Source organism: Microtus oregoni, unplaced genomic scaffold (genome assembly GCF_018167655.1).
Source record: "Microtus oregoni isolate MIOR12 unplaced genomic scaffold, Mior012 000000F_ref0000247, whole genome shotgun sequence".
NCBI classification, from domain to species: Eukaryota; Metazoa; Chordata; class Mammalia; order Rodentia; family Cricetidae; genus Microtus; species Microtus oregoni.
In genome coordinates, this window is record NW_024543059.1 from 9,121,463 (window position 1) to 9,243,358 (window position 121,896).

At 37.5% G+C, this 121,896-nt stretch overlaps 5 protein-coding genes across 10 annotated transcripts; 1 reads left to right on the forward strand and 4 right to left on the reverse strand.

Moving 5' to 3' along the window:
- Nucleotides 1-13,876: 13,876 nt before the first annotated feature.
- LOC121453569 (olfactory receptor 14A2-like) lies at nt 13,877-14,878 on the reverse strand. Its single transcript, XM_041660437.1, has one exon. It carries the CDS (start codon nt 14,876-14,878, stop codon nt 13,877-13,879), a length of 1,002 nt encoding a protein of 333 aa, XP_041516371.1.
- A 26,492-nt stretch (nt 14,879-41,370) lies between these two features.
- LOC121452478 (olfactory receptor 14A2-like) lies at nt 41,371-42,321 on the reverse strand. The gene has a single exon (XM_041658655.1). The coding sequence runs from the start codon at nt 42,319-42,321 to the stop codon at nt 41,371-41,373; it is 951 nt and encodes a 316-aa protein (XP_041514589.1).
- A 1,545-nt stretch (nt 42,322-43,866) lies between these two features.
- Folh1b (folate hydrolase 1B) lies at nt 43,867-121,580 on the reverse strand. Of its 6 annotated transcripts, none has more exons than XM_041646101.1 (20): nt 121,460-121,580; nt 118,983-119,091; nt 117,246-117,432; nt 115,131-115,232; nt 102,948-103,073; nt 101,717-101,903; nt 98,980-99,073; nt 97,226-97,324; nt 96,205-96,290; nt 94,398-94,520; nt 92,812-92,894; nt 90,840-90,903; nt 88,014-88,081; nt 87,626-87,717; nt 86,623-86,713; nt 84,343-84,607; nt 83,888-83,969; nt 82,033-82,125; nt 78,492-78,706; nt 43,867-43,965 (listed from the first exon to the last, which is right to left on the reverse strand). In XM_041646101.1, exons 1-19 carry the CDS (start codon nt 121,578-121,580, stop codon nt 78,517-78,519), a joined length of 2,262 nt encoding a protein of 753 aa, XP_041502035.1. In that variant the 3' UTR covers nt 43,867-43,965; nt 78,492-78,516. The 6 variants fall into 6 exon arrangements, with proteins under 6 accessions (XP_041502035.1, XP_041502152.1, XP_041502089.1 ...); XM_041646218.1 differs by lacking the exon at nt 43,867-43,965 and adding an exon at nt 55,104-55,219; XM_041646155.1 differs by lacking the exon at nt 43,867-43,965 and adding an exon at nt 56,672-56,786.
- Nucleotides 55,195-56,767, reverse strand: LOC121444576 (olfactory receptor 14A2-like). The gene has a single exon (XM_041646454.1). The coding sequence runs from the start codon at nt 56,765-56,767 to the stop codon at nt 55,766-55,768; it is 1,002 nt and encodes a 333-aa protein (XP_041502388.1). The 3' UTR covers nt 55,195-55,765.
- Nucleotides 73,178-74,107, forward strand: LOC121444644 (olfactory receptor 14C36-like; the record flags this gene model as incomplete). The annotated part of the gene is made up of 1 exon (XM_041646575.1): nt 73,178-74,107. A coding segment is annotated over exon 1 (930 nt), but the record flags the coding sequence as incomplete, so codon positions are not given.
- Nucleotides 121,581-121,896: the final 316 nt, after the last annotated feature.

Genomic DNA, 121,896 nt, shown 5'->3' on the forward strand with positions numbered 1-121,896 from the left:
TTTTATCATGTCATAGTGTTTATAATTTGCTTTTAAATATTATCTGATATGTTCTGATGGAAATCAAATGCCTTATGTTAAAACTATATTATTTACAGGGTCAAAATTAACTACAGAACTCTGTGGGAGGGAGGTTTGTGTGTGTGTGTGTGTGTGTGTGTGTGTGTGTGTGTGTGTGTGAGAGAGAGAGAGAGAGAGAGAGAGAGAGAGAGAGAGAGAAGACTAAGTGATAGAGACTTATGTAGAGAGTACGGGGGCATCTTATTCTCCATTGGAGGAGGCAAAGATAAGAATATACAAGATATTCTGCTAAACAACAAAAATCTTAAGATGTCTTTTTTATGTCAATAAATGATTATAATGTACAGATTGCTCAGGTGGCTGCTTAAGCTGAAGGGAATTCCACGAAAGTTTCCAGGACAAGTACACATAAACAAGATCACTAGAGATGACATTTAGGAAAACACAGCTCTAGTGTAACATAAGGATAAATCCAATTGGACAATTTAAAGAGAAAAATCTCTGTGTGCTCAGAAAGGAGATGTGGTAGAGGGCTGAATTTCAGCAATACCAACCAAAATCCTGGAAAAATACTGAAAAATGGTAAATAGGAGAAATAAGGGTGCATAAATCTCTGCTAAGTTACATTGCTATCCATATATGTTCCAATTTCCTCAACACTATAATACATTAAAAATTGTTTTAGAGAGCATAGTTTTACATTTTATTTATACAACATTGAAATTTTTACCTTAAAACTATTCAGATTTTTTACATTACTTGAGAAGAGTTACTCTTTAGATACTGTAGGAAGATGTTCCAGTAACTTTAATTTGAAGAGGAAAATTTTTTCCATAAACCTTAGGGCTCCCTCTATCAGTGGATCACCTGAAGGGAAAATAGAAAATGTAAATCTCATTTGGAAAATCCAAAATCCTATAATATTTTGCATCTCTAATGTTGCAAGGAAACTCAAATAATAAACTGTGATCATTTTTCATAATAAGTATACAAATATAAGAAAAATATTTTACCATTTTGTAACCTTTGGTATGGATTCATTTAAAACCTTATATAGTCAAAATATTTATAACAGACCTTTGAATGTCACTTGGCTACTGCTTGAGAGTCCCCAAAGGAAAATCTTGGACAACCTTATTAAGAATCTATGTCTTAAGACAATTAGTGTTGTAATAATTGGTACTTCTTACAGAACACATCACCAATTCACAAGAAAATACACTGTGTTAGATCATGAAGAACATGCTCATATATTCCCCACAATTAATTATGTATCTCTTCAGTTAAACAGTGCATGATGTTGGAGACAACATTATATCTTTAAAAATGTTACAAAACACAAAAAGTATGAACTGTGTTTAAAAACTCCTGTCATACCGTAACCTATGTAAGTTACTTTTCTCAAAGATGTGGCAAAATATATGAGGATAAAAGTCGACATGAGGAAGGAAGGACTAACTTTAGTTCATGGCTTGCAGGTGTAATACTTCATGGTAGAGAAATCATAGTTGTGGGATCATGAATTATCTGGTCACCATGGACATACAATGAGAAGGAACAAAATTACAGAGTATATCTTCAAATTATATTCTACACAGTTTTATTTTATGCCCAAGAATTAAACATAGAGAATAGAGCTACCCACACCCAGAACATCCTCTCACCAAGCTTAAACCTCACTGGCTATCTCTGCACTTACAGACTGTTGGTCTCTAAAACTTAATCTCATCAAATTGACAATCAATACTAGCCATCTCTACACTATCTCCTGTCAACTTGATACTCAACGGCATAACTTTAAAGCATAACACTACCCAGTAGTTCTTGAAGTTATGTATACATATTTGAAGTACAGAATGTTTTTAAGCCCAGATATACTATGACTTTGAGTTTCAGGGGAAAATTGGATCATATACTTAAAAATAGTTATTTAATTTCAAGTTATGTCATATATTTTTGACTTAATACATGTGAAAAAAAGAAGATATCAAATGCCAGAACAGATCATGGAGTAGAGTTTTGTGCAGTTCTGCAGAGCCTAATGTAAACACTGGAAACAAAACCTAACCCCTCAGCAGGATGAATATCCACTCTTAACAGGTGCGTCATCACTCTAAGATTCTGGACCAGAGACATTTGTGCAATGTTGTAAGTGTTAAGGCTATAGGAATTTTAGAGGTTTATTAAATTAATTTGACTTCATGAAGTGGATATACATACTTAAGAAGTTTGGTCTAATGTTAAAAGTGATGCTTTCAGGCAGCAAGTAGTCAAGACATAAGTTTGAGGGGGCTAATGTTTCTTATAAATTTGATGAGATTTATTATAAACTAAGAAGAATAATTTGTGTATTTTTCTAAAGGCATTTTCAGAGAGGACTGACCTTAGTAGGAAGATGGGTGGGTGACTTTATTTTCTGGATGTGCATCCTTGGGAGAAAGGATTATTTGCAGATGATGTGATAGTATATATAAGTGAAACCAAAAACTCTACCAGAGAACTTTTACAGCTGATAAATGCCTTCAGTGATGTGGCAGGATACAAGATCAACTCAAAAAAAAAGTCAGTAGCCCTCCTATACATAAATGATTCAGAAGCTGAGAAAAAAAATCAGAGAAATATCACCTTTCACAATAGCCTCAAATAACATAAAGTATCTTGGAGTAGCACTAACCAATGAAGTGAAAGACCTATTTGACAAGAACTTTAAGTCTTTAAAGAAAGAAATTGAAGAAGATACCAGAAAATGGAAAGATCTCCCATGTTCTTGGAGAGGGAGGATCAACATAGTAAAAATGGCAATCCTACTAAAAGCAATCTATAGATTCCATGCAATCCCCATCAAAATCCCAACACAGACCTTGAAAGAACAATGATCAACTTCATATGAAAAAACAAAAACCCATTTTATGAGTTCACATAGATTTTGTAAAGGAACCAAACTGAGTGTCTTCCTCTCCCGCCGTATGACCTTGCTGTCAGCTATTCTGCCACAGCAATGAGAAGAGTACTAATATGGATTCCCACTGGCTTGTTGGTGGCTTTTCTTTTTTTTCTTAATCATCCTTCTTTCCTGAAATTCTGAGACCTCAGAAATATTAGGCATTTATTTCCTCTAGCAAATTCTAAAGTATGCATAACAAAGTTTACAAACTTATGTGATCATACTATCCCTTTAAGAATCCTTCATATACTTGCTGAAGATTTCTTTATATTCCCGCCCTTATTTTAGACATGTAGGCTAAAGTATCTTGCTTAATTCTCATCTATGTTTCATTTTTCTCTTTCACACGGTTATGTGTTGAACTAGAGCCAGTTATTTCATTTATCCTAATTTGTATCAATTTAAAAGTACTCTCTTTGGATTCACCTTATTTAGCTTCTCTAGGAACATGAATTATAAGCTCAATGTCCTTTATTTATGGCTAGAAACCAAATATGAGTGAGTACATCCCATGTTCCTCTTTTTGGGTCTGGCTTACCTCACTCAGGATAGTGTTTTCTATTTCCATCCATTTGTATGCAAAATTCAAGAAGTCCTTGTTTTTTACTGCTGAGTAATACTCTAATATGTATATATTCCATACTTTCTTCATCCATTCTTCTGTTGAAGGGCATCTAGGTTGTTTCCAGGTTCTGGCTATTACAAACAATGCTGCCATGAACATAGTTGAGCATATACTTTTGTTGTATGATAGGGCCTCTCTTGGGTATATTCCCAAGAGTGGTATTGCTGGATCCAGGGGTAGGTTGATCCCGAATTTCCTGAGAAACCGAAACACTGCTTTCCAGAGTGGTTGCACAAGTTTGCATTCCCACCAGCAATGGGTGAGTGTACCCCTTTCTCCACAACCTCTCCAGCAAAGGCTATCATTGGTGTTTTTTATTTTAGCCATTCTGACAGGTGTAAGGTGGTATCTTAAAGTTGTCTTGATTTGCATTTCCCTGATCGCTAAGGAAGTTGAGCATGACCTTTTGGCCATTTGAACTTCTTCTGTTGAGAATTCTCTGTTCAGCTCAGTGCCCCATTTTATAATTGGGTTGATTAGCCTTTTACGGTCTAGTTTCTTGAGTTCTTTATATATTTTGGAGATCAAATCTTTGTCAGTTGCAGGGTTGGTGAAGATCTTCTCCCAGGCAGTGGGTTGTCTTTTTGTCTTAGTGACAGTGTCCTTTTCTTTACAGAAACTTCAGAATCCAAAGACAAACACATAGGCATCCTCAGGAATATTAACCTTCATCAGGCGATGAAAGGAGACAGAGACAGAGACCCACACGGGAGCACCGGACAGAAATCTCAAGGTCCAAATCAGGAGCAGAAGGAGACGGAGCACGAGCAAGGAACTCAGGACCACAAGGGGTGCACCCACACACTAAGGCAATGGGGATGTTCTATTGGGATCTCACCAAGGCCAGCTGGCCTAGGTCTGAAAAAGCATGGGATAAATCCGGACTAGCTGAACATAGCGGACAATGAGGAATACTGAGAATTCAAGAACAATTGCAGTGGGTTTTTGATCCTACTGCACGTACTGGCTTTGTGGGAGCCTAGGCAGTTTGAATGCTCACCCTACGAGACCGGGATAGAGGTGGGCAGTCCTTGGGCTTCCCACAGGTCAGGGAACCCTGATTGCTCTTCGAGCAGATGAGGGAGGGGGACTTGATCGGGGGAGGGGGAGGGAAATGGGAAGCGGTTGTGGGGACGAGGCAGAAATCCTTAATAAATAAATAAATTTAAAAAGGAAAAAAAAAACAAAGTTATTTAATTTCATAATAAATGGAGATCTATCCAGTCACAAAAAAAAATAAAAAAAAATAAAAGTACTCTCTGTGTAATATCTTTTTTGACACATTTTTGATAATTACCAAAACAATGTGTCTTCAAAGTAAAAATTAAATGAAAATATTGTGTTCAATGAAATGGTTATATTGCAGCAGCAATTTTACAGTTTTGCTTACGTTACGCAGCAACAATTTTACAGTTTTGCTGCCTTATTTCCAAATAGAAAATTAATAAATGATTTCTTATTATATAACACGCTATTATGTCGTATGTTTAACTCTTTAGTTCTTTACTAATAGTATGATGTGTGCAGGAAACAGAACATTCAGAAGATAGTTCCTTTTAATTTTCCTTTATTCTACAACAGTAGAATATTCCAGAGTGATTTAGGTGGTGGTCTCTCTCTCTGTAGCAATAGTAATAACTAAAAATAGGCCATAAAGTTGAGAGAAAGTGAAGAGATGATATTGATGGAATTGAAAAGCAGAGACGATGTAGTGGATATGATACAAATGTAGGACCCATGTATAAACTTCTAGAAAATTAAAAAATAAGTGTGAAAAATTAGTCTGAAAAAATATATATATTTGCCTCTGCCTTTATCTTGAAGTGTTTTTTTGTAGCAGGTTCAAAGTTTTGGATCTTTTTTTTTTTTTTTTTTGCTTTAGGAAATAAAATATTTTATTTTATTTTATTTTTTTTAGTTGTTGCAAAAAAAATTCCCATTTCCCTCCCCCTCCTCGCACATATCGTCCCCTCCCCCACACCCCTCCCCCTCCCCCCCACTCCATTCCCCCTCCTTCTCAAGAATGAAGAACAGTCCAGATTCCCTGCCCTGTGGGAAGTTCACAGTCCTCCCACTTCTATCCAGGACCAGGAAGGTGAGCAACCAAACAGGCTAGGCTCCCACAAAGCCAGTTCATGTATTAGGATCAAAACCTAGAGACATTGTCCTTGGCTTCTCATCAGCCTTCATTGTCTGCCACGTTCAGAAAATCTGGTTTCATTCCATGCTATACCCGAATTCTTTTTCTTTCTTTCTTTCTTTCTTTCTTTCTTTCTTTCTTTCTTTTTTTTATTGAGAAAAGGAAAAAAAAGTATCCGCCTCCTCCCAGCCTCCCATTTCCCTCCCCCTCCTCCCACCTTTCCCCTCCCCCAAACTCCTCTCCCCCTCCCTCTCCAGTCCAAAGAGCAGTCAGGGTTCCCTGCCCTTTGGAAAGTCCAAGGTCCGCCCCCCTCCATCCAGGTCTAGGAAGGTGAACATCCAAACTGGCTAGGCTCCCACAAAGCCAGAACATGAAGTAGGGTCAAAACCCCGTGCCATTGTCCTTGGCTTCTCATCAGCCCTCATTGTTCGCCATGTTCAGAGAGTCCGGTTTTATCCCATGCTTTTTCAGTCACAGTCCAGCTGGCCTTGGTGAGCTCCCAATAGATGAGCCCCATTGTCTCAGTGGGTGGGTGCGCCCCTCGTGGTCCCGACTTCCTTGCTCATCTTCTCCCTCCTTCTGCTCCTCATTGGGAACTTGGGAGCTCGGTCCAGTGCTCCAGTGTGGGTCTCTGCCTCTATCTCCATCCATCACCAGATGAAGGTTCATAGCCAAGAGGATAACTATATGTTTTTCCTTGGGATCACCTTCTTATTTAGCTTCTTTAGGTTCACCAAATGTAGTCTCTGTGACCCTTATTTATGGCTAGAAACCAATTATGAGTGAGTACATCCCATGTTCATCTTTTTGGGTCTGAGATACCTCACTCAGGATAGTGTTTTCTATTTCCATCCATTTGCAAGCAAAATTAGAGAAGTCATTGTTTTTTACCGCAGCGTAGTACTCTAATGTGTATATATTCCATACTTTCTTCATCCATTCTTCCATTGAAGGGCATCTAGGTTGTTTCCAGGTTCTGGCTATTACAAATAATACTGCTATGAACATAGTTGAACAAACGCTCTTGTCATATGATAGGGCATCTCTTGGGTATATTCCCAAGAGTGGTATTGCTGGGTCCAGGGGTAGGTTGATCCTGAATTTCCTGAGAAACTGAAACACTGATTTCCACAGAGGTTGCACAAGATTGCATTCCCACCAGCAATGGATGAGGGTACCCCTTCCTCCACAACCTCTCCAGCAAAGGCTATCATTGGTGTTTTTGACTTTAGCCATTCTGACAGGTGTAAGATGATATCTCAAAGTTGTTTTTATTTGCATTTCCCTGATTGCTAAGGAGGTTGAGCATGACCTTAAGTGTCTTTTGGCCATTTGCACTTCTTCTGATGAGAATTCTCTATTCAGTTCAGTGCCCCATTTTTTAATTGGGTTAATTAGCATTTTAAAGTCGAGTTTCTTGAGTTCTCTATATATTTTGGAGATCAGACCTTTGTCTGTTGCGGGTTTGATGAAGATCTTCTCCCAGTCTGTAGGTTGCCTTTTTGTCTTAGTGACAGTGTCCTTTGCTTTACAGAAGCTTCTCAGTTTTAGTAGGTCCCATTTATTCAATGTTGCCCTTAATGTCTGTGCTGTTGGGGTTACACATACGGAGCGATCTCCTGTGCCCATCTCCTGTAGGGTACTTCCCACTTTCTCTTCTATCAGGTTCATTGTGTTCAGAATGATATTGAGGTCTTTAATCCATTTGGACTTGAGTTTTGTGCCTGGTGATAGATATGGGTCTATTTTCATTCTTCTACAGGTTGACATCCAGTTGTGCCAGCACCATTTGTTGAAGATGCTTTCTTTCTTCCATTGTGTACTTTTGGCTCCTTTATCGAAAATGAGGTGTTCATAGGTTTGTGGGTTAAAATCCGGGTCTTCTATACTATATATACTTCTATATTCCATTGGTCGACTTCTGTGTTTTTATGCCAGTACCACACTGTTTTCATTACTGTAGCTCTGTAATAGAGTTTGAAGTCAGGGATGGTAATGCCTCCAGCAGATCCTTTATTGTATAGGATTGTTTTGGCTATCCTGGGTTTTTTGTTTTTCCATATAAAGTTGATTATTGTCCTCTCCAGATCTGTGAAAATTTTGATGGGATCTTGATGGGGATTGCATTGAATCTATAAATTGCCTTTGGTAGGATTGCCATTTTTACTATGTTGATTCTCCCAATCCAAGAGCAAGGGAGGTCCTTCCATTTTCTGGTATCCTCTTCAATTTCTTTCTTCAATGCCTTATATTTTTTTGTCAAATAGATCTTTCACTTCCTTGGTTAGATTTACCCCAATATATTTTATGCAGTTTGTGGCTATCTATCGTGAATGGTGAAGCTTCTCTGATTTCCCTCTCTGCTTCCATATCCTTTGTGTATAAGAGGGCGACTGATTTTTTGGAGTTGATCTTATATCCTGCCACATTACTAAAGGTGTTTATCAGCTGTAAAAGTTCTTTGGTGGAGTTTTTGGGGTCGCTTATGTACACTATCATATCATCTGCAAATAATGAAAGTTTAACTTCTTCCTTTCCAATTCGAATCCCCTTGATCCCATTATGTTGTCTTATTGCTATTGCTAGAACTTCAAGCACTATATTGAAGAGGTATGGCGAGAGTGGACGGCCTTGTCGTGTTCCTGAGTTTAGTGGGATGGCTTTGAGTTTCTCTCCGTTTAATTTGATGTTAGCTGTCGGCTTGCTGTATATAGCTTTTATTATATTTAGGTATGACCCTTCTATCCTTAATAGCTCCAATACTTTTATCATAAATGGATGTTGAATTTTGTCAAATGCTTTTTCAACATCTAATGAAATGATCGTATGTTTTTTTCTTTCAGTATATTTATATGATGTATTACATTGATAGATTTTCGTATGTTGAACCAGCCCTGCATCTCTGGGATGAAGCCTACTTGATCATAATGGATAATTTTTTTTATTGAGAAAAGGAGAAACAAAAAACAAGTTTCCACCTCCTCCCAGCCTCCCAGTTACTCTGGATAATTTTTTGATGTGTTCTTGGATTCGGTTTGCCAGTATTTTGTTGAGGATTTTTGCATTGATGTTCATGAGTGAGATTGGCCTGTAATTCTCTTTCCTGGTTGAGTCTTTGTGTGGTTTTGGTATCTGAGTAACTGTAGCTTCATAAAAGGAATTTGGTAATGATCCTTCTGTTTCTATATTGTGGAATACATTAAGGAGTATAGGTATTAGGTCTTCTTGGAAGTTCTGGAAGAATTCCACATTGAAACCATCTGGTCCTGGGCTTTTTTTGGTAGGGAGGTTTTTGATAACAGTTTCTACTTCTTCACGACTAACAGGTCTGTTTAGATTGTTCACCTGGTCCTGGTTTAAATTTGGTATATGGTATTTATCTAAAAAAAGTGTCCATTTCTTTTACATTTTCCAGTTTTGTGTTATACAGGCTTTTGTAGTAAGCTCTAATAATTCTCTGAATTTCCTCTGTGTCTGTAGTTATGTACCCCTTTTCATTTCTGATCTTATTAGTGTGTGTGGTTTGATGGCTGCCTTGAGTTTTAGTAATGTTTCTTTTACGTACATGGGTGCTTTTATATTAGGGGCATAGATATTCAGGATTGAGACTTCATCCTGATGAATTGTTCCTGTTATGAGTATAAAATGTCCCTCTCCATCTTTTCTGATTGATTTAAGTTTGAAGTCAACTTTGTTAGAAATTAGTATGGCCACACCTGCTTGTTTCTTAGGTCCATTTGCTTGATAAGCCTTTTCCCAGCCCTTTACTCTGAGTAGGTGCCTGTCTTTGTGGTTGAGGTGTGTTTCTTGTAAACATCAGAATGTTGGATCCTGTTTTCATATCCAATCTCCTAGCCTGTGCCTTTTTATAGGTGAGTTGAGCCCATTGAGATTAAGTGATATTAATGACCAGTGGTTGTTAACTCTGGTCACTTTTTTAGTAGTAGGGTTTGTGTATTTCCCTTCTTTGAGTTGTACTGGTGAAGGGTCTCTAGATGTCTGAGTTATTGTGGTCATTGTTGGACTCCTTGGTTAGTGATTTTCCTTCTATTATTTTCTGTAAGGCTGGATTTGTGGCTACGTATTGTTTAAATTTGTTTTTATCCTGGAAAATTTTGTTTTCTCCATTTATAGTGAATGAAAGCTTGGCTGGGTATAGTAGTCTGGGCCTGCATCCATGGTCTCTTAGTTTCTGCAGTACATCTTTCCAGGACCTTCTGGCTTTCATGGTTTCCATAGAGAAGTCAGTTGTAAGTCTGATAGATTTACCTTTATAAGTAACTTGGCCTTTTTCCTTTGCAGCTCTTAATATTCTTTCTTTATTCTGTATGCTTTGTGTTTTGATTATTATATGGCGAGGGGATTTTTTTTTGATCCAGCCTATTCAGTGTTTTATTCGCTTCTTGAACCTTCATAGGTACATCTTTCTTCAGGTTGGGAAAATTTTCTTCTATAATTTTATTAAGAATATTTTCTGGACCGTTGAGCTGTACTTCTCCTTCTTCTACTCCAATTATTCTTAGGTTTGTTCTTTTTATTGTGTCCCATATTTACTGAATGTTTTGTGATGAAATTTTGTTGGACTTGCTGTTTTCTTTGATCAGTGTGTTTATTTTCTCTATGGTATCTTCAGAATCTGAGATTCTTTCTTCTATCTCTTGTATTTTGCTGGTTATGCTTGTTTCTGTAGTCTCTATTCGTTTACCTAGATTTTCCATGTCCAGCCGGCCCTCTATTTGTGTTTTCTTCTTTGCCTCCATTTCAGTTTTCAAGTCTTGAACTATTTCCATTATCTGCTTGATTGTTTTTCCTTGGTTTCCTAGGGTATCATTCACTGATTTACTCAATTCCTCAAACTTTCTGTTATACTTCTCATCCATTTCTATAAGGGCGTTTTTATATGCTGTTTAAGGGCCTCCATCACTTTCATAAAGTCAGTTTTTTCTACTTCTTCTTGATTAAGGTGGTCATGTCCTCCTGTTGTGAGGTCGCTGGGTTCTGGTGGTTTCATGTTGTTTTTCAGATTGTTGGGTGAATTCTTGCATTGGCGCCTGCCCATCTCTTCCTCCGAATACTCCCCTATGGATCTTCTTTTACAGGATCAGGTCTTCTTGCCCACTGATGTACCTTCCCAGTGATGTCACTCCCCAGTGATGGCTCTCCTGGTGTCCAGATCAGATCTCCGTGCTGCTTTGGTCGCCTGCAAACCAAGGGCCCACCCTGCTTGCTGCAGGCAGGCTATGGAGAAAAAGGAACTACCGCCCTCCCTTTTGCCCTCCCGATTCGGATTCGGTCCCAGTGCCTGAGCAGTCTGAGCTGGGAGGTGCTATGTCGCCAAAGAGGGGAGGGAGGGAGGGAGACATGAGGTGGGGGGATCTGGATGTAAGCTGGGTGGGATAGGAAGAGAGAGGAGGTATCGGGCAGTATAGCCCCTGCAGGATGACCAGGAAGTGGAGGAGAGCAAAGTTTTGGATCTTATAGTGAAGTCTTTGAATGTTTAAAAAAGTAATCCTTGGGGCTGGAGAGATGGCTCAGAGGTTGAGAGCATTGCCTGCTCTTCCGGAGGTCCTGAGTTCAATTCCCAGCAACCACATGGTGGCTCACAGCCATCTGTAATGGGGTCTGGTGCCCTCTTCTGGCCTGAAGGCATACACACAGACAGAATATTGTATACATAATAAATAAATAAATGAATATTTTTTTTTTAAAAAAAGTAATCCTCTTCTCATCTTCAACATTTCTTTTTTGCTTCCTTGGATTTGGTGATCCTGCTGTTTATTGGATTTTTATTAGAAATAGTGACTTTTAAATTCTAGGATATTCATTGAATTTCTTTGTTTAAAAAAAAGTCATAATTTCTTTCTGAATTTTTATTGTTTCTGGAAAAAAGTGAAAGTCTAGATAGTCATGTGCCTAAAAATGTGTACCTCTTCATGAATTATCAATATAGTGAACATGTTTCTCCAAGTGTTCTCTTTTGTTACATGTCACCTATGGTTGAGAGGACTTTGTACCCTATTTTGATGTTTCCTGAACATCCTTTTCATCTTTTTCCCTTGCACCAGAAGTTTTATAAGGCAATGGGTTCTGGCACCATTGTGTATGCTTACAATTAATGTTATTTGAGCTTAAACCCAGAGAAAAGAGGCCATAATGTGTGACAAGAAAAGGCAGACAAGACAAAAGAAAAAAAACCAGAAACTAGAAAATTAAATTTGGGGCTGGAGAGATGGCTCAGAGGTTAAGAGCACTGACTGCTCTTTCAGAGGTTCTGAGTTCAATTCCCAGCAACCACATGGTGGCTCACAACCATCTGTAATGAGATCTGGTGCCCTCTTCTGGCCAGCAAGCATGCAGACAGACAGAACACTATACATAATAAATAAATAAACCTTTAAAAAAAAAAGAAAAGAAAATTAAATTTGGCTTACCAGGACATTTCATTTAGGACCAAAATTTCTCAAATGTGTGCTTAGGCTCTTCTCAGTCATGTAGAAATAGACAAGAGTGTTTTAATCAAGATCACAGATTTTGTGTGGAAGTTTGGCAAGGAAAGAGAGGACTTTCCACATTCTTGGCCTCATCAATTAACTAATCAATAACCAGAAACAAAATTTTAGCAAATAAAAATTTATCTGTATAATAAAAACATCTGAGGTCTGAACATAAAACCATGGAGAGAGTGATTTGTGGGGACCATGTTAGGGCAGGTAGAATTATTTTCTCTATATAAATTAGTTAATGTCAATGGGTGTATCTGTTGTGATGTGTCTTGTTTGTCTCCTTTTTTTGTTGTAAATTAGGTCTTCAAAATACATTGAGTTGCAATTAACCAAAATCATGTACAGTTTGAAGTGGAGTGAAACATATTAGGGTCACTTTCTTACAAACTGTATTTATTATCATTGTACTTTGTAGGCAGAGGCTGCTTGTTTGTTCCTAGCTTCCCAGACCCACAATAAGCACACAGAAACTGCATTAATTAAAACACTGCTTGGTTTATTAGGAAATTCATCTAGAGAAATTTTTCATAAACATGTGATTTCTATTATAATTTTATTTGGTTCCATATCTTCTTTGTAGCAGATGATAGAACAATGATATTCATGCAGTTACATGGAATGCTTTACTGGACTACAGGCAGGCTGACAAACACACCTTGCCCATTGCTATGCTAACATATCCTGTGGAGAAACAACACCTATGCATACCAGGCAGACAACCAAAGCAATTCTATGCAAATTCAACTTTTTGAGTTAATGTGCTTATTGGGATTACTTACTTACAGCAGCCTGGAGGACTCAAAAGCAGTTGCATCAACAAAATGTTTTCATATCCAGTTTTGGTGAAAACTCACAGAAACTGCAGTCCTGCTGCTGAATGCATGAAGTTCAAATAGATTTATAGATCACATCCAGGCTCTAAGGATTGTCAGAGAATCTTTCTCCCCAACCCTTGTTTAACACTTCTGTAATAACAGAAAGGGACTTGTGTTCTTTAGACTCTCGAGAACTTGTAAGGTTATTTAAGGAATATATTGTCTTCCTTAGACTCAAAAGCCAGCCTTCCGTCATCTATAAGGAGATCTGTCAGGAGAAACTGTAGAAAAATAGTCACACAAGTGTCTGTCTCTCCCGTGTCCCTCTGATAGCACTTTCAATCTGCTTGGCTACGATTTCTCTTTTAGAACTTGTCTTATATAATCATTCTCCAAGTTTGTCTTCGCATTAAAAATACTTTGAGGCTTGAGTTAAATCTCCAGAATGCGCTGGGCTTATGGCTTCGAATCCTGACTGTTTGTTTTTTTTCAAACAGAAGAAAGACTAACAGAGAAATCATGTGTTTACTGTGTGATTGATCATATACTTTCACCATCTAAATTTTTTGGTTGTGGTGGTTATTAATTTTGTTTCTAAATGAACCAGATAAGAAGTATCAATTGACAGATACTGAAAATTACTACAAAAAAAAGACTAAAACTTTTAGGAAGTTATATTCCCCAAATGATGACAGTTTTATCATAGAAGAGCAGAAGCAAGCCAGATATAACTTAATTTTCTGATCATAGGTAGTATTAGCCTTATTTTGAATGTGTATTTTTAAGGAAAAGCATGAGTATCCACACTTGTCTTTCTAAAGTCAAAAATTATAAAAACTTTCTTGTAACTTGTGAGGCACTATACCACTGACAGATAATTTGAAGTGTTAAATGAAGTGAACCCCTTGGGCAGAGATTTTGAAGTAACCTCCTCAGAGTACTCTTGATATCCCTGTTCCTCAGGCTGTAGATCAAAGGATTGAGAGCTGGAGGTAATACAGTGTAGAGAACGGAAAAAAGCTTGTCTGTGACTGACGGTACATCTGAGGGAGCCTTCAGATAGACAAAGCAAGCAGCAGCAATGAAAATAGTGAAAACAGTGAGGTGGGGAACACATGTGGCAAATGCTTTGGACTGACCCTTAGTAGTAGGAATCTTAAGCACAGTGGAGAAAATGTGAAAGTAAGAGATCACAACACAGATGAAACAAGACAAGCCTACACAAACTCCAATTCCAAGACTTGAATAAACGACCGCAAGTGTTTCAGAGCATGAAATCCTTAGCAATGAGGGGACATCACAGAAAAACTGTGGGATCACATTGGAGCCACAGAAAGGCATGGAAAATGTTCCAGCTGTATATATGGCTCCAAAGAGTGCTCCAGTAGCCCAGGAAATACCCACCATCAGCATACAGGTTCGACTACTCATAATGACCTCATAGTGAAGGGGACAGCAGATGGCAACATAGCGGTCATAGGACATGGCAGTCAGGACAATTGTCTCACTTGCTGAAAAAGAAGTCATAAAAAGTATCTGGAAGGCACAGCCAGGAATGGAAATAAAATTGTTGTGAGTTAGACTGTTGACAAAGAAACTTGGGATTGGGACAGACACAAAGAAGATGTCAAACAAGGACAAATTCTTCAGGAAGAAGTACATGGGTGTTTGGAGCTTCAGATCCAGGGTGATGAGAGTGACGATAAGGAAGTTACTCATCAGGATTGTTAGGTACACTACCAGGAAGAATACTCCACAGACAGTCTGTAGCTCCTGGGTGTCTGAAAGCCCCGTAAGGATGAATCCTGTTATTCTCGTGAGATTGGGCATAATATATTTTTCAAATGACCTGTCAAGTATGATAAATGAACAAAAATTGATACAGTCTCAAATATTTACACTGATGTACAAAAATGGATCCAGGACACTACATAGGTTGTTCCCTATTTTTAATAGTCCACATCTGATCTTTCCATAAAGTGATACTTTCCCTTATTACATAAATTTTATTGAGTTATCATTTATACCAATTTATTGTACCATGCTTTGTCACAAATTTGAGAAAAATCATAACAGAAATATATGGTGCTTTTCCTAATAGAAATGGCTCTTCACCTGAAACTGCAGTAATCTAGTGTGCAAGAAACAACAGGATAAAACCTTAGATTCTCTCCCTTCTGTATTTTGTTTCCTTCGTCTTAATCTTGGGTGAGATCTCTGCTCAACTTTTCATAGCCACATTTACCATTCAAAGTTGTTCAACAAAGTTAGTGTCTTTCTTGTACCTGTAATACTTTAAAGAGATTGCCAAATTCCACCATTGACAATGTGTTCGGGACCCTTTGAATAGCACATGGATGCTTACATTCGTTGGCTAAATCTTTATTGAAGAGAAGCTTTCTCCTCACAAATCCCTCAAAGGTGAGCCAGTGCCCCATAAGCAGAAACAGTCATCTCCTAGGGACCAATTTGTCTCCAGATTACTTGTCTAATACGTAAACTCCTTGTAATGCAAATGAGCTTAATCAAATAAGGATCATCCTCAATTCAGCCTCATCAAATTTCTGCTTACAGATAAAATTCTGTATGTTGATAAGAGAGATAACTAACAACCAGGCCACAATTTGAAAAAAAGTGCTTGAGAATCCATAGCTCTTATAATTCATTCCTGTAATCTTTGAGCTCTTCTTACTATTTTAAAATACTTGGTTACCTTATATGTTTATATTATCAGCCTCTTTCCCTAACTTTCACATTTGATTTTTGTTTATTTTCTGTGGTGATTAACCACACCTGATTTTCTAAAACTCTCTAAAGTGAGGCTTCATGTGGCCTAAGATTTCCAAAGCAAAGCAAAGCAAGTGCCCTTGCTTAAGAAAATAATATTATCTATCACATTGCATTTATGTGTAAAAGTAGCCAAGTGTTGTAGTTATAACTCTCAGTTATTGTTATATTAAATAGTCTAAAATACTATATACAAACATATATCCCTGTCTTCGTGAATGTAAACAAGGTCATATGAACATAGTTTTTGTTCAGTATTTATACCATCTTAAACTGATCCAATCCTAAAATACTGAATATATCACTGACTTTGTTAAGAGATGAAAGTTGGGGCCTCCTGGAAAATGGGAGAGGTTGCTTTCCTGGTGAAGAGCACACATTGCGAGATTATTCACTATTATTCACAAATACATTACAAAATCTCTTAGTAAAACAAAGCAACAACAACAAAAAAGAGGCTATGGATTTGACAGAAAGAGTAGAGTCATATGTGTGGCTTTGGAATAAGGTAAGATAAAAGAGAAATATTGTAATCGAATTATATTCTCAGAAATTAAAAACAAATGAGAAGAGAAAATTAAAGAAAAAAGTGAGAGGCAGGAAACTTGGCCCAGCCACTGAAAACTGTTATTTCAGCTTCCAAGACCTAGTTGATGGCGCAAAATTGACTGTAACTCCAGTTCCTAACACCTATTGAATTGTCTGTAGGCTCCAGACAGGCACAAATGAACACAAAAACAAATGCAAATAAATCCCATAAATACACAGGAAATAAAAATATTAGATATATCTTAAAGAAAGGATATAATTTAAAAATTTGAGTTGTTCAGCTACACACATTTGTAGTAGAGACATGTCAGGATGTCATGGTGTTTTGTTTATAAAGGAGTCTTGAAAAATGAATCCATCAAAATACTTCCTTCTTTAGTTCCCCCATATTTCTCTTATCACATCATATTTTCTGAAAATAGCTTTTAGTAAGATCCAGTATACTATGATATTTTATATAATTTATATTGGTATATTACTGGTTACTTAGGTTTAGGTATAGACTAGTATCATTGAAAAAAAAGATACAATGTTACATATATTACACATGGTACTAAATGGTAGTGACAAAAATAAAGAATTTTGTGGGGCAGTGGAAAGCTTATTTGCCGAAGGAGGAGGTCAAAATAGTACACAAAAACAAATCCTATGACAGTGACATACCAAAGTTTATAGATTAGCTATGTGGCTGCTAAATTTTCTTTAAAGGCTTTCAATTCATACCAAATGCAGAGGACAATTGAACAGGACAGATATTGCCACAGAAGATACTCTAAAAGAATAGTTCTACTATAAAATAAAGGTAAGTCTTGTTTAGATCATTTCAGAAAAAGCAGTGGTAAGCAGGAAGGAAGTGTGGCTGGGAACTAAGAATTGTGATGATGTTTGCCAGCTCATTGTAACCATCAGGAAGAAGAAAGATGGAAAAAATTAAAAAATAGTGAAGAAATCAGTTATAATTTGCATTGCTTTTTGATAACTATTCTAATTCTCATAATATCTTTTATATATTATATATTATATATAATATAATCGTTTATTCAGAGCAATGTATTTTAATATTTTATCACCAGAAATTTGCAATATGTACTTTAAAGCAATTCAGATGCCTCAGATTCCTGGCAAAGGGATTAGTCATTCAATTTCATAGGAAGATTTTCCAAGAGGTCCAAATGAGGAGTCAAAATTTCTTATAGACCTTAGCATCTGGATTATTGATGGATCAACTAAAGATTTGCAAACTCTGTAATCATAACATCTAGTTATGATTTAGGCACCTGAAAAGATTCAAAAGTCTATCCAAAGTTGTAATCATTTTCTAGTACAGAATAAAGCAAATAAGAAAATCATTTACCAGACGCACAGAGGCGGAGCGGCGGCGGCCAGACGCACAGAGGCGGAGCGGCGGCGGCCAGACGCGGCGGAGAGGCGGCGGCCAGACGCGGCGGAGCGGCGGCGGCGCAACACCGCATACAGGAAGAGGCTTTCGGGGACCGGCGCAGAGGCAGACCCAAGCGGCGGGAACAGGCGTGCAATAAGGAGAGCAGATCGCCCTACTACAATCGAATCAAAGAGGTAGGCCTTTGGTTGGCCAGGTCACTGGCACAAGGGGAGCCTGGTCCTGTCCTGAAGATCCTTCAGAGGGGTGAGAGGGTTCTTGGCCTGCAGCAGGAACCACGAAAGAGAGTGAGGGCATTTTGTAAGCGGAGCCCTTGGCCAGCAGGGAAACCTGATCCGGTTTTTAAAGGACCCATTGGATAGGATCAATAGGAGGAGATGGGCAGGCGCCAAGGCAAGAATTCTCCCAATAATCCGAAAAACAACATGAAAACATCAGAACCCAATGATCTTACAACAGAAGTATTTGAACAACCTAACACAGAAGAAATGGAAAAAATCGACTTTATGAAGATAATAGAGTCCCTTAAACAACATGTAAAAAATGCCCTTATAGAAATGGATGAGAAGTATAACAAAAAGTTTGAAGAAATGAGTAAATACGTACATGATACCCTGGGAAACCAAGAAAAAACCATCAAACAGGTAATGGAAACAGTTCAAGAATTGAAAACTGAAATGAAGGCAAAGAAGAAAATACAAACTGAGGACCAGCTGGATATGGAAAATCTAGGCCAACGAGCAGAGTCTACAGAAACAAGCATAATCAATAGAACACAAGAGCTAGAAGAAAGACTCTCAGATGCTGAGGACACCATAGAGAAAATAAACGAACAGATCAAAGAAAACAGCAAAGCCAACAAATTCTCAACACAAAACATTCAGGAACTATGGGACACAATAAAAAAACCAAACCTAAGAATAATAGGAATAGAAGAAGGAGAAGAGTCACAGCTCAAAGGCCCAGAAAATATTTTCAACAAAATTATGGAAGAAAACTTTCCCAACTTAAAGAAAGATATTCACTTAAATATTCAAGAAGCATACAGAACACCAAACAGACTGGATCAAAGAAAAACATCTCCTCGCCATATAATAATCAAAACACAAAATATACAGGTTAAAGAAAAAATATTAAGAGCTGCAAAAGAAAAAGGGCAAGTAACTTATAAAGGTAAACCGATCAGACTTACACCTGACTTCTCGATGGAAACTATGAAAGCCAGAAGGTCCTGGATAGAGGTTCTGCAGAAGCTAAGAGACCATGGATGCAAACCCAAACTACTATACCCAGCCAAGCTATCATTCATTATCAATGGAGAAAACAAAACATTCCAGGATAAGAACAAATTTAAACAATACGTAGCCACAAATCCAGCCCTACAGAAAGTAATAGAAGGAAAATCGCAACCCAAGGAATCCAACACTGCCAACACTGCCTACAATAACCCAGGCATCTAATGACCCTTCACGAGCACATCTCAAAAAAGGGAGACAATCTCTACTACCAAAAGCAATAAGAATAACCGGAGTAAACAACCACTGGTCATTAATATCACTTAATATTAATGGGCTCAATTCACCTATAAAAAAGCACAGGCTAAAAGATTGGATACGAAAACAGGATCCAACATTCTGCTGTTTGCAAGAAACACATCTCAACCACAAAGACAGGCACCTACTCAGAGTAAAGGGTTGGGAAAAGGTGTTTCAAGCAAATGGTCCTAAGAAAAAAGCAGGTGTGGCCATACTAATTTCTAACAAAACTGACTTCAAACTAAAATCAATCAGAAGAGACCGAGATGGTCACTTTATACTCATAACAGGAACAATTCATCAGGAGGAGGTCTCAATCCTGAATATATACGCCCCCAATATAAAAGCACCTACTTATGTAAAAGAAATATTACTAGAACTCAAGGCAGACATCAAACCACACACACTAGTAGTAGGAGACTTCAACACACCTCTCTCTCCAAGGGACAGGTCAATCAGACAGAAACCTAATAGAGAATTAAGAGAATTATTGGAGGTAATGAAGCAAATGGACTTAACAGACATCTATAGAACATTCCACCCAAATAGGAAAGAATATACCTTCTTCTCTGCAGCACATGGAACCTTCTCAAAAATTGACCACATACTCGGAAACAAAGGAAACCTCCACAGATACAAAAAAATATCAGTGTCCACCTGTGTCTTATCAGATCATCACGGATTAAAATTAGAAGGCAACAACCACGCTGCCCCCAAAAAACCGACAAACTCATGGAAACTGAACAGTCAACTACTGAACCACACCTGGGTCAAGGAAGAAATCAAGAAAGAAATTAAAGTCTTCCTTGAATTTAATGAAAATAAAGGGACAACATACTCAAACCTATGGGACACAATGAAAGCAGTGCTAAGAGGAAAGTTCATAGCACTAAGTGCCCACTTAAAGAAAACGGAGAATGCATACATTGGGGAATTAACAACACACCTGAAAGCTCTAGAAAAAAAAGAAGCAGACGCGCCCAGGAGAAGTAGAAGACTGGAAATAATAAAACTGAGGGCTGAAATCAACAAAATAGAAACACAGAAAACAGTCCAAAGAATCAATGAAACAAAAAGCTGGTTCTTGGAGAAAATCAACAAGATCGACAAACCCCTATCCAAACTAATTAAACGACAGAGAGAGAACACGCAAATAAATAAGATCAGAAATGAAAAGGGGGACATAACCACAGACACAGAGGAAATTCAGAGTATCATTAGATCTTACTACAAAAGCCTGTATGCCACAAAACTGGAAAATACAAAAGAAATGGACATTTTTTTAAATAAGTACCACATAGCAAAGCTAAACCAAGACCAGGTGAATGATCTAAATAGACCGGTTTCTCGCGAAGAATTAGAAATGGTTATCAAAAATCTCCCTTCGAAAAAAAGCCCAGGACCAGATGGTTTCAATGCAGAATTCTACCAGAACTTCCAAGAAGAACTAATACCTATACTCCTTAATGTATTTCACAATATAGAATCAGAAGAGTCATTGCCAAATTCCTTTTATGAAGCTACAGTTACCCTGATACCAAAACCACAAAAAGACCCAACCAAGAAAGAGAATTACAGACCGATCTCACTCATGAACATCGACGCAAAAATTTTCAATAAAATACTGGCAAACCGAATCCAAGAACACATAAGAAAAATTATCCATTATGATCAAGTAGGCTTCATCCCAGAGATGCAGGGCTGGTTCAACATACGCAAATCTATCAATGTAATCCACCATATAAATAAACTGAAAGAAAAAAACCATATGATCATTTCACTAGATGCTGAAAAAGCATTCGACAAAATTCAACACCCCTTTATGATAAAGGTCTTGGAGAGAATAGGGATACAAGGGTCCTACCTAAATATAATAAAAGCTATTTACAGCAAGCCAACAGCTAACATTAAATTAAACGGAGAAAAACTCAAAGCCATCCCACTTAAATCAGGAACACGACAAGGATGTCCACTCTCTCCATACCTCTTCAATATAGTGCTTGAAATTCTAGCAATAGCAATAAGACAACATAAGGAGATCAAGGGGATTCGTATTGGAAAGGAAGAAGTTAAGCTTTCGTTATTTGCAGATGATATGATAGTGTACATAAGCGACCCCAAAAATTCTACCAAAGAACTCCTACAGCTGATAAACAGCTTTAGTAATGTGGCAGGATACAAGATCAACTCCAAAAAATCAGTTGCCTTCCTATACACTAAGGATAAGGAAGCAGAGAGGGAAATCAGAGAAGCATCACCTTTCACGATAGCCACAAATAGCATAAAATACCTTGGGGTAACCCTGACCAAGGAAGTGAAAGATCTACTTGACAAGAACTATAAGTCTTTGAAGAAAGAAATTGAAGAAGACACCAGAAAATGGAAAGACCTCCCTTGCTCTTGGATTGGGAGGATCAACATAGTAAAAATGGCAATTCTACCAAAAGCAATCTATAGATTCAATGCAATCCCCATCAAAATCCCATCAAAATTCTTCACAGATCTGGAGAAGACAATAATCAACTTTATATGGAAAAACAAAAAACCCAGGATAGCCAAAACAATCTTATACAATAAAGGATTGTCTGGAGGCATTACCATCCCTGACTTCAAACTCTATTACAGAGCTACAGTATTGAAAACAGCTTGGTATTGGCATAAAAACAGAGAAGTTGACCAATGGAATCGAATAGAAGACCCTGACATTAACCCACAAACCTATGAACACCTGATCTTCGATAAAGGAGCTAAAAGTATACAATGGAAAAAAGAGAGCATCTTCAACAAATGGTGCTGGCAAAACTGGATGTCAATCTGTAGAAGAATGAAAATAGATCCATATCTATCACCATGCACAAAACTCAAATCCAAATGGATTAAAGACCTCAATATCAGTCCGAACACACTGAACCTGATAGAAGAGAAAGTGGGAAGTACTCTACAGCACATGGGCACAGGAGACCACTTCCTATGTATAACCCCAGCAGCACAGACACTAAGGGCATCATTGAATAAATGGGACTCCCTGAGGCTGAGAAGCTTCTGTAAAGCAAAGGACACTGTCACTAAGACAAAAAGACAACCCACTGACTGGGAGAAGATCTTCACCAACCCTGCTACTGACAAAGGTTTGATCTCCAAAATATATAAAGAACTCAAGAAACTAGACCGTAAAAGGCTAATCAACCCAATTATAAAGTGGGGCACTGATCTGAACAGAGAATTCTCAACAGAAGAACTCCAAATGGCCAAAAGACACTTAAGGTCATGCTCAACTTCCTTAGCGATCAGGGAAATGCAAATCAAGACAACTTTAAGATACCACCTTACACCTGTCAGAATGGCGAAAATAAAAAACACCAATGATAGCCTTTGCTGGAGAGGTTGTGGAGAAAGGGGTACACTCACCCATTGCTGGTGGGAATGCAAACTTGTGCAACCACTCTGGAAAGCAGTGTTTCGGTTTCTCAGGAAATTCGGGATCAACCTACCCCTGGATCCAGCAATACCACTCTTGGGAATATACCCAAGAGAGGCCCTATCATACAACAAAAGTATATGCTCAACTATGTTCATGGCAGCATTGTTTGTAATAGCCAGAACCTGGAAACAACCTAGATGCCCTTCAACGGAAGAATGGATGAAGAAAGTATGGAATATATACATATTAGAGTATTACTCAGCAGTAAAAAACAAGGACTTCTTGAATTTTGCATACAAATGGATGGAAATAGAAAACACTATCCTGAGTGAGGTAAGCCAGACCCAAAAAGAGGAACATGGGATGTACTCACTCATATTTGGTTTCTAGCCATAAATAAAGGACATTGAGCTTATAATTCATGTTCCTAGAGAAGCTAAATAAGAAGGTGAATCCAAAGACAAACACATAGGCATCCTCAGGAATATTAACCTTCATCAGGCGATGAAAGGAGACAGAGACAGAGACCCACACGGGAGCACCGGACAGAAATCTCAAGGTCCAAATCAGGAGCAGAAGGAGACGGAGCACGAGCAAGGAACTCAGGACCACGAGGGGTGCACCCACACACTAAGACAATGGGGATGTTCTATTGGGATCTCACCATGGCCAGCTGGCCTAGGTCTGAAAAAACATGGGATAAATCCGGACTAGCTGAACATAGCGGACAATGAGGAATACTGAGAATTCAAGAACAATTGCAGTGGGTTTTTGATCCTACTGCACGTACTGGCTTTGTGGGAGCCTAGGCAGTTTGGATGCTCACCTTACGAGACCTGGATAGAGGTGGGCAGTCCTTGGGCTTCCCACAGGTCAGGGAACCCTGATTGCTCTTCGAGCAGATGAGGGAGGGGGAATTGATCGGGGGAGGGGGAGGGAAATGGGAAGCGGTTGTGGGGACGAGGCAGAAATCCTTAATAAATAAATAAATTTAAAAAAATAAAAAAAAAAAAAAAAGAAAATCATTTACCGTCTTATAAATTTTGCTTAGATTTCCTTTGAAGCACTGTGTGATCCAAAGGGCTCTGATAGATCTTTAAGGCACTTGGCTACAACCTTAAGATTACCCAAGGGAAAACCTTTATGAATAGCCTTACTTATTATTTACTTTTCTCTTAATTAGTTATAAGAATTGGTGCTTTTTATAGGAAGAACTGATCAGTCCCCTGAAAATACACCAGAATAGATCATGTAAAACATGGCTCACACTTTTCCCAGGATTATATTAAACCAAACACATATACTCTAAATTATAATGAAAAAGGTTATTTTAGTTTTTAGTAAATATTAAATTATATGCAGAAAATTTCTCTAAGGACTCTTGCCACATATTCATGTTATTAGTTATTTTATCATCACTATAATAAAAACCTGAAAAACAAAACACAACTTAAGATAATCAAGGTTTACTTGTAAGGAAATAATCTTACCAATTGATTCATCTTTTCAGTCTATTTGAAATTCTAATGTATTTTCTCTTAGACAAATAATTGTACTTAAATAAATCATACTCTCTCTCTCTCTCTCTCTGTGTGTATCTGTATATGTCTAAAATTACAGATATAGGGCACTGGGTCCGATTCCTCGGGGCACCCAAGCAGGCAGGAGTCCCTTTGTTTCTATCGCCTGCCTGCACCAAGCAGGGTAGGCGCTTTGTTTGCGACCTGCCCACCAGAACGGAGGCCTGATCTCTTGGCGCCAGGAGAGACAGCATTGGGGTGAGTTTCTGGCCCCATGGCACCAGCCTGGGAAGGGGAGCTCAGAGGTTCCTTGGCCCCCTATCCTTCTTGGGCTCTCTGCAGGGCCTCCACTCCCTGCATACCGCCTCTTTCTTCCTAGCCCACCCAGCTCCCATCCAGAACCCTCCCCAATTCGGCCCCACTGTCCTCTTTCGGCACATAACATCACCCAGCCCAGACTGTCTGGGCACTGGGTCCGAATCCTCGGGGCACCCAAGCGGGCAGGAGTCCCTTTGTTTCTATTGCCTGCCTGCACCAAGCAGGGTAGGCGCTTTCTTTGCGACCTGCCCAACCAGCACAGAGACCTGATCTCTTGGCGCCAGGAAAGCCAATGTTGGGGAGAGCCAGCGTTGGGTAGGTAAGGAGACCTGATCCAGTAAAAGAAGATCCATAAGGGAGCATTTGGAAGAAGAGATGGGCAGACGCCAAGGCAAGAATTCGCCCAACAAGCTGAAAAGCAACATAAAACCACCAGAAACCAGCGAACTCACAACGGGAGGACATGAACACCTTAATCAAGAAGAAGTAGAAAAGATTGACTTCATGAAAGTGATCGATGCCCTTAAACAGCATGTAAAAAATGCCCTTATAGAAATGGATGAGAAATATAACAGAAAGTTGGAAGAATTGAATAAATCAGTGAATGATACCCTAGAAATAATCGACCACATAGTCGGTAACAAAGCAAACATCCACAGTTACAAAAAAATATTAGTAACCACCTTTGTCTTATCAGATCACCATGGATTAAAGTTAGAATTCAACAACAATCCTACCCCCAGAAAGCCTACAAACTCATGGAAACTGAACAGTCAACTACTGAACCATTCCTGGATTAAGGAAGAAATTAAGAAAGAAATTAAAGTCTTCCTTGAATTAAATGAAAATGAAGAAACAACATACTTAAACTTATGGGACACTATGAAAAGCAGTCCTAAGAGGAAAGCTCATAGCACTAAGTGCCCACTTAAAGAAAACAGAGAAAGCTCACATTGGAGACTTAACAGCCCACCTGAAAGATCTAGAAAAAAAAGAAGCAGACTCACCTAGGAGGAGTAGAAGACTGGAAATAATCAAACTGAGGGCTGAAATCAACAAAATAGAAACACAGAAAACAATCCAAAAAATCAATGAAACAAAAAGCTGGTCGTGGAGAAAATCAACAAGATTGATAAACCCCTATCCAAACTAATCAAACGGCAGAGAGAGAATTTGCAAATTAATAAGATCAGAAATGAAAAGGGGGACATAACCACAGACACAGAGGAAATTCAGAGAATCATTAGATCTTACTACAAAAGCCTATATGCCACAAAACTGGAAAATGTAAAGGAAATGGACACTTTTTTAGATAAATACCATATACCAAAGTTAAAGCAGGACCAGGTGAACAACCTAAATAGACCTGTTAGTTGCGAAGAATTAGAAGAGGTTATCAAAAACCTCCCTACCAAAAAAAGCCCAGTACCAGATGGCTTCAATGCGGAATTCTTACAGAACTTCCAAGAAGAACTAATACCTATACTCCCTAATGTATTTCACAATATAGAAACAGAAGAGGCATTGCCAAATTCCTTTTATGCAGCTACAGTTACCCTGATACCAAAACCGCACAAAGACTCAACCAAGAAAGAAAATTATAGGCCAATCTCACTCATGAACATCAATGCAAAAATCCGCAACAAAATACTGGCAAACCGTATCCAAGAACACATTAGAAAAATTATCCATTATGATCAAGTAGGCTTCATCCCAGGGATGCACGGCTGGTTCAACATATGAAAATCTATCAATGTAATCCAGCATATAAATAAACTGAAAGAAAGAAACCATATGATCATTTCATTAGATGCTGAAAAAGCATTTGACAAAATTCAACATCCCTTTATGATAAAAGTATTGGAGCGTTTAGGGATACAAGGGTCATGCCTAAATATAATAAAAGGTATATACAGCAAGCCGACAGCTAACATCAAATTAAATGGAGAGAAACTTAAAGCCATCCCACTAAACTCAGGAACACGACAAGGCTGTCCACTCTCGCCATACCTCTTCATTATAGTACTTGAAGTTCTAGCAATAGCAATAAGACAACATAAGGGGATCAAGGGGATTTGAATTAGAAAGGAAGAAGTGAAACTTTCGTTATTTGCAGATGATATGATAGTGTACATAAGCGACCCCCAAAAGTCCACCAAAGAACTTTTACAGCTGATAAACAGCTTTAGCAATGTGGTAGGATACAAGATCAACTCCAAAAAATCATTCGCCCTCTTATACACAAAGGATATGGAAGCAGAGAGGGAAATCAGAGAAGCTTCACCATTCACGATAGCCACAAACAGCATAAAATATCTTGGGGTAACTCTAACCAAGGAAATGAAAGATCTATTTGACAAGAACTTTAAGGCATTGAAGAAAGAAACTGAGGAGTATAACAGAAAATGGAAGGACCTCCCTTGCTCTTGGATTGGGAGAATCAACATAGTACAAATGGCAATCCTACCAAAGGCAATTTATAGATTCAATGCAATCCTCATCAAGGTCCCTTCAAAATTCTTCACAGATCTTGAGAGGACAATAATCAACTTTATATGGAAAAACAAAAAACCCAGGATAGCCAAAACAATCCTATACAATAAAGGATCTGCTGGAGCATTACCATCCCTGACTTCAAACTCTATTACAGAGCTACAGTAATGAAAACAGTGTGGTACTGGCATAAAAACAGAGAAGTCGACCAATGGAATTGTGTAGAAGACCCGAATTTTGACCCACAAACCTATGAACACCTCATTTTTGATAAAGGAGCCAAAAGTATACAATGGAAGAAAGAAAGCATCTTCAACAAATGGTGCTGGCATAACTGGATGTCAACCTGTAGAAGAATGAAAATAGACCCATATCTATCACCATGCAGAAAACTCAAGTCCAAATGGATTAAAGACCTCACTATCCGTCACAACACATTTAACCTGATAGAAGAGAAAGTGGGAAGTACCCTACAGGAGATGGGCACAGGAGATCACTTCCTATGTGTAACCCCAACAGCACAGACATTAAGGGCAACATTGAATAAATGGGACCTACTGAAACTGAGAAGCTTCTGTAAAGCAAAGGACACTGTCACCAAGACAAAAAGGCAACCTACTGACTGGGAGAAGATCCTCACCAACCCCACAACAGACAAAGGTCTGATCTCCAAAATATATAGAGAACTCAGGAAATTAGACTTTAAAATGCTAATTAACCCAATTAAAAAATGGGGCACTGAACTGAATAGAGAATTCTCAGCAGAGGAAGTTCAAATGGCCAAAAGACACTTAAGGTCATGCTCAACCTCCTTAGCGATCAGGGAAATGCAAATCAAAACAACTTTGAGATATCATCTTACACCTGTCAGAATGGCTAAAATAAAAAACTCCAATGATAGCCTTTGCTGGAGATGCTGTGGAGGAACGGGTACCCTCATCCATTGCTGGTGGGAATGCAATCTTGTGCAACCACTTTGGAAATCGGTGTTTCAGATTCTCAGGAAATTCGGGATCAACCTACCCCTGGACCCAGCAATACCACTCCTGGGAATATACCCAAGAGATGCTCTATCATATGACAAGAGCATTTGTTCAACTATGTTCATAGCAGTATTATTTGTAATAGCCAGAACTGGAAACAACCTAGATGCCCTTCAATGGAAGAATGGATGAAGAAATTGTGGAATATATACACATTAGAGTACTACGCTGTACTCTATGACTGTACTACAATGACTTCGCGAATTTTGCATGCAAATGGATGGAAATAGAAAACACTATCCTGAGTGAGGTAACCCAGACCCAAAAAGATGAATATGGGATGTACTCACTCATAATTGGTTTCTAGCCATAAATAAGGGTCACGGAGTCTACAATTGGTGATCCCAAAGAAGCTAAGTAAGAAGGTGAACCAAAGGAAAAACATATAGTTGTCATCTTGGCTATGGGAAGTAGACAAAATTGCCTGGGAGAAAATTGGGATCTTGGGGGTGGGGTGGGATGGGGGTAAGGGGAGATGGGGAGAGAAAAGGGAGAAGGGGAGAATGGGGGGAACTTGGGGAAACAGGAGGATTGGGATAAAGGAAGGTTAGATAGGGGAGCACGGAAGCACAATTCTTAGTTAAGGGAGCCACCTTAGAGTTGTCAAGAGACTTGAACCTAGAGTGGCTCCCAGATGCCCAAGCCAAGATCCCCAGTTAGTTCCTTGAGCAGCTGAGGATAGGGAACCTGAAATGACCCTATCCTATAGCAATACTGACAAATATCTTGCATATCATCATAGAACCTTCATCTGGTGATGGATGGAGATAGAGACAGAGACCCACACTGGAGCACTGGACTGAGCTTCCAAGGTTTCAATGAGGAGCAGAAGAAGGGAGAACATGAGCAAAGAAGTCGGGACCACGAGGGGTGCCCCTACCCACTGAGACAGTGGAGCTGATCTATTGGGAGCTCACCAAGGCCAGCTGGACTGTGACTGAAAAAGCATGGGATAAAACTGGACTCTCTGAGCATGGCGAACAATGAGGGCTGATGAGAAGCCAAGGACAATGGCACGGGGTTTTGAACCTACGTAATGTGCTGGCTTTGTGGGAGCCTAGCCAGTTTGGATGTTCACCTTCCTAGACATGGACGGAGAGGGGAGGACCTAGGACTTACCACAGGGCAGGGAACCCTGACTGCTCTTTGGACTGGAGAGGGAGGGAGAGAGGAGTGAGGGGAGAGGGAGAAGGGTGGGAGGAGGGGGAGAAGGTTGGGAGGAGGAGGAGGGAAATGGGAGGCTGGGAGGAGGTGGAAACTTTTTTTTCCTCCTTTTCTCAATAAAAAAATAAAAAAAAAGAAGCTAGAGCTAATGAGCAAGCATTGATTTAAAAAAAATTACAGATATATGTCTATATATAATATTCAGATTTAGTATTTTTCTAAAATAATAGATATAAAATTAAATATTTTTGGAGGGATATGTAAAATATAGAGTATTCTGCAACATAAAAAGTAAGAAATAGAAAACCCATAACCTTTCCCTGACCAAATTTCCCCTACAAGAGCAACAGCCCCTAGAGACACAGCTATGCCTGCACCAATTGGACAAAGAGGTGAGTGACTGAGGTCCCAGCTAAACTAACCCAATCCCTAGACCCTAATCCCCATGCCTTTCTACCTCCCACCTGAACCCCATCAGCCAGTTAGCAGGTAAGAATCCTCCCGGCAATACTACTGCACCATCACTCCTACCAAATGGACCCATTAACCTGCGAGACCCACCCTACCACACCTTATGGTTTTCACTATTTTTATTGCTACTACTTGCTTTGTATTTCTGAAAGCTCCTGCAGAAGAACCTTCAATCACAGACAGGCTTTTTTTTTTTCTGTGATCTATACTGTGTTATCTCCAGCACTAAATCCTTTGATCTACAGTCTGAGAAACAATGATGTCAAGTGTGCTCTGAGGAGGTTACAGCAAAATATTTACCCAAAGGGTTCACTTGATTTAACACTTCAAAGTGTAATTCATAATATACATTTTTACATATTTTTTATCTGCAAAAAAAAACTAAAAAAAATGAGTTGAAAGACTTAAATTTTTTTTTAAAAACCCATGAAACTGAAAAGTGCCATTTGGGTTTTAATGCGGTTTTTGAGCACAGAGCATGCTGGTATTGGTCTCGATGTTATGGTTAATGGATATTCAAAGACCTAATTCCTTGTTGCAATCCTTAGCAATCAAACTTTACATGTCTGTTTTTGGTTTTAAAAAGGGATGATTTCATTCTCTTCTTTCAGTATCTCTCATAGATGAGCATATCAAAATGTAGAGGAAAGAGATGGAGAGAGAGAAAAGGCGAAGGGGGATGAGGGGAGAAAAAGGAAAAGCGAGAGAGAGAGAGAGAGAGAGAGAGAGAGAGAGAGAGAGAGAGAAAGAATGATTGGTTTGAGATGTTAATTCACAGAGAATTATCCTGAGGTCCATGCAGGAACCTGCCACATATTTCAGATGATAGAGACTACCCATGTGCTATCCGCTCTATTCCATTATCTTAATCACCATAGCCACACTTTCAAGTGACTCAGGAGACATCTGATGCTGTTTTTCTCTGGTGCCTAATCCTGTATTTTAATTGGGTCCAGTTTTATCAGTCCTCTATAAATAATCACCTACCTAAATCCTCTAGACATTTTGTCCCAATTAAAGCCTGTGTTCTTAGAACCTTTGCACTCAGGAGGATGCCTACATTTTCAATAAAAGAGGACATAAATAGCCAATTTTTAAAAGACAAGAGTGGTCTTTTATTCATTTGGAGACCTGTTGTATCCTATTACAGATAGCATGAACTATCTTTAAGACTTTTATTTGAAAAAATTAACAACAGAGAATTTCAGTCTCATTTTTTCCCATTTTTTTTATTGAGAAAAGGAGAAAAAAAAACAAGTTTCCACCTCCTCCCAGCCTCCCATTTCCCTCACCCTCCTCCCACCCTTCTCCCCCTCCTCCCACCCTTCTCCTCCTTGCCCCACTCCTCTCCCCCTCCCTCTCCAGTCCAAAGAGCAGTCAGGGTTCCCTGCCCTGTGGTAAGTCCTAGGTCCTCCCCTCTCCGTCCATGTCTAGGAAGGTGAACATCCAAACTGGCTAGGCTCCCACAAAGCCAGCACATTACATAGGTTCAAAACCCCGTGCCATTGTCCTTGGCTTCTCATCAGCCCTCATTGTTCGCCATGCTCAGAGAGTCCAGTTTTATCCCATGCTTTTTCAGTCACAGTCCAGCTGGCCTTGGTGCGCTCTCAATATATCAGCCCCACTGTCTCAGTGGGTGGGTGCATCCCTCGTGGTCCTGACTTCTTTGCTCATGTTCTCCCTCCTTCTGCTCCTCATTGGGACCTTGGGAGCTCAGTCCAGTGCTCCAGTGTGGGTCTCTGTCTCTATCTCCATCCATCACCAGATGAAGGTTCATATCCAAGAGGATAACTATATGTTTTTCCTTGGGATCACCTTCTTATTTAGCTTCTTTAGGTTCACCAAATGTAGTCTCTGTGACCCTTATTTATGGCTAGAAACCAATTATGAGTGAGTACATCCCATGTTCATCTTTTTGGGTCTGGGATACCTCACTCAGGATAGTGTTTTCTATTTCCATCCATTTGCATGCAAAATTTGAGAAGTCATTGTTTTTTACCACAGCATAGTACTCTAATGTGTAGATATCCCACACTTTCTTCATCCATTCTTCCATTGAAGGGCATCTAGGTTGTTTCCAGGTTCTGGCTATTACAAATAATACTGCTATGAACATAGTTGAACAAATGCTCTTGTCATATGATAGGCCATCTCTTGGGTATATTCCCAGGAGTCGTATTGCTGGGTCCAGGGGTAGGTTGATCCCAAATTTTCGGAGAAATCGAAACATCGATTTCCAAAGTGGTTGCACAAGATTGCATTCCCACCAGCAATGGATGAGGGTACCCCTTCCTCCACAGCCTCTCCAGCAAAGGCTATCATTGGAGTTTTTTATTTTAGCCATTCTGACTGGTGTAAGATGATATCTCAAAGTTGTTTTGATTTGTATTTCCCTGATTGCTAAGGAGGTTGAGAATGACCTTAAGTGTCTTTTGGCCATTTGAACTTCCTCTGCTGCGAATTCTCTGTTCATTTTAGTGCCGATTTTTTAATTGGGTTAATTAGCATTTTAAAGTCTAATTTCCTGAGTTCTCTATATATTTTGGAGATCAGACCTTTGACTGTTGCGGTGTTGGTGAAGATCTTGTCCAAGTCAGTAGGTTGCCTTTTTGTCTTGGTGACAGTGTCCTTTGCTTTACAGAAGCTTCTCAGGTTTAGTAGGTCCCATTTATTCAATGTTGCCCTTAATGTCTGTGCTGTTGGGGTTACACATAGGAAGCGATCTCCTGTGCCCATCTCCTGTAGGGTACTTCCAACTTTCTCTTCTATCAGGTTCAATGTGTTGTGACGGATATTGAGGTCTTTAATCCATTTGGACTTGAATTTTGTGCATGGTGATAGATATGGGTCTATTTTCATTCTTCTACAGGTTGACATCCAGTTATGCCAGCACCATTTGTTGAAGATGCTTTCTTTCTTCCATTGTATACTTTTGGCTCCTTTATCAAAAATGAGGTGTTCATAGGTTTGTGGGTCAAAATTCGTGTCCTCTACACAATTCCATTGGTTGACTTCACTGTTTTTATGCCAGTACCATACTGTTTTCATCACTGTAGCTCTGTAATAGAGTTTGAAGTCAGGGATGATAATGCCTCCATACAATCCTTTATTGTATAGGATTGTTTTGGCTATCCTGGGTTTTTTGTTTTTCCATATAAAGTTGATTATTGTCCTCTCAAGATCTGTGAAGAATTTTGAAGGGACCTTGATGGGGATTGCATTGAATCTATAAATTGCCTTTGGTAGAATTGCCATTTTTACTATGTTGATCCTCCCAATCCAAGAGCAAGGGAGGTCCTTCCATTTTCTGTTATACTCCTCAGTTTCTTTCTTCAATGCCTTAAAGTTCTTGTCAAATAGATCTTTCACTTCCTGGTTAGATTTACCCCAAGATATTTTATGCTGTTTGTGGCTATCGTGAAAGGTGATGCTTCTCTGATTTCCCTCTCTGCTTCCATATCCTTTGTGTATAAGAGGGCGACTGATTTTTTTGGATTTGATCTTGTATCCTGCCACATTACTAATGGTGTTTATCAGCTGTAAAAGTTCTTTGGTGGACTTTTGGGGGTCGCTTATGTACACTATCATATCATCTGCAAATAACGAAAGTTTGACTTCTTGCTTTCCAATTCGAATCCCCTTGATCCACTTATGTTGTCTTATTGCTATTGCTAGAACTTCAAGCACTATAATGAAGAGGTATGGCGAGAGTGGACAGCCTTGTCGTGTTCCTGAGTTTAGTGGGATGGCTTTGAGTTTCTCTCCATTTAATTTGATGTTAGCTGTCGGCTTGCTGTATATAGCTTTTATTATATTTAGGTATGACCCTTGTATCCCTAATCTCTCCAATACTTTTATCATAAAGCGATGTTGAATTTTGACAAATGCTTTTTCAGCATCTAATGAAATGATCATATGGTTTCTTTCTTTCAGTTTATTTATATGCTGGATTACATTGATAGATTTTCATATGTTGAACCAGCCCTGCATCCCTGGGATGAAGCCTACTTGATCATAAATGGATAATTTTTCTAATGTGTTCTTGGATACGGTTTGCCAGTATTTTGTTGAGGAATTTTTCATCGATGTTTATGAGTGAGATTGGTCTATAATTTTCTTTCTTCGTTGAGTCTTTGTGCGGTTTTGGTATCAGGGTAACTGTAGCTTCATAAATGGAATTTGGCAATGCCTCTTCCTTTTTTATATTGTGAAATACACTAAGGAGTATAGGTATTAGTTCTTCTTGAATGTTCTGGAAGAATTCCGCATTGAAGCCATCTGGTCCTGGGCTTTTTTTGGTAGGGAGATTTTTGATAACCTCTTCTAATTCTTCGCGACTAACAGGTCTACTTAGGTTGTTCACCTGGTCCTGCTTTAAATTTGGTATATGGTATTTATCTAAATAAGTGTCCATTTCCTTTACATTTTCCAGTTTTGTGGCATATAGGCTTTTGTAGTAAGATCTAATGACTCTCTGAATTTCCTCTGTGTCTGTGGTTATGTCCCCCTTTTCATTTCTGATCTTATTAATTTGCGTATTCTCTCTCTGCTGTTTGATTAGTTTGGATAGGGGTTTGTCAATCTTGTTGATTTTCTCCAGGAACCAGCTTTTTGTTTCATTGATTCTTTGTATTGTTTTCTGTGTTTCTATTTTGTTGATTTCATCCCTCAGTTTGATTATTTCCAGTCTTCTACTCCTCCTATGTGAGTCTGCTTCTTTTTTTTCAAGATCTTTCAGGTGGGCTGTTAAGTCTCCAATGTGAGATTTCTCTGTTTTCTTTAAGTGGGCACTTAGTGCTATGAACTTTCCTCTTACCACTGCTTTCATAGTGTCCCATAAGTTTAAGTATGTTGTTTCTACATTTTCATTGAATTACAGGAAGACTTTAATTTCTTTCTTTATTTCTTCCTTAATCCAGGTATGGTTCAGTAATTGACTGTTCAGTTTCCATGAATTTGTAGGCTTTCTGGGGGTAGGATTGTTGTTGAATTCTAACTTTAATCCATGGTGATCTGATAAGACACAGGTGGTTACTACTATTTTTTTGTAACTGTGGATGTTTGCATTGTTACTGACTATGTAGTTGATTTTTGAGATGGTTCCATGAGCTGCAGAGAAGAAGGTATATTCTTTCCTATTTGGGTGGAATAATCTATAGATGTCTGTTAAGTCCATTTGATTCATTACCTCCATAAATTCTCTTAGTTCTCTGTTAGGTTTCTGTCTGATTGACCTGTCCATTGGTGAGAGAGGAGTGTTGAAGTCTCCTACTATTAGTGTATGCGGTTTGATGGCTGCCTTGAGTTTTAGTAATGTTTTTTTTACATACGTGGGTGCTTTTATATTAGGGGCATAGATGTTCAGGATTGAGACTTCATCCTGATGAACTGTTCCTGTTATGAGTATAAAATGCCCCTCTCCATCTCTTTTGATTGATTTAAGTTTGAAGTCCACTTTGTTAGAGATTAGTATGGCCACACCTGCTTGTTTCTTAGGTCCATTTGCTTGATAAGCCTTTTCCCAGCCCTTTACTCTGAGTAGGTGCCTTTCTTTGTGGTTGAGGTGTGTTTCCTGTAAACATCAGAATGTTGGATCCTGCTTTCGTATCCAATCTCTTAGCCTGTGCCTTTTTATAGGTGAGTTGAGCCCATTGAGATTAAGTGATATTAATGACCAGTGGTTGTTAACTCCGGTCATTTTTTTAGTCGTAGAGTTTGTGTGTTTCCCTTATTTGTTTTGTGTATGTGAAGGGTCTCTAGATGTCTGACTTATTGTGATCATTGTTGGACTCCTTGGTTAGTGATTTTCCTTCTATCATTTTCTGTAAGGCTGGATTTGTGGCTGCGTATTGTTTAAATTTGTTTTTATCCTGGAAAATTTTATTTTCTCCATTTATAGTGAATGAAAGCTTGGCGGGGTATAGTAGTCTGGGCTTGCATCCATGGTCTCTCAGTTTCTGTAGTACATCTATCCAGGACCTTCTGGCTTTCATGGTTTCCATGGAGAAGTCAGGTGTAAGTCTGATAGGTTTACCTTTATAAGTAATTTGGCCTTTTTCCTTTGCATCTCTTAATATTCTTTCCTTATTCTGTATGCTTTGTGTTTTGATAATTATATGGCGAGGGGATTTTTTTTTTTGATCCAGCCTATACGGTGTTCTGTATGCTTCTTGAACCTTCTTCGGTATATCTTTCTTTAGTTTCGGAAAGTTTTCTTCTATAATTTTATTAAATATATTTTCTGGACCATTGAGCTGCACTTCTTCTCCTTCTTCTACTCCTATTATTCTTTGGTTTGGTCTTTTTATTGTGTCCCATATTTCCTGAATATTTTGTGATGAGAGTTTGTTGGACTTGCTGTTTTCTTTGATCAGTGTGTTTATTTTCTCTATGGTATCTTCAGAATCTGAGATTCTTTCTTCTAACTCTTGTATTCTGTTGGTTATGCTTGTTTCTGTAGACTCTGTTTGTTTACTTAAATTTTCCATGTCCAGCCGGCCCTCTGTTTGTGTTTTCTTCTTTGCCTCCATTTCAGTTGTCAAGTCCTGAACTGTTTCCATTAGCTGTTTGATTGTTTTTCCTTGGTTTTCTAGGGTATCATTCACTGATTTATTCAATTCTTCAAACTTTCTGTTATATTTCTCATCCATTTCTATAAGGGCATTATTTACATGCTGTTTAAGGGCATCGATCACTTTCATGAAGTCAATCTTTTCTACTTCTTCTTGATTAAGGTGTTCATGTCCTCCCGTTGTGAGGTCGCTGGTTTCTGGTGGCTTTATGTTGCTTTTCAGCTTGTTGGGCGAATTCTTGCCTTGGCATCTGCCCATCTCTTCTTCCAAATGCTCCCTTATGGATCTTCTTTTACCGGATCGGGTCTCCTTACCTACCCAACGCTGGCTCTCCCCAACGTTGGCTCTCCTGGCTCCGAGAGATCAGGCCTCCGTGCTGGTGGGCAGGTCGCAAACAAAGCGCCTACCTTGCTTGGTGCAGGCAGGCGATAGAAACAAAGGGACTCCCGCCCGCTTGGGTGCCCCAAGGATTCGGACCCAGTGCCCAGACAGGCTGGGCTGGGTGATTTTATGTGCCGAAAGTGGGCAGTGGGGCCGAATTGGGTAGGGTTCTGGATGGGAGCTGAGTGGGCTAGGAAGAAAGAGGTGGTATGCAGGGAGTGGAGGCCCTGCAGAGAGCCCAAGAAGGATAGGGGGCCAAGGAACCTCTGAGCTCCCCTTCCCAGGCTGGTGCCATGGGGCCAGAAACTCACCCCAATGCTGTCTTTCCTGGCGCCGAGAGATCAGGCCTCCATGCTGGTGGGCAGGTCGCAAACAACGACAGATCTCTTTTAGACAAGTTGAAAAAACAGCCACATTTCTTCCCAAATATTACAAAGATGATCTCTAGGCCTCTTACTGAAATTCTATTCCTCTGAAGTTGCTTGGGCCATCATTATTTATGTTGATCTCAGCATGACTGCCTCTAGGTTTCTACCAGAATACTCCACTAAACCTGCTTCAGGCATTCAAGTGCTTTCCCAAACCCCCAAATTCACATTCAGGCAGCAAAAATTCACAGAAGTGTCCTGTTGCATATTTCCAGAGTCTATCTTAGTCAGCATTCTATTGTGGTGAAAAGACACCATGATCAAAGTAGGTCTTATAAAATATTCATTTATTGTTTTATTATTTGGTCCCTAATAGATTTTGAATGTGCTATTTAAAGATTTTATCTATGTTCTCAAAGTCAATTATGGGTACAGATATATTAAGAACTTCTGCAAGACAAGGTATTTGTCCTAAAGGAGAGGCTTTCACCAGGCTGCTCATAAGTAGATATATTATTTTATTTATTTATTTTTTTAATTTATTTATTAAAGATTTCTATCTCTAAGTAGATATATTATTATACAGACTAGAGTGACTTATGGTTATGCATATAAATCAGTGAATCTCTTAAAAATATCACAGAAGTAGGTTATTAAATTCCTGGATGGTAATGTTGTCTGCAATTCTATAACTTTAAAGTTTATTGATTTATATATTAATCAAATAATTAACTTTGTTATAAGATTTTGGTAGATTGTTGTAGATGTCAAGCCAAACAGAGAAGGGTGGGAGACTTTTTGGGCTATGGACCTTTTGAACCCTTCAGACCGGTCCACCCAGTAGGCATGGTGTGGAGATCCATGTGGGCGCCAGATGAAGAAGGATGCTATAAAGAAACCCCACACTATCTCACAACTGAGTATAATAAAGGGTTATTTAATTAGGGGTAGACTCAAAGATCACAGTCCTCTACAAGAATGTGAAAACAGAAACTGAATACAGCTGCCAGAAGAGAGCCTGTAGACACTTTACATTGTCATATATAATAAATAGGCCACACCCAAGTGGGCTGGTAACTTGGAGACTACTGGCTGATAAAGTTTCTACAGCAATGATACATGCAAGAAATGATTAGAAAGCAATCAGAAAGAAAGCTCCCTTTAGTTTTTCTTTATTCCACACCAGCAAAATAGTCCAGGGTGGTTTTGGTTTTTTGGATTTTCGAGACAGGGTTTCTCTTTTGGTTCCTGTCCTGGTACTAGCTCTTGTAGACCAGGCTGGTCTCGAACTCACAGAGATCCGCCTGCCTCTGCCTCCCGAGTGCTGGGATTAAAGGCGTGCGACACCACCACCGCTTCCAGTGTTTTTTTGATGTGATAGTTATAGTAGAATGTATTTCTCTCTCTATTTCTATGTCTCTGTGTCAGTATGTGTGTGTAACAATAATAACTCTTAAAGAAGCCCATAAGGTGGCTGAAAGTGAGGAGAGGACATGGACAGAGTTGAAAAGCTGAGACAATGTAGTTGAAATGATGTAAACATAGTACTTGTGTATAAAATTTAGAAAATTAAAATAATAATTGTGAAAAACAAATCTTAGAAAAAGAAATCTTTGCCTTTGCCTCGATCCTAAAGTCTTTTCTGTAACAGTTTCACTTTTTTGGTTCTTATAATACAGTCTTTGACCCTTTCAATAAGTAACCCTGTTCTCATCATCAATAACCTTTTTGTTTGATTGTCTTTTATAATTCCACTGTTTACTGTGTTTTTTACTAGATACAGTGACTTTTTTTTTAACATGACTGCTAAATTGCTTTGTTTAAATGTACTAATTAATTTCTGAAATTTTATTTTTTTTGGAAACATGTTAAATTCTAGGTATGCCCAAAATATATGCACTTCTTTATGAGTTATCAATATATTGAACACATTTCTACGAGTTTATTTCTTTTGTTACATGTAGCCTAAACTTGAGAGGATTTTGTACCCTATTTTGATGTTTCCTCTTCAACTTATTTTTTGCCATCAGTAGGAGCTATATAAAGTAAGCAGCTTCTCAAACTTGAATTACGTTTACAATAAATGTTATTTGAGTTTAAACCCAGAGAAAAGAAACTATAATGTGTGGCAAGAAGTTGCAGACAAGACAAAATACAAAAATAGAAACAAAAAGAATAAAGTTTGCTTACCCAGAACCAAAATTTTTCAAATGTATGAATAGCATGTTCTCAGTAATGCAGTAACAGACAGGGGTGTTTTAGTCAACATCACAGGTATTGCTGATGGGTTTTGTCATTGACAGTGGTTGTGAAGATCCCAGAGTGTACCCGAGAAAAATGAATCCCTTTATATTTTGTTTGGATGAGAAAGATAAATGATTTGCCTTAGTATGTGTGAGACTAATAAGTGATAGGACAAGGGAGGTGAATTTTGCTATTAAGATAACTGAAAGAAGCTGGGCAGTGGTGGTGCACATCGTTAATTCCACCACTCGGGAGGCAGAGGCAGGTGGATCTCTGTGAGTTCGAGGCCAGCCTGGTCTCTGAGAGCTAGTTCCAGGACAGGTTCCAAAGAAACACAGAGAAACCCTGTCTTCAAAAACAGAAAAAAAAAGATAACTGAAAGAAGCAATGCATTTAAACATCGTATTTTTCTAGAATTGAAAATTTACTCTTTTCTTTCTATTATGTTAAACTAAATATAAAAGACAGATAATTATACTGATATACATAAAATGACCAAAGCAGTTTCATACATGGTAAAGAAAATCTTTTTAATTTGAAGACACTGGTAAATTCACCAAAGGAAATGTTTCATAGAAAAGTGATTTTTTTTTCTGCAATTGTGATAGTACTATATCTTTTTTTCTAGACAGCAATAGGAACAACTCACCTGCATATAGTTACAGGTAATTCTTTTTTAACCTGCAGTATAGCTGACGGGTATACATGGACCATTGTTGTGTTAACTGTTCCTTTGGAGAATAAAAAACACCTACTCCAACCAGATAGACAATCAAAGAAAGACCAAATAATTCCTACATAGTCCAACATGGTGAACAATGAGTTTATTTGGATTACTTAATTATAGAAGCATGGAGGAGTCAAAACCAGCCATTGCACAAAAAAGCTCCCAGTCCCAACAGCAGCAGTCCTAGAGCTGCAGTTTCACATGTAGATTGCATGTGTTTTCCCAGATGAGAGAAAATTGGTCAGGCACCCAGGATAGTCAGAGACTTCTTACCTCAGAAATTATTTAACACTTCTGTAATTTGGGGAGACAAATTTGTCTTTGTCTTTATTAACTTTCTAGAATACTGGTTCTGAACCTTCCTAATGAATGCTACAAGCCCTTTTTTACTTTTTATTATTTTTTATTTTTATTTATTTTTTAATAAGCACTTTAATACAGCTCCTGGTGTTGTACTGTCCCACAACCACAAAATTATTTTTTTGTTATTTCATAAGTATAATTTTGTTACAGTTATGAATTATAATATAAATATCTGATAAGCAGGTTATGTGATATGCAATCCTTGTGAAAGTGTAATTAGACCCCCAATTGTCTTTGATCCCCAGGTTGAGAATCATTACTACAGACCTTGTAAGGCTATTTAATTCCTCAGATTCATCAACCCGCCATATCTCAACTGTAAGTAATATTGCTATTCAGGAGGAACTATAGAAAAGGAGTAACAAAATTTCTACCTCTTCAGTGTATTTCTGATAATACCCTCAAACTAAAGGTTATTATATTTCTTTGAGAGATCGGCTGCTATACTCTTTCTTCATGGTTTTGTTTTAAGCATTTGGTACTACTTTAAGGAAGGGACACTGTTTTAAAGAATGAGTTGAATCTCCAGAGTGCTGTTTCTAGTTTGTTGACTTTCCTACTGATTTTCTCACTACTAGAATGACTGCCATAGAAACTCTATGTGAATTTACCTTCATAACTCACATGCCTTCCCCATTTGATTATTTATCTTGATACTTTTCTTAATGAACACAATAAGGGGTCATCAAATGACCGAAAATGGAATCTTACTGTGATAATTACCAATCATTTTAGAAAATTATATTTCCCAAATGAGAATTACTTTATTATAGAAGGAAAGAAATTGGTACTGTGACTTTATATATTAGTCTCACATAATCTAATTTTCTGAACTTAGAAAATATTTTTCTTAATCAGAGTTTCAAATTACTGGGGGCAAGATATGAATGTCTACCCTCTATTTCTAACAGCAAACATTGCAAACCTTACTTGTTGCTTATGAGTCCCTATATCACTGACAGATACTTTAAAATGTGGCATGAAGTAAACCCCTTGGGCAGAGATTTTGCTGCCATCTTCTCAGAGCACACTTGACATCAGTGTTCCTCAGGCTGTAAATCACAGGATTAAGTGTTGGAGGTAACACAGTGTACAGCATAGAAAAAATCCTATCTGTAATTGATGGGGCACTTGAGGGTAGCTTCACGTAGACAAAGCAAGCAGTGGCAAGGAAAACAGTGAACACCGTGAGGTGGGGGACGCATGTGGCAAATGCTTTGGACTGCCCTTTAGTAGTAGGAATCTTAAGCACAGTGGAGAAAATGTAAAAGTAAGAGATCACCACACAGATGAAACAAAACAAGCCTACACAAACTCCAATTCCAAGACTTGAATAAATGACCGCAAGTGTTTTAGAGCACGAAATCCTTAGTAAGGAGGGAATATCACAAAAAATCTGTGGGATCACATTGGTGCCACAGAAAGGCATAGAAAATGTGCCCGCTGTATATATGGCTCCAACTATTACTCCAGTAACCCAGGAAACAGCTGTCATAAGCACACACATACCACTACTCATTATGGTTTGATAGTGTAAGGGACTGCAAATGGCCACGTAGCGGTCATAGGACATACCTGTCAGGATAAAGACTTCTCCTGCTGCAAACGAAGTCATTAAAAACACTTGGAAGACACATCCATGAATGGAAATGGAATTGTTGTGAGTTAGGTTATTGACAAAGAACTTTGGAATTGGAACAGACACAAAAAAGACATCCAACAAGGACAAATTCTTCAGGAAGAAGTACATGGGTGTTTGAAGCTGCAGGTCAAGGGAGATGAGAGTGATGATGACCAGGTTACTTACTAGGGCCACCATGTACATCACTAGGAATAATACTCCACATAAAGTCTGTAGTTCATGGATATCAGAGAACCCCAGAAGGATGAATTCTGTTATTGCAGTGATATTGTGCATACCAGAATCTTTTCAGTCCCTTTAAGAGGAAAACAAAAATGAGTAAAAATTGGCATTACCCCCCAACACGATAACACTGACATACAGAAATGCCCTGTGGAAAGGGATCAAGAAATTACACTTAAGGTACAAATACATTTTCAAAAATTCTTATTTCTTTCTCCCTTCCCCTCAATCCCTCATTTTCTCTCTCCCCTCTCTCTCCCTACTGAATATTTGTATATTCTTTCTGTGTGCCTCTCTCTCCATCCTTCTCCCTTCACTTGCTTACTTCTCTCTGATTTTCTTTCCTCACTTCTCTCCCTCTCTCTCGTGTTTCTCTCTTCCACCTCTCTCTCCTTATATTGTCTTTAAGGCTCAGTAAATATAACCACATTCTATAATTGAGCTACAGAGTCATAACTCCTCAGTGTTTTATAATTAAGCCTGAGTAGCACAAGCAGGTGTGGTATACATCAGCCTTATTTTGTTTAATTTGTATAGTCACAATTATTCTAGCAGGAATCTTTGTGTTTTCAAGAGGCCTTGTTTCCATTTAAGTGGTAATCAGGGTTTTTTATGAATATTGAGTGTATTTCAGCTAGGTATAAGAAATAACTTTGAATGTTTGGACAGTAGAGAAATGATAGATGAATGTAAAGATAAGCCTAAAAATTACCTTGATATGGTAAGTACGAATGTATAAAAAGATAACATTATCATATATAATATTGGTATTAGGCATTAAAGCACAGAAATAAACAAAGTAAAAGTACAGAAAAATAAAATAAAATAAAATACCTAAAATCTAAAAATAAAACATGTGGGTTTCATTTAGTTCTGTAACCACAATCTTGCATTTGTATAATATGGCTATGAGTTTGGGTAACAGAAGTTGAATCAGTTCTCTGAATATACATGTCAACTCTTTTATTAACAGTTTTCATAAGAGATATTAATGAAATAATAATAGTGCTTTAGATGCTGCTTTACCTAAAACCACAGTAAATACCCAATGAAATGCTAATGATAAGAGAAAAGCTTGACATCGCTCCCATGATTTTCCTTGTTTTTGACTGTCATAAACTTTAAATAAATTCTTGCTCAACATTGAGGACAAGTATGTTGTTTTCCTCAAGCCAGTAAAATCTCTTTTAAAGGCTGAAGGAAAGAAAAGAACCCAGACTATTTCCAACGTATTAACTGCCATATTTTACATCATGTATTCCATATTACAAAAGGGCCACATATATAAACACTCATTCCCCTAATCCTTGCTTGAACAGTAGAGGATTGTAGGCAGGTGGCTCGCTGATGAGGCTGACCCTAGGAGAATTAATAAAAATTACTGGGAACAAATATCAAGTCTTTAAATGATACATCTGATATATAATCACCTTGCAAAACAAATAAAACATCTGACATTGCTATCCATATATGTTCCAATTTCCTCAACACTATAATACATTAAAAATCGTTTTAGAGAGCATAGTTTTACATTTTATTTATACAACATTGAAATTTTTACCTTAAAACTATTCAGATTCTTTACATTACTTGAGGAGAGTTACTCTTTAGATACTGTAGGAAGATGTTCCAGTAACTTTAATTTGAAGAGGAAAATTTTTTCCATAAACCTTAGGGCTCCCTCTGTCAGCGGATCACCTGAAGGGAAAATAGAAAATGTAAATCTCATTTGGAAAATCCAAAATCCTATAATATTTTGCATCTCTAATGTTGCAAGGAAACTCAAATAATAAACTGTGATTTTTTTTCATAATAAGTATACAAATATAAGAAAAATATTTTACCATTTTGTAACCTTTGATATGGATTCATTTAAAACCTTATATAGTCAAAATATTTATAACAGACCTTTGAATGTCACTTGGCTACTACTTGAGAGTCCCCAAAGGAAAATCTTGGACAGCCTTATTAAGAATCTATGTCTTAAGACAATTAGTGTTGTGATAATTGGTACTTCTTACAGAACACACCACCTATTCACAAGAAAATACACTGTGTTAGATCATGAAGAACATGCTCATATATTCCCCACAATTAATTATGTATCTCTTCAGTTAAACAGTGCATGATGTTGGAGACAACATTATATCTTTAAAAATGTTACAAAACACAAAAAGTATGAACTGTGTTTAAAAACTCCTGTCATACCACCTATGTAAGTTACTTTTCTCAAAGTTGTGGCAAAATATCCGAGGATAAAAGTCGACATGAGGAAGGAAGGACTAACTTTAGTTCATGGCTTGCAGGTGTAGTACTTCATGGTAGAGGAATCATAGTTGTGGGATCATGAATTATCTGGTCACCATGGACATACAATGAGAAGGAACAAAATTACAGAGTATATCTTCAAATTATATTCTACACAGTTTTATTTTATGCCCAAGAATTAAACATAGAGAATAGAGCTACCCACACCCAGAACATCCTCTCACCAAGCTTAAACCTCACTGGCTATCTCTGCACTTACAGACTGTTGGTCTCTAAAACTTAATCTCATCAAATTGACAATCAATACTAGCCATCTCTACACTATCTCCTGTCAACTTGATACTCAACAGCATAACTTTAAAGCATAACACTACCCAGTAGTTCTTGAAGTTATGTATACATATTTGAAGTACAGAATGTTTTTAAGCCCAGATATACTATGACTTTGAGTTTCAGGGAAAAATTGGATCATATACTTAAAAATAGTTATTTAATTTCAAGTTATGTCATATATTTTTGACTTAATACATGTGAAAAAAAGAAGATATCAAATGCCAGAACAGATCATGGAGTAGAGTTTTGTGCAGTTCTGCAGAGCCTAATGTAAACACTGGAAACAAAACCTAACCCCTCAGCAGGATGAATATCCACTCTTAACAGGTGCGTCATCACTCTAAGATTCTGGACCAGAGACATTTGTGCAATGTTGTAAGTGTTAAGGCTATAGGAATTTTAGAGGTTTATTAAATTAATTTGACTTCATGAAGTGGATATACATACTTAAGAAGTTTGGTCTAATGTTAAAAGTGATGCTTTCAGGCAGCAAGTAGTCAAGACATAAGTTTGAGGGGGCTAATGTTTCTTATAAATTTGATGAGATTTATTATAAACTAAGAAGAATAATTTGTGTATTTTTCTAAAGGCATTTTCAGAGAGGACTGACCTTAGTAGGAAGATGGGTGGGTGACTTTATTTTCTGGATGTGCATCCTTGGGAGAAAGGATTATTTGCAGATGATGTGATAGTATATATAAGTGAAACCAAAAACTCTACCAGAGAACTTTTACAGCTGATAAATGCCTTCAGTGATGTGGCAGGATACAAGATCAACTCAAAAAAAAAGTCAGTAGCCCTCCTATACATAAATGATTCAGAAGCTGAGAAAAAAAATCAGAGAAATATCACCTTTCACAATAGCCTCAAATAACATAAAGTATCTTGGAGTAGCACTAACCAATGAAGTGAAAGACCTATTTGACAAGAACTTTAAGTCTTTAAAGAAAGAAATTGAAGAAGATACCAGAAAATGGAAAGATCTCCCATGTTCTTGGAGAGGGAGGATCAACATAGTAAAAATGGCAATCCTACTAAAAGCAATCTATAGATTCCATGCAATCCCCATCAAAATCCCAACACAGACCTTGAAAGAACAATGATCAACTTCATATGAAAAAACAAAAACCCATTTTATGAGTTCACATAGATTTTGTAAAGGAACCAAACTGAGTGTCTTCCTCTCCCGCCGTATGACCTTGCTGTCAGCTATTCTGCCACAGCAATGACAAGAGTACTAATATGGATTCCCACTGGCTTGTTGGTGGCTTTTCTTTTTTTTCTTAATCATCCTTCTTTCCTGAAATTCTGAGACCTCAGAAATATTAGGCATTTATTTCCTCTAGCAAATTCTAAAGTATGCATAACAAAGTTTACAAACTTATGTGATCATACTATCCCTTTAAGAATCCTTCATATACTTGCTGAAGATTTCTTTATATTCCCGCCCTTATTTTAGACATGTAGGCTAAAGTATCTTGCTTAATTCTCATCTATGTTTCATTTTTCTCTTTCACACGGTTATGTGTTGAACTAGAGCCAGTTATTTCATTTATCCTAATTTGTATCAGTTTAAAAGTACTCTCTGTGTAATATCTTTTTTGACACATTTTTGATAATTACCAAAACAAATGTGTCTTCAAAGTAAAAATTAAATGAAAATATTGTGTTCAATGAAATGGCTATATTGCAGCAGCAATTTTACAGTTTTGCTTAGGTTACGCAGCAACAATTTTACAGTTTTGCTGCCTTATTTCCAAATAGAAAATTAATACATGATTTCTTATTATATAACAGGCTATTATGTCGTATGTTTAACTCTTTAATTCTTTACTTTATTTCATGATGTGTGCAGGAAACAGAACATTCAGAAGATAGTTCCTTTCAATTTTCCTTTAATCTACAACAGTAGAATATTCCAGAGTGATTTAGGTGGTGGTCTCTCTCTCTCTCTCTGTAGCAATAGGAATAATTAAAAGTAGGCCATAAAGTTGAGAGAAAGTGAAGACATGATATTGATGGAATTGAAAAGCAGAGACGATGTAGTAGATATAATACAAATGTAGTACCCATGTATAAACTTCTAGAAAATTAAAAAATAAGTGTGAAAAATTAGTCAGAAAAATATATATTTGCCTCTGCCTTTATCTTGAAGTGTTTTCTGTAGCAGGTTCAAAGTTTTGGATCTTTTTTTTTTTTTGCTTTCAGGAAATAAAATATTTTATTTTATTTTATTTAGTTGTTGCAAAAAAAAATTCCCATTTCCCTCCCCCTCCTCGCACACATCGCCCCTCCCCCCACTCCCCTCCCCCTCTCCTTCTCCCCCCCCACTCCATTCCCCCTCCTTCTCAAGAATGAAGAACAGTCCAGATTCCCTGCCCTGCGGGAAGTTCACAGTCCTCCCACTTCTATCCAGGACCAGGAAAGTGAGCATCCAAACAGGCTAGGCTCCCACAAAGCCAGTTCATGTATTAGGATCGAAACCTAGTGCCATTGTCCTTGGCTTCTCATCAGCCTTCATTGTCCGCCACGTTCAGAAAATCTGGTTTCATTCCATGCTATACCCGAATTCTTTTTTTTTCTTTTTTTTTTTTATTGAGAAAAGGAAAAAAAAGTATCCGCCTCCTCCCAGCCTCCCATTTCCCTCCCCCTCCTCCCACCTTTCTCCCCCTCCCTCAAACTCCTCTCCTCGTCCCTCTCCAGTCCAAAGAGCAGTCAGGGTTCCCTGCCCTGTGTAAAGTCCAAGGTCGGCCCTCCTCCGTCCATGTCTAGGAAGGTGAACATCCAAACTGGCTAGGCTCCCACAAAGCCAGAACATGAAGTAGGGTCAAAACCCCGTGCCATTGTCCTTGGCTTCTCATCAGCCCTCGTTGTTCGCCATGTTCAGAGAGTCCCGTTTTATCCCATGCTTTTTCAGTCACAGTCCAGCTGGCCTTGGTGAGCTCCCAATAGATCAGCCCCACTGTCTCAGTGGGTGGGTGCACCCCTCGTGGTCCCGACTTCCTTGCTCATCTTCTCCCTCCTTCGGCTCCTCATTGGAATCTTGGGAGCTCAGTCCAGTACTCCAGTGTGGGTCTCTGTCTCTATCTCCATCCATCACCAGATGAAGGTTCATAGCCAAGAGGATAGCTATATGTTTTTCCTTGGGATCACCTTCTTATTTAGCTTCTTTAGGTTCACCAAATGTAGTCTCTGTGACCCTTATTTATGGCTAGAAACCAATTATGAGTGAGTACATCCCATGTTCATCTTTTTGGGTCTGGGATACCTCACTCAGGATAGTGTTTTCTATTTCCATCCATTTGCATGCAAAATTCGAGAAGTCATTGTTTTTTACCGCAGCGTAGTACTCTAATGTGTAGATATTCCATACTTTCTTCATCTATTCTTCCATTGAAGGGCATCTAGGTTGTTTCCAGGTTCTGGCTATTACAAATAATACTGCTATGAACATAGTTGAACAAACGCTCTTGTCATATGATAGGGCATCTTGGGTATATTCCCAGGAGTGGTATTGCTGGGTCCAGGGGTAGGTTGATCCCAAATTTCCTGAGAAACCGAAACACTGATTTCCACAGAGGTTGCACAAGATTGCATTCCCACCAGCAATGGAATTCCCTTCCTCCACAACCTCTCCAGCAAAGGCTATCATTGGTGTTTTTGACTTTAGCCATTCTGACAGGTGTAAGATGATATCTCAAAGTTGTTTTGATTTGCATTTCCCTGATTGCTAAGGAGGTTGAGCATGACCTTAAGTGTCTTTTGGCCATTTGAACTTCTTCGGTTGAGAATTCTCTGTTCAATTCAGTTCCCCATTTTTTAATTGGGTTAATTAGCATTTTAAAGTCTAGTTTCTTGAGTTCTCTATATATTTTGGAGATCAGACCTTTGTCTGTTGCGGGGTTGGTGAAGATCTTCTCCCAGTCAGTGGGTTGCCTTTTTGTCTTAGTGACAGTGTCCTTTGCTTTACAGAAGCTTCTCAGTTTTGGTAGGTCCCATTTATTCAATGTTGCCCTTAATGTCTGTGCTTCTGGGGTTACACATAGGAAGCGATCTCCTGTGCCCATCTGTTGTAGGGTACTTCCCACTTTCTCTTCTATCAGGTTCAGTGTGTTCTGGCTGATATTGAGGTCTTTAATCCATTTGGACTTGAGTTTTGTGCATGGTGACAGATATGGGTCTATTTTCATTCTTCTACAGGTTGACATCCAGTTGTGCCAGCACCATTTGTTGAAGATGCTTTCTTTCTTCCATTGTATACTTTTGGCTCCTTTATCAAAAATGAGGTGTTCATAGTTTTGTGGGTTAAAATTCGGGTCTTCTACACGATTCCATTGGTTGACTTCTCTGTTTTTATGCCAGTACCACACTGTTTTCATTACTGTAGCTCTGTAATAGAGTTTGAAGTCAGGGATGGTAATGCCTCCAGCAGATCCTTTATTGTATAGGATTGTTTTGGCTATCCTGGGTTTTTTGTTTTTCCATATAAAGTTGATTATTGTCCTCTCAAGATCTGTGAAGAATTTTGATGGGATCTTGATGGGGATTGCATTGAATCTATAAATTGCCTTTGGTAGAATTGCCATTTTTACTATGTTGATTCTCCCAATCTAAGACCAAGGGTGGTCCTTCCATTTTCTGGTATCCTCTTCAATTTCCATCTTCAATGCCTTATAGTTTTTGTCAAATAGATCTTTCACTTCCTTGGTTAGATTTACCCCAAGATATTTTATGCTGTTTGTGGCTATCGTGAAAGGTGAAGCTTCTCTGATTTCCCTCTCTGCTTCCATATCCTTTGTGTATAAGAGGGCGACTGATTTTTTGGAGTTGATCTTGTATCCTGCCACATTACTAAAGGTGTTCATCAGCTGTAAAAGTTCTTTGGTGGACTTTTGGGGGTCGCTTATGTACACTATCATATCATCTGCAAATAACGAAAGTTTAACTTCTTCCTTTCCAATTCGAATCCCCTTGATCCCATTATGTTGTCTTATTGCTATTGCTAGAACTTCAAGCACTATAATGAAGAGGTATGGCGAGAGTGGACAGCCTTGTCGTGTTCCTGAGTTTAGTGGGATGGCTTTAAGTTTCTCTCCATTTAATTTGATGTTAGCTGTCGGCTTGCTGTATATAGTTTTTATTATATTTAGGTATGACCCTTGTATCCCTAATCACTCCAATACTTTTATCATAAAGGGATGTTGAATTTTGTCAAATGCTTTTTCAGCATCTAATGAAATGATCATATGGTTTTTTTCTTTCAGTTTATTTATATGATGGATTACATTGATAAATTTTCGTATGTTGAACCAGCCCTGCATCTCTGGTCATACTTGATCATAATGGATATTTTTTTGATGTGTTCTTGGATTCAGTTTGCCAGAATTTTGTTGAGGATTTTTGCATTGATGTTCATGACTGAGATTGGCCTGTAATTCTCTTTCCTGGTTGAGTCTTTGTGTGGTTTTGGTATCAGAGTGACTGTAGCTTCATAAAAGGAATTTGGTAATGACCCTTCTTTTTCTATATTGTGGAATACTTAAGGAGTATAGGTATTAGGTCTTCTTGGGAGTTCTGGTAGAATTCCGCATTGAAACCATCTGGTCCTGGGTTTTGTTTGGTAGGGAGGTTTTTGATAACAACTTCTACTTCTTCGCGACTAACAGGTCTATTTAGATTGTTCACATGGTCCTGGTTTAATTTTGGTATATGGTATTTATCTAAAAAAGTGTCCATTTCTTTTACATTTTCCAGTTTTGTGGTATTCAGGCTTTTGTAGTAAGATCTAATGACTCTCTGAATTTCCTCTGTGTCTGTGGTTATGTCCCCCTTTTCATTTCTGATCTTATTAATTTGCGTATTCTCTCTCTGCCGTTTGATTAGTTTGGATAGGGGTTTATCAATCTTGTTGATTTTCTCCAGGAACCAGCTTTTTGTTTCATTGATTCTTTGGATTGTTTTCTGTGTTTCTATTTTGTTGATTTCAGCCCTCAGTTTGATTATTTCCAGTCTTCTACTCCTCCTAGGTGAGTCTGCTTCTTTTTTTTTTCAAGAGCTTTCAGGTGGGCTGTTAAGTCTCTAATATGTGCTTTCTCTGTTTTCTTTAAGTGGGCACTTAGTGCTATGAACTTTCCTCTTAGCACTGCTTTCATAGTGTCCCATAAGTTTGAGTATGTTGTGTCTTTATTTTCATTGAATTCAAGGAAGACTTTAATTTCTTTCTTTATTTCTTCCTTAATCCAGGTATGATTCAGTAGTTGACTGTTCAGTTTCCATGAGTTTGTAGGCTATCTGGGGGTAGCATTGTTGTTGAATTCTAACTTTAATCCATGGTGATCTGATAAGACACAGGTGGTTACTAATATTTTTTTGTAACTGTGTAAGTTAGCTTTGTTACCGAGTATGTGGTCAATTTTCGAGAAGGTTCCATGAGCTGCAGAGAAGAAGGTATATTCTTTCCTCTTTGGGTGGAATAATCTATAGATGTCTGTTAAGTCCATTTGCTTCATTACCTCCATTAATTCTCTAATTTCTCTGTTAGGTTTCTGTCTGATTGACCTGTCCATTGGTGAGAGAGGAGTGTTGAAGTCTCCTACTATTAGTGTGTGCGGTTTGATGGCTGCCTTGAGTTTTAGTAATGTTTCTTTTACGTACGTGGGTGCTTTTATATTAGTGGCATAGATATTCAGGATTGAGACTTCTTCCTGATGAATTGTTCCTGTTATGAATATAAAATGTCCCTTTCCATCTCCTCTGATTGATTTAAGTTTGAAGTCAAATTTGTTAGAAATTAGTATGGCCACACCTGCTCGTTTCTTAGGTCCATTTGCTTGATAAGCCTTCTCCCAACCCTTTACTCTGAGTAGGTGCCTGTCTTTGTGGTTGAGGTGTGTTTCTTGTAAACAGCAGAATGTTGGATCCTGTTTTCGTATCCAATCTCTTAGCCTGCGCCTTTTTATAGGTGAGTTGATCCCATTGACATTAATTGATATTAATGACCAGTGATTGTTAACTTTGGTCACTTTTTTAGTAGTAGGGTTTGTGTGTTTCCCTTCTTTGATTTGGGCTGGTGAAGGGTCTCTAGATGTCTGAGTTATTGTGGTCATTGTTGGACTCCTTGGTTAGTGATTTTCCTTCTATTATTTTCTGTAAGGCTGGATTTGTGGCTACGTATTGTTTAAATTTTTTTTATCCTGGAAAATTTTGTTTTCTCCGTCTATAGTGAACGAAAGCTTGGCCCGGTATAGTAATCTGGGCCTGCATCCATGTTCTCTTAGTTTCTGCAGTACATCTATCTAGGACCTTCTGGCTTTCATGGTTTCCATGGAGAAGTCAGGTGTAAGTCTGATAGGTTTACCTTTATAAGTAACTTGGCCTTTTTCCTTTGCGGCTCTTAATATTCTTTCTTTATTCTGTATGCTTTGTGTTTTGATTATTATATGGCGAGGGGATTTTTTTTTTTGATCCAGCCTATTCAGTGTTTTATACGCTTCTTGAACCTTCATCGGTATATCTTTCTTTCGGTTGGGAAAGTGTTCTTCTATAATTTTATTAAGAATATTTTCTGGACCGTTGAGCCGCACTTCTTCTCCTTCTTCTACTCCAATTATTCTTAGGTTTGGTCTTTTTATTGTGTCCCATATTTACTGAATGCTTTGTGATGAAATTTTGTTGGACTTGCTGTTTTCTTTGATCAGTGTGTTTATTTTCTCTATGTTATCTTCAGAATCTGAGATTCTTTCTTCTATCTCTTGTATTTTGCTGGTTATGCTTGTTTCTGTAGTCTCTATTCATTTACCTAGATTTTCCATGTCCAGCTGGCCCTCTATATGTGTTTTCTTCTTTGCCTCCATTTCAGTTTTCAAGTCTTGAACTATTTCCATTATCTGCTTGATTGTTTTTCCTTGGTTTCCTAGGGTATCATTCACTGATTTACTCAATTCCTCAAACTTTCTGTTATCCTTCTCATCCATTTCTATAAGGGCATTTTTTATATGCTGTTTAAGGGCCTCCATCACTTTCATAAAGTCAGTTTTTTCTACTTCTTCTTGATTAAGGTGGTCATGTCCTCCTGTTGTGAGGTCGCTGGGTTCTGGTGGTTTCATGTTGTTTTTCAGATTGTTGGGTGAATTCTTGCATTGGCGCCTGCCCATCTCTTCCTCCGAATACTCCCCTATCGATCTTCTTTTACAGGATCAGGTCTTCTTGCCCACTGTTGTACCTTCTCAGTGATGTCACTCCCCAGTGATGGCTCTCGTGGTGTCCAGATCGGATCTCCGTGCTGCTTTGGTCGCCCGCAAACCAAGGGCCCACCCTGCTTGCTTCAGGCAGGCTATGGAGACAAAGGAACTACCGACTTCCCTTTTGCCCTCCCGATTCGGGTTCGGTCCCAGTGCCTGAGCAGTCTGAGCTGGGAGGTGCTATGTCGCCAAAGAGGGGAGGGAGGGAGGGAGGCAGGGGGCAGGGGGTTCTGGATGTAAGCTGGGTGGGAAAGGAAGAGAGAGGAGGTATTGGGCAGTATAGCCCCTGCAGAATGACCAGGAAGTGAAGGAGAGCAAAGTTTTGGATCTTATAATGAAGTCTTTTTTTTATTTTTTAAATTTATTTATTTATTAAGAATTTCTGCCTCGTCCCCACAACCGCTTCCCATTTCCCTCCCCCTCCCCCGATCAAGTCCCCCCCCCTCATCTGCTCGAAGAGCAATCAGGGTTCCCTGATCAGTGTTCTCTTTTGTTACATGTCACCTATGGTTGAGAGGATTTTGTACCCTATTTTGATGTTTCCTGAACATCCTTTTCATCTTTTTCCCTTGCACCAGAAGTTTTATAAGGCAATGGCTTCTGGCACCATTGTGTATGCTTACAATTAATGTTATTTGAGCTTAAACCCAGAGAAAAGAGGCCATAATGTGTGACAAGAAAAGGCAGACAAGACAAAAGAAAAAAAACCAGAAACTAGAAAATTAAATTTGGGGCTGGAGAGATGGCTCAGAGGTTAAGAGCACTGACTGCTCTTTCAGAGGTCCTGAGTTCAATTCCCAGCAACCACATGGTGGCTCACAACCATCTGTAATGAGATCTGGTGCCCTCTTCTGGCCAGCAAGCATACAGACAGACAGAACACTATACATAATAAATAAATAAACCTTTAAAAAAAAAAGAAAAGAAAATTAAATTTGGCTTACCAGGACATTTGATTTAGGACCAAAATTTCTCAAATGTGTGCTTAGGCTCTTCTCAGTCATGTAGAAACAGACAAGAGCGTTTTAATCAAGATCACAGATTTTGTGTGGAAGTTTGGCAAGGAAAGAGAGGACTTTCCACATTCTTGGCCTCATCAATTAACTAATCAATAACCAGACACAAAATTTTAGCAAATAAAAATTTATCTGTATAATAAAAACATCTGAGGTCTGAACATAAAACCATGGAGAGAGTGATTAGTGGGGACCATGTTAGGGCAGGTAGAATTATTTTCTCTGTATAAATTAGTTAATGTCAATGGGTGTATCTGTTGTGATGTGTCTTGTTTGTCTCCTTTTTTGTTGTAAATTAGGTCTTCAAAATACATTGAGTTGCAATTAACCAAAATCATGTACAGTTTGAAGTGGAGTGAAACATATTAGGGTCACTTTCTTACAAACTGTATTTATTATCATTGTACTTTGTAGGCAGAGGCTGCTTGTTTGTTCCTAGCTTCCCAGACCCACAATAAGCACACAGAAACTGCATTAATTAAAACACTGCTTGGTTTATTAGGAAATTCATCTAGAGAAATTTTTCATAAACATGTGATTTCTATTATAATTTTATTTGGTTCCATATCTTCTTTGTAGCAGATGATAGAACAATGATATTCATGCAGTTACATGGAATGCTTTACTGGACTACAGGCAGGCTGACAAACACACCTTGCCCATTGCTATGCTAACATATCCTGTGGAGAAACAACACCTATGCATACCAGGCAGACAACCAAAGCAATTCTATGCAAATTCAACTTTTTGAGTTAATGTGCTTATTGGGATTACTTACTTACAGCAGCCTGGAGGACTCAAAAGCAGTTGCATCAACAAAATGTTTTCATATCCAGTTTTGGTGAAAACTCACAGAAACTGCAGTCCTGCTGCTGAATGCATGAAGTTCAAATAGATTTATAGATCACATCCGGGCTCTAAGGATTGTCAGAGAATCTTTCTCCCCAACCCTTGTTTAACACTTCTGTAATAACAGAAAGGGACTTGTGTTCTTTAGACTCTCGAGAACTTGTAAGGTTATTTAAGGAATATATTGTCTTCCTTAGACTCAAAAGCCAGCCTTCCGTCATCTATAAGGAGATCTGTCAGGAGAAACTGTAGAAAAATAGTCACACAAGTGTCTGTCTCTCCCGTGTCCCTCTGATAGCACTTTCAATCTGCTTGGCTACGATTTCTCTTTTAGAACTTGTCTTATATAATCATTCTCCAAGTTTGTCTTCGCATTAAAAATACTTTGAGGCTTGAGTTAAATCTCCAGAATGCGCTGGGCTTATGGCTTCGAATCCTGACTGTTTGTTTTTTTTTCAAACAGAAGAAAGACTAACAGAGAAATCATGTGTTAACTGTGTGATTGATCATATACTTTCACCATCTAAATTTTTTGGTTGTGGTGGTTATTAATTTTGTTTCTAAATGAACCAGATAAGAAGTATCAATAGACAGATACTGAAAATTACCAAAAAAAAGACTAAAACATTTAGGAAGTTATATTCCCCAAATGATGACAGTTTTATCATAGAAGAGCAGAAACAAGCCAGATATAACTTAATTTTCTGATCATAGGTAGTATTAGCCTTATTTTGAATGTGTATTTTTAAGGAAAAGCATGAGTATCCACACTTGTCTTTCTAAAGTCAAAAATTATAAAAACGTTCCTGTAACTTGTGAGGCACTATACCACTGACAGATAATTTGAAGTGTTAAATGAAGTGAACCCCTTGGGAAGAGATTTTGAAGTAACCTCCTCAGAGCACACTTGACATCCCTGTTCCTCAGGCTGTAGATCAAAGGATTGAGAGCTGGAGGTAATACAGTGTAGAGAACGGAAAAAAGCTTGTCTGTGACTGACGGTACATCTGAGGGAGCCTTCAGATAGACAAAGCAAGCAGCAGCAATGAAAATAGTGAAAACAGTGAGGTGGGGAACACATGTGGCAAATGCTTTGGACTGACCCTTAGTAGTAGGAATCTTAAGCACAGTGGATAATATGTGATAGTAAGAGATCATCACACATGTAAAGCAAGACATGCCTAGACACAGACCAATTCCATGACTTGTATAAACGACCACAAGTGTTTCAGAGCAGAAAATCCTTAGCAATGAGGGGACATCACAGAAAAACTGTGGGATCACATTGGAGCCACAGAAAGGCATGGAAAATGTTCCAGCTGTATATATGGCTCCAAAGAGTGCTCCAGTAGCCCAGGAAACAGCCACCATCAGCATACAGGTTCGACTACTCATAATGACCTCATAGTGAAGGGGACAGCAGATGGCAACATAGCGGTCATAGGACATGGCAGTCAGGACAATTGTCTCACTTGCTGAAAAAGAAGTCATAAAAAGTATCTGGAAGGCACAGCCAGGAATGGAAATAAAATTGTTGTGAGTTAGACTGTTGACAAAGAAACTTGGGATTGGGACAGACACAAAGAAGATGTCAAACAAGGACAAATTCTTCAGGAAGAAGTACATGGGTGTTTGGAGCTTCAGATCCAGGGTGATGAGAGTGACGATAAGGAAGTTACTCATCAGGATTGTTAGGTACACTACCAGGAAGAATACTCCACAGACAGTCTGTAGCTCCTGGGTGTCTGAAAGCCCCGTAAGGATGAATCCTGTTATTCTCGTGAGATTGGGCATAATATATTTTTCAAATGACCTGTCAAGTATGATAAATGAACAAAAATTGATACAGTCTCAAATATTTACACTGATGTACAAAAATGGATCCAGGACACTACATAGGTTGTTCCCTATTTTTAATAGTCCACATCTTATCTTTCCATAAAGTGATACTTTCCCTTATTACATAAATTTTATTGAGTTATCATTTATACCAATTTATTGTACCATGCTTTGTCACAAATTTGAGAAAAATCGTAACAGAAATATATGGTGCTTTTCCTAATAGAAATGGCTCTTCACCTGAAACTGCAGTAATCTAGTGTGCAAGAAACAACAGGATAAAACCTTAGATTCTCTCCCTTCTGTATTTTGTTTCCTTCGTCTTAATCTTGGGTGAGATCTCTGCTCAACTTTTCATAGCCACATTTACCATTCAAAGTTGTTCAACAAAGTTAGTGTCTTCTTGTACCTGTAATACTTTAAAGAGATTGCCAAATTCCACCATTGACAGTGTGTTCGGGACCCTTTGAATAGCACATGGATGCTTACATTCATTGGCTAAATCTTTATTGAAGAGAAGCTTTCTCCTCACAAATCCCTCAAAGGTGAGCCAGTGCCCCATAAGCAGAAACAGTCATCTCCTAGGGACCAATTTGTCTCCAGATTACTTGTCTAATACGTAAACTCCTTGTAATGCAAATGAGCTTAATCAAATAAGGATCATCCTCAATTCAGCCTCATCAAATTTCTGCTTACAGATAAAATTCTGTATGTTGATAAGAGAGATAACTAACAACCAGGCCACAATTTGAAAAAAAGTGCTTGAGAATCCATAGCTCTTATAATTCATTCCTGTAATCTTTGAGCTCTTCTTACTATTTTAAAATACTTGGTTACCTTATACGTTTATATTATCTGCCTCTTTCCCTAACTTTCACATTTGATTTTTGTTTATTTTCTGTGGTGATTAACCACACCTGATTTTCTAAAACTCTCTAAAGTGAGGCTTCATGTGGCCTAAGATTTCCAAAGCAAAGCAAAGCAAGTGCCCTTGCTTAAGAAAATAATATTATCTATCACATTGCATTTATGTGTAAAAGTAGCCAAGTGTTGTAGTTATAACTCTCAGTTATTGTTATATTAAATAGTCTAAAATACTATATACAAACATATATCCCTGTCTTCGTGAATGTAAACAAGGTCATATGAACATAGTTTTTGTTCAGTATTTATACCATCTTAAACTGATCCAATCCTAAAATACTGAATATATCACTGACTTTGTTAAGAGATGAAAGTTGGGGCCTCCTGGAAAATGGGAGAGGTTGCTTTCCTGGTGAAGAACACACATTGCGAGATTATTCACTATTATTCACAAATACATTGCAAAATCTCTTAGTAAAACAAAGCAACAACAACAAAAAAGAGGCTATGGATTTGACAGAAAGAGTAGAGTCATATGTGTGGCTTTGGAATAAGGTAGTGCAAAAGAGAAATATTGTAATCGAATTATATTCTCAAAAATTAAAAACAAATGAGAAGAGAAAACTAAAGAAAAAAGTGAGAGGCAGGAAACTTGACCCAGCCACTGAAAACTGTTATTTCAGCTTCCAAGACCTAGTTGATGGCGCAAAATTGACTGTAACTCCAGTTCCTAACACCTATTGAATTGTCTGTAGGCTCCAGACAGGCACAAATGAACACAAAAACAAATGCAAATAAATCCCATAAATACACAGGAAATAAAAAATATTAGATATATCTTAAAAAAGGATATAATTTAAAAATTTGAGTTGTTCAGCTACACACATTTGTAGTAGAGACATGTCAGGATGTCATGGTGTTTTGTTTATAAAGGAGTCTTGAAAAATGAATCCATCAAAATACTTCCTTCTTTAGTTCCCCCATATTTCTCTTATCACATCATGTTTTCTGAAAATAGCTTTTAGTAAGATCCAGTATACTATGATATTTTATATAATTTTTATTGGTATATTACTGGTTACTTAGGTTTAGGTATAGACTAGTATCATTGAAAAAAAATGATACAATGTTACATATATTACACATGGTACTAAATGGTAGTGACAAAAATAAAGAATTTTGTGGGGCAGTGGAAAGCTTATTTGCCGAAGGAGGAGGTCAAAATAGTACACAAAAACAAATCCTATGACAGTGACATACCAAAGTTTATAGATTAGCTATGTGGCTCCTAAATTGTCTTTAAAGGCTTTCAATTCATACCAAATGCAGAGGACAATTGAACAGGACAGATATTGCCACAGAAGATACTTTAAAAAGAATAGTTCTACTATAAAATAAAGGTAAGTCTTGTTTAGATCATTTCAGAAAAAGCAGTGGTAAGCAGGAAGGAAGTGTGGCAGGGAACAAAGAATTGTGATGATGTTTGCCAGCTCATTGTAACCATCAGGAAGAAGAAAGATGGAAAAAATTAAAAAATAGTGAAGAAATGACTTATAATTTGCATTGCTTTTTGATAACTATTCTAATTCTCATAATATCTTTTATATATTATATATTATATATAATATAATCGTTTATTCAGAGCAATGTATTTTAATATTTTATCACCAGAAATTTGCAATATGTACTTTAAAGCAATTCAGATGCCTCAGATTCCTGACAAAGGGATTAGTCATTCAATTTCATAGGAAGATTTTCCAAGAGGTCCAAATGAGGAGTCAAAATTTCTTATAGACATTAGCATCTGGATTATTGATGGATCAACTAAAGATTTGCAAACTCTGTAATCATAACATCTAGTTATGATTTAGGCACCTGAAAAGATTCAAAAGTCTATCCAAAGTTGTAATGATTTTCTAGTACAGAATAAAGCAAATAAGAAAATCATTTACCGTCTTATAAATTTTGCTTAGATTTCTTTTGAAGCACTGTGTGATCCAAAGGGCTCTGATAGATCTTTAAGGCACTTGGCTACAACCTTAAGATTACCCAAGGGAAAACATTTATGAATAGCCTTACTTATTATTTACTTTTCTCTTAATTAGTTATAAGAATTGGTGCTTTTTATAGGAAGAACTGATCAGTCCCCTGAAAATACACCAGAATAGATCATGAAAAACATGGCTCACACTTTTCCCAGGATTATATTAAACCAAACACATATACTCTAAATTATAATGAAAAAGGTTATTTTAGTTTTTAGTAAATATTAAACTATATGCAGAAAATTTCTCTAAGGACTCTTGCCACATATTCATGTTATTAGTTATTTTATCATCACTATAATAAAAACCTGAAAAACAAAACACAACTTAAGATAATCAAGGTTTACTTGTAAGGAAATAATCTTACCAACTGATTCATCTTTTCAGTCTATTTGAAATTCTAAGGTATTTTCTCTTAGACAAATAATTGTACTTAAATAAATCATACTCTCTCTCTCTGTGTGTGTATCTGTATATGTCTAAAATTACAGATATAGGGCACTGGGTCCGATTCCTCGGGGCACCCAAGCGGGCAGGAGTCCCTTTGTTTCTATCGCCTGCCTGCACCAAGCAGGGTAGGCGCTTTGTTTGCGACCTGCCCACCAGAACGGAGGACTGATCTCTTGGCGCCAGGAGAGACAGCATTGGGGTGAGTTTCTGGCCCCGCGGCACCAGCCTGGGAAGGGGAGCTCAGAGGTTCCATGGCCCCCTATCCTTCTTGGGCTCTCTGCAGGGACTCCACTCCCTGCATACCGCCTCTTTCTTCCTAGCCCACCCAGCTCCCATCCAGAACCCTCCCCAATTCGGCCCCACTGTCCTCTTTCGGCACATAACATCACCCAGCCCAGACTGTCTGGGCACTGGGTCCGAATCCTCAGGGCACCCAAGCGGGCGGGAGTCCCTTTGTTTCTATTGCCTGCCTGCACCAAGCAGGGTAGGCGCTTTCTTTGCGACCTGCCCAACCAGCACGGAGACCTGATCTCTTGGCGCCAGGAAAGCCAACGTTGGGGAGAGCCAGCGTTGGGTAGGTAAGGAGACCTGATCCAGTAAAAGAAGATCCATAAGGGAGCATTTGGAAGAAGAGATGGGCAGACGCCAAGGCAAGAATTCGCCCAACAAGCTGAAAAGCAACATAAAGCCACCAGAAACCAGCGACCTCACAATGGGAGGACATGAACACCTTAATCAAGAAGAAGTAGAAAAGATTGACTTCATGAAAGTGATTGATGCCCTTAAACAGCATGTAAAAAACGCCCTTATAGAAATGGATGAGAAATATAACAGAAAGTTTGAAGAATTGAATAAATCAGTGAATGATACCCTAGAAAACCAAGGAAAAACAATCAAACAGATAATGGAAACAGTTCAAGACTTGAAAACTGAAATGGAGGCAAAGAAGAAAACACAAACAGAGGGCCGGCTGGACATGGAAAATTTAAGTAAACAAACAGAGTCTACAGAAACAAGCATAACCAACAGAATACAAGAGTTAGAAGAAAGAATCTCAGATTCTGAAGATACCATAGAGAAAATAAACACACTGATCAAAGAAAACAGCAAGTCCAACAAACTCTCATCACAAAATATTCAGGAAATATGGGACACAATAAAAAGACCAAACCAAAGAATAATAGGAGTAGAAGAAAGACAAGAAGTGCAGCTCAATGGTCCAGAAAATATATTTAATAAAATTATAGAAGAAAACTTTCCCAACCGAAAGAAAGATATACCGATGAAGGTTCAAGAAGCATACAGAACACCGAATAGGCTGGATCAAAAAAAAACATCCCCTTGCCATATAATTATCAAAACACAAAGCATACAGAATAAGGAAAGAATATTAAGAGCTGCAAAGGAAAAAGGCCAAGTTACTTATAAAGGTAAACCTATCAGACTTACACCTGACTTCTCCATGGAAACCATGAAAGCCAGAAGGTCCTGGATAGTTGTACTTCAGAAACTAAGAGACCATGGATGCAAGCCCAGATTACTATACCCAGCCAAGCTTTCATTCACTATAAATGGAGAAAATAAAATTTTCCAGGATAAAAACAAATTTAAACAATACGTAGCCACAAATCCAGCCTTACAGAAAGTACTAGAAGGGAAATCACTTACCAAGGAGTCCAACAATGACCACAATAACTCAGACATCTAGAGACCCTTCACCAGCCCAAATCAAAGAAGGGAAACACACAAACTCTACGACTAAAAAAATGACCCGAGTTAACAACCACTGGTCATTAATATCACTTAATGTCAATGGACTCAACTCACCTATTAAAAGGCACAGGCTAAGAGATTGGATACGAAAATAGGATCCAACATTCTGCTGTTTACAAGAAACACACCTCAACCACAAAGACAGGCACCTACTCAGAGTAAAGGGCTGGGAAAAGGCTTATCAAGCAAATGGACCTAAGAAACAAGCAGGTGTGGCCATACTAATTTCTAACAAAGTAGACTTCAAACTTAAATCAATAGAAGAGATGGAGAGGGGCATTTTATACTCATAACAGGAACAGTTCATCAGGATGAAGTCTCAAACCTGAACATCTATGCCCCTAATATAAAAGCACCCACGTACATAAAAGAAACATTGCTAAAACTCAAGGCAGCCATCAAACCGCACACACTAATAGTAGGAGACTTCAACACTCTTCTCTCACCAATGGACAGGTCAATCAGACAGAAACCTAACAGGGAAATAAGAGAATTAATGGAGGTAATGAATCAAATGGACTTAACAGCCATCTATAGAACATTCCACCCAAATAGGAAAGTATATACCTTCTTCTCTGCAGCTCATGGAACCTTCTCAAAAATCGACCACATAGTCGGTAACAAAGCAAACATCCACAGTTACAAAAAAATATTAGTAACCACCTGTGTCTTATCAGATCACCATGGATTTAAGTTAGAATTCAACAACAATCCTACCCCCAGAAAGCCTACAAACTCATGGAAACTGAACAGTCAACTACTGAACCATACCTGGATTAAGGAAGTAATTAAGAAAGAAATTAAAGTCTTCCTAGAATTCAATGAAAATGAAGAAACAACATACTTAAACTTATGGGACACTATGAAAGCAGTCCTAAGAGGAAAGCTCATAGCACTAAGTGCCCACTTAAAGAAACAGAGAAAGCTCACATTGGAGACTTAACAGCCCACCTGAAAGATCTAGAAAAAAAAGAAGCAGACTCACCTAGGAGGAGTAGAAGACTGGAAATAATCAAACTGAGGGCTGAAATCAACAAAATAGAAACACAGAAAACAATCCAAAGAATCAGTGAAACAAAAAGCTTGTCCTGGAGAAAATCAACAAGATTGATAAACTCCTATCCAAACTAATCAAACGGCAGAGAGAGAGAATTTGCAAATTAATAAGATCAGAAATGAAAAGGGGGACATAACCACAGACACAGAGGAAATTCAGAGAGTCATTAGATCTTACTACAAAAGCCTGTATACCACAAAACTGGAAAATGTAAAGGAAATGGACACTTTTTTAGATAAATACCATATACCAAAGTTAAAGCAGGACCAGGTGAACAACCTAAATAGACCTGTTAGTCGCGAAGAATTAGAATCTGTTATCAAAAACCTCCCTACGAAAAAAAGCCCAGGACCACATGGCTTCAATGCGGAATTCTTACAGAACTTCCAAGAAGAACTAATACCTATACTCCTTAATGTATTTCACAATATAGAAACAGAAGAGGCATTGCCAAATTCCTTTTATGAAGCTACAGTTACCCTGATACCAAAACCGCACAAAGACTCAACCAAGAAAGAAAATTAGAGGCCAATCTCACTCATGAACATCAATGCAAAAATCCGCAACAAAATACTGGCAAACCGTATCCAAGAACACATTAGAAAAATTATCCATTTATGATCAAGTAGGCTTCATCCCAGGGATGCACGGCTGGTTCAACATATGAAAATCTATCAATGTAATCCATCATATAAATAAACTGAAAGAAAAAAACCATATGATCATTTCATTAGATGCTGAAAAAGCATTTGACAAAATTCAACATCCCTTGATGATAAAAGTATTGGAGTGATTAGGGATACAAGGGTCATACCTAAATATAATAAAAACTATATACAGCAAGCCGACAGCTAACATCAAATTAAATGGAGAGAAACTTAAAGCCATCCCACTAAACTCAGGAACACGACAAGGCTGTCCACTCTCGCCATACCTCTTCAATATAGTACTTGAAGTTCTAGCAATAGCAATAAGACAACATAAGGGGATCAAGGGGATTCGAATTAGAAAGAAAGAAGTGAAACTTTCGTTATTTGCAGATGATATGATAGTGTACATAAGCGACCCCCAAAAGTCCACCAAAGAACTTTTACAGCTGATAAACAGCTTTAGCAATGTGGTAGGATACAAGATCAACTCCAAAAAATCATTCGCCCTCTTATACACAAAGGATATGGAAGCAGAGAGGGAAATCAGAGAAGCTTCACCTTTCACGATAGCCACAAACAGCATAAAATATCTTGGGGCAACTCTAACCAAGCAAGTGAAAGATCTATTTGACAAGAAGTTTAAGGCATTGAAGAAAGAAACTGAGGAGTATAACAGAAAATGGAAGGACCTCCCTTGCTCTTGGATTGGGAGGATAAACATAGTAAAAATGGCAATCCTACCAAAGGCAATTTATAGATTCAATGCAATCCTCATCAAGGTCCCTTCAAAATTCTTCACAGATCTTGAGAGGACAATAATCAACTTTATATGGAAAAACAAAAAACCCAGGATAGCCAAAACAATCTTATACAATAAAGGATCTGCTGGAGGCATTACCATCCCTGACTTCAAACTCTATTACAGAGCTACAGTAATGAAAACAGTGTCTTACTGGCATAAAAACAGAGAAGTCAACCAATGGAATCGTGTAGAAGACCCGAATTTTAACCCACAAAACTATGAACACCTCATTTTTGATAAAGGAGCCAAAAGTATACAATGGAAGAAAGAAAGCATCTTCAACAAATGGTGCTGGCATAACTGGATGTCAACCTGTAGAAGAATGAAAATAGACCCATATCTATCACCATGCACAAAACTCAAGTCCAAATGGATTAAAGACCTCACTATCAGTCAGAACACATTGAACCTGATAGAAGAGAAAGTGGGAAGTACCCTACAGGAGATGGGCACAGGAGATCGCTTCCTATGTGTAACCCCAACAGCACAGACATTAAGGGCAACAATGAATAAATGGGACCTACTAAACCTGAGAAGCTTCTGTAAAGCAAAGGACACTGTCACCAAGACAAAAAGGCAACCTACAGACTGGGAGAAGATCCTCACCAACCCCACAACAGACAAAGGTCTGATCTCCAAAATATATAGAGAACTCAGGAAATTAGACTTTAAAATGCTAATTAACCCAATTAAAAAATGGGGCACTGAACTGAATAGAGAATTCTCAGCAGAGGAAGTTCAAATGGTCAAAAGACACTTAAGGTCATGCTCAACCTCCTTAGCGATCAGGGAAATGCAAATCAAAACAATTTTGAGATATCATCTTACACCTGTCAGAATGGCTAAAATAAAAAACTCCAATGATAGCCTTTGCTGGAGATGCTGTGGAGGAACGGGTACCCTCATCCATTGCTGGTGGGAATGCAATCTTGTGCAACCACTTTGGAAATCGGTGTTTCAGTTTCTCAGGAAACTCGGGATCAACCTACCCCTGGACCCAGCAATACCACTCCTGGGAATATACCCAAGAGATGCTCTATCATATGACAAGAGCATTTGTTCAACTATGTTCATAGCAGTATTATTTGTAATAGCCAGAACCTGGAAACAACCTAAATGCCCTTCAATGGAAGAATGGATGAAGAAATTGTGGAATATCTACACATTAGAGTACTACGCTGCAGTAAAAAACAATGACTTCGCGAATTTTGCATGCAAATGGATGGAAATAGAAATCACTATCCTGAGTGAGGTAACCCAGACCCAAAAAGATGAATATGGGATGTACTCACTCATAATTGGTTTCGAGCCATAAATAAGGGTCACGGAGTCTACAATTGGTGATCTCAAAGAAGCTAAGTAAGAAGGTGAACCAAAGGAAAAACATACAGTTGTCCTCTTGGCTATGGGAAGTAGACAAAATTGCCGGGGAGAAAATTGGGATCTTGGGGGTGGGGTGGGATGGGGGTAAGGGGAGATGGGGAGAGAAAAGGGAGAAGGGGAGAATGGGGGGAACTTGGGGAAACAGGAGGATTGGGATAAAGGAAGGTTAGATAGGGGAGCACGGAAGCACAATTCTTAGTTAAGGGAGCCACCTTAGAGTTGTCAAGAGACTTGAACCTAGAGTGGCTCCCAGATGCCCAAGCCGAGGTCCCCAGTTAGTTCCTTGGGCTGCTGAGGATAGGGAACCTGAAATGACCCTATCCTATAGCAATACTGACAAATATCTTGCATATCATCATAGAACCTTCATCTGGTGATGGATGGAGATAGAGACAGAGACCCACACTGGAGCACTGGACTGAGCTCCCAAGGTCCCAATGAGGAGCAGAAGAAGGGAGAACATGAGCAAAGAAGTCGGGACCACGAGGGGTGCCCCTACCCACTGAGACAGTGGAGCTGATCTATTGGGAGCTCACCAAGGCCAGCTGGACTGTGACTGAAAAAGCATGGGATAAAACTGGACTCTCTGAGCATGGCGAACAATGAGGGCTGATGAGAAGCCAAGGACAATGGCATGGGGTTTTGAACCTACGTAATGTGCTGGCTTTGTGGGAGCCTAGCCAGTTTGGATGTTCACCTTCCTAGACATGGACGGAGAGGGGAGGACCTAGGACTTACCACAGGGCAGGGAACCCTGACTGCTCTTTGGACTGGAGAGGGAGGGGGAGAGGAGTGAGGGGAGAGGGAGAAGGGTGGGAGGAGGGGGAGAAGGGTGGGAGGAGGGGGAGGGAAATGGGAGGCTGGGAGGAGGTGGAAACTTTTTTTCCCTCCTTTTCTCAATAAAAAAATAAAAAAAAAGAAGCTAGAGCTAATGAGCAAGCATTGATTTAAAAAAAATTACAGATATATGTCTATATATAATATTCAGATTTAGTGTTTTTCTAAAATAATAGATATAAAATTAAATATTTTTGGAGGGATATGTAAAATATAGAGTATTCTGCAACATAAAAAGTAAGAAATAGAAAACCCATAACCTTTCCCTGACCAAATTTCCCCTACAAGAGCAACAGCCCCTAGAGACACAGCTATGCCTGCACCAATTGGACAAAGAGGTGAGTGACTGAGGTCCCAGCTAAACTAACCCAATCCCTAGACCCTAATCCCCATGCCTTTCTACCTCCCACCTGAACCCCATCAGCCAGTTAGCAGGTAAGAATCCTCCCGGCAATACTACTGCACCATCACTCCTACCAAATGGACCCATTAACCTGCGAGACCCACCCTACCACACCTTATGGTTTTCACTATTTTTATTGCTACTACTTGCTTTGTATTTCTGAAAGCTCCTGCAGAAGAACCTTCAATCACAGACAGGCTTTTTTTTTTTTCTGTGATCTATACTTTGTTATCTCCAGCACTAAATCCTTTGATCTACAGTCTGAGAAACAATGATATCAAGTGTGCTCTGAGGAGGTTACAGCAAAATATTTACCCAAAGGGTTCACTTGATTTAACACTTCAAAGTGTAATTCATAATATACATTTTTACATATTTTTTTATCTGCAAAAAAAACTAAAAAAAATGAGTTGAAAGACTTAAATTTTTTTTTGAAAACCCATGAAACTGAAAAGTGCCATTTGGGTTTTAATGCGGTTTTTGAGCACAGAGCATGCTGGTATTGGTCTCGATGTTATGGTTAATGGATATTCAAAGACCTAATTCCTTGTTGCAATCCTTAGCAATCAAACTTTACATGTCTGTTTTTGGTTTTAAAAAGGGATGATTTCATTCTCTTCTTTCAGTATCTCTCATAGATGAGCATATCAAAATGTAGAGGAAAGAGATGGAGAGAGAGAAAAGGCGAAGGGGGATGAGGGGAGAAAAAGGAAAAGCGAGAGAGAGAGAGAGAGAGAGAGAGAGAGAGAGAGAGAGAGAGAATGATTGGTTTGAGATGTTAATTCACAGAGAATTATCCTGAGGTCCATGCAGGAACCTGCCACATATTTCAGATGATAGAGACTACCCATGTGCTATCCGCTCTATTCCATTATCTTAATCACCATAGCCACACTTTCAAGTGACTCAGGAGACATCTGATCCTGTTCTTCTGCTGGTGCCTAATCCTGTATTTTAATTGGGTCCAGTTTTATCCGTCCTCTATAAATAATCACCTACCTAAATCCTCTAGACATTTTGTCCCAATTAAAGCCTGTGTTCTTAGAACCTTTGCACTCAGGAGGATGCCTACATTTTCAATAAAAGAGGACATAAATAGCCAATTTTTAAAAGACAAGAGTGGTCTTTTACTCATTTGGAGACTTGTTGTATCCTATTACAGATAGCATGAACTATCTTTAAGACTTTTATTTGAAAAAATTAACAACAGAGAGTTTCAGTCTCATTTTTGAATGACGAGCCATGCCTGGTGAGTGTCCTGCATCGTCCCTCTTATTTACATGAGAGGGGATTTCCCAGAATTTCCCTCCCTTCAGATCGAAAGCATTTAAAATGGAAAAGGCAGTTAAATTACAAGTCCTGAATGTTTGAGAAAACTCATATTTTTCACCTGTGAAACAGCCAGTAATTTCATTAAAAGAATGAGTGAAGACAGCATCCTTTAATCGCAGAAAGACCTTACTGTTGTGTAGAAGTTTCATTCTAAGTATGACAGCCCTATCATGGAGTATGGTAGACAAACGTGTCATACACCACATGTTACAGCTGATCAATGTGTTTCTATCCACCTGACTAATACTTTCTACTTACAATATCCTTTTAGTCAATATTTACAAAATGATACACAACTGTATATAAAACAATCCCAGGCAAGAAAGATATAGGATTGAAGCATTTTATATAATATGTAATATATTCATATTATATTTACAATGTTTGCTATATTTATGTACCAATATTAACATATTTATGTATGCATTATCTATATAGAAGATGCCTATGTACCTGGTATTAAGAAATTTTGTAAACCTTTTTTGAAAACATTTAAAAAGATTTTTTGAAGTTATATAATTATATTTTTTCTCCCTTCCCTTTTCTTCCTCCAAACAATCCCATATACCCTTCTTTCTCTCTTTCAGTAGCACATTCTCTTTTTTCATTGCTACATATACAGATGTATATGTATGTATATAAACTCATATAGTATATATTCCTAACTATATGTGTCTGGGTGTTTTGCTTGCAAGAAGGCATGCATACCACCTGTATGAATTGTCTTTAGAGAAGGCCAGACAAGACTGCAGGAACCCCTAGAGCTGGAATTGTCGAACAGTTATTAGCCACCATGCGATGCTGATTCTGAATCCAGGTCCTCTGCACGACCAGCCAATGTCCCTAACTACTACTGAGCCAGGTATTAAGTCCCTCTTCCCATATTTGTAAAGATTTTCCATGAACCAATTATGAAGACTTTCTTTAATGTGTTTTGATAATATTACCTTACTTGAAATTTATTTTTATTATATTGAAATCATAAACAGTTTATTTGTAAAAGTGATAAAAATGCTTAACGCATATTGTATAAGATACAACTCTTAAAAATACTAATCTGATGAAGAAAGTGTTCATTCTTGCTAACCTTAACTCTTTAAGCTCCATTTCAACTGTGCATAACTTTTAGCAAAAACTTAAGAATAAACCATTTTAAAATCAAAGAAATATAATTTAAAATAGATATATAGAATCATTTATAAACATTAAATAAACTTATTATATATAAAAATTAAATGGTAACCTTTAAGAAAGACTTTCAACCTGTCTTCAGATCTCACTGGAAGTTTAAAATATATTTATGTATTAAAATATGTAATTATAAATAAATATGTCTTTAATTATATTCATGTCAATATATTATATTCTTTCCAGAGGATTAATTCTTTGCTCTAGGCTTATAAAAACTTGGCATATTTCATCAAAAGGGTATATGTATTCATTGCCATTAGTATTTTAACACATTGCTACATATTATGTTGACCAAATACTCTTGAATATCTTTTCAGTTTTTTAATAGTTTGAGTGAAGAAATGTTATTGAATGCATGTGTATTGGTTTATCAGTTCTGAAAATGAACAATTATGAATATTCAGCTTTGAAAAACCCATTGAGAACCTCAGGATGTAGTAAGATAGTTTCCATACTTCTGCAGGTATTAAATATTATCACCTTATTTTTTCAAACATGAATATTTAATTTTGAAAAACATAAACTGTATTATTTAAATTATATTAATGCTTACTGGTTTCTAAAGTGAAGTTTTAAATTGGTCATTTAGTGATAAATGGTCAATTCATTATATACCAAATGAACAAGTTTACTTAGGAATAAATATGTATATATGAATACATTTATGAGGGCTATAACATCTGGAAATCAGGTCATGAATCTGAAGAACAGAGAGAGATTGATGGACAGGTTTAAAGGGAGAAAACGTAAAGGAGAAATGTAATTATATTATTATCCAAAACCAAAAATAAACACAATAACAAATCACACTGAATCTAAATAAGGTAGTCCAGGTCCCTTAGTTTTACTTATTATTTTTTGGACTACATGCTATGGAAAATTGCCCACTAGTATGTTCAGTGGAAGATATGAAATAAGAGTGTCATACAGGACGATCCATGCTGCTTCAAATGGATGAAAGGCGGAATGTGATTGTGTTCAAAATCAATGATTATCAGGCTAAAGAATTCATGAATCTTATAGCTGGAGAATATTCAGCGCATAACTATGTCAACACTTTTGTGGTGAATTTTCCATATATTTCTGTGAGATCATTTTGGTACATGGTGTGCACATCTACCATTGTTAACATCTATTTGCAATGTAAGCTATTGGGCATTTTGAAGGCTGATTATTAAAATCTTATCTTTCTATTGTGGCATTTATTTAAAAAACTTTTAGTTTGCATTTTATATTGAGATATACTCATATTTGAAGCACAGGTATCTGTAACTTAATGACGTTTGACTCCTTTTAGGCAACTTTTTAGAGCGATTCTAATAGATCCCCCAAGCAAGATAGTCTTGTGTAGCTACACTTGCTCCTTCTGGCCATTCACCTCAGCTGCAGTTGTATGATTTTTTTTATAGATGGGATGTCTTGCAATCTTGCCAAAGATGTCATACAATATTACCTTGTGCATTGCTTCTGCTTACTATATTGCCATTTAAATTCCAACATTGTTTTTATATTTAAAATATATAAATAGAGTTTTTAAAATCTCTGCAAGGATATTGACAATTTACATTTATACTTGTAGGCTACACCTGGTAACAACAGCTGGGTCTAGCTTCTCAATAACGTGTGGAGTTTCAACATAATATCACCCTGTACTTTGTCCAAAATATAATGCTATATAATTATCCTGAGTGGCCATCGTGGACTTTTGTGAAAGAATGCACTTTGTAGGTGACCAGACTTCCTTTTCTGTAGCCATAATAACATTATGGATGTTCCTGACTGATCTGATGCTCAGTTACTCCTTCCAAATTGCCATCTTACTCTGCTGCCAAAGGTGACACTGAACACACCATAGACTCCAGTTTTGCTCATCCATTGCAAGGTGGGTCATCTTCTGATAAAACCTGCATCTTTTGCATTTCAGTCAGTTATTTGTTAGCTGTTGTATTCTTTAACTGACTTTTAGGTTTTAATTTCAATGCTTGCTTTACTATTGCTCTAAACTAATTTGTGGGGATTTTAGACTATCGTCTTGATAGACCCTTGTTAAATATAATAGAGATATGCTGATACATTCAATAGATGTCATAAAAATATATATTTTGGAAGAATAGTTTTCCTGTCTTTGCATCTTAAAGAAATGATTTACTACGATTTTGGGAAATGAAATAAATTATGTAAATAATGATTAAAGTAGTTAATGCTTACTACTGTGACTAAGTAAAGGCAAATTTTGTACATTTCATGCTGTTAGTATTTTGACATTTCTAACGCATCATATGCTTTAAAGAAAAAGTGATCTATAGCTAATTCACCACTTGCCATTCCATTGTTACCTGCTTTATGTCTGTTTTCTTGCTGTTTTGTTTTTAATTAACCAATGTTTCATATCTAAGTAGTATCTTTGGTGGTCACCATGACATTTGATAAAAGTTGTTACATTATTTTATTAATCTGAGAAAAGCTTACCTTTAAATGACATGGGCATAAAATTATGCACTTTAACACCCCTGTACACAAGTATAAAATTTAGAACTTAATTTTTCATATTGTACATTATTTAGGGAATATAACAGTATGCTGATCACTATTGGGAGAACATGGTATGACATTTAATTCTGTAGATTGCTGTCCAATCAAGCTTGGAGCCCCAACTCCCATGGACATAAAAGCTTTCATGCATGGTATCATGTTTAGTTTTATGTATAAATTTGTTTTTGCTCCAGTACCCAGCTAGCCAAGTAATATTCCAAATGTTGGTGTGGATATGTATATAGATATTGTTCACATTCTAAATACTTTGTTTTAAGAAATCGAGATTATCATCTTTAGTATGAGCGAATCTCATGAAAACCTAAGGTTTCACCAAGAAGAGAAAATTCTTCCTTAAGCCGGCAAGTTAAACTGTGCCTGAGTTTCCAGGCAAACGACCTATTCTGAAGGTCTCAGACATTCTAAAAACTGAGATATTTTCTTAAACATTCTCTTCTTCGGTGTTCATTCTCTCTCTCTTGCAACCTCTTCTCTTATGGCCACGCATCTCATCTCCGCTCTCTCTCCCCATTCCTCCTGATATATGTGTGTGTGTGTGTCTGTTGTGTGTGTGTGTTTATGTGTATGTATATAGATAATCATAGAATATAAATGCACTTTATATGTAAATAAATATATGACAATAAATATAAAATCACCATTTTAAAAATATATCCCACGCGTTGATTTTCTCTTGCCATTCCTAAAAATACAGGTAGTTTACCTGGAAAGAGAAACTTGCCATATGTAATTGATTTAATATTTGTTGTTAATAGAGTTAGGAAACATTATTATGGAAACTATTTCAAAGTACTTAACATCATACTGTAAAACTAGGCAGACTGTGCTATCTTTGTGTGTTAACAAATATGCATGATAAAAACATATGCAAATCAAAGAAATAAATGCTTGACTTTTAATGCATAAAGTCAGTTTTAGAAAATAGAAGTAAAGGGCATTATAAGAAATGTTAGTGATCTATCAATTATTTTAGGTTACTCTCTGTCATTGCTTTTCTTTTACAGATAAATTTGTACTTTGAGACCATGACCAATTCCACCCTGGTGACTGAGTTTCTCCTGGAGGTTTTTGCTGAAACTTATGAGCTCAGGCTCCTACTCAGTGTCCTGTTCCTTCTGGTGTACCTGGGCAGCCTGTTAGGGAACCTTACCATTGTCATTGCTACCACAGTTGACCAGACCCTGAACACACCCATGTACTTCTTCCTCAGGAACCTATCCATCTTAGACATATGCTATGTTTCTGTCACTGTCCCCAATGCCTGTGTCAATTCTCTCACTGGCCACAGAAATATCTCTGTGCTTGGCTGTGCAGCGCAGATCTTTTTGGTCTTCTTTTGCGCATGTGTAGAGATTCTCTTTCTTGCTGTCATGGCTCATGACCGCTATGTTGCTATCTGTAAGCCTCTCCTCTATCCTGTGATCATGAACCACCAAGTCTGTGTTCAGAGGACACTAGCCTCCCTACTTAGTTCTCTTGTCATTGCAGGTGTACACACTATCAAAACCGTCCAGTTGTCTTTCTGTCAGTCTAATTTGATCCCACAGTTCTTCTGTGATATCCCTTCTTTACTGAGACTTTCCTGTTCAGACACCTTTAATAACAAACTCTTAATTCTTCTGTCTGCCATTGGGATCAGTGGCAGCTGCTTTGTCTTAATTGCTGTATCATATATTCACATATTATCAACTGTGTTGAGGGTTCCTGTTAAAGGGGAGCAAGGTAAGGCCTTTTCCACCTGTGTCCCTCATATTGTTGTGGTGTCTTTGTTCCTTACTTCTGGTGCCTATGTGTATCTAAGAACTCCAGTAACCTCAGAAGTAGTTCAGGAGATGACTCTTTCTGTATTATATTCCATTGTTCCACCCTTCTTAAACCCTATCATCTATAGTCTTAGAAACAAACAGATAAAGGAGGCTGTGAGGAAAATAACATTAAAGATATTTTTTTCAGAGTTGAACATAAAAAGAAATTATAAAGGTCAGGGTTTTCTAGAGAAAAATAAACAAACACACGCATACTAAAAAGAAATTGTTTTTACATAATATATTCTGATTATAGTTATTCCTTCTTCTTCTCCTCCTAGTTCCTCCTCACCTGTCCTTCCATCTGGATTCACCCCCTTCCTATCGCTCATTAGAAAACAAACAGGCTTCTAAAAGTTAATAATAAAATAAAATGAAATAAAGTATTATAAGATAAGACAAAGCCAGTACATCAGAACAACCCAAAATGAAGAAACAGATGGAAAAGGGATGAAGAAAAAGGCCCAAAAATAGATGTAGAGTCCCACTCATTCAAACACTGAAAAAGCCCATAAAAATACTAAATTGAAAGCAATGATATATATGCAGAAGACTAGTATAGTAAAAAGAGGGTGAAAGAAATCTATATAGTATATATTGAAAATAAGATTTAAAAAAATAGCCCTGAAATGAAATTATGAGGCAAGGATTCTCTAATTAAATCATTGAGTTTGTTTTCTCTTGATCATTGTGCAGTCCACTCTTAAGAATAGTTTGTTTACCCAGTGAGACTCCTTTGGATGAAACTAACTTTGCACTTGAAAGTGGTTATCAAATAGAGATTGTTTCTGAATTAGAGAAAGGGGTATGTGTCCACTTCTTCTTTCAGCTCGAGTTCTCCATCTAATGAGACACATGTAGGCCTGTGCATGCTGCCTCAGTCTCTGTGACTTCATATGTGCACAGATTGTGATGACTTAGAGGACCTTGTTTTCTTGCTTTCCTCATTCATCTCTGATTCATACTCTCCCAGATTCCTTTGTACAAGGCTACTTGAGCCCATAGGGCAAGGATTTTTAGGAGGCATCCCATTTAGGGCTGACTGCTCTAAGGTCTCTGTTCTTTCACTCTCTGCATAATGTCTGGCAGTGAGTCTCTGCATTTGGTCCCATTTACTACAGGAGGAAATTTCTCTAATGGTGATTGAACAAGACACTGGTTGTTTTTACGTTTTTAAATTTAATTTATTTAAAACAGTAGCATTTGGTTTTACTCTAGGTCCCAGGGCTATCTAGTCTCAGGGTCTTGGTCACCAAGGCAGTGGTGTATATGGGTTCCAGCTTGAGGTGTAGATCTTAACTCAAATCAGACAAACTTTGAGTCATCACTGTACTAGTATTCTACAGGCCAGGACACAACTGTATATCTAAGCATTTGTGGTTAGATTGGGGTTTACATTTCTACATGTAAAGAATTTTCTTGTACAAGCACAATAGAATATAAGAGTTAAGGCACTCTGTAGACACCAGTATGAGTTCTTCACCTTCAGTGAAAGGTGAGAAATATTATTGATTTTTGTGAGTTAATTTTGTGTCAACTCCATTGCTGAAGTGTGTACCAGCAATAGGGGTTTCCAAACAGAATCCTTAGGGTCACTTACATATACTATCTTATCATATATAAATGATTATACTTTGATTTTTTTCTTCCAATTTGTATATATTTGTTCAACTTTAGCTGTGTTATTGATCTATTTCAGACTTCAAGTAATACATTAAATAGATAAGGAGAGTGTGGACAACATTGTCTTGTTCCTTACTTAAGTGGAATTGCTTTGAATTTCTCTTCATGTAATCCGATGCTGGCTTTAGACTACTTGGAAACAATCTTTAGTATATTGAGGTATGTTCTTTGTATTCCTAATCTCTCCAGAACTTTTATCATTTAAAAGCCATTTCTTCAAAGTCCTTTTCTGCACTTAATGAGATGATCATGTATGTTTTGCCTTTCAGTCTGTTTATATGATATGTTACAATTATTAATGTATATATGTTGAACCATCCCTGCATCTCTAGAATAAAGCCTATTTAATTATGGTAGATTACCTTTTAGATGTGTTCTTAGATTTAGTTTGTTAGTATTTTTTTGAGAATATTTGAATCAATGTTGATAAGGGAAACTGGTCTGTTATTCTCTTTCTTTATTTGTTCTTTATTTGGTTCCCATGTCTGGGAAGCTGTAGTCTTTGTAAAACAAATTGAACAATGGTCCTTCTTTTTCTATTTTGTGACCTAACTTGGCAAATATCTTCTTTGAAAGTGTGGTAGAATAAGGCAATAAAATCACCTGGTCCTGGACTTAGTTGACTTTCTATGATTTTAATGTCTACTTCTTATTCACTAGAGGTTATGGATATGTTTAAGTTGCTTATATGATGCTGATTTATCTATGGTAAATGTTACCTATAAAGAAAATTATCCATTTCTTTTAGATTTTTTGGTTTGGTGGAATACAGGTTTTTAAAGGATGTCTTATGAATCTCTCAGTGTCTTTTCTAATTTTCATTTCTGATTTTGCTAATTTGTATATTCTGGACTTTAGGTAATTTGAGTGAGGGTTTGTCAATCCTATTGATTTTCTCAAAAAATTGTTTGTTTCATTGATTCTTTGTATTGCTTTATTTTGTTGATTTAAACCCCAATTTTGATTATTTCTTGCCATTTACTCCTTCAGGTGTGCTGTTAAGTTACTAGTATGATCTCTCTCTCTCTCTCTCTCTCTCTCTCTCTTTCTCACTCGCTTGCTTTCTCTCTCTAATATGGGTACCTTGTCTCTTAGAATTGCCTTGAATAGGAAAAATAATTAAAATCAAAGCAAAAAATGGATAAAGGAAAACATGGACTCTGATTGCTTTGGCCAACTACTCCTGGACCTGTGGCCTGCCCTGGAGTATGATTGATAGACTCAGTGACATGGTATTGGAGCAAACTGATTTTCCCTTCTTAGCAGGTATCAATTGCAAATAAATATCTCCTTGGTTACAGATGGGTCTTTGTTTTCACATTCTCTGCTCCCATCTGGGAGATATTTGCCTTGGACATGTGCAGGGCTTTTGCATGCTAACACAATTCCACATTTTTGCCTTATTAGTATTTTTGCTTGTTTGTTTGTTTTGAATTTTGGTTTGGGAATTTATTTCTATTTTTTTTTGAGAGAGAGAGCATCCATGAAGTTGGATGGGTAGAAAGGTGATGAGTATCTGGGAAGATAGAGATAGTCAGTATAGTGACTTATAGCTTGTATACATATCTAAACATCCCTTTACTTTTCTGATGCCAGTGATACAAAGAATCAATACTGACATAACTTGTGATTCTTTCTGATGTCTCTGCTTGTTCAGATAACTATGCGATTTTTTTCTTTGTTCAACCCTTACTGATAAATATGACATTACTCCAGTTTGTGTAGTGCCATAAGAAATCTGATGAATTACAGGAATAATTCAAAGGCAAATAGAAAAGACGAGCACTGCAAAATACAAATGTTTGATTAATAATTGTACATGTATGCTGTACATAGTATTAGTAAAAATAAAATGTTTATTAAGTCTATAAATAGTTATGTTTTATAATACAGAGTAATGAGGTTTACTAGAACTATGGAAAGACAAGAAATCATCAGTTACTGTGTCTTTTTGTAAATTGCTTTTATTGAGCTATATATTTTTCACTGCTTTCCTCTTTTCCTCTCCCCTACCCTTCAACCCTCTCCCATGGTCCCCATGCCCCCAATTTACTCAAGAGATCTTGCATTTTTCTACTTCCAACATAGATTAGATCCATGTATGTCTCTCTTAGGGTTCTCTTTGTTGTCCAGGTTCTCTGTGATTATGAATTGTAGGATGTCTAAAAGACACTTATGAGTGAGTACATATTATATTTGTCTTTCGGGCTCTGGGTTACTTCGTTCAATATGATGTTACCTAGATCCATCCATTTTCCTGCAAATTTCAAGATGTCATTATTTTTTTCTGCTGTGTAGTACTCCATTGTGCAAATGTACCACATTTTCCTTATCCATTCTTTGGTAGGGTAGGGTGCATTTAGGTGGTTTCCAGGTTCCAGTTATGACAAATAATGCTGATATGAACATAGCTGAGCACATGCCCTTGTGGTATGATTTCAGCTACTGTGTCTTAAATGAACCTTTGAGGTTTGATGGCCAGGCAACACCTAAGCCTATGGGCAGAGCACCCTTGTACACTGTCACAGGTGTGACATGAACTAGTGCTGGTTTACATTGAAATGACTGAGTTAGATGCTGTATTAGATTTCTGATAATTATCTGATGATGCCAGGTAAATGAGTTGTTATATTCAGTTGTTCACCTTAGTTTTAATCACTTAACCATTGAACTTCAAATTTCATAAATAAATTCCACAATTATAAAATAAAATTTTCCATTTTTCTTTTTTGATCCATAAGGAAAAATAAAAGAAATATATGCATATATACACATACAGATATTACACATAACCATAAAATGTCATATATTTATTTTTCTATATAGGTTCTTCCAATAATATTATACCTACCAAATATGGACTCTCTGAAGTACCCTTAGGCTACTTCTCTCAAAGTCTCTGCTGCAGCTTGCACCGTGAAGGCTGCAATAGAAATCTGTCTCTTCACTTCTCTCCAGGCTTTAGAAGGGTCTGCTTTGCTCTCAATATCAAAAAGAGCATCATAAATGCCTGGGAATGACTCTCCTGCATACTTGTTGTGGCTGCTTGGAGCGTAGATGATATGCCTGTTTTAAAAAACAGATTTCTGTCCATTCGTTGCACAAACAATATGCAAGAGAATGAGGGCATTATATTCAAACTGCATACTCCTTATTTTCTTACTTATTCACTTGTTACCTAAACTTTTATAATCCTCAGGCACATTGATTTTTTCTTTTAATGGACAACTCAAAGTGCTTCAGAGCTAAACAAATAACAGTAAGGATAGCCATTGAGAACTGTTTTAAGGTTTTAAAATGGTGACGTACACCTTTTATAATCACTGAAAATAAACTGTATAATGTTGATAACAGTGTTCTCAGAGGAGAAAAATCATCTGAGAAGAAAATAATTGATAAATGAAGTAGTCTCCAAGTGCATTGCCAGTACGTGATGAACTTTACATTATCCTCCTTGTTAAGACACATCATGACATCATGCTTGTAACCAGCCTACTGTGCACTAGGTTCAACCTTTTATTCTTTTGGTAAGATGGATCCATACTATATAAGGGTTAACATAATATTCTCTTGTGAATCAAAATGTAAATATCTCATATGCAGGATATCTGATAAGTGGTCCCAATGAAAGGATCCTTCAAACTCCAAAGTGGTCAGGACTCACAGTTTGAGAACTACTGGCCTATCAGAATAATGTCAGATTCTTCTCATTCTTTATTAGAATAAACACAAATACACTTGGCCCAGGTTCTAGTAGAGTCTTCTTGCTCCCCTAAAACTGGTGAGCTAAACAGCTAGTCTCCATATTCCCCCCAGCATTCTAGTATTTCCAACCCTTATCAGATAGGCTCAATAAAGTGTGCTTACTTTAAGGCTTGATTCCCAAACTCTCCCACATTCAACCTTCAAACTAATTCCAAAGGACCATCAGCCTCAGTGAGATATCACAACAGCAACCCACGCTCAACACAAGTTTCCTGTATTACTCACATTTTCCTTGCTGTGACAAAATACCTCCCAAAATCAGCATAAGGAAAGAATGGAATATTTTGTCTCACAATTTAAGATTACAGTGTGTTATAATTTAAAAAACAAAGAGAGAGAGAGAGAGAGGAAGAGGGAGGGAAGTCATCATGTAACAGAGCTCACTTGGAGAGTTTTTTTATTAGGGGAAAAGAATGGGAAAAAAGGGAGGGGAAGGGGGAGACTTACTTCTGCAGACAGGAGCAGCAGAAGAGAGTAAAGAGAGACAAAGAGAGATGGAAGCAGAGAGAGAGAGACAGACAGAGAGACAAAGTAGACAGAGACAGAGTAGCTGAGAGACAGAGAGAGTCAGCATGACAGAGAGACAGAGAGGGGCAGAGAGAGAGGAGGCAGGTGACCGACCTTTTAAAAGCGAGCATAGCTGTAGTGATGCAGCTGATGTTGTCAGGACCCTGAGTGCGTCAGAGTACTGCCTGAGTACTAGCAAGTGCATGCAGCCAGGTGACAGAGGGCAGACCAGCATAATGCCTGAATGCTAACAAAGTCTGCTATGGTGCGGAACTAATGACAACAGAAGTGTGGGCAGCTGAGCACATTGCATTCATAGTCAGGAAACAGAGACATGAATGCTGATGATCCAATTACAGTCCCCCTTCATTCCATCCAGACCCTGTGTCATGATGATACCTAAGCTAAGTATGTGTGCTCTTGAATTGGTTAAACATCTCTGTTAACAACCTCACACCCAGAGGTTTGTCTCTCAGGTGATTCTAAAGCTCATCAACTCAACTCTAAGATTAACTACCACAGTTTTCAACACTTCAGAATGATTCTGAGTAAAAAGAATAATTCTCGAGGTATCATAGTACTTAATTTCAAGTCACACTACAGAGTCCACAAAACAATCCATGGATAAATGGGACACAAGAGATGAACCAGAAACAAAACCTCGCATTTAAAAATATGTCAAAAATATTCATTGAGAAAAAGCAAATGGCTAAGTAAACTAGATAAAAAGAATAAAACTATATCCCTGTCTCTCACCCTACACAACAAGCATTTTTTTTTTTTTTGGTTTTTCGAGACAGGGTTTCTCTGTAGCTTTGGTGCCTGTCCCGGAACTAGCTCTTGTAGACCAGGCTGGCCTCGAACTCCCAGAGATCCTCCTGCCTCTGCCTCCCGAGTGCTGGGATTAAAGGCGTGCGCCACCACCGCCCGGCTCACAACAAGCAGTTTATAATGAATCAACAACCATAATGTAAGACCTGAAACCCTGATAATAATAAATATAAGGGAAATATTTCAAGGTATAGGTATAGACAAAGATATTTGAAAAGGACTCCAGTTGCTAATAAATAATGCCAAGAATTGCCAAATATGACTCAAGGAAAATTTAAAAGTTCTGTGCAGTAGAGAAAATCCAAATGAAGAGAATATTGATGAAGTTGGAGAATACCTTCATTAGTTAAACATCTGACAGAGGATTTTTATCTAGAGTATATAAAGAATACACTCATTTAACACCTAAACCCAAACAACACAGTCAATAAATGAGCAAACGAAATAAACATACTGGTCTCACAAGATAAAACATAAATAAATAATAAAAAATAAAAAATTACTTTTTATATGTTTACTGGATATTTATCAGGGAAATTTCAATTAAAACGCCTTGGTATTCCATATCTCTCCAGTAACCAACAAACATAAACAAATGCTGGTGAGAAAGTATGGGGAAGGGAACATTTATACAGTAACGGTTGCGGTGTACTTAGAACAATTACTATAGGGATAAATATGAACGTGCCTGAAGGATTCTCTATCTATGGCTGAGATAAATGCATTCCAGTGCTTATTGTAGCACTATTTATATTACAGCTCATAGGACTAGCCTAGTTAGCTGTCAGTGAATTAATATAAAATTTATATATATATATATATATATATATATGTATATGTATATGTATATGTATGTGTGTATGTATGTCTGAAAAACAATGGCATTTTGTCCAGCAACCAAGAAGAATGTAATTATGCTGTTTTCTGGAAAATAGATGCAACTAGCGATCATCATGTTAATCAAAATCAACCATACACAGAAGGATAAATTACGCTCACTTTAATTGTGGGGCCTAGAATTCCTTAAAGACCAGTAAAGTACAGAAAGAACACTGGAGGAACGAAGAAACCAGTTAGAGAGGACAAGGGGACTGGGTTCTTAGAGCAGTGAATGAAACAGGAACGAAGGACAAAATGTTCATACTTGAAACAAACATATTTTACAGAACCTAAATCTGTGTACAGTAAAATTAACTCACTAAAAATATTTTGAACATTAAAAATAAATAAGCCATGATTTTTTTTTTACACAAAGTGATACTATACTAGAAAATATTTTTTTTCCTCACCTGTAGAAAGGCCTGCCTGGTAACCCTAAAGGATCAATGAATGCACGTTCCAGATACATCAGCTGGTCATTCATAATTCTCAGTGACATGGGGCTAAAACAGAAATTAATAAAGTTATTCCTTCAGGAAGCTATGAACACTACCTGGCAAACTATAAGTCTGTAATAAAATCAAACTCACTAATGCATTTTAAATCATTGTAATATGCAAATTAAGAATACCAGAAACATAACATAGACTGAGCAGGTTGTACTTATTTATTTAGAACTATTGTAAACAATAATTAGTGACAAATGAGAGCATGAATTCTGAAAGAGAAAAAAAGGGTGTAAAGGGATTGGAGAGAGGAATGAGAGGGTAGGAATGATTTAATTACATTATAAAATAAAAAAAATAAAAGTAATAAAAAGGATATTAGCATGCATAATTCTCAAATATCAGAAATCCAATAAAATACTACCCAAATAAAACATGAGTTATGAAATAGTAGGAAGCTGGTGGTAACACATGACAATAACTTTGATGCGCAGGAAGATGAGAATTAAGCCTATGTTTATAATTATTGTCAAGCTCTTTTTCACCTTAGAGAACTTAACAGTATACTCAAGAAATTAACAAAAACATTGAAATGTGAAAATCTACTAATATAACTTTATGAAAATTAAAAATATTAAATACATGACAATATATAATATCCTTATTGTTTAAAATAAATTTGTCAAATATATAATTCTTAATTTGTATTTTTTTCAGTATTCAAACATCATGTAGCAAACTCACTATTACTGAGTTCATATTCTTTTTTTTTTTTTTTTTTTTTTTTTTTTTTTTTTCTTTTTTTTTTTTGGTTTTTCGAGACAGGGTTTCTCTGTGGTTTTGGAGCCTGTCCTGGAACTAGCTCTTGTAGACCAGGCTGGTCTCGAACTCACAGAGATCCGCCTACCTTGAGTTCATATTCTTAAGGGAGATTATAGGGTTGATATAGGAAGTTATCATTGTTAATAAAAGTGAGTTAATGCAATTAAAAATCTACCATCAACCCCCAAATAGCTCAATCATTAATTATGGAATACAGTATTCTAACTATGTTATGATATAATTAGTGAATGTTATAGTTTTAATAAATAGTTTTATCCATTAATTTATCAAGATTTTCATTTTATATTAGTGTTAATAATAATTATAGTTCCTCACTCTTGTAAAAGCTTTTATAGTAAGTTTTACTTCAGAGAAATCCTGAACATTATACAGGGTTATGACTCCATTTTATAAACTAAGGATTTGTTTGGCAACGTTTATAATTTTACAATTAAACAGTAAACATTGCAGCATTTATCAAATTTGGCTTATGGTATCGGCTTTACACAGAATTATTCCTATTTGTTCAGCACTTCTGAAAAAAATGATTTATCAGTATTTTTTATTCCTGAAACTATTTTTTTTACTGGAATTGGAAAGGATCATATGAGTATGCATATAATGACTTTGAGCATAAGTAGAAAGAAGATTGCTCCAAGAACAAAAGAATCTAGTTGGATTATGATGCACAGGGGATGAAATAAAGAACAAGAGAAACCAAAACATGTTAGAGTCAGTACTAAAGTAGGAAAGTGGTATGTAATAGGCTGGCAGGAAGGAGGCACTGTGGTCCAGTTCCAACTCATGTAAGAACTAAAATCTCTGGATGCTACAGAACCCTCAACAAGATGCATTAGAGTGAAGACAGAAAACAGGAAAGAATTTCCAAAGCTATTTCTGCAACAAAAATGTAAAGTAGTGTTATTTTTATTGTATACTTATTCACATATATTAGACATAATTATCTCATATGGATATAATTTAATATATGACATACTTGCTTTTATCCAAGCCTTGAAGTTTTTTGTTGAACTCAGATGCAATCTCTGTAAAATTATTTACTGCAGAAAACAGTGAATCTGAAATGGAAATTCAAATTAGCAAAAGCTTTGAGAACATGGTTTCTAAAGCAAGTAAGTTGGCAATGCCTACAGTCTCAGCACTCAGAAAGCTAGAGCAGGTGCAGCACCTCCATTCGAGAGTCTAACATCAGCCAGTGCAAGGTATGCAAACCCCATTTCAGTAAAAGAAAAATGCGTGGCTTCTGTACAGTTCAAAATGTGCAAATAACACAGGAAGCCATTTTGTATTTTATGAGGTCTTTTTATATTTTAACACATCTATGCTTTTAAAAGGTATTTTAGGAAAAAAGACTTATCAAGTGCAATAGAAACAATGATGAGAAATCATTGAAAACACAAGATTGAATGTGAAAGATAAATTGCAACCTACCAAATGATACCGAGTATTCCTTCATCTCTTGCGGGTGGTTCATTGAAATGTTGTAGATATTTTCAGCATACTTTTTCAGAGCTATTGCATAATCTTGACAGTCAAAAGGAAGCACTAGAGAATTGGCCAGTTCAAACGCCATCCCTCCTCGAACCTGGGCCACAGCGAGGTGATATTTAAAGGCTGGATCATAAAAGTTTTCCACTAACTCGTATGTTTCATAGACACTGTGGTAGAGTGGATAGCTTCTGACTTTGTCTGTTTTCTAGGAGGAAGAAATAAAATACATCTCTTGTAAGATAGTCCATAAGACCCACAACATGGCATTTACTCTGCACATTATTAAGGTTGATCACTGGTGAACAGGAACCGTGTAAACTTGGGAACTTAGAATTCTGCTACTTTAGCTATGGGCAAATGAAAACACGTGTAGACATGCTACAAAAAAAAAAACCTGAAAATATTCTTTGGGAGACACTAAAGAGAGTTGTCAGATGTGTTGAGAATCCAAAGAATAGACTATATACAATGTTGCGTTAGAAGAGAAATGATTCAAGAAGAGAGATGAGGAATTATTAGACAATTGAAGCAATAGTACAGACTAGAATATAGGTGACTATGTCAAATTTACCACTGAAAATTCCACAGAAAAACATCTGAGAAGCAGCCTGCTGCAAGTAGAGAAACCAAGCAGCAAGGACCACAGTGGAGAACTGAGAAACACAAATAAGAGGGAAGTGATGCTCAGTGAGGTACAAGAAAGCCACATATATGCAAACCAAGGACTTTTCACACAGTGAGCTGCTGATTAATGTCTCCTCACCTTTTCTCAATATGCTCCTCTGTCACTGATATAAAGAACATGCTATTTATTATCAGGCTGAAGAGACGGAGACTCGGGCATTATTAATGAGGGAAGAGTTTCATTCTTAGTCCAAAATTCATTACCAAGAATGTTTGGTAGTCATCTGAACTTTGGCTGTTTTAGTTTCTTATATGTCAAATGTATCTATTTTCATCAAAATCCCCGCATGAACCCATATAACTTCTTAACCCCGAAAGATCCCTGGCTGGGGGCAAATAACTTAGGAATGAGTAAAAAATTATACAAAAGTTCAATGCTGGGTGGCTTTAGGATTGGTGCACAATAGGAAGTCAGAGTTGGGTCTAATAGATTTCCCCTCAAACTATATCCCTGTTTGAAATCAACTTAAATACAGTCTCACTTATATTTTAATAATTGTATTATGTCAACTTGGCGCAAGTTAGAGCCGTCTAAGAGAAGGGAACTTGAGTTGAGAAAATGCATCCATAAGGTCAGGCTGTAAACAAATCTGTAAGACATTTTATTAATTAATGATTATTGGGTAAGGGTCCAAACCATTGTGAGTGGTGCCATCCTTGGACTGAGCAAGTCAGAACAAGCAAGTCAGAAAGCAGCATTGCTCAATGGCCTCTAAATCAGCTCCTGCCTAGAGGTCCCTGCCCTGGCTTCCTTCAATATTGTACAGTCCTGCCCAAGTTGATTTGGTCACGGTGTTTCATCACAGCTATCAAACCTAAATAAGAACATAACTATGACACTTTCTCTTACTAATACAAATCTGAAAAACAAAATATGAGAAATGTAATTTATTACTTGCAAATATTGAAGAAAGTAAGGATTAGGAAACAAATGTACAAAAGACTGTAAAATAGAACTTAATAGTAGTTTGAACATAAGAATCAAAAATCTCTAGCTATGAGCTTTCATAAAACTACTTGAGATTTTATAAAAAACACATTTAAAACCTAAAACTAAAAATTAATCTTTCACAACAAGGAAGGGTATGGAAAATTATTTACGATTTTGTTGTATTATGCCAATTTTTCAGTGATCTGATGTTTATTTAATGATCTGAACTACAATATAACAGGCAAAAATCCAAATATTTGTCAGGTCTTGCTGATTTGGATGAATTTTGAGAGAAACTAGAGAAAGATGAGTCCAAGATAATTCTCACTAACTTTAATGATGAAGTGAATATTAAGTCACCAAATCAGTAAAACAGAATACACTTAATGGTTATCTTGGAAGTTCTATACTGCAGAAAGCAATATGAGTGCCAACTGGACTGTGAATGCATACCCATAAAAACAGTGACAGACAACCAATAGGACATCGCTGTTTGGCTTTCCAATTCTTCCTCTAGGGTCAGAGGTATTTATTAAAGTAAAACTTATTAGTTTTGTTAAATGTACCCATACTTAATACTTAAGAACTCATTAATTTAGACTTACCCAATTTTTAGTGTACCGTGCTCTGCCTGAAGCAATTCCAAGTCTTTGGAAAAACACTTCAAAATCATTGCCAGACCCCAGCTTGCTAATCCTTTCAGATTTAAAATTAGCACAATTAGTTCAAGTACTATGTTCATTCTATAAAGATCAAAGGTCAATTACTAAATTATAGTTAAACTGTTAAAAATGTGATAGCCATAGATATACAGTTAAAGTAAGATACTTATTCTGGTTCTGAAAATATGCTTAGTTTGTAATACAATTTTATGGGGTGGTACTTCTATAAGTCACTGTTTAATTTAAGCATTCTGAAGGTTGGAGAATACTTTCATTCAAACTATCTGTTTCATCTGTGTCTGTAATATATGCTAATGAAAGGAATCAGACATATTCAGATAATTAGAATATAAATTCTGCCTGAAAAAATTTAATTTATTCATATTGTAGAGGTCTTCATTTACAAACTATTGAGATAATTATTTCCATTCTCTTGCATGTAAAGATACAATCATGCAGTCATAGTTTTAATTTATCAGAGTAAACAAAATATGTGTCACCTGCATGACGCTCAGGAAAATGATAAACTATAGACTGAGGTGGGACAGATATTTGTCAGGAATCGTGTTCTATTTTCTCCATTGTGACCTTTTACATGAACCACGTATGAGCATCATGTATCCTAATAAGCACCATTATTCTCCCTTTCCTCTAAAAATATTAAAATTAATTTTCACAGTATACTTTGTAGGGAGCATGTCATTAAAAGCTTGGCAGCTGCCTCTTGCATATCGATTGTCCAAAAATCAGCATTTGAAACTCACAGATTTAATTTCAAGCCACAGGGTAATATTTTATTGTAAATCTAAGCACTAAATTCATTTGTCAGATGTCAGAGAATTTTGAAAGTTCCTTTTTACAAAAATTTTTTTTAAAGTACTCTTTTATTTCCAACACAATCCACAAAACAACCAATCTGGTTAGAATGGCTGGGGTGTTTCTGTACCTGGGCACTTCATTGGATTCTGGTGAAGGATCCTTTTCTCTCCAGCTGTCGTAAAGAGATTTGCCTTCAAAGCCTTCATCTGGGCTTTGGAGCTACACAAGTTAAAAAGAATAAAATACTCACAAATCTGATGCATAAGCTAAAATGTGTCCCTCAATGAGAAAGTGGGAATTGTAGGCAGAAAGCAGCCTAAAGGCTGCCTCACAGAAGTTAGGAGATGGGAGGTAGTATTTAGAGAAAGAGTTGGTTAACTGTGACGATTCAGGGAAGGGGAAATGTATCAGATGAAAATAAGGTTGGCTATAAACAATACAATGTGTCGCATAATAATTGCACCCCAGGCAATATCATTTGCAAAGTTCCCGAGATGGGTTGCCTTTCTCCTTACCTCTTTTGTTAAGTTGTAGACTAAGCTGTGCAGCAGTGGAGTGCCATCGACTCTTAGGGTGTAGTTTCCTGTAACAGAAAGGATAGAATAGCTTGTTTTGTTTGTTACTTTTTTCAAAGACCACTGCTAAACTTTACATAGCATGATCTCGTCAGTGCTCTCCACCTTAAACTATAAAATCCACCATCTTTGGCATTGACATGGTTGAAAGTAGGCCTGAGGTTGGGGAGAGAACTAAATTGACAATCAGCTCTCCAAATCTTCACCTGGCTCTCCCCAAGACTTAAAGCGTTAAGGACCTGACAAACCCTGTTACCTCAGTACGGATCAGTGTTCTACGTCATAGCTGCATGACTTCTTCACCCTTTGGATTCATGTTACATTTTCTGCGCGACCTCCCTCACTCCTCTATGTGACACTGCAAGCTGCCTCCACCCCAGACAAGCTACTGTCGTCAACACTTGTCCTTGGTCTGCTTTTCACACCACTCACCTCCCTCCCACATTGCCTAACTGTCTTATCATTTTTTCCTCCAAATGCATTGTTACATAAAAAGAGCCTTCACATATGTGTCTGCATCATGAGATTCCTTCCAAGAATGTTATGTATCTTTTATTCTCAAATTAAAAGACCCATGTCACCGAAGGCTAGATGGTACAGACATGCAATCCCAACATTCAGGAAGCTGAAGCGGGATGTTCATGAGCTCTATGCCAGACAAGACTACAAAGTAAGAACTTTAACTCAATAAACATAGACTACATATATAAATAGAAAATGTAATTTTGGATACTCACATGCATTTATATAAAGGCGACTTGAAGGGAGATGTTTTGAAGGCATTTGTTGCCATTTAAATGTGCTATTTTTTGTACCAAAGAATTTATGTTCACTTCAAACTTCTTTTAGAAAAGCGTGTATACATTAAAGGACCCTTGCTGCAGGATCAGCTACAGAACTAATATGTACCTGTTCTACTGAATACACTACAAAGGTGGCTCTATCATTTTATTTTTGTCTTTTTTTTTGCTTTGGGATTTACTGTGGTTCTTGCTCTATAAGTCTAGTAAGACAATGTATATTCCACATATGGAAGCTTTATATAATGTTTTCTGAGTGAAAAGTGGGATCTAGAACCACATATGTGTGATATTAAACCAAAGTCCTGTCGGATCTAACAGGAGGTAAAAAGTGTTGTAGTTAGGATGGCTCTCATCTCAACCATTCCCTAGAAGGTAACTTATGGGAAGATATTTGATTTCTCTAAATCACAGCTTCCTCTTTGTACAATAGAGATAATACAAGTACTTACAGCATATGATGCTTACACTGCATACAGATTAGAAGGAAAGCGATTAAGACAGCATCTAAATCACTTCTGGAACGTGTATCAGCTAAATAGTCTCAGAGTTCATATAATAAAAACACTCTAAAGAGAAGATGACAGTTCTTTTGGAGAGAACAATAAGAGCTGTTTGCGTATTGCTTTCAACTTTCTTTTAATATAAGAAATTTTATTATTTACAAAAACATTAAAAAATAAAAACATATTTGTTGTTTGTTTTATGTATATGATTGCATTTTACATAAATTCATAAACATGTGGTTTATTTCATCTTGTTAGTAATGAACATCTAACCAAAAAATGCAATAAAGTGAGGAATATGGTATCTCAATCACATTGTACCTATGTGTATTTGTTCTTGATCCTAAAAATTAAAAATTTCCAAATATAACATAGTTATCTAAACTCAGTGATATACTAAAATATCAAAGATATATAACGTTTGAAATAATCAATAAGAATAACAGCATCATTTTTGCACTATTTGAAATTTGTTTATTTGGAGTATTTATTATGTAAGGCACACATGTACAGTATGATCGCATCTGTACTTGTATTTTTGCAACGTTGGGGAATAAATGGGGCATGCTAGGTAACCTCTCTGTCCCTGAGCTACATCTCCAACTCCCCCGAGCCTATGATTTAAGCAAGGGAAGAGTGATGAGCACATTGGTGATTTTTGAATAGTCACTGAATGCAAGTCAGATATCATGGAGTTTGGAAACACCAACTCCTTTTAAAAGCATGATAAGAACCTTTGAGACAGGTACCCTTTTAGAGGTAAAGAATCACAAGGAAGGAGATGGGAATCTGTTGTGAACTGCAATGCCTTTGTCCATTAAATGATAGGAGGAAGAAGAATTGACTTGCACCAGAATGGCTAAACTTTGAAACAATAGTGCTCAAAAATAGAAATTCAGATGAAAAAGATGCAAATGTCAATGTGATACCATCCATGCACTATGTTGTTGGCATGGAGAATTTATATAGCATGTGTGTTTGTGCATGTGTGCTAATGTACATGTGGAAAGCAAAATACAACTTTATTCAGTCAGTTCTCACTATCCATCTTTAAATGGGTTTCTAGAATACAACTTAGTTTGTCAGTCTTGCCTAAAAGTGCCTTGCTGGCTTTGCCATCTCTCTAATCTCTATACTTAAATATGGCATTCAAAACCAAAAGATTCTTAAGGTTCATGACTTAGACACTCAATGGGTAACTGTCACCATGTGTAAGAGAATCTGATAGAGGAGGCAAAGTAAGAAATACTGTCTTTCTGGACTGGCACTGCAATACAGAGTGGGGAAAATATCTCTGAGTTATTTATGCAGTCAGCTCTGAATCAAGGGCAGAGGTGTGGAAACACCCAGAGGTATCCTAACTCCATGTTAATGGCCTTCTGTGCCGCGATGCAATTCTTCAACTAAATTGTGAACTCCAGAGTAACCAGATGTTTTCTATCAAGGGCAACAATATTCACCTTCTATCGAAGAGTCGGCGTTTATGTAAGCCACACCACGTTCTTGGAGGAGTCTGGAATGTTCCTATAACAAGATATTTAAAAAAAAAAACATTAAGATTTTAAGTGTAATATAACTCCTTCCCACCCAAGGTACATCTGCCTTTCTTGGATATAGATGTTTAAATGAAGTTAGACCATGTGTTCCGCAAGTTTGGCACATAAAAGTCTCAAAAGATTTTTGGACTGAGAATATGTTGAAGTTTTGCCACTGAGAAACAAGAGCAATGTCTGATGAACTCATCTGAGAGGATGAACTGCCCAGACAAAGTAGATGAAAAGGGAGTTGGGATTTTTGAACATACACACCTGTCCATCATAATTTTTCTTGGGAAACATCACTTTAGGAGTCTTTTCAGTATAAACACACTTTAAAAAAATACTATCATTATTTAAGCAAAGGTGTTTTCCTAGATTCACAAATCTAGTAAACCAGCTGTTTGCAGTTTACTGGCTGGGAAATTTACGAAGGAAATCTGTCCATAAAGCCAATTTCTCTTGTAGTATATTGCCACCTACTGGTAACTTTCACTAATTGCACATTTTTAACTAAAGTGTAGCAAAAATCGCTGCTGAGATATTTTGGGTCTCTAAAACAGCACATTTCTTGAGAATTTTGGTTTTAAGAAAAAAATCAGAAAAGCATATGCCAGTCCGAGTTATAAAATACAATATGATCATAGTAAGGGGGTTGAGACAGAAGAAGGTGGGAGTTCCAAGGCAGCCTGCGCTAAATAAAGAGGCTGCCAACCAAGAAAACAATATTAACAACAATAATAATCGTATAGAGACAAACTGCTTCCTGAATATTCATAGGTTTGCCTGACATCAGGATGAAACTTTGTTATGGAGAAAAACTTCACCTTGGTCAACAGGAATACAGCAGGTTTCCAAAGAAACCTGTAAACGTGTGTTTAACACGAGTCACGTGAGCATTCAGGGCAGCAAGGGAAAGCTGATGGAGCAGATACCAATGCTGCACGGATTTATTTCTCGTTCACACCAAGCCAGTAATTCCAGTGGGGTTATTATTCAGGACTCCTGGTAAGTACTCTGTCTGCCTCACTGTCTACCATATTTAATATAGTGGAGAGCACAGGGATAAGAAGTTAAGTGCAAACCGGGCTTACTGTAGAAACTGAGATTTCAGTGGAAGTACCACTTGCAGCTATTTTGGGTGATGAGGAAGAAATACATCAGAAACTTCCATGTAGTTTTATTTTGAATTTGGTTTCCAGTACATTGATTTGTTAACTGTATTTCATTGTCGTAAATTAATTTCAATAGTTGACATTAGATGTTTCTCAAAAAAATCAAATGAATGCAAATTCTTAAGATAATTTTGCTGATGTTTTTAAAAATTGTATTTATTGATTGACTTAGTGCTTGTTTGCATGTTTTGTAAGCCCGAATGCCCTGACACATATGTAGTGATCTGAGGACAGATTGCAGCTGTCGGTTCTCGCCTCCCACCATCTGGTCCCAAGAATTGGACTCAGATCATCATCTTGGCAGCAAGTAAGTGCCTTTCCCAGCTGAGTGATCTTGTTGCCCTCTTGTAGACATTTGAACAATGCTACAATCATTTAGGATAATTAGGCGTGTCCAACGTGTGCCTATGAGTCATGTGCAGCCAAGTATAGGTATGAATGAATCCCAACACAATGTTGTCTACATACTTAAAAACTTATGAGATGGTTTTCATTCAGTGATTTTTAAGAATAACTTGATGTGTCATTCCTTGGGATGAATCTTGCCTACAGGACATTATGTCCCAATATCAAAAGGTTGAACCCACACGAGAGACATTTAGAAACACTGGAAGCATTGCCTGACTGGGATCACTTGATATTTCTCCAAACTGCATGGAAAAAAAATTCTCAACTGCTTTGCCAATTGGAAAAATTAATATGGAAGCAAATTGTCAACCTACCTCTGCCCACTCAGTAGAACCAAGAAGGCCAAATTCTTCTGCATCCCAGCTTGCAAACAGAATCGTTCTTCTAGGCCTCCATCCTAAAATACAGGCGGATAACACATAAATTCTGATAAAGTATATCACACACCCAAGACATGGAAAAGTCTACAAGATAGGAAAACCTAAAGTGCTGTTGTCGTTTTTCAACTTAAAAAGTAGTAATGTGGCTTACATCCTTACTTCCACAATTTCTTTTTGGTATATTTTAAAAAAGAGTTTTGCTAAAAATCAAATAGTACAAAAGGAAGAATGTAGAAATGAAAGCCAAGTGAAGTCATGAGATATACCAAATATTTTACAACTGGCCATAGTAGGAAACCACTCTGATTGGCAGGTGACTGATAGAGAAAGAGATAGCATAGGTACAGCCAGTGCTGCAGTGGCAGGGAGCACTGTGGAAACTAGATAGAACTTTGCCAAGACGTCCTCAAATAACATCTTTATTTCTCAGGGCCATCTGACTCTGTGAGTTCTCCTCCATTGTCTTGTAAAATTTGTTACCAGTGGCTCACTTTGAGATAGCATCAGGTACTGATACTGCAAACCATGCAGTTTGGTAAGTAGATCTTATGGCTTGAAGGTAATAAACACAGCCTATGGAGTTGAAGAAAGACAAAGTTTTAAAGTGAGTAACTTTTCCTCACTTCCTATATTCTGGTACGTCTGTGCCACACACACTAATTCTTCATGTCTTCATCTAACAGACAGCATATCAGAATAAAGAGGAGACACTGTTTGATTGTCAGGAGCATCAAATGAAAGTTAGTAAATGCTGTAAAGTCCTTGTCATGCTGATAAATATTTCAGGTGTGCTGAGTAAGTATGCTTTCCCTATAACTGTTGGATCCACGCTTTCTTTTTCGTCTGATGTGTTATGGTATTAATCAAATCCCATCTTCATTCATTCCTTATCATTTCATTTTTGAGCGCACCCCTTAGTTACGACAATGCTGGTTTGCATTCACTGTAGAAATCTTCTTAAGAAATTACAAAATCTTTTCTAATGAGGTCAAACACGACCTACATCTTTTTGATGTGGTCTTGAATTTGGTTTGTGAATATTTTATTGAGAAGTTTTACATCAATGTTCATGAGGGAAACTGGTCTGTAATTCTCTTTCTTTGATGATTCTTAGTCTTGGTGTGGTTTGGGTATCAGCATGACTGTGGGCACATAAAAAGAATTTAGCAATGTTCTTTCTGTTTCTTTGTCCAGCAAACACTTAGCAAGGCAACCCTTGACAGAGCAATAAGTAATCCTGTAATTTACTTCAGATTGTCAGAATATATATATAAAATAATAAAAATATAAGCCATTCTTAATGCTTGCACTGCTATTGTTATTAATTTATTGACATTATTGAGTCCATATTAATTTATTTGGTTTTCTATTGTGTATTGCAGATTGAGAAGAGGGCTTCTTGTACACAAGGCACACTAACATGGAGCAACTTCACAGCCCCTAAAAGATTTTCACAGTCACATTTCAAAAGATTACACTGAAATTTCTAGAATTTGGTTTTTCACTCATGTTTCCCTTACCTTCCTTCTTCTTCAGTGCTCCAAAGCTCCTCACAATTTCATGAACAACAGCTGCTCCACTCTGAGGGTCAATGCCACCAAAGACCCAGGCATCTCGGTGACCTCCAAGAATGACATATCTATCTATACAACAGCAGCACAAGGGTCACAAACAGAGCAAAGTGAAATTTACTCAAAGGCATTCACAACTCAAAATAAAAATACCAGCTTTCCTAAGGCTTAGACTCTTTGCTCAGATTTCAGTATTGGTTTCAACTATCTGATGAAATGATAAATGTGACTTAAAAATTAATTCAATATATTATTAAAGTAATAAGCATATGGATAACAGGAAGATATGAAATTATCTCTGTTTACCTCCTCAAAATTTTCTAATATCTGTTACCTCTCTGTGTCCACCACAGAGAACACAGCCCTCCACTTCCTAGTTCTAGTCTATGACCCAATCAATTAGTGTTCTTCTTCTATGACATTTTCTGTCTACTATAGGAAGAAGAAACTGCTTGTATTGAAAGTTTTGGTAGCAACCATATCATATTTGATTAGATATTCATCATCCTTAAATGTTGAGCTTTTCTTTTAAATCATAATCTCCTTGTCGCTAGTTTCTGTGTGTTTTGACCACCTCCCACAAATCCAAAGTTTACCACAGTCCTGGCACAAAATAATCATCTAGTAAGATTCAATAAATCTTTGATGTTTGTATCCACATGAATATGTGGTTTAGTACTTACAAGACTTAATTTTATAAAACTCTTGGTTCTTAAAGAAGAGCCTGTGTTTACTCTTAGCATAGAACAGAACATAATGACGATTTCAGAATTTGGGAGGAGATAACATAAAACTGAGCCTAAACCCAGCCTAATCTTTCTACTCTGAGATCTTGTTCAGAAAAACAAATAAACAACCTGTTTGTGAAAAAAATACATTTGATTTAATTTTACTGTTTATGTTAAAAATAATAATAATCAACTAAATCCTAAGTAATCCAAACCTAAATTTTAAAGAATCAAAAGATATAATGAAATAGGTGGAATTCTCCAACCGACTCTTGATCACAATGTGCACAAATCACACTTAAGGAAGGCCCCATTCTTGGTAGTAAATAGATAATAAAAACAAACTTGTTGGTAGTTTTGTGACTGTTTTGTCTCATAGAGTTTTGTTTGTGCATTTTTTAAACTTTTCTGATTGTTTCCTTATATATTACTATTTCTGATTTTGTGGTGTTTTGGTGTGTGTATATGTATGTGTGCCTACCTGTGTGTGTGTGTGTGTGTGTGTGTGCCTACCTGTGTGTGTGTGTGCCTACCTGTGTGTGTGCCTACCTGTGTGTGTGTGTGTGCCTACCTGTGTGTGTGTGTGTGCAAACGTACTGCTCATGCTTCTTCTTTGACTTCTTCTTTACTCTGTTTATTTTGTTTTATTCCCTTTTTGTTTTATTTTGATTGCTTGCCTGTTTGTTTTATAAAGGAAGAAAGAAAGAATGCATGAAGTTGGATGGATAGGAAGGTGGAGGAGAATCTAGTAAGAAATTAGGAAGGTGAAATGTGATTAAAATATATTGTATAAATTATTGTTTCTACAAGTAAATAGTGCAGCTTATTACTCTCGTCCATCCTCAGACGTTCATGTTTCTTTTCTTGCGACGCATATGATGACATACTATACCCATAATGTCTTACTTTTTGTTTAGGTGACTTTCATCATGGCAGCAACTTGAATTCTTAGTTCATTCTGCACCCAGAGTAGTAGACATACATGATATTTGATTGACCAATATATGCCAAACAAATGCTCCTTTTACCTGGTTCAGTAGCTCCTTTGAGGGTGCCAATGACATTATAGATTCTTGTCACTTTACTGTAGGAGTGTATGTGGAGCTTGACTTTTCTAATTCAAAGACAAAGAACACATTCTTTGAGAATAGTGGTTATGGATTTAACACCCACACTTCCCAACTCTTTCATCATTAGGCACAAATATTTTTAGTTGTACAGAGGAAGAAAAGAACATTTGCTAATTAATTTTAATAATATGAAATCATTGTCCTATTCAACTTTTAGTTTGTTTTTTTTTTTTGGTGGTACTAACTAGGCTTTACATGTTTTTCATCTTCTATAAATGTCTTCTTTTTTTTTTATTGAGAAAAGAAGAAAAAAAAACATAAACAAAAATCAAGTTTCCACCTCCTCCCAGCCTCCCATTTCCCTCCCCCTCCTCCCACCCTTCTCCCCCTCCTCCCACCCTTCTCCCCCTCCCCCCACTCTTCTCCCCCTCTCTCTCCCCTCTCCAGTCCACAGAGCAGTCCGGGTTCCCTGCCCTGTGGTAAGTCCTAGGTCCTCCCCCCTCCGTCCATATCTAGGAAGGTGAACATCCAAACTGGCTAGGCTCCCACAAAGCCAGCACATTAAGTAGGATCAAAACCCCGTGCCATTGTCCTTGGCATCTCATGGGCAACATTGAATAAATGGGACCTACTTAAACTGAGAAGCTTCTGTAAAGCAAAGGACATGGTCACTAAGACACAAAGGCAACCTACTGACTGGGAGAAGATCTTCACCAACCCCGCAACAGACAAAGGTCTGATCTCCAAAATATATAGAGAACTCAAGAAACTAGACTTTAAAATGCTAATTAACCCAATTAAAAAATGGGGCACTGATCTGAACAGAGAATTCTCAACAGATGAAGTTCAAATGGCCAAAAGACACTTAAGGTCGTGCTCAACTTCCTTAGCAATCAGGGAAATGCAAATCAAAACAACTTTGAGATAAATGTCTTCTTTTAAATCCGTCTGTATAAAAGGATTATAATAATAACTTAACTGTGTTGAAAAGTTTCCAGCAAAGCCAGGTCCCACATTATAAGGCACTTTGAGGCCTCCCTTCCAACTGCTATCAGGGGGTGCTGGGCCACCCATGTGTCTGTTAAACATGAAAAAATTATTAGTTGGGTAAACTTTAATATAGCAAGTTAAAACACCAAGTAATCTACTGTCTAGAGCATCTTCTCATAAGAGTTTCTATGAATGAACACCAGAGCAAAGTGCTTTGCGTGTAATACCCACTGACCCTTTCTGCCACTTCTGTAAGGCAGTGTCCACTATCCATTCTACTCTGTATATGAGAAACTTGAAGACAAAGTGAACTCATAGCAATGGCCAAAGTTATGGTGCTAAGAGATACTGTTGATATTATTCTAATTATTTCAAGAACCCCCAAAAAGTATAACTAACTATACAAAGCTAAACCATGCATTTCTCTGATTTTTGTTTGATTCTTTTTTGATTTCTTTTTTATAGGTTTTCTTTTCTTTTTATCTATCTATCTATCTATCTATCTATCTATCTATCTATCTAATCTATCATCTATCTATTATGTGTAGTGTTCTGCCTGTATGCTTTCCTGGAGGCCAGAAGAGGGCATCAGATCTCATTATAGATGTTTGTGAGCCACCATGCTTTTGTTGGGAATTGAACTCAGAACCTCTGGAAGAACAGTCAGTGCTCTTAACCTCTGAGCCATCTCTTGCTTTCTTTTTTAATTGCCCAGTCTTTTTGCTAAAAAGTGAGAAAAAGACATGGAATTTGATGGATGGGTTTGGAGTTGGAGATGATCTGGGAGAAGAATTATGGAGGGGAAACCATGATAATCATATACTGCAAGAAAAAAATTTCAGTAGGAAAGAAATATAACTCAGGGAGATAGAGAGATAGTTCATTAGTTAAGAGAACTTGTTCTTCTTGCAGAGGGCCAGATAACGACTTACAAACATCTGTAACTGTAGTTTTAAGGAACTGAATGCCCTCTTCTGACCTCTGTGAACACCAGGTAAGCAGATGGTGCACATACATAATTCAAGTAAAAATATTGTACATAAAATTTAAACACATTACAAATAAAATAAAATCATCTCAGGGCATGATTTGACAGCTATATCAAGGAACTAACAGCAGTTGTGACTACATGCAGTAAACCTACACAGGATCTAGTGAAAGGGAATCTAGTGAATGGGAGAAGAGTGCCCTATTTGCTCAGGAATTATTGTAGTAGATTGCTGTGGGAGGTAGAGTCCGTATTCCTTAGGAATGTGACTCCAGAAAGTCTATGTGTGCTCATATACTTTATGCACATACAGAGAGCCCTAATCAGGGCTCTGGGGATTCAAAGAAAATAAAATAAGAAAAAAAATCACCTGAAGTTTAGAGGGGAAGTGGTGGTGAGATGGAGGAGGATCTAAAGGGAAAGGAATGGGAGGGTGGATTTCACCAAAAAACAGTATTTGGATGCATGGAATTTTCAGTCAATAAAATATCATTAAGATTAACTCTAGGAAGCTAGAGGAGTTTGGGAAAGTATCCACAGGTTCGGAGTTATTTTGAAACAGGGTAAAAGACAAAGAGAGCACAAAATAAATTCCAGAATCTGAATCAGAATTCTTTAAAATTGTGAAAACATTCTAGATTGCACCCATCACTGAGTATAGAATATCAAAACTTGAAGACTACGATAAAACATTTGAAAATTCTCAAGAATGAGAAATACAAAAACAGTTATCTTTTTTTTTCTGACAAACTTACTCTAAGAGTTTCTGTGCATCATCGTATCCAATTGGATGGACAGGAATACTTGGAAGTCCAACAGCCTCTGTCAAATCATACCTATAAGCATATTCTGAGAAAAATAAAGAGCTTATTTGTCACTAAAACAAATGATAAGGCATACGAAGTGATAAATGTTATCTGTAGAGATTGCATGCCCTTTCCCTAAGAGTCAATCATTTTTTTTATTTTTTTACTGACTTTATTGACCTATACATTTTTCTCTACTCTCCTCCCTTCCTCTCTCCTTTCTTACCCTCTCCCATGGTTCCCATACTCCCAATTTACTCAGGATATCTTGTATTTTTCTACTTCCTATGTAGATTAGATCTATGTATGTCTCTCTTAGGGTCCTCATTGTTTTCTAGGTTCTCTGGGATTGTGAATTATAGGATGGTTTTTCTTTGCTTTATGACTAAAATCACTTATGAGTAAGTACATATGAAATTTGTCTTTCTAGCTCTGGGTTACCTCACTCAATATGATGTTTTCTAGCTCCATCCATTTGCCTTCAAATCACGAGATGTCATTAATTTTTTTTTCTGTTGTGTAGTACTCCATTGTATTTTCCTTATTCATTCTTCGGTCAAGGGACATTAAGGTTTTCCAGGTTCTGGCCATAACAAACAATGCTGCTATGAACATAGTTGAGCACATGTTCTTGTGGAACAATTGAGCATTCTTTGCATATATACCCAAGTGTGCTATTGCTGGAAGTGTGGTATTGAGGAAGGTTGTTTCCTAATTTTCTGAGAAATCACCATACTGATATCCAAAGGGGCTGTAGCAATATGCACTCCCACCAGCAATGCAGGAGTGCACCCTTTACCCCACATTCTCTCCAGCATAAGTTGTCATCAGTGTTTTTGATCTTGGCCAGAGTTGTTTTTATTTGCATTTCCCTGATGGCTAAAGATGTTAAGCATTCCCTTATAGGTGTTTTCAGTCATTTTAGATTCCTCTGTTGAGTGTTCTCTGTTTAGGTCTGTACTCTATTTTTTCTATTGGATTTTTTTTTTGTTCTTTTGATGACCAATTTCTTGAATTCTTTGCATATTTTAGAGATCTGACCACTGTCTGATATGGGTTTGGTGAAGTTCTTTCCCCATTCTATAGGCTTCTGTTTTGTCTTGTTGACTGTGTCATTTGCTTTATAGAAGCTTTTCAGTTTCAGGAGGTCTTACCGTGAACAGAAGTTCCAGCTAAATTAAATTGTATTTTCACCATATTAAATTAGCATGAACATGAGTTGGAAGAGGTTTATGTTTTTTAATATGGAAATGGAAAGGCAAGAGTAAATAAAAGTCATGCAGGGCAGATTTGTGGATTTTCTTTCCATTTATACGATGAATATTCTGTGTAAAATTTGAGGGTTTTTCTTTCTTATATTATTTGAAATTTTCATACATATACACAATGTATCTTGATCATATTCATCCCTGCTCTCTCCAGCTCCCCATGAACCCTCCACACACATTGCTCTACCTATTTTATGTATTTTGTTAAAAATCCACTAAGCCTAATTAATACTGTTCATATCTAGATTTGGGTTTGGGGTCATATACTGGAGCATGATAAACCTAACAATGACTATGCATCATCAACATGACTCTATTTATGGTAGAGTAATATAAAGTGGCTTTAAAGAATGAAAACAGCTATGGCAGTTCCCAATGTTTTAAAGAAGGTTTTCATACCCTCCAGACACATTAGTTTTAGAGAAATACAAGATTCAATGAAGCAGAGGTCAAAAATAAATATGGAAGTGTCATGGGTACGTTGACAAACTCCTTTATCAAAGTTAAGAGAACAACTCACTCTGTTCCAAACTATGCAAACTAAATGAACACAGAGCTTGTAGACAACATCTGATAGTTGAATGCACCGAAAACAATTTATCTGTTTAATTAATGTTTGACCAGGCTACATGTCAGCAAAAGACAAGAATGTGGACTCTGAGGCCACCCTGGGACTTTGAACTCCAGTAGCCTACTTTGTGCTATGATGATTGTGGGCAGATGGTTTGCATCTTACACATTTTCTTCCAAGCCAGAGACCATAATACTCTGGTTCCTTTAAGATTGCTAAGGTTTGCAGAAGCTATCATTTAGGAAACACTACTTAGTGTGATTACTTATCTTTACAAAGCAGTAAAAGTTGCTGTGTCCTTAGTGCACTGTCTGGGCTCTGTATCTGTATCCTTAGGGTACTATCAAACTACTTAATAAGACATTTTGCTCTTCTGCTCACTACTAGAAAAGTAAAACCTGTATTTATGAAAATTATAGGTTTTGAGTAAATTTCCATGACAAGAAAAGTCAACCTGGCCAAACACATGGGCAGAAAAAGACAGAATAGAACAGACATGAGTCTACTTGTATTCCTTTTAACACATGTTCATTGTTGTTAATCACACAATTTGCTGCAGAGTTATTTTTGTTGTATTGTGTCTATATCCTTATGTGTCATGCATTATATTATACATAAATCATATTACATTTCAGTATCTTAAAAAGTCTGAGCCCCAAACCCCTCAGGTCCAAGCTTTAAAATATGACATAAGGAACATTGATTTTCAGAATTCGAAACATTCTTATTTCTATGATTCAAAAAGAATGAGAAAAAAATTAACCCTTAGTCATTTTGTCATAAAAACTTTTGCAAAAATCACTTGAAATGGTCAGTTTCTTATTATGGTTTGTGTCTAATCACTCACCATTGGCTGGGTAACCCGGTGTGAGGGGGTCACCTGCACCATTAAGATTTAAGACATTCCCACGCTGGACACCACCTCCAGGGAGGTTCCAGCCGTCTGGATAGGACTTCACCCCTGGAACAACGTAGTCAGCAGGGTCTGAGTAGAGAATGACTCCTTTTGCGCCTGCCAGCTGAGCATTTTTAACCTAGAAGACATGGTGTTTCTCTTCTCAGTTTAGGTTGAGTTGCTCCAGACTTAGTAATGGCAGACGCCAAGATTACATTAAATGAATAGCCAAACTTTATCTTCTGTTTTAAAGATCAGGTTTCACTACAGTTTCAAGGCTGAATTTGAATCTACACTATAGCCCACAAGGCATTGAACTTGTAATTCCCCTGCCTTGGCCTCTCAAGGGGTTACAACTACGTGATCCTAGGCTTAGATCCTAATTCACAATCTGAAAGGTGATGGGTTTACAGAATGGCAGACCTGGAATATTCCCATCACAGTGGGAGCAAGGATTTGTTCTTCCCTCTGGCTTTCTAGAAACATAATAACCAAGTAGAATCCCCAAGCCAAATTATTAAATCTATGTCAGAAATGGAAGTTTTGGACTTTTCTCATTACCTATAATAACAATCCACATTGAATTAATTTCAGTAGGTCTTTGGAGATAATAATTAAAATAAAGTTACTAAAAATTAGTCTTTTTTTTTCATGCTTCTTTTTAAGTCACAGTAACTTGCAGGAACAGAAAAACCTGGTGCATTCACTCGTGCCAGTAAGTTCAGAAGTCCAAGAACACAAATCAAAAACACTTTCTATATGTGAGAGCGTCTTTCTTTATAAGGCAAGAATTTATAAAGGCAAGAGAATCATAATCTAGGAAATTTTAAGGAGATGGTTTTACACATGTAAATATATACCACGTTTTAGATGAGGGAAGCAGGTGACCTCAGCACCTATGCTTGATACAATGCAGCTGATTCATTAGAGCAAATCCACACAAGGGCATCGCATGCGCTGCATTCCTCCTCCTCTTATCCTCTTCTTTCTCCCATCACCCTTCCTGGTTCTCTCCTTCTTACTTAGAAATCAATCACCCCCCTTCTATTTCCATCTGTAATTTTGATCTTGCTTTTCTGAATCTAGATCCCACTTATGAGAAAAAATGCAGTATTTGTCTTATTTATCTTAATATGATGATCTCCAGTTCCTCTACTATCCTGTATGGACATCATTTTCTTACCTTATTTCCTCTGAACACTTTCCCGTATCTGGCGATCACAATCTTCCCAGAACAATTAATCTTCATGTCCCTTTCCAGCTTAAAGAAGTCTTCAGTACGTGCATAATTAACGTACACTAGATCCCCCTGTTGAGATCAAGAGCAATTAGCTAGAAGACGTAGCATATGGAGGCATCTACAAATGATGGACGTGTGACACCGAAAGAGATGCAGATAAAGCAAGAACCTCCAAGAGCTCCGGGACAGATGAGTCTCAAACGAGACAACAGAGAAGTTAACTTAAATTGAAAACATAATTAGACAAGTTAAGAGAAACATATGGATTAAAAGACAAATTTTCTTTTACCTATCCGTTACTAGTAACAATAAAATGTGGAAATATCCACCTAACTGCTTCGGTATACAAGTTGCTGAAATCTGAAAAAGTTCAGTCACCATAGGTTGACAAACCCTTGGTGAAAGAAGGCTTTCTATCCTTTAGACTGCACAATCAAATAGGAGCATCATAGGACTTCACAAACATCAGAGACCAAAAAATGTCATCAACAGAAGGGTTAGTTGCAGTCGTTTGTATGATCACAGGCAAGCGCATTGCCCTTCCTAAGTCTCAACACTGTCATTCGTAAAGTCATTTGCTGAAATGTTTCCTCCTCTAATCTAGTATCTAAACAAATTCCCAAAAGAAATGTATACATTATTTATTTACACAGGCATCTAAAACAGGTTTATCATACCTTTATGATACCAAGTGTCTGCAAGGAATATAAATTCCAACATATTATAAATGGCAACATTTCAGAAGCAATGAACAGCTATTAATTTATATCTGAAGGATTTAAATACTTGTACATTTATACCACTTAACTTCTTCCATTTAAAAAATATATGAACACAGTCTGAGAATGTAGCATCATGGAATAATATGTACTTAGAATTACCAGGCTCAATGAACAATACCACAAAAATATTGATTATGTACAGAACCTCAAATCTACTTATGACTGTATTTTCTGTACTTTTACAATTTTTTTTCAGTTTCTCTTTTCCTTAAGCATTAACTTAGAAACCTTTGTGATGGTCTGGCACAAAGATACACTGCCTAGGTTGTTCTTCAGTGAATGATCAGCTTTAAGTTCAAGGAAGGCTTTTTTTTTAAATTTATTTATTTATTAAGGATTTCTGCCTCGTCCCCACAACCGCTTCCCATTTCCCTCCCCCTCCCCCGATCAAGTCCCCCCCCCCCCCCATCTGCTCGGCAGCTGGCCTAGGTCTGAAAAAGCATGGGATAAATCCGGACTAGCTGAACATAGCGGACAATGAGGAATACTGAGAATTCAAGAACAATTGCAGTGGGTTTTTGATCCTACTGCACGTACTGGCTTTGTGGGAGCCTAGGCAGTTTGAATGCTCACCTTAGGAGACCTGGATAGAGGTGGGCAGTCCTTGGGCTTCCCACAGGTCAGGGAACCCTGATTGCTCTTCGAGCAGATCAAGGAAGGCTTTTCAAAAGATGTAAGAGCAAAGGATGAGATAAGAACTGTGAAACGCTGTCTCCTAGACACGGTGGCTGTTGCATTCAGGATCTCAGAGCCCCGGTGATTACCAGAAGATCAAGTCAACCAAAATTTCTGCACAGAGGGGTGAGGACCCATTCCTTACTTAGAAAATTGGCAATTGTTAACTGCTAGAAGAGGGAGAATCACTCTTTCATGAAGGAGTGGCCGCTGGGAGGTTTCCCTATACTTCAGTAGATGGCCTCATAACCATACATGTATGGGCAGAACTAACTAGAGTTATCATCCAAGAGCAAAGAGGGAAAGAAAGAGAGGAGAAAGAACAGACAGAGACTGAGATGAGACAGACAAAGAGAGAGGGGGAGGGAGAGAGGGAGAGAAGAGATTAAATTGGTCTTCTCACATTTCTTGATTTTACTAGTAAGTTCTCACTTGGGAGAAACTCACAATTTTGGGGAGATTCCCCCCTTAAATATTGCAAAATGACAGCTATCTTTTGATCAACTGCCAATCATCATAAGATAAACTATTCTAGAGAACAGACTGGGGAAGGAATTGACTTAAAAATTTGCAAACAAAGTCTGTCACCTCACATTGAGGCAGGACCAAGGCCCTATCCCCTGTGTATAAGGATGGGGGATGGGGTGAAGATGGGGGAGCAGGAGGAGGGGAGGGAGGGGAAACTGGGATTGGTATAAAAATCAAATAAGTTTAAAAATCTTTGCAAACAAAAGTAACCAATAGATACACTCTCTAGGCAAGCTGTACTCTCGGTTGGAAAACGATTTTGCCTTCAACAATGGCTTTCTTGTAGGACTCACACTGTGCTGTTGTTCTGGTTGCAAAATAATCTCGTCCTTGGCTTGGAATTTTTCCTGATTCCTTCAGGCTTCTTTTTGTTTGCCCTTATCAATATGAGAATTTGGGTCAAAAAACAGTGGTTCTCAAAGAAACACCCATGAGCTTGTTGGTACATCCTCAGACCTGCTGAAACTCATGGGCTAAAATACAGAATCTGGGCTTTTCAAAATCTCCACTTATGACCAATCTTAAAACCTGAGAAATGCTACAGTAGGTTTATAGACATGCAATAGTTAATTAAAATAGCCCAATGTATGAGCCAGTGTTATAAGTTCCACAGGATTCAGAGTATATAGATTCAAGAATTAATGATGGAGAAATGTACTACATACACGTAAGAAACCTATATAATTAGTAGAGAATTAATACTCTTGTGATTGGGTTACAGATCACCCAGCAAATCACTATAGTCAGCACATGGCCTTCTATTTTAATGCAAATAGTGATAGCACAGAGAATGAAACCTTCTATATTGCAGAATAATTTAAGCATGTTGGAAGGAAATAAAAATAATGAAGGTTATGATTTCCTTTAAGAGAAGAGAAAAAACTATCTAGTGCAGACTAGTCTCAAACTCACAGCGATATCCCTGCCTCATTCTTCAGAGTTCTGGGGGTACTTTCTTATGAGTAGAATTAATTCTCTACTAATTATATAGGTTTCTTACGTGTATGTAGTACATTTCTCCATCATTAATTCTTGAATTTATATACAAACTAGCTGGGTATGGTTATAATTTTCTCTTCATAATATTTGGAAGTATAATCTGTTTTGACATAAAAATCTTTTAACGACAATACATTTCACAGTGCTCTCCAACTGACACACACTAAACTAATGCTCTAAGATTTTTTTTTAGTAATTTTAAGTAATTTATGTTTTTTAAGTAATTTAAAACTACATTTTATTTCTACAAGTACTATTATCTCATGGAATTTGTCCATATATTGGACTCTGATAAGGCAAATTAATCATTTGTTTGAAATGAAGTTCTATTAGTCAGTGTCTTGTATGCTATGCATCTTGTATGTCATATACATCTCTTTATAGAGAAATATTATAAATAATGATGACAACTATTTAAATGTTCAAAGTAAAAAAATATAAAGAAATAATTGGAAAAAATCAAAATTTGGAATTTTTTGTAAAAAACAAAATACAGGCAAAAAGACCCAATAATTGGAAACTTAGAAGATATTTGTGACATCTAAAATTGTTGGGGTTGTATGTTATACTTAAAAGACTGAAGAAATTGATAAAACTTAATAGGAAAAAAATGTCAGAAATTCTCCAGAAAAGGAAAATGGCTATAGTTAGTCATTGGCAAAGTGAAAGCCCAGATTGGGTGATGAATATGTATGAATGACCTCACTGGTAATGGAGAGAAACTCCAGTTTAAACAAATTAAAATAAACAAAATTATAGCTATATAATTTTGAATGTTTATGAAAATTTGAGGGAAGAGGGACATGCACACATTAAAAATAGGCATATAAACTGCTATAGGATAGATCGTGAAAGATTCTCTATTTGCTACAATGTAGCAATCTCTTTGTTTACTATACACAAAGAAACACTCAAAGACAGTATGACATTGCTGCAAAAAATGTGGAGTAAGTAACAAATTATGTGTTTGACACTAAAATACTGGGTAGTTAACTTGCTGAGAGCCCATGAGGACTCATGAGGACTAACCAATGCAACGGACCATTGTAATGAACACTGGAAGTGAGCACCACAGTTACCGTGACAACAGATCATCATGTTGAACACTATGACTGTCAGTGCCGACTACAACCGACCACAATAGTAACACTATAGTTTGCTATTACAACTGACCTCCATAGTGTTCACCATGGCTTTTCACCACAGTGAGCAAGACAACTAACATCCATAGTGGCTACTACAACCGACCAATATAGCTGTCAACCACAGATGATCATAATGAACACCACAACTAACTGCCCAAATGACTATGACAACTGATCTCTCAGACATTTGTAAGTCATGTGTAGGTACAAGAAACTGAACTCAGGTCCTCTCTGGAAGAGAAACCAGGGCTCTTAACCACTGAGCTATCTCTCCAGCATCTCTTCCACTTATAAACAAGGGTTTTCTCAGGCAGTAGTCACCTCTTTAGGGCTCAATACCCAGTACCACTCAAGATAGCAAACAAGCCATAGCAACACCACTAAATCAAATCATATGTAGGAATACAGTAAAATGTAGTTAACATTAAATATGTCACTACCCTGATGGTCATAGAAAGGAGCAAAGGGGCCTCCCTGCCCAGCCTGCTAGGGTGCTGGGACCGAATCCGAACCGGGGGGACAAAGGGGTGGCCAGTAGCTCCTTTGTTCCCATAGCCTGCCCGCAGCGAGCGGGGTGGGCCCTTTGTTTGCGAGCTAACCAAGCAGCGCGGAGTTTCGATCTGGGCACCGAGTGAAACCTCATTGTGGAGAAACATCTCTGGGGAGTGACATCACTGGGAAGGTACATCAGTGGGCAAGAAGACCTGATCCTATAAAAGAAGATCCAAAGGGGAGTATTGGGAGGAAGAGATGGGCAGACGCCAATGCAGGAATTCTCCCAACAATCTGACAAACAACACGAAACCACCAGAAGCCAGTGACCCCACAACAGGAGGACATGAACACCTTAATCAAGAAGAAGTAGAAAAAACTGACTTCATGAAAGTGATTGACACCCTTAAACAGCATATAAAAAACGCCCTTATAGAAATGGATGAGAAGTATAATAGAAAGTTCGAGGAATTGAGTAAATCAGTGAATGATACCCTAGGAAACCAAGGAAAAACAATCAAGCAGATAAAGGAAACAGTTCATGACTTGAAAACTGAAATGGAGGCAAAGAAGAAAACACAAACAGAGGGCCGACTGGACATGGAAAATCTAGGTAAATGAATAGAGACTACAGAATCAAGTATAACCAGCAGAATACAAGAGATAGAAGAAAGAATCTCAGATTCTGAGGATAACATAGAGAAAATAAACACTCTGATCAAAGAAAACAGCAAGTCCAACAAACTCTCATCACAAAACATTCAGGAAATATGGGACACAATAAAAAGACCAAACCTAAGAATAATTGGAGTAGAAGAAGGAGAAGAAGTGCAGCTCAACGGTACAGAAAATATACTTAATAAAATTATAGAAGAAAACTTTACCAACCTGAAGACAGATGTACCTATGAAGGTTCAAGAAGCATACAGAACACCAAATAGGCTGGATCAAAAGAAAACATCCCCTCGCCATATAATAATCAAAACACAAAATATACAGAATAAAGAAAGAATATTAAGAGCCGCAAAGGAAAAAGGCCAAGTTACTTATAAAGGTAAACCTATCAGACTTACACCTGACTTCTCTATGGAAACCATGAAAGCCAGAAGGTCCTGGATAGATGTTCTCCAAAAACTAAGAGACCACGGATGCAAGCCCAGAGTACTATATCCAGCCAAACTTTCATTCACTATAAATGGAGAAAACAAAATTTTCCAGGATAAAAACAAATTTAAACAATACGTAGCCACAAATCCAGCCTTACAGAAAATAATAGAAGGAAAACCACTAACCAAGGAGTCCAACAATGACCACAATAACTCAGACATCTAGAGACTCTTCACCAGGGCAAATCAAAGAAGGAAAACACACAAACCCTACTACTTAAAAAGTGACCGGAGTTAACAACCACTGGTCATTAATATCACTTAATATCAATGGGCTCAACTCACCTATTAAAAGGCGCAGGCTAAGAGATTGGATAAGAAAACAGGATCCAACATTCTGCTGTCTACAAGAAACACACCTCAACCACAAAGACAGGCACCTACTCAGAGTAAAGGACTGGGAAAAGGCTTATCAAGCAAATGGATCTAAGAAACAAGCAGGTGTGGCCATACTAATTTCTAACAAAGTTGACTTCAAACTTAAATCAATCAGAAGAGATGGAGAGGGACATTTTATACTCATAACAGGAACAATTCATCAGGAAGAAGTCTCAATCCTGAATATCTATGCCCCTAATATAAAAGCACCCACGTACGTAAAAGAAACATTACTAAAACTCATGGCAGCCATCAAACCGAACTCACTAATAGTAGGAGACTTCAACACTCCTCTCTCACCAATGGACAGGTCAATCAGACAGAAACCTAACAGAGAAATTAGAGAATTAATGGAGGTAATGAAGCAAATGGATTTAACAGACATCTATAGATTATTCCACCCAAAGAGGAAAGAATATACCTTCTTCTCTGCAGGTCATGGAACCTTCTCGAAAATTGACCACGTACTTGGTAACAAAGCGAACTTACACAGTTACAAAAAAATATTAGTAACCACCTGTGTCTTATCAGATCACCATGGATTAAAGTTAGAATTCAACAACAATGCTACCCCAAGAAAGCCTACAAACTCATGGAAACTGAACAGTCAACTACTGAACCATACCTGGATTAAGGAAGAAATAAAGAAAGAAATTAAAGTCTTCCTTGAATTCAATGAAAATAAAGAAACAACATACTCGAACTTATGGGACACTATGAAAGCAGTCCCGAGAGGAAAGTTCAGAGCACTAAGTGCCCACCTAAAGAAAACAGAGAAAGCACATATTGGAGACTTAACAGCCCACTTGAAAGCTCTAGAAAAAAAAGAAGCAGACTCACCTAGGAGGAGTAGAAGACTGGAAATAATCAAATTGAGGGCTGAAATCAACAAAATAGAAACACAGAAAACAATCCAAAGAATCAATGAAACAAAAAGCTGGTTCCTGGAGAAAATCAACAAGATTGATAAACCCCTATCCAAACTAATCAAACGAAAGAGAGAGAACACGCAAATTAATAAGATCAGAAATGAAAAGGGGGACATAACCACAGACACAGAGGAAATTCAGAGAGTCATTAGATCTTACTACAAAAGCCTGTATGCCACAAAACTGGAAAATGTAAAAGAAATGGACGCTTTTTTAGATAAATACCATTTACCAAAACTAAACCAGGACCAGGTGAACAATCTAAACAGACCTGTTAGTTGCGAAGAATTAGAAGCTGTTATCAAAAACCTCCCTACCAAAAAAAGCCCAGGACCAGATGGTTTCAATGCAGAATTCTACCAGAACTTCCAAGAAGACCTAATACCTATACTCCTTAATGTATTTCACAATATAGAAACAGAAGGGTCATTACCAAATTCCTTTTATGAAGCCACAATTACTCTGATACCAAAACCACTCAAAGACTCAACCAGGAAAGAGAACTACAGGCCAATCTCACTCATGAATATTGACGCAAAAATCCTCAACAAAATACTGGCAAATCGAATCCAAGAACACATCCGAAAAATTATCCATTATGATCAAGTAGGCTTCATTCCTCAGATGCAGGGCTGGTTCAACATACGAAAATCTATCAATGTAATCCAGCATATAAATAAACTGAAAGAAAAAAACCATATGATCATTTCATTAGATGCTGAAAAAGCATTTGACAAAATTCAACATCCATTTATGTTAAAAGTCTTGGAGAGATTAGGGATACAAGGGTCATACCTAAATATAATAAAAGCTATATACAACAAGCCGACGGCTAACATCAAATTAAACGGAGAGAAACTCAAAGCCATCCCACTTAACTCAGGAACACGGCAAGGCTGTCCACTCTCGCCATACCTCTTCAATATAGTGCTTGAAGTTCTAGCAATAGCAATAAGACAACATAATGGGATCAAGGGGATTCGAATTGGAAAGGAAGAAGTTAAACTTTCGTTATTTGCAGATGATATGATAGTGTACATAAGCGACCCCCAAAACTCCACCAAAGAACTTATACAGCTGATAAACAGCTTTAGTAATGTGGCAGGATACAAGATCAACTCCAAAAAATCAGTTGCCCTCTTATACACAAAGGATATGGAAGCAGAGAGGGAAATCAGAGAAGCGTCACCATTCACGATAGCCACAAACAGCATAAAATATCTTGGGGTAAATCTAACCAAGGAAGTGAAAGATCTATTTGACAAGAACTTTAAGGCATTGAAGAAAGAAATTGAAGAGGATACCAAAAAATGGATGGACCTCCCTTACTCTTGGATTGGGAGGATCAACATAGTAAAAATGAAAATTCTACCAAAGGCAATTTATAGATTCAATGCAATCCCCATCAAGATCCCATCAAAATTCTTCACAGATCTGGAGAAGACAATAATCAACTTTATATGGAAAAACAAAAAACCCAGGATAGCCAAAACAATCCTATACAATAAAGGATCTTCTGGAGGCATTACCATCCCTGACTTCAAACTCTATTACAGAGCTACAGTAATGAAAACAGTGTGGTACTGGCATAAAAACAGAGAAGTCGACCAATGGAATCGTATAGAAGACCCGGATTTTATCCCACAAACCTATGAACACCTCATTTTCGATAAAGGAGCTAAAAGTACACAATGGAAGAAAGAAAGCATCTTCAACAAATGGTGCTGGCACAACTGGATGTCAACGTGTAGAAGAATGAAAATAGACCCATATCTCTCACCATGCACAAAACTCAAGTCCAAATGGATTAAAGACCTCAATATCAGTCCGAACACACTGAACCTGATAGAAGAGAAAGTGGGAAATACCCTACAACAGATGGGCACAGGAGATCGCTTCCTATGTATAACCCCAGAAGCACAGACATTAAGGGCAACATTGAATAAATGGGACCTACTTAAACTGAGAAGCTTCTGTAAAGCAAAGGACATGGTCACTAAGACACAAAGGCAACCTACTGACTGGGAGAAGATCTTCACCAACCCCGCAACAGACAAAGGTCTGATCTCCAAAATATATAGAGAACTCAAGAAACTAGACTTTAAAATGCTAATTAACCCAATTAAAAAATGGGGCACTGAACTGAACAGAGAATTCTCAACAGAAGAAGTTCAAATGGCCAAAAGACACTTAAGGTCGTGCTCAACTTCCTTAGCGATCAGGGAAATGCAAATCAAAACAACTTTGAGATATCATCTTACACCTGTCAGAATGGCTAAAGTCAAAAACACCAAGGATAACCTTTGCTGGAGAGGCTGTGGAAGAACGGGTACCCTCATCCATTGCTGGTGGGAATGCAATCTTGTGCAACCACTGTGGAAGTCAGTGTTTCGGTTTCTCAGGAAATTCGGGATCAACTTATCCCTGGACCCAGCAATACCACTCTTGGGAATATACCCAAGAGATGCTCTATCAAATGACAAAAGCATTTGTTCAACTATGTTCATAGCAGTATTATTTGTAATAGCCAGAACCTGGAAACAACCTAGATGCCCTTCAATGGAAGAATGGATGAAGAAAGTATGGAATATATACCCGCTAGAGTACTACGCTGCAGTAAAAAACAATGACTTCTCGAATTTTGCATGCAAATGGATGGAAATAGAAAACACTATCCTGAGTGAGGTGTCCCAGACCCAAAAAGATGAATATGGGATGTACTCACTCATAATTGGTTTCTAGCCATAGATAAGGACCACGGAGTCTACATTAGGTGAACCTAAAGAAGCTAAGGAAGAAGGTGAACCCAAGGAAAAACATATAGTTGTCCTCTTGGCTAAGGGAAGTAGACCAAATTTCTGGGGAGAAAATGGGATCTGGGGGGGGGGTGGGATGGGGGTAAGGGGAGATGGGGAGAGAAAAGGTAGAAGGGAAGGAGGGGGGACCTGGGAAACATGAGAATTGGGATAAAGGAAAGGTGGATAGGGGAGCACGGAACCACAATTCTTAGTTAAGGGAGCCACTTTAGGGTGGGCAAGCGACTTGACCCTAGAGGGGCTCCCTAGTGCCCAAGATGAGGTTCCCAGTTAGTTCCTTGGGCAGCTGAGGATTGGGAACCTGAAATGACCTATCCTAGAGCAATACTGACGAATATCTTGCATATCATCATAGAATCTTCATCTGGTGATGGATAGAGATAGAGACAGAGACCCACACAGGAGCACTGGACTGAGCTCCCAAGGTCCCAAGGAGGAGCAGAAGGAGGGAGAACATGAGCAAAGAATTCGGGACCACGAGGCGTGCATCCACCCACTGAGACAGTGAAGCTGATCTACGGGGAGCTCACCAAGGCCAGCTGGACTGTGACCGAAAAAGCATGGGATAAAACCGGACTCTCTGAACATGGCGAACAATGTGGGCTGATGAGACACCAAGGACAATGGCAGGGGGTTTTGATCCTACTTAATGTGCTGGCTTTGTGGGAGCCTAGCCAGTTTGGATGTTCACCTTCCTAGATATGGACGGAGCGGGGAGGACCTAGGACTTAACACAGGGCAGGGAACCAGGACTGCTCTGTGGACTGGGGAAGGAGGGGGAGAGGAGTGGGGGGTGGGGGAGAAGGGTGGGAGGAGGGGGAGAATTCTGGGAGGAGGGGAAGGGAAATGGGAGGCTGGGAGGAGGTGGAAACTTGTTTTTTGTTCATGTTTTTTTTCTTCTTTTCGCAATAAAAAAAAAGAAAGGAGCAAAGGTACAGACAAAATACATTAAGAGATTTAAATGCTATAAAGGGAATATAATAACAAAATACTAAAATACAATAAAAGGAAAGCCTGAGAAATGGAAAAAGAAAGAATCATCCAAAATATTTTTAAGGGAAAATCACATGAGAAAGAGGAGAGAGAGAAAGAGAGAGAGGGAGAGAGAGAGAGAAAGACTAAATAAAAAATAAAAAAATCTGGGAGCAGTGTGGAATAAACAGAGACACTGAAACAGAAATCAATAATTTTTCCCTTTAACTTAAATACTTCAATTAGATCAGAGAGGGCTCTTTCATGTTCTCTGTCCTCACCAAACTGGTTGGTGTTGTGTTTTTGCTAAGGACTTCTGGGCTGGTTCAGGGGTCAGTGGTACATGGTGGAGGCATAGCTCCATCCTGTCTCCCCAGTAGGCCAAATATGAGTTCCTTCAAACATTTAGGGAACTTGGCTCAGACAATTCCAGAGGATTTTTGCCTCAAAATAAAAAAGAATAAAATAAGTCACAAATGAGTTCACAATGGAATGGACTATTGGGAGGTGGGAAAACTGGAAGGTAAATGTGACTGGAGGAAATGGGCCCCTGGGACCCTTAGAAGCATATATTATCCCTGGGGATCTTCTTTTCCCTGTCTTCTCTTTCCCAGTCACAATGATGGTGTTACTAAAACATGTCTTTTTATCATAATGGCCTACCTAATGGGCCTTGAGTGACCATGAATCCAGCCCTCTAAAATTTCAATTCAAAATAAATCCTCTATCTTTCCAGTTGCTTATTTTAAGCATTTTAATTTTGACATAGTAATGAAATATGCAGAGATACACAACACATATAAACACACACAAATACACACACATTCTCACACACACACACAAACACATTCTCTCTCACACACGCCCACATGCACAGATGAACAAGGATTGCCTTCATGATGTGTAAAATTGAGAAGAGGCTTAAGGAAATTTTCTGAACTAATGGCAACGCTATGTACATCAATAGGATTTTGGTTACACAGAAGTGTGTATTTGTCAAAATTCAAAAATATGTAAGTTTGCACATCGAATTAGAGCAAATTTTATTCTTAAAAGCACCATGAACAACAACAAAAGAATTCTATACTTCTCTCTTACTCAGATAGCCTAGTTTGTTATGTGTGGAAAAGGAATAAATTTGAATTATCTGGAAATCCTTCTTATTACAGTTTAATTATTGCCTGAATGTATGAGAAAATGGGACTCCTGCTCGACATTTGTATTGTAGTGTGCTACATTGTTACCTCTGGTGTCCCTTGTGGAGAGAAGGCACTGAAAGGAGCCACAACATCTGAGATGTTCTCATACCCTGGAGGTGACTGCTCAGACAATGATGTGTTGAAAATCTAGAGAAACAAACAAGAAAATGAAGAGCAAATCAGTTAAAGTTTATCACAAGCAAACAAGCCAGAAAATGCTTCCATCTCGCCTGCCAGTAATCACACTGGTTATACACAGGTGCTCCACAGTAGGCTAGAAGAGATTCAGCCTCACGAGGATTCCAGATAACAACATCCCAGATACACGGGTGCTCCTCAATAGGCTAGAAGAAATTCAGCCTCATGAGCACCCCAGAAAACAGCAGGCCAGATACTCAGGTGCTCCACAGTAGGCTAGTAGAGATTCAGCCTCTTGAGGGGCCTATAAAAGCTTATAAGCAGCAATTTCTGCTTAAGGAGATAATGTCCACAGACATTGCTTTAAAGTCCTCAAAGAAAAATATAGCCTTGCTATTAAAGGCAGTAAACTATTAAAATAAGGCTAGAACAATTTGAATATCAAATTTACTTTAACAAAAAGGTTACATAGTTGAGAGATCCATCCTCAATAGTACTCAGAGACAATGACCCCAACATTCATACTTGAAAAAATAAAAAAAAAACACTAACCAAAATACGAATCTCTGTATCTATTTGAGAATGTCATCATTGAATTGGAATATCAAGGATATTAAAAACCTCCAAAAATGGCAAACAAATAAAAATAATTTAAGAATAAAAATGGAAATTAGAAAGCAATTACACATCAGTGATTACTGAAATACCTCTTATCCAAACTTGTGAGAGTTAGTTAAAGCAGTTGTAAGAGAACATGAATCTCACAATTTATTAAAGACTGGATAGCAGTAAGTTGAGTATTCTTCAGAACATGCTACAAGGAATAGCAAAGTCAACACAAAGACAGTAATAAAGAAAATCTAAGGTTAGAGAGTAATTAATAAAACATGAAGTTACAGAACACTGCTAAAGAAAAGCTTAGTTATTTGAATACATTAGCAAACATGACATATCTCTGACAAAATCAATAAGGACAAAATAGCAAAATCAATAGTAGGTATATATTTAGATATTATATAAATTTTAAAATGTGGCAATATGTGAAGAATAATGGAGGTTAAAAAAACTTGAAATTCAAAGTAGAAAAATGCTTATTTTTTACTCTTTTAAGTTTGTATTTCTGTATCTCACTGCAGTACTTTGTCAACAAAACATCTGTGCACCAGCCCATAGTTATATTAACAGTAAGATATAACTTCTCATTATACCACCACCACTGCTGTAACGTTATTATTTTTTGAGACAAAAGTTTCAATATGTAATCCAAGCTGGTCAAGAATTCATGAGTCCACATTGGCCTTGAATCTCTTATCTTTCTTACTCAGGTTCCCTAATGCTGGGATTAGAGACAGACACTATCAAAACTAAATAAAAATATGATTTCAAAGGTGAAAGTTGATATAAAGAATACATATTTTAAAAGTATTAATTGCCTTATGGCAATTAAAAGTTATACTACTTGTTTTAGTTCTTCTATGCAATCAATTTATCAAGACCAACTGGTTTTCACTGAGTTTGAAATATTAAAGAATAATACAGTTTTGAATATATAACTTTGCAGAGAATGTTTTAATCAATTCAAATTTTTTATTTATTTTACATCCCAATTACAGTTTTCCCTCTCTCTTCTCCTCCCATGCCCTCCCCTCCTCTCTCCCTTCTGTCACCCCAATAGACCCTTGCTAGCTCAAACCCACACTGGCTCTGTAAATATCCTGGCTAACACTAAATCTGTGTGATATCTTTATACTTTAAACCCATGAGAGTCTGTTTACCTGCTCAGAATCTTAACTATATATTGTATTTGAAATTGGCATAGAATACTAAAAAATAGAAAGTAAGCATTCATAAAAAAAATCTTCCCTAAATCACACTAAGTTCAAATACTCTAAGAAATAAACTGACATTGATAAGGAGATTTTAAAGGCAAATCTCAAAAGTCAATAATATTGAGTTTGTTATATATGTGAACATGATACAAGATTACGGTGGAATGTTTCCTATATTCTCTCCTTTTCTTACCTCATTTCTGTCTCCATCAATTATTGAGATGTAGTTGGGATGAGTCTCATTTGGGAAAGACAGCAGCACATCGTAATGGGACAACTCAACCGAATCCAGGCCAAATTCCTTCCACTGGGCATAAATTTGCTTTGCAAGCTCAAAATTGTGTTCTGTTCCAGCCAAATGTGGTGTGCGTGTAAAATTACTGTTGAAGAAACATTGAAAATGTTTAAACATTAATGTTTATTTTGTTTTAATCTCCAATAAGCAACAATACAAAACTACTATTATCACGCCTCCAATGCAGAATATAGTGGAGTAAATACAATCTGCAGAGGGTTTTCCATAAAGAAGTTTAAACCCAAGCCTTTCATTCAACAGGGTCCTTCTGAAATCAGTGGAAGCAATGGTTTTCATGGTTTTTAAACTCCATTGTAATTGATACAGGCACATATGCATATGTCTACTAATATAAAACTCAATCCATATGTGAATATTTAATCGTATTTTTATATCAAATAGCTTTGTATTCATTAGGAAATCCTTCAATCATTAGGGGGTTTACAAACAATTTTGACACCTTATTTTAAACGCTGAAAACTATAAACCATTAGTAGTAGTTGGATACACTAAATATACATTCACACATTTTATTTTTAACTAAGTATACATTTAACTTTGTGACAACTTTTAGCTTTTAATTTCTTGCATTGTTGAGGATCAAACCAGGGCCTTGTATATGTTCAGTGGTAGAGGTCTTGTCTAGAATGTGCAAGGCACAATACTTTTAAGTTTATTTATCTCTTTTGCTTTAAACTATTTCAATAAGAATAGAATTTGTCTGTAAATTTGCAAAACATCTGTTTTCCAATTTCATCCTTATCACAGTATCTTTACTCTTATCTTCATAGATATGAGGATAAAAGCTTAAGAAGGTTCATTATTCACTCAAAGTTACTGCCCTATCAATGAGCCAAGATGGAGTTTGAACAACTGTGCAGTTTTAAAGTCAACTTTTTCTTGATTAAAACACACTATCTTTCTTTAAAGGACGAGTCTACAAAGTAAGTTCTTCAGTCCAAATTAGGTCACGACCTGTTTTCCTTGCAGTCCATAGGCAAAGAACAGCTTTGCATTTTAAGTAGTTGAGTAAACACGACGGACTTTGCAATGCATCAACATATAAGAATCAAATTTCAGTGCTCGCGAGTACAATTTGATCGGAACTGGCACATGTAGCTAGTTGCCTCATGCTTCCTATGGCTTCTTTTGCACTGCAGGAGCAAGATTAAGCAGTTGTGACAGATATTTGCTGGCTTGCAATGGCTAGTCTTTTTTTATAATAAACATTTTTAATTTATTTATTATGTATACAATATTCTTTCTGTGTGTATGCCTGAAGGCCAGAAGAGGGCACCAGACCTCATCACAGATGGTTGTGAGCCACGATGTGGGTGCTGGGAATTGAACTCAGGACCTTTGGAAGAGTAGGCACTGCTCTTAACCGCTGAGCCATCTCTCCAGCCCCATGGCTAGTCTTTTTACATGGAATATTTGTTGACTCCACTCCGGAAGCTTTCTAATGATCTGCAGTTAAAGTTGAAGCTGTAATATTCCTCTATGAAATGGAATACAAGATCCTCAATAAACAAAACATTGAAAAAAGCGAAAATTTTGTATATGAAATGCTGTAACAAACCATCTAAACAGAACAATATTTTTTATATAATGTCCAACTTTTAAGTATATGCTTACTATAAAAAGTTTTTGATGTTCTCAGCCTTCAATTCTTGTAAAAATAACTTCTTCATGCCAGCATTGGGAACAATACCAGTAGATTCACTGGAAGCTTTTATAAACCATCCTGAAAAATATAAAGATATGAATGAGATATGAACTTAGGGTTGGGTCTTATTTTTATGTCAGACACAGTTAATTATCTTCTGTATTAGCTAGAATTTTGATGTTTTCTTTCCCTTGCTTGTTTCTATGTGGGAAAGAGCATATCAGTATATACTTTTTTAATTTCAAAGCAAGCACAATGTATTTTAACCAAATTTCAGTTTATGTGTATTGCTGTTACTTCTCAGAAAAGTCTAATAAGGAGATCAATTTGGTAGTATTGTGCAAACTATTGTAGATAAGATGTTTTGAGAATGTATCCTTTTCTACATTATCTTCTTTTTGCCCATAATTGCTTGCTTTTCTATAGAGCTAGAATAGAATAAGTATTTAACAAATGATTATAATGAATTAATTATGAGTACACTGACTAGAGAGATTGCTCAGCAGTTAAGGGCATATATTGTTCTTGCAGTCCAAGTTTGATTCCCAGCTCCAAGATCTGGCAGCTCACAATTATCTGTAACTTAAGCTCCCAGGAAAGTAAATCCCTCTTCTTAACTCTGTGGACACCCCGTTCTCTCATCCTATACATGGACATCCCCACATATGTGAACATTTGCAGATACTCAAAAGGAGAATCTTGATCATGACTATATTTCAAGTGTTTAAATTATTTCAAGGCATTAAATAAAACCCAAACTTTTAGTCTGCTTTGAATTTGAAACTAAAGCAACATGTACTGACATGACATTTTTGTTTCCCATTGAAACAGACTTGAGAACTCAAAGGTGGGAAACCACAATGCACTACAATGTACTCCATAGCCCTGTAAGAAATCCAGTGCCCAGAAAACCAGAGACACTTTTTAACCAGCTCCTTAGCCCCTGGTCCCATGAGTCTATTTTAATCTGAAAAGAATAGGGCATCATCGCAGGGTTTGCTGAGTACCTGGTCGGGGAGTACAGAAGGTTACCCAGACAACCTTCATGGAACTTTTCATGTTTTTGATCACATATGCACAAACACAGAAGCACATAAATAAGCACGTGGAGACACATGGACCGAAAGGAATATATTATCCTCCCTGTGTCTAAAACTAAGGGACCTGGAGATGAGTGTGAGATTAGGGGAGAACACCCTGAGAATGATAGATTAGAACCAAGGTCTGAAGAGAACTCCACAGGAAGAAGATAGAGTCCTGTGGGGGAGACAGAACACACAAACAAACTCACTCACTGAGCAGTGAAACCAAGGATTATAGTGAGAGTTACAAAGCAGAAACAATGAATTGCCTTTAGGACACACAGCCTTTTTGAATCCCCGGCTAGCCTTCCCAAGTCTCGTTTCTCACTTTTAAACTGAAATAAGGGAAAATCAATTTAAGTCGTCTTTCTAAGCAAATACCTCACTGAAGTCCCACAACAATCATAGGTGGTTACTGATGTCTTTATATTAGTTAAGATTGGAGGGTATGGATTAATGCTACCCAACTGCTCCATAACCTGTTTTACATATCCCACGAAGGATACTCCGAATTCACAGCCAAGAGGGCCGACTTGGATAACATCTTAGACCGGCCTGTGTGTTAAAATCGGTTACAAAAGAAGACCTGAGCATTGTTCTAGGACAGCTTCACATGCTGTTTCGTGTTCTATTCTCTGTAAGTTGCTCATATTAGCTGCATCGTAAAGATGGAGAATCTAAGGCGAAAAGAGGCGCAGTGACTGTTTCACAGCGAGGATTAGAGATGCATTTCTGAATGCATAAGTGTGTTAGCCTGTGTTGCTCAAGTTTTCTTACGGAGTTGGGCTCAATCTGAACTAAGCTCAAAGACCTCCTGGTAAGAATACGGTGAGAAAGTGCTGACAGCAATTAACATTTCAGCATTTGCCACTGTTAGGCCTAAGGAAGAATGCCAACTGAAAGGAACTCCTTTCAGAGCGATGCCCTGAATGTGGTGGTACCCCCAGAAACCGGCCCAGGAACGAGCTAGAAGAAATCCCAAGCAGGCAAAAGCAACTCCATGCCAATCCTGCTGATTGATCTGGATCAGCCGCCACCGGGGAGCTCTTCTAAGAAGTGTGGCGTCTTGCAGGATTCCAGTGGGTCAAACCTAGCTCAGGTTCCGCTTTTTTGTATTTTAAATCTGACTTTAATCTGTGCAGCGCAATCCTACAAGCAGTTTATTCAAAACTCAGTCTGGTACAGAGGCCAGCAAATCACCACTTAACCCATAGGGATTACTCCCTCCTCCTCCCACCGCCCCTAATCAGGACATTAGGGGAGACCCACAACATGATCGCCTCTGGGTGCAGACAGAGTAGAGAAGGGAAGGAAAGGGAGGTGGACGAGTCGGGATCCTATGGTTTGCCCCGCGATCATCCTACCAAAGACAAAGCCAATGATGAAGATTCCGGAGAAAGCCAGCACCAGTGTCCCGGCGCAGAGCCAGCGCTGGCGGCGTCCCGGATCCACCGCGGAGTCGCTGTCTTGCAGCGGGTTCCACATCTCGGTCAACTGTGGGCTTGCTCGCCCTTCGGGTTTCTTGTGGCCCCGCAACAGCGCCTCTGCTGGCCAAAATTTCCTCCCACTACTGCCCTGGGGAATAGAAGTTGTTCCCAAGACTTTCTCCTCCCCCATATATTTCTCTTTTGCTCTAAACCAATTGTAGTTACGCTAAGGGAATGTCTACCTCCTAAAAAGAAAACTTGGCCTCTTTTGAGTGATACTTTGCGGTTCTCTTTGAAACTTTACTGACAGGCTACTTAGAGAGATAAACAACACCGGTAAGGAACGATAATGTGCCAAATAACACAGCATGTAT

What these genes read in the sequence shown, in the direction of transcription:
- LOC121453569 (XM_041660437.1), bottom strand. Translation starts at nt 14,878, where the DNA reads ATGCCCAATCTCACGAGAATAACAGGATTCATCCTTACGGGGCTTTCA.
- LOC121452478 (XM_041658655.1), bottom strand. Translation starts at nt 42,321, where the DNA reads ATGCACAATATCACTGCAATAACAGAATTCATCCTTCTGGGGTTCTCT.
- LOC121444576 (XM_041646454.1), bottom strand. Translation starts at nt 56,767, where the DNA reads ATGCCCAATCTCACGAGAATAACAGGATTCATCCTTACGGGGCTTTCA.
- Folh1b (XM_041646101.1), bottom strand. Translation starts at nt 121,580, where the DNA reads ATGTGGAACCCGCTGCAAGACAGCGACTCCGCGGTGGATCCGGGACGC. An exon ending in GATGCACAGAAACTCTTAGA is followed by an intron (nt 97,325 to 98,979) that starts GTAAGTTTGTCA and finishes CATGTTTAACAG; the next exon opens with ACACATGGGTGGCCCAGCAC. An exon ending in CAAAGGAGCTACTGAACCAG is followed by an intron (nt 94,521 to 96,204) that starts GTAAAAGGAGCA and finishes GCTGTTGTATAG; the next exon opens with ATAGATATGTCATTCTTGGA.